We start from the raw sequence: 121,682 nt of genomic DNA, 5'->3' as shown, positions 1-121,682 counted from the left end.
GGGAGTGTGTGGGGGATATGTTTTAGAATGGATGGAGATGACAATGACATCCAACTCTGAATATGCAAAAACCAATGACTGATGGGATATGTCAATTATCTCAAGAAACCTCTTACGAAAAAGTAAGTACACATTTTATATTCAACATATATGCACCTCTGTATCTGCATACAGCCATGTAGTATATTTTAAAAACTTACATATTTGAGAGCTCACCATGGCACAACAGGTCAAGGTGTCGTCTGGGTGCTGGTTTGAGTCCTGGGTGCTCCGCTTCCAAGCCAGCTTCCTGCTCATGTGCCTGGGAAAGCAGCAGAGGATGGTCCAGGTACTTGGACTTACCAGCCGGTAGGAGATGCAGATGGAGTGTCAAGGTCCTAGCTATAGCCATCTGGCGATTGGACAGGCAGATCTGTCTCTCCTTCTAACCCTGCTTTTCAAATAAATGAAATCAGTCTCTTTACAAGGATAAATTATTATGGATTAAACATGATCTGGTTCCCATAACCCAGCCTTCTGTTGAGGTGAAGGAAGGGTGGATGGTGGTGATTTAATTGTGGTGTGTGGGAGGCGGTCAGCACGGGTTGCACTGTGGGAAGGCAGTTCTAAGCACTGCTTGCTAGGCTGGGTCCGCTCTGTATCTACCGTCCCCCTACTGCACCCCCTAGACTCAACAGCCAGCTGAACCAGTGTGGCCCCCGGATCTAAGATTGCAACCTCCATAAGCTGGAACTGCCCTGCCTTCCCAGGGGGCTCTTCTCAGCTATTGTAGCTGCAGCCATAAAGTCAGGGCAGGTGTCTGGGGGAGGGGAGGGGCCCATGTTGCGGCAAGTCTTCAGTCTGGCCCAAACACAGCCTTGTGGCCATTAGGGGAGCAAAATCAGAAAACCAAAGATCTTTCTCTGAAGTCTTTCAAAAATCAGTCAGTCTGCAAACAAAACTCCTAGTTCTTCCTACTCAAGAGCATCCTGCTCACCAGCACCACGGCTTCCCTTTCCCAGACCCCCATGTTCTCCACCAACCTTGTCTATAACACGCCCAAAATGCATCGCCATCTGCTCTCCTCCCTTCCAGGCACCAGCCTGTCCTTCCGCTCCCCTCCCTGAACAAGGTGCATCTGCCGCCCTCTCTGGCACAGCCATCTGTGGCAGCCCCAGCCCCAACGTTCCTGATTCTTCGCTGTCTCACCCTTGGGGCCTGCTCCCTTCTTCTGCACACCTATCACCGGTAGCGACTTCCTATGCTGACTGTGGGGCCTGCCTACACTGCCTCCCCATGTCCTGTGACTGTGGCCTCGGACAGTCCACCTCTGGCTTGTTCGCCTGGGGAACTGCAGGTGCCTGGCACAGCCTCCTGGCAGCTCAGCCTTTGAGTGTCTGCTGGGACACTGGGAATGGGCTCCTCCAGGAAGTGGGCTATCCTCCCCTAGTCCTGCCACACACACACACACACACACACACACACACACACACAGTCGACCAGCAGGCAGGCCACACACCCCCAGTCCTGCCACACATGCGTGCATGCGCGCACACACACATACACACACCCGCCTACCGCTAGATTGCCAAGGATCCCACACAGATGTTAGAGGTCACACTGCCAGACCGCAGTTCCCGAGGAAGGCCCACATTATTTTTCATTTTGACACCTTCACAAACAAAATCACATTTCCTAACCTGACCCACTTCCGACAGAAACCTGAAATACAAGATGCAAAAGGCATGGAAAGCAGGCCCAGGGTAGGACACGAACAGAGAGCTGAGGCCCGACAGACGCCCGTGTTTGCACTTCCAACAACTTTATTAAAAATCCAAACTCTAGAAGTAAAACTTGACTGTACAAACATGCGCGTGAGGAGGAAATGGCCACGCAGTAGTGCACGGAGGAGCGCCGCGATGGTGACGGACAGCTGCGTGGTAACAGGTGACCCTCAGGGCCCACATACAACTCCCAGGGCTGCCCCAACTTGGGGAAGTCAGCCCCATCACTTCACAGGGAATAGGGATCCTGCAGGCAAGTGCTGGTCGCCAGGGGACCCCTCACGGCAGTCCGGAGGAGCCTGCAGGCCAGAGCAGTGAGGAAGGACAGACACTACCCCACGGCTCTGTGGCTGAAAGCGGCAGCAACAGCAACATCCACATGGGGATGCCCTGCTGACCCAAGGTGCCGGGTGAAGACAAACCAGCTGTTTAGCAGCTGGAGGAAAAAAACCAAAGCCTGTCCACCCAGGGGTGAGAGAAGCAGGAGGTAAAGCCAAAGAATCCAATACCTTCCTTCTGGGACAGGCCCCGAGCCCAGGAGACCAGCTGCAGCCGCGGGCCGGGCAGGCCTGAGCCGCAGCGCTTTGGGTTGAAGCCTGCACACAGGACGGAGCGACAGGGCGCTCGGCCCGGTTTCCCCCTGCCAGGCCCGGGGGAGTCTCTGCACCCAGGCAGGGCCTCAGAACTGCTGCAGGATCATCTTCCGCTTCCCATCGTGGCTGAACTTGTTCATCCTGAAGAGCTCGCTGTCATAGAAGGCCGCGAGGTTGTGGATGTTGATCTGGCGAGCCTGGAGATGTGGACAGCGAGTGAGCCAGGGCTCCCCGGAGCTCCTGCCGTCACTGCGGGCAGGTACGGACAGCGGCCTAGGGGCTGGCGCTGGGAGCCAGGCTTTGACCTCCGCCCCGGCCCTCTGCTGTGGGGGGCGAGCTAGGTGGCGGCTGCCTGTGCCTTTCTCCACCTCCTCAAAACAAGGTGACAAGATCAGGACTCTCCTCACTCACCTGGCATTAGATGACACGCACATGGACTGTGAACACTCAATCCACGGCTGTCCCTAGGGGCCAGCCCACCTAATGACCCCCACACGGTGTGCACGCCCTCAGCTTCCAGAGCAGCACACCCTGACTGTCACCTCCGTTCGTGCCCATACCTTGTCCACCAAGTCCTTCTCAGGGACCTCGATGGTGTCCTGCTGGGCCCCGAAGCGGTTCCGCTGATAGGTCACCTGCTCTGCCACCAACTGCTTCAGTATGAAGAGCAGCAGCTCGTTGTTATCGCGCCGGAAGGAGAGATAGCGAGCAAAAGTCTGTAGGAAAAAGGACAGTCAGACTCCCCCCCGAGAGCCCAGGGCGGCCAGGATGTAGTCAGACACCACCCTAGAGCCCAGGGCGGCCGGGGTGCAGTCAGACACCCCCGAGAGCCCAGGGTGGCCGGGGTGCAGTCAGACACCCCCCGAGAGCCCAGGGCGGCCAGGATGCAGTCAGACACCCCCGAGAGCCCAGGGCGGCCAGGATGCAGTCAGACACCACCCTAGAGCCCAGGGCGGCCGGGATGCAGTCAGACACCCCTGAGAGCCCAGGGCGGCCGGGGTGCAGTCAGACACCCCCCGAGAGCCCAGAGTGGCCGGGGTGCAGGCCCCAGTGCACCCCGCCCACCTTCCGCATGCTGCGCATGACGCTGAACTTCTGCGTGTCAATGAAGCTCTCCAGCATCACGCGGATGGCCATGTTCACGTCGTCCTCTATCACGTAGTCCCGCAGGTGGATGCGTGCGTGGGCCTCGGCCATGCGGATCATGGACTCGATGTGACGCACTGTGATGGGGATGCTCCCCGTGGCCTGCGGGGCAGCAGAGGATCAGGCCCTGCTCAGGCAGGAAGGGAAGGCGAGGGAGCCAAGGGGAGGAACTCTCAGCAGCCAGAAACAAGCCAGCTCACACAACGGGTAAAGTGGCAGTTGAACTGTAACCTTCTGGTTCTTTTTTCCCTCTCTTTATAGATTGTTTTTTACTTGAAAGGCAGAGTTAGAGACACAGATGGATATCTTCCATCTGCTAGTTCACTCCCCAAATTGGTCACAACATCCAGAACTGAGCCGATCCAAAGCCACAAGCCAGGAGCTTCTTCTCGGTCTCCAGTGTGGGTGCAGGGGCCCAGGGATGTGGGCCATCCGCCAGTGCTTTCCCAGGCATAACCAGGATCAGAAGTGGAGCAACCAGGATGTGAACTGGTGCCCACGTGGGATGCCAACTCTTCAGCGGGAGGCTTATCCTGCCACACCATGGTGCTGGCTACTGGGTTCTTTTGCAAAGAACACAAAGGTGCATGGGCCAAGCTGCCTACTTGCAGTGTGCCACAGTTGTGCCTGAGAAGTTCTTCTCCCCCTGTTGACCACTAAGCAGTTCAGAGTTCGTCATGTTTGTGGCCAGCTATACTTCCTACTGCCACATACTGAACACTGCATGATCCAGGGCCATGGGGGGTGACGGGGAAGAGTCAGAGTCTATGCAAATTTAGGTAAATAAACCATTGCCTTGAGAAGGGGTGGGCAAGACAGGGCCAGCCGGAGGGGTTCTGCAGCGCAGCTGCTGTGTGCCACCCTGAGAGTCTTGTTCCAAGGGGAGCACTGTGGCCAGATACAACGGGGGACACCCACATTCTATGATCAGAGTGCCAGGGTTCAAGCTCTGATTCTAGTTTCCTACTAATGCACTTCGTGGGAGGCAGCAGGTGACGGCTCGAACACGTAGGTCCCTGACGCCCAAGCCGGAGACCTCGCTCGAGCCCTGGGCTCAAGGCTTGGCCTTCATCCAGCCCCAGCACTGTGGGCACCTGGAACCAGGAGGAACAGCTCTGTCTGGCTCTCTAACTTTTTCAATAAAAGGTAGTAAATAAATAAAAGCGAAAAGATAAAAAGGAATTAGAATGAAGAGAAGAGGGAGATGAAAGGAATAAAAAGCCTTGCTCCGTTACGTACCAAAATTAACTCAGCTCTCACCTTAACTTAGGTGAGATTTAGCCAAGGTCAATTAGGGAACTTATCCAGTTTTGTGACCGAGTTTGTCAGAAGACTGGCCCTGACTCTAAGTCAGACAAACACACACCCCCCTAGGAGTTCCCTAGCACATGGCAAGGCGTATGCTGTAGCGCAGCAGTTGGTCCCCTCACCCCGTGGCAGACCTTTGGGGTGCAGGAGGGAAGAACGTGGGGCTCCCTCAGCCAGCTATCTGTGTGCTATCACCACGGGCAGGTCCCAGTGTCGGGCACCAACACCAGACAACCCGAGTGTCATTTCCCAGTCTTCCTGCCCTGCACTCTGGGGACTGCCTGCCTGCCACCTGCTGACCACACAAGTCCACCCTACACGCCCCAGTGCCCCCAGCCCAGCAGTCCTCACCATGGACTCTCGGCGCAGGTCGCTGTACATCCTGGCCACCTTGTCCTGGTCCATCTGGTTGAGCTTGGGGTGGACCTTCTCCTTGGCGTAGATGATGTACTTCCGGAGGACCTCTTGAGGCAGTGGCTCCACGCCGTACGTGTTGGGCAGGGCAGGCTCTGGCGTGTTCCCACTGGCCAGCCCCTCGTCCTTGTTGCTGGGGTGGTGTCTGACATGGCTGCCGACCACAAAGCGGGCCAACATCTCATCCTACAGCGAGGAGGAAGGGTCGGTCAGCCCGGGGAACTGCAGTGTGCCATATGGGAGACTGGCACTCTCGCCAAGGACGTGTCACACCACTGTGTCCAGGCACCAAGCACACACTGCTAAGTGTGTCAAGGCCAGCAGGGGGAGATGAATGATTTCAAACTTTCAGGACAGAAAGTAACGCGTGCCAAGAAGACAAATAGGGAGATGAACCTGAAGGACCCACAGCATCTCAGCTGAGTGTCCAGCAGATACACGGGGTGCACCAGCACGGCACCCCAGGAGGGCAAGGCCTGGAGAGCAGCAGAAGAAGCAGGCAGGTGCAAGTGGGGGTAAGGAGCAAGCGCACTGGCCGCCAGGGTAGCCCAGACGGAGCTCACGGGCCCAGGATGCAGACTCCAGTCACAGCCGAAAGCTGCAAGTGGCTGCTAAACGGCTACGCTCCCATGTGGAGGGTTCAACAGGTGTCAGGAGGGGGCACGAGCAACACCCAAGAGACCAGTGCAGCAGCACAGTCCCTCAGGCCGGAAGCACTGGGGAGCAAGTGGCCTTAGGTACGGCCAGGACTTGCTGGAAGAGTTAGGATTATCAGACTGGGAGGGTGGTTAGTGTGGGGCCGGTGAAAGAAAACAAAGTCCGGACTTTGGGACATGACACAGACTGAGAGCACTTGTCACACTGCAAAGCCCCAAGCCTCACATGAGGACCCCAAACCCTGGAACAGGGGGCTGTACCTGGACTGGGTCCACTGTGTCCCTCACAACACACAAGATATCAAAGCGGGAAATGATGGGCTCCGTGAGGTCCACATTCTCTGAGAAGGTCAGCGAGGGGTCGTAGCGTCCTCCTGAAACACCAAGGCACCCCGCATCAGGGCTGGCGTGCCAGCCTGTCTCCTCTCTGCCTTGGGCAGCCCCCTCCAACCCAGGTTGCAGCAGACGTCACAGGAGATGGGGGCATTAGGAGAGCAACACTGGATGGCCTTGCAGCACCTGCTAGCCATAGGGCACAGCACTTTCCCCCCGAGCTCTGCTTCGAACAGCCTCATTTCAGCAGAAGCTCAACAGGCTCACACCCAGGCCCACGCCCTCCAGGGCAGACCTCGCATATCTTGTGAGAACACTCAAAGTCCCAGGTGTCCCCAATCTGACCTCGCCCCCTTCTGTCTGCTTTCAAGGGCTTGCCGAGGGTACCTATGGGATTGGCAGCAGCGATGACGGTGCAGCGGGCCTGCAAGGAGGTGACGATGCCGGCCTTGGAGATGGAGATGCTTTGCTGTTCCATAGCCTCGTGGATGCTGGTTCTGTCCTGGTCGTTCATCTGCCGGAGCCAAGCACCATCAGCAAGACCCCGCCTCTTCCTGTCTCAGGAGGGCCCCAGCTCTCTCCATTAGCCTTCTCTTCCCCACGCAGCCCCAGCCCCGTGTCACCCAGGGACCCACCTTGTCAAACTCATCGATGAGACACACTCCCCGGTCAGCCAGAACCAGGGCCCCGGCCTCCAGGGTCCACTCCCTGCTGACCGGGTGCCGCTGGACGTAGGCTGTGAGGCCCACAGCCGATGCGCCCTGGCCGGTGGTGAAGATGGCCCGGCTGGACACTTTCTCGATGTATTTCAGGAACTGGGACTTCGCTGTGCCAGGGTCTCCACACAACAGCACATTGATGTCACCTCGCACCTTATGCTTGCCACCTGGTTGGGGCAACAAAGAAAGGGTGGTGAGGGGTTGGGTGGGGGACCAGCAGGTACCCCAACTCACTCAGTCTGTTTATGAGCAATGGCAAAGGCACAGCCTCTCCTAACAGGGAGGCACTGCACTACGCCAGCAGTCACCCCAGCCTGATCACCTGACCCAGAGGAACATGCCCACAGGTACAGCATACCCAAGGCCTCCTTAGTGAATGTGGAAAACCGCAAGTGTTTTCAATCTCCCCACAGGACTGAGTGAACAATGCCATACAGGTCATGACGTGACGGTTTCGAGTAGACCCGCTCTGCACACAGGCAGGCCACGGAGAGGGGCAGGTCAGCGGGGATGCTAGGGGCTGGCAGGCCTTGGGGCACCTGCACAGGGAAGCCAGGCTTTGCACACACCCACATACCCACACATTCATCTGACTGGCCCCTACAGCTGCGAGGGGCAGTGTGTGCTGATGGCACCCTCATCCATGGTAAATATTTCTGTTACTGTTGTAACTACCACTTAACACAAGAGAAGCAAAGGCAGGTCTATTCCAAGCACCAAGGCCGGCAGCCACGGGTCGGTTCCCAGCAAGGAGCAGGTCAGACCCAGCCTGACGTCCCTGACCAGTTTTGCTCCCCAGTACCCAGCAGGCCTCCCCAAAGTCCCGGGGAGAGACAAGCTGCCACCACCCAGGAGAGGAACAGGTGTGCCCACGGTTGCTCACCTGGGTTTTTGGGCTCCCCTCCAAACAAAGCCAGGGCCAGGCCTCTCTTGATGTCCTCATGGCCGTAGATGGAAGGGGCGATACTGGCAAAGATCTGAGGAAAGGGAGGGGGCGGGCGTGAGCGGACACAGGGCACTTGCCCACCACAGCTGCAGCCCCAGCAGGCCTGCCCCGACTCTAGGCCTTTCCTGAGACCCACAGAACTTCAGGCCTTTCTTCACGTTCACATTTCAGAAAGTGCTTTCCCCAAGATCACAGATCAGGAGTGGAAACGAGACGAGAGCCCCAGCCAGAGCAGTGCCCTGTGTGGAAGAGACAGCAGGTGTCACCGTGCCCGCCGCCTTGCCCGCGGGGAGGGGGTAACCAGCCAGCCCTCAGAGGCAGGCGCCCGGCGAGCGAGACCCACTATGTCCTGGAGCCATGTCCCCCAGGAGGCTGAGACCCGTAAGTCTAAGGGACAGTTCTTAGAGCGTGTGTCAGAGAGAAAAATGTAAACTCCGGGTGGAATTCAGACACAGACTTAGTGACATCAAAGAAAACTCTTGCTTGGAGGAACTGCATAGCTGTACTGTTTAAAACCCTCAGTGCCAGCTGCCTTGCCCACCCCACCCCGGTCCTGCAGGGGCAATGCTAAGGCCCCCTGCTTCCCTCCTAACTGGACAGAATGAGAAGCCTGGGGCAGTGGGCCCCGGAGCAGGAAGCTGGCATTGGCCCTGACAAGGTGGCCCACCCCGTCTGCCGACACACTTCACGACTCTTGAGATGTTCCCAAACACCACTTCCCACTGCAAGGAAGCAACACTCCCGTTTCTTAGGCAGTGACCAGCGCCAGGCCTGGGTGGGAAATGTAGCAGAGCAGCCTGCAGTAGCTTCTACCAGAAGGGCAAAAGAGTGACCCCAAGACAGCCAGGGTCCCGTCAACAGAACTCAGGAAGACAGAACCCTGCTAACACGACAGTCACCCGGGAGGCAACTGCAAATCAGCTCAGGGTTCAAAAAACTGGCAAATGGAGAGGAATTAGAACACTCCCATTCGTGCCACCAGGCTCCTCCTAGTGGGATGCACAGCTCCCAGAGAGGCTCCTTGCCCAGAACCTTCCTTGGGATCTCCATGTGGGTGCAGGGTCCCAAGGCTTTGGGCCATCCTCTGCTGCCTTCCCAGGCCACAGGCAGGGAGCTGGATGGGAAGCGGAGCAGCGGGAATATGAACCAGTGCCATATGGGATCCCAGCGCATACATGGCAAGGACTTTAGCCACTAGGCCACCACATTGGACCCAGAAATTTTTAAAGGTAATACAATCAGGGAAATGTGAACATTGACTCAATTACTTCACGTCTGGGTTCACTACCTGGTGCTGGCTCCTGACTCCAGCTTTGTGCCACCCTCAAGGACTCAGCTGAGTACCCACCTCCTGGCTCTAGCCACAGTGGGTACACAAGGGGGGTGAACTAGCAGGTGGAATCATCTTCTTTCTCTGCTTCTCAACCCCCCCCCCGTGTGTGGCGTTGCTATAGCAGCACATCGTGAACTCAGACCTGTTGTCACAACATCTCACACACACTCACACAAGTCTTCTGTGACAGTAAGTTCTCCAGGCCGAGTTAAGTGGCAACTGGATGAAGCAGCTGCGGGACACAGGGCAGGGAATGCGGTCTCTGGAGCCACACTGGCCATGTGACCACTGGCAGTTTATTTAAACCCATATGCCTCAGTTCACACATCAAAGAAACGGGCCCAGATGAAACCCATGGCATTTGGGTTACTGCCTGGAAACCACCAAGCCCTCGTCAAGCAAACACCGAGTGTCCACCAAGAACAAAGTCTGTTTTGTTGAACCCTCCTGTGCCTTCTTGCGCCCCTGCAGCTCCAGCTGGTCATGCTAAGGCTGCCAGTCCTTGACTTCTATCGCCATAGCCCGTCTCCCGCTGCTATCTTTGCAGCGGGCAACCCTGCAGGATGAGGTAACGTCTCCCTCCAGACCAAGACCGCTCCCTGCTGCCGTGCAGGCCGGATCCCAGGCTCCGGCCCCCTGCTGTCCACACCACTGCAGCGTCTGGCAGGCCTCCCCGGGTGATGGCGGGGAGCAAAAGCGCCAGGGCCCATGCTGCCCGCTGTGCCCTCTGCCATGGACCCAGGTTATCAGGAGAATTAAAAGGTTTGCCCCAAGCTGATGGGTGGGACAGAATCAAATGCCAGATCCTCCAGGGAGTCACTGTTTTCTAAACATCATTTCATTTCATCCTCCAACACCCCTGGGTTCATGCGACTCTACAGAGAAGCCAGGCTCGGGTCCCAGCATGTCGCCTGGATGACAGAGGTAGGACTGGACCTGAAGCTAATGGCCCAAATGGCTTAGGCTGGGTCCCCCAAAGCCCCTCAGGCAACCCCCTCCGAAACGGGGCTACTGCATGGACACCGTGAGTCCAAGATGGGATCCGCAGACTGTACGGGAATGTTCCAAACCTCCCTACAGCAGCTTTGGCAGTTCTGACTTCTCTGCCAACCTGGAAGCCGTTAGCACTCACCACAGCCAGGGACCACTCATACTGGCTGTCTTAAAAAAAAAAAAAAAAAATGTCTGTAATTTACTTGAAAGGCAGAGCCAAGGGACCCGGGACGGCAGACAGCTGTGCCCTCAGGAAGACAAAGGCAAGGAGAGCACATGCATGTGGAGGGATGCCAACAAGCAGGCAGAAGGCACAGAAGTGGGACAGGCAGGGCTGTGCGTGGGTGCCAACGGCCATCCTGGGCCACTGGACTCAGGACCAGTGAGGTGCTGGGCAGAGATCCAGCTAGTCACTACAGCCTTCACTTACCAGCAGGGCTGACCCTGTCCCTGGGGGGCTCACACCCACCTCAAAAGACACGGTTAGCAAGCCCACAGGAAAGCGGAGCCCTCAGCACCTGCTTCCTTGGCCCGAGTGGAAGCGAGAATGTGCATACCTGCTCTGCGTGGAGGGGCCAGGGCGCAGGGGTAAGCCACCAATGGTGACACTGGCATCCCATATCCTGTATCGGAGTGCCAGTTTGGGTCTTAATCGATCTGCTTCCAACCCAACTCCCTGCTAATGTGCCTGGGAAAGCAGTGGGGGCTGGCCCAAGGGCGTGGGCGCCTGTCACCTGTGGGGACTGGGATGGAGTTCCTGCCTCCTGGACCCACCCTGGCTGCTGCAGCATTGAAGGAGAGAGCTAGCGGAGAGATCTGTCTCCTTGCTCTCCAAATACAAAAATAAATCTTAAAAAAATAAATAAAAATAAAAAATCCAGCAATAAAACCCAACAGAAAAATGAGTGGAGGAAGACAAAAGGAAGAAATACGAGATGAGAATAAGCAGCCAGTGTGAGCAGGAAGGAGTCCAGGCCGGGAAGTCTGACAGAGAAATCCAACACCCCCAACCCCGTGAAATGCCTACATGCAAAGACACTACCACAAAGCCACGTGGGGAGCCTTCCTGCCCGAGCAATCAATTGCCATGGGTCAGGGCTGGTTGCCAGGGAAGGTCCACGAGCCAGGGTCACCCTGCTACTCGGCCTCCACCTTCACCCTGGTCAAGGTGGAGCAGTCTGCTGGGGCAGTGGCAAAGCCCCAAGGCCTATCCATATGCAAGGGCCAGCAGGCGGCTCCACCTCCCAGCTCGCACACCAGAGCCAGAGCAGGGCACCCCATCCCCAAAGCCCACACACAAGCACCACCCCACGGGCACAGGTGGTGACGGAGCCTCAGACTGTGAATTACAGTAAGAAGGACACCTGGTTCCTAAGACCAGGAAGTCAGCAGCAAGGATCCTGCAGCCACCGCTCCCCAGCAGCCCCGGCCCCCTTCCACCTGCCTTCTCCCCAATCTGCTGGTCCTTCGACAGGCTCGTGATCATCTTCACGTCCTCGTCCGTCAGCTCCCCCACGGCAACCTTGTTGTCCTTCTTGGCCACATGGTTGGCCAGGATGACAGTGGCGAAGACGGGAAAGCCGTTGGCGGTGTTGAGGGAGCCGTCGTAGTTGTTGTGGTAGATGCCGGTCAGCTCCTAGGAACATCAGAGGGCAGAAGTCAGGGGCCAAGCGGGAGCTGGGTCCGGCTGCCTTGATCCACTTGCCTCCCGCTTCTAGTCCGCCCCACCATGCTTGGGCAGCCGGTAAAACCAAAGGAGAACCATTTGTAGCCCCAGCCGACCCCCCTAAGGAAGAGCTCTCTGTCCAGTTCTCAGCCAGGTGCCCCTGGTCCCGTGCCGCCCCCCACGCGTGTGCATCACGTACAATCTCATCTCCAGGCTTGCAGCTGTCCACCAGGTCAGCCAGGAGGATGGCGTCCTTGGAGCGGGGCAGCCGGCCAGCTGCCACCTTGCCTGGGCTCTCCTGTATGCGGATGCGCTGGTAGTTCTGATAGACGGTCTGTGAAGGACACACAGAGGCTCGGCCGCCCTTCCCTGGCTCCCCTGCTAGGTCACTGACCATGACCTCAGTCTCACAGAGATGACCACGGCAGAAAGGAGCCCACCATGCCCCAGGTGGGGACAGGCAGACCCAGCCCTAGCCAGCACCACCCTGTAACGCCTTCTTCCCGCTGCCCTCAAGCACCTATAAGATGCCACACAGAAGAGCCACGGTGAGCCAGGCTGTTGGGGTTCAAATCCTGGCTGTGACCTAGAGCACGTGACATATGGGGAAGCTGGTGCTGTGGCAGCAAGGTCACAGTGAGGCTCAGTCAAGCCACAGACCCAGCACCCAGCACAGCCTTGGTGCACAGCAGCTAAGCAGGAGCTGATAACACCAGCATTCTATACTGGAGGTCCAGTCTGAGTCCCCGGTTCTCTCTTAACATGCCTGGGAAGTAATTGGACCTGTGCCACTCGTGGGAATCAGGAAGGAGCCTCTGGCTTCTGGCTTTGGCCTGGCTCAGACTTTGCTCCCTCTCTGTTGTTCTGCTACTGTTCTGTCGGTCAATTTCCTATCCATTACCTCACCACTGTCTCAAAGAGAATGATGTGGCAGTTAGAAGCACACACTCTAATTCAAAATGCTTGAGTTATGGAGCCATTGTTGCAGTGTAGCAGGTAAAGCTGCCACCTGCACTGCTGGCATCCAAAATGGGCACAGGTGCAAGTCCCAGCTGCTCCTCCTCCAGTCCAGCTTCCTGACAGTGAAATGGAACAAAGCAATGCCAGTTGGCCCAAGTGTTTGGGACCCTGCCACCTGTCGTGGGAGACCCGGATGAAGCCCCAGGCTCCCAGCTTCAGCCTCATCCATTTCTGGCCATAGCAGACATCTGGGGGAGCGAACAAGCAGACAGAAGACCTCTCTGTAACTCATTCAAATTAACAAAATCTGGCTTCCATCTGGCCCAGCCTCAGCCATCGTGGCCATTTAACGGAGTGAACCAGCAGATGGACGAACTCTGTTTTTTCTCTGTAATTCTGCCTTCGAATATACAAATGACTCAAAAGCAAATTTTGTCTGAATTCTTGATAATACCACATGGGCCAAGCCAACCCGCTGACCTGACAGACGTGGGTCCACCAGGCTCCCTGCTGCCCGCAGCTGTGCGTGCCCGACTTTCACAAGCCCAAGGACGGTCAGGCCCTGCAGCCTGGGCGCTCTCACCTCTTCCATGTTGACTTCGAAGGGGCCAGCAGACTGACACTCGGGACAGGAGCCCGGCTTCACCTCCTGGTTCTGGGACTGGCAGAAGGGCCCCAGGACGAAGTTGCACTTGTTGCAGTTGTACTTGACCATGCTGAGCTGGGGCAGGACGCCTGTGCAGCTGGTCACCACCCCACTGGTGCGGATCAGCTGGTTCAGGTGCAGCTGCCTGTGCAGAAGGAGAGAGAAACATCAGAGGCCGAGGCTGCTCAGATCATACGAGGCCAGGGCTGCACAGTAGGGCACTCTGTCACACAATCCGGGAGGGGGCCAGGCCCAGGACCCACCCCAAGATGCTCCCGCACAACCAGAGCTCCCCTGGCATGAGGCCCTCTCCAGCCGCACCCTACCCACCCACACAGCCACCTTTCTGCAGCATCTGAGCTCTAAGGCCCCTCGGCCTCACCTGAGCGAGCGCAGCTCCTCCACCAGAGGGAGGTGGGAGATGCGCACGTGGATGTGGCTGGCGATGCGGTCGTACTTGGGGTACATGGCCAGCACCACCTCCAGGGCAGCCTCATCGAAGATCTGCAGCAGCTCGGCCGGCGCCTCGGGCAGGAAGTAGGCCAGCACGTGCTCCCGGGCCGCCAGGTCCTCGTAGTTCACCACCAGGCTCTCCCGGTTCTCTGGGGGCCAGAGCGAAGGCGTCAGTACTGGCCGCCCTAGGCCGAAAGTCACCCCCGCCTCATGAGGAAGCAGGGGACTGACACAGCCCAACCCAGAAACACAGAAACATGTCGCTACTTTCTAATCAAGGCAGCAGCCCACACTTCTACAGGAAACCTGTGCACTTTAAAGCCTATCAGAATCCACCTTGGTGAAGCTGGTAGCATAGTGCCGCAGCTTAAACTGCCACCCGTGACTCCTGCATCCTCTACGGAAGTGCCAGCGGCCCTGCCTGGGAAAGCAGCACAGGACAGCCCCGGCGTGTGGGCCCGTCACCCGCATGGGAGACTCAGATGGAGTTCCAGGCCCCTGGCTCTAGCCAGTGTGACCACTTGGGGAGCAAACCTGTGAGTGGAAGCTCTCTCCCAGGGTCACTGTACCTTTCAGCTACTCAGAGCAGAGTGCAACCCAGCTGGCTGGTCCCGGCAGAGCCAGGAGTCCCACTGCAGGCCCTGGAAACCCCGTTCTCTCAAGGCCGATGGACGTTCCCTGCCACCTTGGTAAGGCCAACCAGGGGGTGCAGGCGTGGAGGGAGCCCCACCTTTGCACATGTCGCTGATGCGCTCTTTGAAGACGTTGTGGCCGTGGCTGTCCACGTGCGTGCGCAGGAAGTTCTGGAAGCGGTGGTGGATCTCCAGCCGCGGGCCGGCCATGCTCGCCCACTCCCGCACCGAGTGGCCCTTGAGGTCCTCCAGGTTCTCGATGCTCTCGATCATCTCCTCCTCGCCGTCCTCTGCGGCCCGCTCCACCTGACGGCGCTTGCGCGTGGGCCGCTCCTCGTCCTCCTCGTCGCTGTCTGCAAACGACGGGGGCGACCACAAATCAGGTCTTTCCCGGTGCCCCTTCCAGCCTCCCCAGGCCCCCATGCATGCAGGCAGGCATGCATCCACACCTACCGTACAGGAGTCCACGGCGCATGCGGCCCAGGCCCCGGCCGGCCTCCCGGTCACGCTGTCGCATGACCCGTTCGGCCGCCTCCCTCTGACTGGCCGTCAGCTCCTCCACGTCCTCGTCGTCCAGCGCCAGTCCCTCGGCCTCGTAGGTGTCCAGTTCTGGGATGGCACGGTAGTCCCTGCGAAGGTCCCACAGGGAGTGCAATTAACACTGAGGAGAAAACCCCAGGGGAGCCCTGGCCTACACGGGGCAGACACCCGCAGGGCTCTGCAGTGCATGGTTTGTCCGCGCTACGGAGCGGAAGTCAGCCTGCAGACAGGACACACTCACTCAAACTACGCCGCCCCACGCCGGACACCACAGGGCAGGTGGCTCTGAACATCCGACAAGGCAAAGGAGCCCCACAGTTTCAGGCCTGCAAAGGCTTCCCAATGCCACTGACTTGTCCCTGCTTCTCTCTGCTCCTGCCACGCTCAGGCTCCCCGATGCCTAGCCAGGGCTTACGCAGCCAGCCAAAGCTGCCTCTGAAACGCCCCCGCCAGCACCCGCAAGACCACCAGGGCTCCCTTCCCCTGTGGCCCTCTACCAGCTTTGGTCTTCCCGATCCCACGATGCCGCCCCAGGACAATCCTCTCCAATCCCTTTTGCCAGATTTTTTTTTTTGTTTTTTTTGGCAGTCAGTGCTGTCAAACCACCAATCACATCCCCTCTGTCACTGCACCCGAACGGACCCAGCGCCAGTAAACCTGTGAGCTGCTCAGGGTCAGAACTGTCTGACTGTGAGCCTCTCAGGCCACACAACAGACCTCCAGGGAGTTCACGTGTGTCTGTGTGACTTCACCGAATTTTAAAACCCTCGCACCTCAAAGACGTAAAAGAATGACAATGGCAAGCCATCGGTTAAGGGCAAAATGTAAATGAAAGAGTTGCAAAGTAAATGAAAGAGTTCACCTATCCAGAACAACTAAAAACACTCAAAATTCAGTAATAAAAACTAGAGCGCCCGGTGGCGTGGCCTAGTGGTTAAAGTCCTGACCTTGAATGCACCGGGATCCCATATGGGCTCCGGTTCTAATCCCGGCAGCTCCACTTCCCATCCAGCTCTCTGCTTGTGGCCTGGGAAAGCAGCAGAGGACGGCCCAAGGCCTTCGGACCCTGCACCAGTGTAGGAGACCTAGAAGCTCCTGCCTTTGGAGCAGCTCAGCTCCAGTGCTGTGGCCATTTGGGGAGTAACCCAGAGGATGGCAGAGCTCGCTCCCTCTCCCTTCTAAGTTAAATAAACATGTCTTCATTAAAAATTTAATAATAACAAAAACCCAACATCCGCATCAAAAAACAGGCAAAGGAGCTGAACAAGAGATACAAACGGCCAATCAATACACAGAAAGGCACTTGGCGTCATCAGTAACCAGGGAAACGCCAGTGAAGCCCAAGGATGGACCAAGCCATATCCACTAGGGTAACGTACTCAGACGGGCAGCAGGGGCTGGACAGGATGTGAGGAAATTGGAAACCTCCTGTTCTGCTGGATAATGGGAAAGGACAGCTGGCATTGTGTGTGGTGCAGCGGGTTAAGATGCCGCTAGCAATGATGCCAGTGTCCCAGAGTACAGGCCAGGTTCACAGAATGTTTGCTAAACCAACTCTTACACATTCCCCTCCATCATCACATATAAGTCGTGGAACACCAGGCTCACAGTCTCCATCATTCTGGGTTGGCACTTCCTCCTGGAGCCTCGAGGGGCTGCTCCCAAGGGGTCATGCTGACATCTGGGCCTTGAGACCCTGTCCTTCCAGGATCCGTTTTGGGGTGTGCCACCCTCATAGACCCCGGAACAAGCTGCACCCAAACCGCCTGCCCACACGTCTCCCAAAGCCAAGATGCCCGGGCGCTCTGCAAAGCCCTCTGCCCCAGGAGAAAAAGTCCTGGCCCTTGGACCAAAGTACCTCTCCATGCCCTCGCCAATAAGCTCCTCGCCGTCCTCCTCCTCCTCCAGGGGCCCCTCGGTTCCCAGCAGCCCCTCAGACTCATCCTCGAAGGGAGGAAGGTCGCGGCCGGGGCTGGAGGTCAGGGCGTCGGTGCGCCGGGAGCTCCGGCCGGGGCTGGAGGTGAGCGGATCGTTGCTTCGGCGCCGGCGGGCCGGGCTGGACGCCACGGTGAAGGACTCGGAAGATTCCTGCAAGAGAAGATGGAGGCAGTGCGTGAGGCCCGACCTCGCCTCCGTCCTTCCTGCCCCGCTGAGCACCGGGGACCGTCCGCCAACACCTGGTAACCCCCTCTTCCAGCAAGAACTTTGCACCTGAGGCTCCAGCGGCAACCCGGAAGGTGAGAAATAAAGAAACGACAGCGGCGGGGCGGAGATCACCACGCGGACTCCATTCGGCGGATCCCGCCCCACCGACGCAAACCAGGGCACACACCGGAGGCGCTCAGCGCGCCCAGCCAACGAGCTCGCCCCCGACCCCGGCAGGGCGCCGGGAACCAGAGACCCAGGGGAGCGCGCAGGCTCCGCATCCCGACCCCGCCGGGGCCCCGCGCGCCCCGCACTGCGAGCTCACCGCCATGGCCGAAACGCGTCTTCCCGGCCACTACAGCAGCAAACCAGTTTTCGCGCGAAAAGTGGCTCACGTGACCCGGCAGAGCCCGGGAAGCGTCCGGAAAGAGGCGGCGTCATGACGTCGCTCTCCCAGCGGCGCGTGGCGCCCACGCCCCTCTCGATTGGGTACTCAAGGGGCGGGCCAGAGTTTGGCCCCGCCCACTCCACTCTACCCGGCGCTCCCATAGGGCCAGCCAGAGTCCGGCCACGCCCACACCGCTCTTGGCCCCGCCTCCCGGGAGAAGTCCTGAAGGCTGGAGAAGCGGCTGGGCTCAGCGAGGAGCAGCGCCACCTGCTGGCCGCACCGTCTGAGTTTTGCTGCGGCCATTTTGCGGAGGAAACAAGCGAGGCCTAGAGCCTGGTGTTCTGAGGCTTCGTGACTGTCCCCACACTAACCATGCTGGCCCTGTGATAGGGGAGGCCGCGTAGTAAGTGGCCTCTTGGCTCCCTGCGCCCACAAACGTTGGTCCCTCACTTCATCACCATAACTCTCCATCCTCACAAACCAAGAAGCCAACCCCTGGCATGGTCAGCCATTCCTGTGACTGGACAGCCGTGTGACTTCGCTGATACCATCCCACCTCGTGGCTCTGGGATGGCTATCAGGGAGCCCACAGCGTGTCACACGGTCAGCCGTGGCCCGGGGAGGGGTGGGCTGGCTCCCTCGGCCCCTGCGGTAGGACGGGGACCACAGCCGCGAATGGCAGCACCGACACAAGCCTTGCTCCCCGCTTCCCACCCGCCAACTGGTCCCAGCCTCGGTCCAGAGTGGGAAAAAACCCAAGTCCCCGTATGAGGGTGGTGGCCTCTGCCGTCAGCCTCCTCACGATTAGAACACAAATGCTTCCAGCCCAGCTGGGCTGGCACGGGTGTGTAATTTGGGGTGGGGAGGGGGCAACGGTAATAACTGGGTGTCAGGCGTGCCCAGATGGCTGTCCTCGGGACCCTGATGTGAGGGCTGGGAGTCATGGTGGACAGCTAGCTGCTCTTCAAGAAAGTCTGGAACAGGTGATGGGATGGGGAGCCTGCCAGACGCGGGCACAGGCTTGGTGGAGTCCAGGAACAGGTGCATGGAGAAAGAGGAGGGGGTGGATAGAAGATGAGGACCCCGAGGTCCGTGGGGCCTCACCAAGTGGGAGGGACAAGGACAAGAGCAATCAGGGAAGGCTTCCCAGAGGAAGCTGCCCGATGGAAGGAGAAGAGTACGTCCCAAACGCTGGGCCTCAGGGTGCCCTGCCGTCAACAGTGACCAAGGCGGCTAATGACCACTCCGCAGCGTTGTTAGGGTTTGGGGCGGGCGTCCAGACGACGCCCAGTAAAATGCTGGTCCGCCCTGATGGAGGTCTAGGCTGCGAGGCACGCCGGGCAGACGCGTCCTTCACAGGAGGGCTTTGCGTCCCTCTGCCTCCCTGCCCAGGTGACACGCAGGTGGCCATTGCGGGCTGCCCCGCAGGCGGGAGGCACGCGACGGGGAGGATCCTGGAGACTCCGCCCCGGACAGTCAGGCCCGCCTGCTGGGCGCCGGTCTCCCAGAACAGGTCAGTAGCCCAGCTGCTGACACCTGGACAGTGCGAGAAGTGGAGGGTGGCAAGAGGCGGAGCATCCGTGACTCGAGTCCGCTCAAGTGGACCGCTTTTCGGTGAGAAACGCACCCGACTTCTTCCGCACGCAGCGGGGGGCGTGCTGTCTCTTTAAGAGGGCAGCAGCCGGCCCCGCCTCCTTGGAAATCTGATTGGCCTCTTCGGTTTCTATTTCGGCGAAGGTCCTTTCCTATAGGCTGCTGCGGTTTGGGGGGCGGGCCTGGGCGGCACTAGTAGGGACAGTGGTTGTTTTTGCAGTTTCGGCCGGACGGAAAAGACGCGCCCGCCTTCTGGGTCGCCGGAGCCGGGAAGGGCTGCGGGGCGTCCGGGCGTCCGAGCGTCCGGGGTTGGCGCGCTCGCCGCGGCGTGTCTTTCCGCGGAGTCAGCCGTCCGCCGCACTTAAACGACGCTCCCCGGCCCGAGCTAGCCTCTCTCTCGAACCCTGCACTGGAGGCCCGGGTCCCGCGGCCTGTGCGGGGTTCACGCACCTGGCGGCCGGAGGCCGATGGGCGGCCCAGAGGGCCGGTCCTGAGCGCGGCCCGGAGCTCAGGTAAGGAGACGACCCTGTCCCTGTCCCTCGCCGCGCCGTGACGCCCCAATTGCTGCCTTGGCTCTTTGGGACCAGGGATCGGGACCCGCCCACCCCAGTTCCTCTCTGCTGGGGTGACCCTCTGACCACTCGGGGGGCGCAGCCTCCAGAAGGAGGCCTTGGGGAAGTCTCAGGGCCCGGGGAGAGGGTCAGGAGGGGCCCCACAAAGCTGCTGAAGGCCCCAGGGCAGAGCTCCAGGGCCCCTCGACTTCCCTGCAGCTTCAAGGCCCTGGGGAGTGTCGTGTGTCAGCTGAGGCCGCAGTCCAGCCGGGGGGCTTCACTGTCCCACGAGGGACCCCTCTTCCCCTCCCCCAGACTCCAGACTTCCTCCTGGCTTGCCGAATAAGGGTGGGGGCCGACCTGGCCTGGCCGCTCTGCAGCGAGAAGGGCGCAGCGGCGGGGTCCCCTTTCCCAACTTCCCCAGGCTGGGAGCTAGAGGGTCCCTTGTTCACACTGCAGGGTTCTCTGGAGAACTTGGGTTGTACCAGGCACGGCTGTTGGTTCTCAGATCCCGTGTAAACACACAGCTAGGGCCGCCTCAGAGAGGCCCCCCCAGGCAGTAAGGAAAAGGCAGGTGGCTTACACAGGGACATGGTCCAGGAGGGCTGCTTGGAGGAGGTTCCCAGACAGCTGGGGCCTGAGCTAGCAGGCAAAGCCAGAGGGTCAGAACAGGCACAGGGGCTCCCGTGGGGTTAAGAACAAGCTTGAAAGAAAATGATAGCCCAGGGCTGTCCAGTGGGAGACGCGAGGGAGAGCCTGGCAGGGTGGGCTGAGACCTGGCCTTGGAGGCCCAGGGGAGGGACGCTGGCCTCCCTCGCCTTTGCCCCAGGGGGCTTTGTTTTGTTGTTGTTGTTTGGTTTGGTTTGGTTAGATTTGATTTTTAAAGGCAGAAGACGGAGAGAGAAAGAAATGTTCCTTCCAATGGTTCACTTTCCAAATGGTTGCAGTGGCCGGGCCAGGGCAGGGAAAAGCCAGAACCCAGGAACTTCAGCTGGGTCTCCCACATGGGTGGGCTGGGAGGGGTGGCTAAGCCACCTGCTGTCCCCTCAAGTGCACTGGCAGGAAGTGGGCTCCCGAGCTGTGTAGCCGGCACTCACAGCAGGAGAGTGCAGGCTTAACCCGCTGTGCCACACAGCACTTAGCCCTGCTGTCTGGGCCGCTGGCTGCAGGGCCCTCTCTAGGTCAGCGTCCACCCCACCCCCATGCCAAGGGCGGAAGGATCGTGGGGGCAGGGCGCCTGTCACATGGAGTCCTTGCTATCCGGTTGCGGTTCCAGGGTTTGAAAGCTCCACAGCCTGCTTGGGGTGGAAGGCACTCTCAGAGGCCCCACAGCCCCACTGCCCGGCTCAGGGTGTCCCCTGGGAGAGGTGAGGTGAGCACAGCTGAGAGGTGGGGAAGCCCAGAGAAGGCAGGGCACTAGCCAGGGGCACAGAGTGCGTGCCCAGGACCAGGGGCAGCCTGCTGCACTGGCTGGTGGCTGGGCAGGTGTTGGGAGGAGAGCTGGCCTGTGGAGGTGGCCTCTGGAATGTTAATGAGGCCGCCAGAGCTATCTCCCGGTGTGCCCCAGTTTCTCTGCTCCTGAGGCCTGGGGTTGCCCCTGGGGACCCAGTTGTCTACGGGCTCGGCCTCTAGCAGTCCCTGGGGACCCCCCCTGCCCTGTCCTCAACCAGCCTTCCTGCCTTCACCTTTTCCAGGAGCTGGTGGCCCCAAGGCCTGGGACCCACCAGAAGGAAATGCAGTGTGACGGGGGAGTGGGGAAACGTGGGTGTCCTGGGCCAGCTCACAGCACTCAGAGCAGGCCAGGGGCCCAGCCTCTGTGGGCCTCTGCTTTCCTCTCCGTACAATGGGGCCATACCTGATGCGAGCACATGTCCCCGCTTCCTTAGGGAACCCTGGGCCCCCTGTGTGCGTGCAGATCTGCGCTGATGTGCTTCAAAACCACACTGTCAGTTACTGCGTCAGCAGGGGCGTGTGCTGGCGACAGCCTCCCAACTCCAGAGCGGCCGGCAGCTCTGAGCAGGCCCGTGTCCTTGACCCACAGGTGGGGGAGCGCAGGCTTGGAGAGTGGCACCTGCCAGGTTGCTGACTGGCAGAGTGGGTTCAAGGAGAGCATCCGACACCCCTCCCTCCTTTCCTCACACCCTACGCAGCCCTTCCCCTGGTAAGCCACACACACATGGTTTCCTTACCCTACCTTGTCAGGTAGTAGCTGACTGTCCCCATAACATTCAGTGGAGGTGACCTGCCCAAGGTCTCATGGCAGGCACGGGGCAAAGCCAGATGTGCAGCCCAGGGCTGCTTGACTCTGGACCCTGTATTAGCTGGAAGCCCCTCCCCAGCAAACCCAAAAACCCAGACTCCGATGGGCCTAAGCTGGAAGGGAACCAGAACCGACTGCGCTTTGTAACTGGGACATGTGAGGCGGCAGGTGTGACTGGATGCAGGGGCCCGAGGAAGGCCCCCAACTCTTGACCGGGTGCAACCCCTTGTTAGTTTCATACCTGTTGGGGTGTTTCATACCTGGCCAGGGTGATGTAACACCCTGATTGGCCAGGCCCAGATCATGTGGACTATGATCTGCCCCCACCCTCAGGCAAAGCCCTGTCCTCTCCTGCCAGAACTGGTGCAGTCACTCCCAGGGTCGGAGGCACCTCCGATCCCTCCAGCCCCCCTCAAACAGCCCTCCTGTGGCACGCACCTGGGCACGGGTGCCTTCTGACCTGGTCCCACCAGCCTCTGAGTTCGTCCAGCCTCTGCGGCCACACCTGCCTGTATTCCGCCCTCTAGGCAGGCCTACACCCACTCCCACCTCAGGGTTGGAGCGTTTGCTGTTGTCCGGGGTTCTCCCCTGCTGGCATCTGTGGAAACAAGACAGATTACCTATGTCGCATGCCACTCTGGGTGCCAGCTGCCAACGACACACACGCCAGGCCCCGGAGTCTTTTCTGTGCCTCCCATTGGCCTGTCCTGCCCAGTTAAACCTTTACACTTCTCTTGAGATGCCCACCTCCCCCACACAGTGAGCGCCCTTGGAGCTCACCACCTAGCAGGAAGGCTGCCCTTGAACCTGGTCCAAGGCAGGTGCGCGGTAAGGTCGCAAAGCAAGTGCAGGAATTGGGGAGGGGGGCTTTTTGTTCACATCTCTCATCACACAGCAGTGTCACCCTGGGCTGTGAGTGTGTGCCCTGGACATGTCACTCTTCTGACCTCTGACCTTTGCTGAAGTAACCTCCGACGTGCCCCTCACAGGTTTGTGACTGTGAGTCACTGTGGTGAGCATACCTGCGTGGCCACCACCCGGCTCAGGCCCCCTGAAACAGAGGTGCCATCCATCTACACAGCGGCCAGCCCAGACTGCATTCCTGCATGGACCATACCACCTGCAGGTGGCATGCCTGGCTCCACTTGACGCCGGGCCTGGTAAAGGTGGGCTGTGGCCGGGTGCTGTCGAGCGTTCTTCAGGCTGCTGAGAATTCCCTGGCACAAACCTTCCCTCCTGTGTATTCCACTGCCAGCAGGTCCCTGGCTGCCCCCAGCCTGCAACTTGTCATGAACTGACCTGTCTCTACCGTTTCTGCTGCAGATGGAGACAGCAACAGCAGGTTATCAGGCCCGGTCCCTCCGGTCAGTGACTCAATGCCACCCCTGCTAAGCCCTGGTGCCCTTGGCCCTCTGCAGAAGTGCCTGCCACCTTTCCTCAGAGACACCAAGCTAGACGCCTGGCTTGCTGTGCCCCTGGCCTTGGGAGCCCAGTTCCCTCGGCCGCGTGTTCACTTGGAGGCCTGTGTGTTCCCAAGGCGGCAGCAGCGGCGGGAGGGCCCAGCTCAGGCAGTGTGCGACACTCGGCCGTGACCCTCACCAGCTGTGTGGCAGGCAGAGTGGCGCCAAAGGTGCCCGATGCCAGGATCTCCCCACGCACAGGACCTGTTGGAGGTGCCCTTTGGGGACTCAGGCATGGGGCAGACCAGGAGGTCGGAGCGGGCCTTTGAGCTGTGCTCATCACCTCTGCTTACCACCTCCACTGCCAGACCCCACGGAGACACCCCTTTAAAGTCACCACCAGGGAGGCCTGAGCATGGGGGTGTCCTCCATGTCCCCCCATCCAGGAGGCTGAGCTCCCTGCATGGGGAGGGCCTCTGTACGTCTCACCCTGGTGGCTCTCACCCCCACAGGGCCCCTGCTGGTGGGATGGACACCTTGGAAGAGGCAGCTGGGGCCGATGGCAGAACAGCGTCACCCCCACCCGTGGCCCCCAACATCAGTGTGCCCCATCGCTGCCTGCTGCTGCTCTATGAAGACATCGGCACCTCCAGGTGCGGCCGGGCAGCCGGGGAAGAGCAGGGAGAAGGTGTGAGGAGAGAGGCCAGGCAGTGGGAGGACTTGGGAGGAGGGAGGGGGACAGGTGTGAGGAGGGAGGGGGACAGGTGTGAGGAGGGAGGGGGACAGGTGTGAGAAGGAGGGGGGCAGGTGTGAGGAGGGAGGGGGACAGGTGTGAGGAGGGAGGGGGCAGGTGTGAGGGAGGGGGGCAGGTGTGAGGAGGGAGGGGGGCAGGTGTGAGGAGGGAGGGGGCAGGTGTGAGGAGGGAGGGGGCAGGTGTGAGGAGGGAGGGGGCAGGTGTGAGGAGGGAGGGGGGCAGGTGTGAGGAGGGAGGGGGCAGGTGTGAGGAGGGAGGGGGCAGGTGTGAGGAGGGAGGGGGCAGGTGTGAGGAGGGAGGGGGACAGGTGTGAGGAGGGAGGGGGCAGGTGTGAGGAGGGAGGGGGGCAGGTGTGAGAAGGAAGGGGGCAGGTGTGAGGAGGGAGGGGGCAGGTGTGAGGGAGGGGGGCAGGTGTGAGGAGGGAGGGGGACAGGTGTGAGAAGGAGGGGGCAGGTGTGAGGAGGGAGGGGGCAGGTGTGAGGGAGGGGGGCAGGTGTGAGGAGGGAGGGGGACAGGTGTGAGGAGGGAGGGGGACAGGTGTGAGGAGGGAGGGGGGCAGGTGTGAGAAGGAAGGGGGCAGGTGTGAGGAGGGAGGGGGACAGGTGTGAGAAGGAGGGGGCAGGTGTGAGGAGGGAGGGGGCAGGTGTGAGGGAGGGGGGCAGGTGTGAGGAGGGAGGGGGGCAGGTGTGAGGAGGGAGGGGGCAGGTGTGAGGAGGGAGGGGGCAGGTGTGAGGAGGGAGGGGGCAGGTGTGAGGAGGGAGGGGGGCAGGTGTGAGGAGGGAGGGGGCAGGTGTGAGGAGGGAGGGGGCAGGTGTGAGGAGGGAGGGGGCAGGTGTGAGGAGGGAGGGGGAGGCACGAGCTCCCCGAGTGTCCTCAAGCATCAGCCCCTCTAACCGTCTCTAACCCTCCCAGGGTCCGGTACTGGGACCTCCTGCTGCTCATCCCCAATGTGCTCTTCTTTATCTTCCTCCTCTGGAAGCTTCCGCTGGCCAGGGCCAAGATCCGCCTCACTTCCAGCCCCATTTTTATCACCTTCTACATCCTGGTGAGTTCACGCCAGTGGCTTCGGTGCTAAAAAGGAATGAAATAGCTACCGCTTTAATGGGACATGGCCGGATCCGGCTGATGTCATCAAGGCCTTGCCTCAGTCACGTCCCCCCACCGGCCCCCTCACCTGCCGGCTCCCCCACGTCCTGGTGCCGCCTTTACCCAAGGCACTTCCTGTGGCTGGTGAGGAGGGGGGAGGGTCAGTTCTGCCAGACCCTGTGACCAGGGAGGGGAGTGGTCCCTAAAAAGGAACTGTGGAGCTAGGACTAGAGCAGCCTCCCATGCCACATGTCCTGGGGGCTAGACTCCTTCCTGTGGCTGCCTTCTCACCCCCTGGCATTTCTGGCACGGGCTGTGGCTGAGATCAAGTTCCGCCTGCAGGTGTGGGCTTTCCTGCTGTCTTCCCCCAGGGCCCCTCACCCCAGCCTCTGAGGGCAGGCTGGCTGCTTGGGGTCTTAGCATTCCTGGAACACACAGCTGGGCCAGGCAGCTAGGCCATCCCAGCCCGCTCACTCAGGGGCACTGTGTCCCAGAGAGCTCACAGATAGAATGAGATAGAATCTGAGCCCTGATCATGTGGCTGTGTGGCCTCAGCCAGGGGCGTGGCCTCTCTGTGCAGGCTCTCCATTAGCTCACAGTACGCCTTAGAGCACCAACCGGGTGTCCTGCGCCAGTCTGCGTGGTGCCCACAGGTGCAGGTGTGTAGGAAGGGTACCACTTTGCAGCCTGTCCTGTCGAACCTCCTCGTGGCACAAAAGCCAGCCTCTTGTGCGTCAGAAAACCCTACCTAACCGCTCCAAAGCCAGAGAGGTGCCGAGTGGGACCAACAGATGCTGGCTTCAGGGGTTCCCCAGTGCTGCTGGGCCTTGTCCTTGCAAGTCACTGGTCTGACTTGGAGGAGGTGCTCTTGCAGGTATGAGCTGGCCTCTGGCTCACAGTCCCATCCCTGCGGCAGCTCACGTGTTGGGGGAGAAGGGGCCTCAGACACTTTGGCAAACCTCCCCTCTTCCCCAGGGTCTTGGCACCTCCCGGACCCCGGGCTTCTCTCCCCGAGTCCCTATGTCTTGGACTGAAACCATGCACGTGGCAGTACTAATGGTCTCCATGTGCTTGCCCTCTCTGGGTGCTGGGTCGTGTCCCTAATCCCATTTGACCCTTCTAACAGTCGATGCCAGCAGGGGCTATTCTTACCCTCCACCTCCCCATAGAGGGAAACTGAAGCAGCTGGGACCCGTGCCCACCCTGCTGTCTGGAGGCTGCTGGCGCTGGTCAGGGACAGCTGGGACCTCACTGCCCATGAACCCGGCCTCATTGCCTGCTCTGCCCCCTGCCTCCCTCTCCCGAGATACTTCCCCTCTGCCTTCTTCCCTCGGGAGGAATGGAAGGCCCCTGTGGACACGGGGCAGGGCTGCTCTCCCCCATTCCTGACACCAACCACACCCCTTGCCCGCCAGGTGTTCGTGGTGGCGCTGGTGGGCATCGCCCGGGCCGTGGTGTCTATGACAGTCAGCAGCTCGGACGCCGCAACGGTTGCCGACAAGGTGTGACTGGGCCCGCTGCCCAGGGGTGGGCTGGGGCCACAGGGCCTGGGGGCAAGGCCTCCAAGCTGACCCTCTGCCCACTCTGTCCAGATCCTGTGGGAGATTACCCGCTTCTTCCTGTTGGCCATCGAGCTGAGTGTGGTCATCCTGGGCCTGGCCTTCGGTGCGTGCACAGCTGGGCTCCCTCCCAGCCCCCAGCCAGGGACCCACCCATGACTGTCCCTGGGTCCGCTGCCCACTGACCGGCCGGCCCCTTGCTTGCAGGCCACTTGGAGAGCAAGTCGAGTATCAAGCGGGTGCTGGCCATCACCACCGTGCTGTCCCTGGCCTACTCGGTCACCCAGGTGAGAGGCAGCGGTGGACAGGAGATGCTGGAGCTGTGACGCAGGGCTCCCCCTGCCTGAGCCAAGCTTACCTCGCTCAGGCTGTGCAGCTTTACCCGCCCCTCAGAGACCACCTGCCCCCCCCAAGGTTCCCATCCAGTAGCCATGGCTAAGGGAGGTGGGTGGGGGGTGTCAGCTCCTGCCATTTGAACAAGAGCCAGGGGGAGGGGGGCAAAAGCTGTGGTACAGAACCATCCCCCAAGAAATGAGCATCTGGAGTCCCCATCTCAGGCCACACATGGGGCGGCCTCGCACTTGCCACGGACCCTCGCAGGACAGCCCAGGACCGGCCTGCCCAGCAGCAGGCTGGGCCAGGCCCCGGGGGCAGTCACCCAGGGCGCGTGTGGGTGAGGAGCGCACCCTGGCCTTGCACCTGGAGGAGGTGGGCCCGGCCAGGAGCCTGAGCGCCGCCCCCCCCGCCCTGCAGGGGACCCTGGAGATCCTGTACCCAGACGCCCACCTCTCGGCTGAAGACTTCAATATCTACGGGCACGGGGGCCGCCAGTTCTGGCTGGTCAGCTCGTGCTGCTTCTTCCTGGTGAGCCCCACGGCCAGCCAGGGGGCTGGGGACCCCAGGGGTGGGCTTCGCGCAGGAGCGCCTCACTGTTCACTGCCCACCCCCCACAGGTCTACTCCCTGATAGTCATCCTCCCCAAGACCCCCCTGAAGGAGCGCATCTCCCTGCCCTGTGAGCGGCTGGGGGCGGGAGGGGGGCCGGTGGGGCCGCCCTGGGGGGTGGACACAGTGGGACTGCCCGAGCCTCACGCCCTGTCCCCTGTCCCCGCTGTCCCGCAGCGCGGAGGAGCTTCTACGTGTACGCGGCCATCCTGGCGCTGCTCAACCTGCTGCAGGGGCTGGGGAGTGCGCTGCTGTGCGCCAACATCATCGAGGGGCTGTGGTACGCGGGGCGCGGGGGCTGGCGGTGGGGGGCGACCAGGGAGCCCCAAGGCCCGCCCTGACCCGTGTTCCCCGCCCCAGCTGTGTGGACGCCACCACCTTCCTCTACTTCAGCTTCTTCGCGCCGCTCATCTACGTGGCCTTCCTCCGGGGCTTCTTCGGGTGAGTCGGCCGGCGCGCGGGCGCCCCCGAGTGGCGGCCGGCGGAACCGCACCGCGGCGCGGGGCCCTCCAGATGCACGGGCATGGGGGGCGTCGCGCGTGTGAGTGCGTGTGTGTGTGCGCGCGCTCGTGGTTCTGCATTGCTGTTTCCCCATGCCAGAGCTCTTAGCTAGCTCATCCCTTCCTTGACATGTTCACAATCACCTACTCCGTGCCTGACGCTGTCCTTAACCAGCAGAAGCCACAGGGAGGAGAGGAGAGGGGTCCCAGCATTCCCTAAGCTGGTGCTAAGGCCTGGGGGGAGGGAGGCAGGGAGGGCTATGAGGCCGAGAGGGGATTGGTCTCGCTCCTCTGTGGTCCAGCACACCAGCCCTCTCAGCCTCAGCCTGCTCCTTGTAAACCTGGGCAGTGCTTCCCCCCCACCCCGCCCAGTCAAGAGGCCCCGTCAAGGCCGTAGGAACTGCAGGGCTGGGGGGAGCAGGGTGTTTCCACCATGAGCAGGTGCTGTGGGGGTTTGGCATAGAAAGCAGGCCTCAAAGGCTCCAGCCCACACGCCCATGGCCCGGGGCAGCCTGCAGGACCCCACAATGAGACTCCCCAGGGCTCTCGGGCAGGCATCAGGCAGCTGTTAGCACACTCCCGTCCCCACCTGATGGCCCTGGTCCCAGGAGTGGGCTCCTCCCTGGGCACCCCACCCTGGGGTACCCCCTGACGCTCTCCCTGCCCACCAGCTCTGAGCCCAAGATCCTCTTCTCCTACAAATGCCAAGTGGACGAGACGGAGGAGCCAGACATGCACCTGCCCCAGCCCTATGCAGTGGCCCGGCGGGAGGGCCTGGAGGTGCCGGGGGCTGCTGGGGCCTCCACTGCCGCCTGCTACTCCAGCACCCAGTTCGACTCAGCTGGTGTCGCCTACCTGGATGACATTGCCTCTATGCCCTGCCACACGGGCAGTATCAACAGCACGGACAGTGAACGCTGGAAGGCCATCAACGCTTGAGGGGGGCTACCACAGCCCACCCACCCTGCTGAGCTGGGAGCAGCCAGGCCGGCAGTACCTTCTGGAGTCTGGGTGGCCGCCGCATTTGGGCCTGTCTGCACGTCCCACCCCTCTTCCTGTCTGCGGGGGCTCCCAGGACCCCATGGGCACCCCACCTGCCTTTGCTCTGGTTGGCCACATGCCCAGTCATCTGTGAGCCAGGCCCAGCGGGGCAAGGCCGAGGGCCCCTGCCTTCCTCAGGCCTCCCTGCCCTGTTCCCATGACACTCTGGCTTTCTCAAAGCCCTCCAGGGTGGCTGAACTGAAGCATGTATATTTTCTGGATCTATTTTTTAATAAAAAGCAAAAGAGGCAGTTGGTGTTGGAAATGTCAGGGCTGAACCCAGGGGTTGGGGGAGGGGCGTGGAATCTCCTGGAGCTGCTGCCCTCCACCAGGTGGCACTGGCCAGCACCCAGATCCTGGGCTGGCCGGGAAGTTGAATCCTGTGTCTGAGCAGAAAAAGCTGACATGGCCGAAGACCTCCCCAGTTGTGCCAGCCATAATGTCTCCCTCCGTGTTTGGGGTGGCTCCTGGCTTCAGCCTAGCCCAGCCCTGGCTGTTGGGACTGGGAGTGAACCAGTGGATGGAAGATTTCTCTGTCTTCAAATTTAAACACACACTCACACAAAACATGGCTGTCAGGCCTGATGTCTGGGTGTCTCGGGCCCTCCCAGGACACTTGTATGTGAAGAGAGTGGAACACAAGTTTGCAGGCGGGACACGCGGCTCTGGCTCAGGGAAGGGACTGTGGGTGGACCCCCCAGGCCAGCGGGGGCAGAGGGGAGCCCTAAGGCCCAGGCTGGGGTGGGTCCCTTGTCTGGTCTGCCCTTCCTGTGTGTGCTGCTGTCCTCAGGGTAGCCTCCTGGTCACAGCAGGGAGGCACTCACCCCTTCTGATGGAGGAACTCCCCCCTTCTCCCCCACCCCCTGCTCCGGGGGGTGCTGGGAAATGCAGCCTGGCCTTGCTGGGGAGGGAAGAGTCTGCATGTTACTGTTCACAACTAGGGAGGAAGGAAGCAAGCAAGCCAGGACCAGAGTGGAGCCTGGCAGTATGCGAACACTGTGGGGACCCTCCCCTCCAGCTTCGCAGAGCTCCCCGCTTCCCCCACGGGCACCCACAGGCACTTCTGAACTACTTAGTGAATGACAGCATGACACATGCAATTAAGCCTCCCAGGCGCCCCTCCTTTAATTCCCTCCTCTGACTCCCCACCCCCCCACTGCGCATTGGGGTCCCCTCTGATTGTGTTTCTGCACACAGCTGTGAGTTGCTGCACCCTACACACCAGGTGGTCATTTCTCACATGCTTTGAAATTGATCACATGGGGCCACAAGGATCACTTGCTTTTACAGCCTGCCGCTTCCTTCTGTCATATGGGGGGGAGGAGCTTTTCTGTATTGATACTTGTAGCCACTCTTTAATACTCTGCTTATGTAAATAAGGCATCACATCAGCAAGCGCTGTTTTGATGCTGAGAGCAACACTCCGAAGAGCCCTTGGGGTGCAAAACTGCTGGGGTCACGGGCGTCCACAGCTTAGACGTCACTCACCGTCACCAAGTTTTCTTCCTGCTGGTGACGGCAATCCCTGGCACTTTTTCCTTTTCAAACAAATGTTTGAAAGGCAGAATGACACAGAGGTCTTCCATCTGCTGGTTCGGTTCCCAGATGGCCACCGCAGCTGCAGCTGAGCCGCCCCGAAGCCACGAGTTTTGTCTCTCATGTGGATGCAGGGTCCCAAGGACCTGAGCCATTCTCCGCTGCTTTCCAATCTCTGTTATCAGAGAGCTGGATTGGAAGAGGAGCAGCTGGGACTCAAACCCATGCTCACAAGGGGAGTCTGTGGGCCCCTGTTGATCTTGGCAAATGTCAGTAGAAGGAACTCCCATACACAAAGTTCTCTGGAGACGTAAATCCATGTTTTAAGTGAATGGGAGAGAGACATTTTTCAACTCCTGACTTGCTGCCCAAATCCAGGCAACAGCTGCAGCAGGGATAGGCTGAAGCCAGAACCTGGAACTCACTCCTGGCCTCCTACATGGGTGGCTGGCATCCACATGCTGGCGCCACCCCTGCTGCCCCTCCCAGGGAGTGTGTGAGCAGGCAGCTGGATTGGAAATGGCTATAATGGCCAGAGCTAAGCCAATCTGAAACCAGGAGCTTCTTGGGGGGGGGGTGGTTCTCCCATGTGGGTGCAGGGTCCCAAGGCTTTGGGCCACCCTCCACTGCTTTCCCAGGCCACAAGCAGGGAGTTGGATGGGAAGTGGAGCAGCCAGGACACTAACAGGTGCTCATATGGGATGCTGGCACTTGCAGGAAGAGGATTGGTCTGTTGAGCCACCATGCTGGCCCTGCAGCCACTTTACAGATGGTCATGCTTTCCCACTTTACAGAATCACCTTTTAACAACCATTCAAAATCATACAGGAGAGAAACTGTACTGGGACACAAGGTTGGCCCTTGTCAAGCTTACAATGCACTCCTGGTGACGTTACCTGTACCTTTCCCATTTGCCACTAGGGGGCTCTGTTGCAGCCACACAGGGCTGCTCCTTTCCCACCTGTCTTTGCCACTGGCGTGGCTGGGGACCAAAAACCCAAAGAGCTGACCGTGAGAAAGCATTTTTAGTATGTATTTACTTCTTTGAAAGGCAGAGGCAGGGAGAAATTCCCATTCATTGGTTCATTCCTCGAATGCCTGCAGCCGTTGGAGGTGGTCCAGGCTCAAGCCAGGAGCCAGGAACCCCACCTGGGTCTCCCCCGTGGGTGGCAGGCAGCCAAGCACAGGTGCCATCACCTGCTGCCTCCTAGGATGCAATCGCTAGGAGCAGAGTTAGAACCTAGGCCACTGGAACCCAGGGTCTGCCTCTGGAAAAGCTTCTTGATCGGACCTGTAGGCACGTAAAAAATACATATCGGCAAGTGGAGGAGTTGCATTTGGAAGTCTAATGTGCCTCCAGAATCGAGTATCTTCTTCAAACACTTGGGGATGTCACCCTCTTCTCCCCATGCTACACGCAGGCGCATCTCCCTCCCTGCTTCCTGGTGAGCCGTGCCAGGCGTCAGACTGGGATGTCCAGGACGAGCCAGGATCTTGACCCGCACGACCGCCCCTGCGTGGGAGCTCCTGCTCCCCCTCCTCCCACCAGCACCACAGGCACTGCCCGGAAGGCCTGGGCCAGGCCTCTGCCTCCAGGGGCCCCTTCCACGGCACCTATTTTTCACAGGCAACAAAACGGGAGCTCAGAGAGGATGAGGATTCTACCAGATGGTGTGTGGTGGGGCCTGACCAAGCCCGGGCAGGCCGGCTTGGACAGCACGCCCTTGCGGCTGGAGCACACAGAGTTCCTTCCACGTATACCCTCTGTCTAGTGCCATCTTTGCTTGCCATGGTAATTATTTTGGTTCCTCTGGGAGCACCCGGTACAAATCCTGCTTTTCACTAAATGCTCCACGCATGTTACTTAAACGAGTGAATAATTTAAGACAAGCACAGTTCCCTTTGAAGATCCAAATATCCCCTCAACCCTAACTTCCCCTTTCACGGCCTGAGGGAGAAGCTCCCAGCCAGGTTCCCAGCCCAGAATGCTGGGGGTGTGAGAGCCCCCCAGGGCAGAGAGCGGATTTCCTGGGCCTGCCTATCAGGGAGTCAGGGAGAGCTTCCCCAAGGAGATGACTCTGAGATGGGTTTTGAGGGTTGAGTTTGGAGTCCAGCAAAGTTCAGAACTGCACCCCATTAGGACCTGGACTGGAACCAGCAGCTGGGAAGACTAGGTCTTCGCAGTGAGCTTCGTCCCCCTCATTCAGGGCATGGGTGGGGCAGAGCAAGCACGTGGGAACAGCAGAGGGCCACGTGTCAGAGGTCACCCATCATCCCTTTCAGCCAATCATTTTTGTCCCCGCCCGTCTAACACACGCATTTTTCTCCCACGTCTCCCACCTAAAACAGACGCTTCCTGCCACCAGCTGCCCTTTCTCTGGAGCCCCAGAAAGCTCTGGAATTCACAGGGTTTCCTTTAAGATCAGGGTGTCCTTGCTGGCTCAGGGGGCACTGAGAACCGAGCTGATAGGAGTTGGAGTTTGGGGGAGAGGTCACAGAAGGGCAAGGCCACTGCAGCCAGCCCTAGCCTGCAGACATGAAGGCCACCTGGGACCCAGGAAGGCCCTGTGACCTCAGCTGATCTCTGAGGAAGCTCCCAGTTGCTGTCTGGGCTGGCAGGCAGGAGCAGGGGCCGGGAGGTCCTGTTTGCAGCCCACCCTATACTCCTGCACTGACCCTGAGTCAGCAGGCACAGAGGAGCCAGGACCGGCGGCCAGGCACACGCCTGTATGTAATTCCCCACCTGCCGTCCACCTGGCCTGCAACCCCCACATACCGTCTGGCTGGGTCGGCCTGGGGATCAGGGGAACCGCACAGCACCCAGAGTCCGAAAACAAAGACCTGCTGGCCCCAGGGAGCTCATGCTGCCAGCAGACCAGACAGACACAGGAGTGTTAAGCTGGGGTTCAAGGCCTGGTTTGAAAGGACTTATGGAGCCGTGGGCGTGGAGGATGGACCCCGTGAACCTATTCAGGACAGGCAGAGCTCAGACCCAGCGTGGAAGTGGGGTCTGGGGCTATACCCTAGGAGGCGTGTATTCACAGTCCAGGGGTTGGTGGCATTTTGCCGACACACATGGGCCACACAAGGTCTGTGTGAAGGTGGAGGCAGCGCTGTTGATAAAGGCATGAGGCTGACCCTGCCTCGATGCCCAGCAATCGGGGTCCACCAAGAAAGCGCAGTTGAGTCCTTCTGGCTAAGTATCCGCAAGGACAGAGGAGTCCCTCCAAGAACCATGGAGTGGGAAACGAACAGCAAGATCGCAGTGGCGTGTCTAGTGCACTGCTGGTCACATGCAAACAGCTTTCCCCCGCGCACGCGTGTACAACACACACACACACACACACACACACACACACAAGACACCTCTAGAAGGAGCCACAGGAGACCAGCAGCCCCGTTTATCCTCAGGGAAAGGAGCTGTGGTTGTGACCAGGCTGGAGGAGAAGGGGCTGGGCTTAACTACAAGCCTGTTCCTAGCTTGAATTGAAAAACCTTTTCCTTGTTTTTCCTTGTTTTTTTTTCTTTTGCAATGTTTTCACGTGTTCCCTATGCAAGAGCTTAAACTGAAAGCAAAGACCACCAAAGCGCAGACACACTTAGGTGAGCACCCAGCAGACACCCGAGCTGCTGGCAGACATACCTGCGCCGCCCGCACAGACGCCACGCACGCACCCACACACCTCTCCCCAGTCCTGCAGGTGATCCGGGCCAGGGACTGGGGCTGGGGTGTGGGGTGGATGGGGGCAGGGCAGTCGGCACTCTGCCTCTTCAACTCCCCGTGGCTGAGATGCCAATTTTCTGCAAGGCTGGCCTGGCTGCAGGGGCAGAATTGCTCCTGTTAAGAAACTGCAGTGGCGGGACAGGGTTGTTTTAAGCAATGAGGCAATTAAACTGCTTTCAATAGAATTTACAGCCTCCCGGCCTCCCCCCTGCAACACAGGAGGACAGGAGACTGGGTGGGCACAGCCCAGGGCAGACTCCGGGCTGGACACGTGGACCCACAGCCGGCCTTGTGCTGCATTCATTCATTACTGACCACCTGTTGTGCACAGGACAGAATGGAACCGACAAGGCCCCTCTCCCTTGGAATTTAGGTTCTGCCTGGGGACACACAAATAAACACATGAGCAAGGGAAGTGGGGAGCACACGGAGGCCTCTCGACGGAGTTTACCTTTCTGCTAAGAAGATGAGGAGACGCAGACAGAACCAGAACCCTCCACAGCAGGTAGAGGGGGGCATGTCCAGGCGTGGTTGGTTTGGGCAAGACCAAAGGGTCAGAGAAGCGTTTGGAGAGAGCGGCTGAGGCTGCTGCATGCTTGGTCCTGCCCCAGGGAGCCTCCTCTTACGGAGGAGGATGTGGGGTCGGGTTGGACCCAGAGACGGGGTGAGGCGACCGTGGCAGCTGGGACTGCTCAGGCTGGAGAGCAGCCCAGGTGTCTTCATCTCCTTGGAGGTGAAAAAACCCTACATCTGGGGCCTGGTGCAGTGGCCTAGCAGCGAAAGTCCTCACCTTGTACGTGCTGGGATCCCATACGGGTACCGGTTCTAATCCCCGCAGCCCCACTTCCCATCCAGCTCCCTGCCTGTGGCCTGGGAAAGCAGTTGATGATAGCCCAAAGCCTTGGGACCCTGCACCAGTGTGGGAGACCTGGAAGAGCTCCTGGCTCCTGGCTCCTGGCTCCGGATCGGCACAGCACTGACCGCTGTGCTCACTTGGGGAGTAAATCATTGGAGGGAAGATTTTCCTCTCTGTCTCTCCTCCTCTCTGTATATCTGACTTGGTAATTGGTAATAAAAATAAATACATCTTAAAAAAAAAAAAAACCGGGCCCGGCGGCGTGGCCTAGTGGCTAAAGTCCTCGCCTTGAACGCCCCGGGATCCCATATGGGCGCCGGTTCTAATCCCAGCAGCTCTACTTCCTATCCAGCTCCCTACTTGTGGCCTGGGAAAGCAGTCGAGGACGGCCCAAAGCACTGGGACCCTGCACCTGCGTGGGAGACCTGGAAGAGGTTCCTGGTTCCCAGCTTCGGATCGGCGCAGCACCAGCCGTTGCGGCTCACTTGGGGAGTGAATCATTGGACGGAAGATCTTCCTCTCTGTCTCTCCTCCTCTCTGTATATCTGACTTTGTAATAAAATAAATAAATCTTTAAAAAAAAGACCCCATATCTGCACAACTCCACCCCTATCAGCACTCACCGAAAGCATCAACAGTGAAAGGTGAGCTCCCCTCCCCTCCCCCCAGGTGGCCGCGCCAGGAGCAGGGTAGGGAGGGGAAGCGGTGCCTTCTGGAGGATTCCATGGAGAGAGGCTGTCGCTCCACTCACACTGTGCCGTTCTATATATACTCGCCGCAGTCTGGCTTCCTGTCCCACTCATCAGATCCACACACACTGATAGAAAAAAATCTTCACTTTGGGAATAGAAAATCCGTCCTCAGGGTGTTCGTCCACCACCATGACCTTGGGCAAGAGTCCCTGTCCCTCCCGCTGCCCGAGCACCTGTGCCCAGCTGTCATTCCTTGAACCGGTCACTTGTGGCCCTTTCTGCACATGCAGGCGGCACACACGGGGCTTTCGTGTGTCACTATCCCAGTCCTCCACGAAGGCCTTCCCCAGGAAAACCACAGCAAGGCCATGGGCGGGCTGGCAGCTGTGTGGCCTGGTGGTGGAGAGCCTCGGTTCAAGTTCAGGCTCAGCAGTCTGGCTTCTTGCTCGTGTGTAGATGGTGAGGGCTTACACAGCTGGGTCTCTGCTGTGTGCGTGGCAGGCCTGCACTGAGTTCTTGGCTCCTGGCTCCGGCCAGCCTTTCCCCCGGCCGCTGTGGGTTTGGGTGGTGAACCAGCAGGTGGTTCTCTCTCCTTTCTCCCTCTGCTTATCATATAGGTAGCTATTTTAGGGACAGGAGCCGTGGCATAGTGGGTTTAGCCTCTGCCTGTGGTGTTGGCACACACGGAAGTCTTAGTCCTTCTAAGAGAAAGGTAACATGGGATCATTCATTTCTATTTTTCTTCATAAATGTGAGGTTGGGCACTTGTATGTTTAGAAGCCTTCAAAGTTTGCTTTATTTTTAAAATAGGTCTATTTTGTTTATTTGAAAGGCAGAAAGGAGAGAAGGAAAGGGAGAGAGGAAGGGGGAGGTAGGGAGGGAGGGAGGGAGAGAGAGAGAGAGAGAGAGAGAGAGAGATCTTTTATTAACTGGCTCACTCCCAGACTGCCAAGCCTGAACCAGGCGAAAGCCAGGCTTCCCTCGGGAGTTGCAGGGACCAGGCACACTTGGGCCATCTTCCATTGCTTTCCCAGGTACGTTAACAGGCTCTAGACTGGAAGTGGAGCAGCCGGGACCTGAACCAGTACCCACAGGGGACGCTGGTGCTGCAGGATGCTATGCCTCTGCCCAGCCCCTGGAGTTTTCTATGAACTACCTGCTCATGTTCTTGGCCCATTTTGTTACTAAGTTTCTGAGATTTCTACGAGTTCTTTGTATGTGAGGATTTGTTAGAGCCCACCAACAGTTGATGCATCATTGTCCAGTGGGTAGAACAGGCCCATGGCCCCTGAGGGTCCAAGACAGAGCTACAAACACTCCCCCATGTTTCACTTCACAGTCTCTGTGAGTCCCTCTTTGACCACAGGACAGCGCCACTATATCCTGCCTGCCACTGTCACTGGGTGACAATGGCTGTGTCCCCTGGCGCAGCGCGATGCACCCAGAGAGTGAGAGCTGGGGGCGCATTGCCTGCCCAGGCGTCCCTAAGGCCAGCCTTGGGCGTCTGCAGAGCCTGGTGCAGTGCTTGGCGCGGCCAGCAGGCGGCGGTGCGGTACCGGATAACAGCGTGTGCGGCCACCTAGGGCGCGAAGGCAGGGAAAGAGGGGGCGCCCCTTTCTGCCGAGCCAGACCAGTGTCCCCCCACAGGCACCGTCCTGCCCAGGCCCCCCGGCGTTGGCGGAGCTCAGGGATGCCCTACCACCTAGCTTAACGCCCTCCACCTCCTCCTGTGACCCTAGCTGGGTCCCCCTCTCCCTCAGATCCAGTACACGACCACCCTTCCCCACATTCTCTCCCTAAACCCCAATCCGTGTCCCACCCTTCCCAGCTTGTGCCAGACCCCACGGCCTCATTTTCCTGCCTGGAGCTGTGGGCCTGGCGCCAGACACAGGATAGAGCCGAACCTGCCACTGGCCACCTCGCGGGCAGCGTCTCCAGGGGCCCCTGTCATCTTAAAATAGACTCCCAGCACCACCGCTGCAGCCCAGCTGACGGCTCTGCCCGCTCTCCCAGCTCCTTCCATCAAGCACCTGCAGACGTGCAGGCACCTGCCGGCCTTCCACCTGCACTGCCCCCTCCTGCCATTCTCCCTGTCCCTCACTGCTGCCGTCTGGTGGCTGGACCTGAAGCAGCCCCCTCCCTGACGCTCGGTGCTCCCCCGGGGACAGTCTCCTCTCCATCCTGGTCCCTTGGGTGCTGACAAGGATGCCAGGCACGTGGCAGGGACTTGGTGATATGACAGCTGCCCGGGACACTGGCCTGTCGGGAAGGGAGACCCAGGGTAGCTGACAACTCCCTGCTCCTGTTCACATACATCGGGCACCTACTATATGCTAAGTGCTTTTCTCAAAAAAATTTTTTTAAAAGATTTATTTTATTTCTTTATCTGAAAGAGATCTTCCACCTACTTGTTTGTGCACCAAGTGGTTGCAATGGCCAGGGCTGGGCCAGGCTAAAGCCAGGGACTTCTTCCAGGTCTCCCACATGGGTGCAGGGTCCCAAGGCTTTGGGCCGTCCTCGACTGCTTTCCCAGGCCACAAGCAGGGAGCTGGATGGGAAGCAAGGCTGCCGGGATTAGAACCAGTGCCCATATGGGATCCCAGTGTGTGCAAGGTGAGGACTTTAGCCACTAGGCTACCATGCTGGGCCCAGCTGCTCCACTTCTAATCCAGCTCCCAGCTAGTGTGCCTGGGGGAGGCAACAGAACATGTGGGACTTGGAAGGAGTTCCTGGCTCAGACCCACTCTTGTGGCCATGTGGGAGAAGTGACCCAGCAGATGGAGCACTGAACAGTTCAAATAAAATCCACCTAAAAAATCAGCTCTCCAGGTGTCAGCACGTCTCTCGGAGTTGGCACTTGCAGGTCCTTGGGCTACCTGGGATGTGTGACAGGCTTCGGCTTAAATGTCACCTCCCAGAACAGGCACAAACCAGACATGGACTCACTGCACACCGCCCTGTAACTCCTTGCCTTCGAAGCCTCCCCAGCGTGCACTCGTCTCCCCTGGCCCCTCAGCAAGCTTGGGTTTCCAGGCAGGCTGGCTGGGGATGCAGGCCGTATGCCTTCTCCGGGGATCCAGTTAGCTGCGAGTGCCCTGGTGCCCGCTGCACAGCAGCTGGCAGAAGTCCATCTGGAGGCTTTGTTTAAAGGCACTCTGATGGGCTGCTCAGCTGTACTGCCACAATGGACATGACCTTCCCGAGGCTGGCAGGTGCATCTTGCCCCATGTTACTTGTTTGCTTGCTGGGTTCTGCAAAGATGAGCCCCAGCCCTTCAGCTGACCCTCAGAGCATCGGAGGGCACTGGCTGCAAGTTTACAACACGCGGTTGGGACTGGGGCTGCAAGAACAGAAAGGGTGGGATGGCTCAGCGAGGTGGTGGCCCGTAGCGACCTCTGCCACTCAAGGGCGATAGGCTGAGCTCTCCTCCTCCTGCCCGAACTGAGACCACGGCCCGGCGTTCCCGGCCACCTTGCGCATGGACACAGCCTGTGGGTGACATGGTTTCTAGTCCCGTCATGCTACCCAGAGCCTCGGACAAAGCCCACACTCTTAGCCATGGCTACAGGACCCAGAGGCGTGGAACACACTAGGCTCACTGACCGTCGCTTCCAAGGACACCCTTGTCCCCTGCTGTCTGCCCCCGCCTTTCCAGCTGGGTCCCCTGGGGTCTCCATTTCCAGCAACCCTGCCCAGGTGTGTCGGCGGGTGAGGGGATTGGAGCAGGGGAGGAGACGGTGTCTCCAGACGCCAGACCTGCTTTGTCTTGGGGTCTCTAGGGAGGTGCACGTGGCTTCGGGCTGGAGCGAGAGACGCTGATGGCTCGCTCTTTTGTTGCCTGGGTTCATGTGTGATTTATTTATTAGTCTGATCACTGTAGTCCCATCCACTTTTATCATTAATGCTACAAAGGGCAGCTTTGTCTCTGCCCACCAGAAAGGTGGCGGCGGGCAGGGGGATCCAAAACAGAGCCCCCTGTTGCTGGGAAGCTCACAACCCAGTGGGGCCTGCTGGACCACGCTGTTCCTGGGGCCCCACGGTCACCCTGCAGTGCCCAGCTCCGCTCTTCTGTTGAGCTGCAGCAGCTTCTCACTGGGCCCCCTGCTCCTGTCCTGGCCCTTCCTGGTCTCAAGGTTTACCCCGCCTATGGGTGGGCGACTTCCCTCCCACCCAACCTCTCCCCAGGCCTTTGACTGTCCCTGCTTGGTGGCCTGTGTTGGTTTAGGCAGCAGTGGTAGCAAGAGGTGCGTCTTGATGGCTTTGAATGCCCCCGGGCTGCCCCTGGGGACGGCTGCTGCTGGGTCCCCAGAGTGGACCTGTCACAATATTTGTGCAGCAGGCAGAAGCATGCTTAGGCAGGCTGCACACACAGCGTTGCCAAGAGGCAGCCTCTTGGGCTGCCAGGCTGCCTGGCCGTGCCAGGGCACACCTGTCCTTTGGTTGTATCTGGCCTGACCACCTGGGGCACTGGTGGGGTCCAGCTTGGCCTGACCCAGGGGCGTGACCCTCATGGCCCATCTTCCCGGCTTCCGTTCAGCCTATCCCGGCTCCAATGTCCATGTACTTTGGCCCTTTGCAACTTTGAGGGCCTTGACCTCAGCCCCCCAAGACCTGAAGCACACGCCAGGTGCTCCCCAAGAACGACCAGCTTCGGAAGATAAGAAGACAACCTGCCATGCGTGGCCCCTGGGGACTGCAGCAGGCTGAGGGACACACGGGGAACCCCCAACTGCAGCAGGCTGAGGGACACACAGGGGACCCCCAACTGCAGCAGGCTGAGGGACACACGGGGGACCCCCAACTGCAGCAGGCTGAGACACACATGGGGGACCCCCAACTGCAGCAGGCTGAGACACACATGGGGGACCCCCAACTGCAGCAGGCTGAGGGACACACGGGGAACCCCCAACTGCAGCAGGCTGAGGGACACACGGGGGACCCCCAACTGCAGCAGGCTGAGACACACATGGGGGACCCCCAACTGCAGCAGGCTGAGGGACACACGGGGAACCCCCAACTGCAGCAGGCTGAGGGACACACGGGGGACCCCCAACTGCAGCAGGCTGAGGGACACACGGGGGACCCCCAACTGCAGCAGGCTGAGGGACACATGGGGGACCCGCAACGTGCTGCCTCTTGCACCAAGAGCAGTGGAGGTGGGACTTGTGTTGCTCAGGGCTCCTGCAAGGAGGGACTGTGAGCTGGAACTCTGGCTGTCCTTCTGGTCGCCTGTCCATCTGGCCTTCCAGGTACCCAACCCTGCACTGCATCTGTCCCACTGAGTCCTCCAGTGACCCCACTTCAGAGATGTAGACCTGACGTCCAGCATGCTACACATTCCTTGGGTCTACAGTTGACCCACTCCGGTCCTGGGACCCTTGCTCCCTGGCGCCCCCACTGTTGTGAACGGCCGCTCTTTTCCTGCCCTACCCCTGCCATGGCCTGGCTCCTACCTGGGACCCCGGCTCCTCTCATCCGGGGCCTCTCATCCGGGGGGGGCTCCTCCTCTCATCCGGGGGGCTCCCACAGGTCCCGGCTCCCACAGCCTCCGCAGCCTGGTGTGACTCCCCCACCTCGCATTCCTGCAGCTCAGCCAGTCTGAAACACACAATTTAGCACTTAATTACACACTCTGCGTACTAATTATTTTGTGCCTTATCCCTTCAGCACGCGTGAGTTCCTCCAGGCAGAGCTATGCCCTGGGCTTCAGCACGGCCTCTTTCTGTGGGGTGAGGGCTTCCTTGCTGCCCTGGTTTGGGGCACCTCACACTGTCTGTGTCCCTGGCAGAGGTTTCTCCACACCCCAACAGGTGCAGCGGAGCAGCGGGATCCCGCTGGCTGCCGGGGCAGATGAAGAGCTCAAGCCGACATCCAGAACCTGAACTCCTCTCGCTCCCTCAGAGCCCACAGGCGAGCTGGCTGCTGGACCTTCAGCCCTGGCTTCCAAAGCTCATCTGCACTCAACTGGGGCCACCAGCTCCAAGGCTGTCCCCCCAGCACCCCTTTGGCTGGCCCTCCCACCTGGACTGCGCAGCCTCCCTGCCTTCCTCAACTGGCACCTCCCACCCAAACCCTGCCTGCACAGTGCGAGGCGTCTGTTGGTGCCACCTCCCTGCAGGGCCCCAGGTGGCTGGGCCCAGGTGAACACCCTGGTTTCCTGGCTGCTCTGGCCCCCCCCTTCCTGGAGCACCCCAAACTCCAGCCACGTTGGAGTCCTGCGAAGACACCGCATCAGCAGGGTGAGCATGGTCCTCTCTCACACACACGCACACAGATGTTGATTTAAGGAATCAGCTGGCAACTTCGAAGCCTTGGAGCAGGGCAGCCCAGCTGGAGAAGCTGAGGGGAGTCTGAGAGAGGAGCGGCTGGAGCAGTTCAGGCCTGGAGAGCACGTGCCTGACCCACGGACACCCAGGAGGAGCCTAGAGTCTGGGGTCGCAGCTCTGGCGGATACCCAGGCTGGACAGGGCGGCAGCCAGGGTCTCCAGCTGTTGTTTCCGGTTTTGTTTATACAAAACCTCTGGCTTTAGTGATGTGGCCGCAGAGGGCAGCTTCCTTCTTTGGCTGCTTCGTGGAGGTTTGGATCCTGGAGACTGTGTTTGTTGCTTGGGTCTGAGGAAGGCGACCCGGCCAGCTCCTATGCTGGCTTCTGGTGACCAAGCTCCCATCCTCAATGGGTTGACATCTTGCAGAGGTGACAGAAGGGTAGTTGGTCATGGGAACAGATGCCTGCTGGTGGCAGGGCATCCAGGGCTGGGCCATACACAGAGCTAGGCTAAAGGCCAATGAGTCCATCTGCTCTGAGAGAGGCAATCTTTCTCCAGCTGGCGGTTAGACCAGTAACGCCCAGCGCAACTACCCTGGAGGTTTAGCCGTGAAGGTGCTCACAGCTCAGAGTCCCTGGGTTTTCTGCCCAGCACTGGCTCCCTAAACTGTGCAGCTCCAAGTGGGAGCCAGGCCTGGTCTCTGGGCTGAGGGCTTGCCCAGGAGGTGCCGGAGCTGCAGGGATCCTGGCTCAGACCTGCTGTCCTTCTCCAGCTCCTGCTCCCAGTTCCCGTTGCTCTGCGTCCTCACCAGCAGGTGGCACTGTCGCCAACCCCTCTCCTGAGCAATTCCACCCAATCCACACCTCTGGGTTTGAAGGGACTTTTCTTGCAGAGTGCGGAGTTGGGCAGATTGGGTCCCCTGGCACACAGGTGCTAGTAGGATTCATGAGGGTCCCAGCCACCTCGTGAGGACAGCACCCACAGACACCATCAGAGCCAGGGTTAGGACTTGGGTGTGTGGACGCCGAGTCATGAAAGGGCGGGAGTCTACTGTAAATTTGTATCTTTCCTTTGTTCTTTTTTTAAAAGAAATGTTTATCTGTTCTTTGCCCTGATTCCTTGCAGAAGGCTTGAACCTTAAAAAACAGTTCCATTTGGGGGCCAATGTTGGGGTGCAGCCAGTTCAGCTGCCCTGTGATGCCAGCATCCCATATCAGTGTTAGTTCTGGGACCGGCTGCTCTGCTTCCCCAGTCCAGCTCCCCATGGGTGCACCTGGGAAGGCGGCAGAGCATGGCCCCCCGTTTTGGGCCCCCCAAGCACCCATGCGGGAGTCGCGGATAAAGCTCCCGGCTACTGCCTTTGGTTGTGCGATTCCTTGCGGGTTATCTTAGGACAGACACCTAGTTCCCTGTGTCTCTCTGCTCGCCCTCACAACGGACCTGGACAACTTGGGCTTGGAGGGTCTGGACTTTAATTACCCCCTGGTCTCTGGCCTCCTCTGCTTTTCTGGTGGAGAAGGTTCAGGTGGGATGACCCACTGCAGCCAGATGGGGCAGGAGTCTGGGTTCCTTGCACCTGCTGGGCGGGGAAGGGGTTCTACGCCCCACTAGGTCTACACGGATGGTTCACCTGCTGGGGAGGGCAGAGCAGGGAGGAGACCTCATCACTCATGCACCCCCGCCCCGCCGGGGGCTCCACCTAGGTGTCACTAGGCTGCCTCAGCTGGCGCTCCCTCAGCCTGTGGGTGTGAGAGCCACTGAAGGACGCAGCCCTGTGCTCTCTAAGACCAGGCCCTGCCCCGGTCCTGATTACCCCACGAGTGGGCTTGTCTGGGCTCACAGCGCAGCCAGGGGAGCTGCAGGTGCGGTGGCAGCTACCTCTGTAGTCCGACGGAAGAGGCTGGGCCTTACCTACAGGTTGTGGGGATGACGTCACTTCCTGGCCCTCTCAGGTTTTCCTGCCCAGGATCCTCCCGTTGCTGGTTCTGAGCTGCAGGGCCCTCCAGCACCCAGGTGGGGATTTATGAGGCAAAAACAAACACCCGGCACCCCTCGCATGGACCCCCGTCATGCGGCTCCTGGGTGCCTGGGTCCCAGCTGCTCTGCTTGCTCTGCAGTTCTGGGTGTTTCCGTGATCGTGCCACACACCACACACGCGTGACTCTGAGTTGCCCTTAGCAGGAAGAATGGGGACGAGAACTCTCGCTCTGTCTCATGTCGGGGTCACAGAGGCCGCAGTCGCTCCTGGACCCCCATCGCCTGCCCCTCCTCCAGGGCCCCAGGGCCCCCCACGGCTGGAAGTCACACTGCTCATGGCTCTGCTCTGATGGTTTCTGTTTCTGTGCCTGAACACCTCTGTGGCGTGTGCCTGAGACCTGGGGTGACACCCGGGCCACGCATCAAGCAGAAGCTTTCCAAGACCCCAGAGGGTGGGCAGGGCAGCCGAGAAGGGGACCCCACTGAGGTCTGGAGACGCCAGTGTCCAGCGTGGGCCAGCCAGGCTGATCCCTGCCCCCTCCACGCATCCCCGGGCTAGGTTCCCAAGCCATTCTTGCTGGGTGCTCATAGTCACTCCACTCTCCTCCGGCCTGGGTCTTCCTGGTCTCACCCTGCCATGCTGCTGGCAGCTGCCACCCTGTGCACAGCATCCCTCCCACCCCACAGCCCCGTCCTCTTCCTCTTCTGAGCTCCTGCCTCATCCCCGCCCCTCAGGCCACCTGCCCAGGCGTCCTGGGGTGCTGCCCTTCCCTATCTGGCACACTTCTCTCTGGACCTACAGTGTCTGGACCAGCTCAGCGGAAGGAGACACACTCCCAAGACAGACAAAAGGGCAGTGAATTCACTAAGAAGCTAATTTAGAATTTCTGCATCGAGACCCTTCCGTTCTAAGGGGTTCCATCTCCTCCCTCCATCCTGGGGAAGAGATGAAACTCCTTCAACAACCGTCTCCCTTGTGTTTTCCTTCTCATCTCACACAAGTGAACGGAGGCCCTGAGGAGCACAGCCAGCGACCCAGCTGCTCGGCCCTCCTGTGGCCCCAAATGGCTGCTTGTACCCCAGCCGGCACAAAGGGAAAATCACCATGGCCTGTCTTTCTAATGCCACATATCGTTTCCAGGCTGCCTCTGGGGGAGCTTTTGAGCACCTAACCAAAAAGTACCCAGGGCTTGAGTGCCCCCACCGGCAGCCCTCACATGGACCTGTAAGATCAGATGGGCAAAAGCATCAGAGGGGAAAGGTAACATTGACTGAAGATGTACCATGCCCTGGGCTAGAAGCTCTCCTTCCAATCTCCCTTCCTTCCTTCATTGCTATTTATTTATTTGAAAGCTAGAGTTCCAGAGATGAAGGGACAGAGAGAGGGAGATCTTCCATGCTTTGGTTCATTCCCTCAAATGGCTAAATGGCTGGAGCTGGGCCAGGCTGCAGCCAGGAGCCTGGAGCTCCATGTGGCTCTCCCCATGTGGGTGCACGGGCCCAGGTACCCTCACCATCTCCCGCTGCTTTCCCAGGAGCATTAGCAGGGAGCTGGATGGGAAGTGGAGCAGTCGAGATTAGAACCAGCACTCTCCTGTGTGATGTGGATGTGGCAGGTGGTGGCTTAACTTGCTACACCACAGTAATGACCCCTGGCTAGGGAGAGACTTGAGTCCTGGTGGAGCGTGGACTCAGATCCAGGCACTCCCAGGTGGACTGCGGGCAGCTCAGCAGGTGTTTCATCAGCGCTAGCCCAGCACCCCGGGCCGGCCTGTCCTGTATACCTCAATCTGTGCACAGTTACACAGGTGACGTGCCTGTGCTCCCTGCCTCTGGGAAGGCCCTGCCACGGTCCTCGGTGCACACTGAAGGGCGTTGTGTCCTCTCATTGGCTGGCCACCGGACATGAGATGTCCATTGCTCTGGAGCCCTCCTCCCTGGACAGGGCCTGACCTTTGGGCAAATTAGCCGTCTTGTGCAGGCAGCCCCCTCGAGGACCCAGTTACTGGCCCTCAACCCTCCTAGCCTTGGCCGGGAGGGGGGCCAAGGGCTGAGTAAGGGGGGATGGAATCAGTACCTTCCTCACAAGGGGAGGTCTGGGTTGCCTGGACCAGGGTCCTCAACGGAGTACCTGAGGTCACACGGCTTGCCAGGTCAGAGCCAAGATGCCAGCTGGCGTCTGTCTCCCAAACCCATTTTCCTGCTTATGGCCTGGGAAAGCAGTGGAAAATGACCCAAAGCCTTGGGACCCTGCACCTGCGTGGGAGACCTGGAAGAAGCTCCTGGCTCCTGGCTTCTGATTAGCTCAGCTCCAGCTATGGAGGCCACTTGGGGAGTGAATCAGCAGATGGAAGATCTTTGTCTCTCTTGGTCTCTGTAAACCTGCCTTTCTGATAAAAACAAATCCTTTCAAAAATATCTTTAAAAACATGTTTTTACTTTCAATGGTCACTTTAATGAATTTGTAAAAAAAAAAAAAAAAGATTTATTTACTTGAAAGTCAGTTACAGAGAGGATGGGAGACAGATTTTCCATGTGCTGGTTCACTTCCCAGGGAGCCGCATCGGCTGGGGTTGGGCCAGGTTAGGGCAAGGAGTTTCATCTTGGTCTCTCACATGGCTGCAGGGGCCTGTGCATAGCCTTCCTCTGCGACTTTGCTCAGGCCAGTAGCAGTGAGCTGGGTTGGAAGTGGAGCAGCCAGAACTCTAACTTGTGCGCATATGGGATGCCGGTGCCACAGCAGGTGAGTATTTTAAGCATACTTCATCCACCCTGCTGCGCTGATAGCAAAGATGGTTCCAAGACGGCCAACAAATGCTCGTTTAGCGCCAGGCAGTTGCCTGTGGTGACCATGGGATGCAACTTTTAAAAGTTTAGCCACGAACAGCCTCGTCCTTTAATCTTCTCTTGTATCTCCATCTGTGGGGCCGCGCTGGATTCCTGGCTTCCGGCCCTGCCACGCACACAGTGGGCGGAATCTCTTTCACCTCCTCTCCTCTGCCTGGGCAGGCACCGGCCCAGAGCCGCTAGGCATGGTGGGCGGGGAGCCAGGCCCCGCTTGGGTAGCATCGCCATGGCAACCTCTCCCCACTCTGCTCCTCGCTGAGACCCGGGCATCTGTGGCCATGGCGACCAGCGCCGCCACTCGCACATCTGCATAGCAACCAGAGAGGGTGCCGGGCGCAGCTGGGCCCCCGCTTCGGGAGAGCAGGTACGCTCAGAGCTTTTATGAATCATTAAGGAGAAGATGGGGACCTCGACGCCAAAGCGGACAAAGGACCCGGACAAAAGATATGGAACCACAAGTGGCTAATAAATCCGTGACAAGTGCCGAGTAATTCCTGTGATCATAGAAATGCAAATGCCAACAACAATAAGACACTTTAAAAAAAAAATCCCAGTGTGATTGGCGATTGGCAAGAGATGAGGAAACAAAAAGATAAGACCCAGTGCTGGGGGTGGGGAGGCGGTGCGGGGGGGGGGGGAATAGGAACTTGCCCACCCTGCTGGTCTAAGTGCACATTTATAGAACATTCTGGAAGGGCAATTTGGCAAGACGTATCAAAGCCTTTAAAATGCACATATCCTTTGAACCGGCAATTCCCCAGTTCTAGTAATTTATTCCAAGGTAATAATTAAGTGAGTAAAGATTTAGCTACAAGTGTGTTCCCTGGAGGGACCGTTAAAATAGCATAAAAAAAAGTTTGGAACAACTACAATCTGAGATAAATTGATTTAATCCACTGTGTGGCATTCGTACGCGGGAATGCTATGCAACCATTAACAAGTACTACAGAAGACTAATGGCGGTGATAGACATTCAGAACATGTTAAGTGGAAAAGAAACAAAACAGGTGTGTGGCGCCTGTGGCTTTGGCGGGGAAGGGTGCTGCTCTGGGCCCTCCCACTGTGCCCTTTGGCCTCAGCATGCTTTGCACCCAGACAGCGACCCTGGGGCTCAGGGGAACACCTGAGTCGTTAAACGCCCACATGAGATGTTTAAAATTTTTTAAACATTTCAATTATGGCCAAAACATATCACCCTAGCAATTTTTTTAAAGCAGGGTTTTGTTTGTTTGTTTAGCTATTTGAAAGGCAGCGGGCAAAAGCGAGCAAGATTGTCCATCCACTGGCTCACCAGCCCCCAGACGCCCACAATAGCCAGGAGCCAGGAACTCTGTCCCATTCTTCCTTGCGGGTGGGTGCCAGGGACCTGGGCACTCTCCCTGCAGCCACATGGGAGACCTGGAAGAAGCTCCTGGCTCCTGGCTTCTGATTAGCTCAGCTCCAGCCATTGCGGCTACTTGGGGAGTGAATCATCGGATGGAAGATCTTCCTCTCTGTCTCTCCTCCTTTCTGTATATCTGACTTATTGATAAAAGTAAATATTAATATTTATCTTTATTGGTAAGGCAGGTCAGATTTACAGAGAGAAAAAAATATTTCATTCACTGATTCATTCCCCAAGTGGCTGCAGCATCTGGAGCTGAGTTGATCTGAAGCCAGGAGTCAGGGGCTTTTTCCAGGTCTCTCACATGGGTGCAGGGTCCCCAGGCTTTAAGCCACCCTCAACTGCTTTCCCAGGCCACGAACAGGGAGCCAGATGGGAAGTGGAGCAGCTGGGACATGAACCAGCACCCACATGGGATCCTGGAGTAGGCACAGCAAGAATTTAGTCACTGAGCCATCGCGCCAGGCCCCATATGGTGCATTTTGCACTGTTCCTCACACCCAGTTGAGATTCTTCCGCCCAAGCAGGAAGGGGGAAGGGAACTCGTGGATTCTGAGATCATCCTTTCTGCTTTGCTGGATGGGTTCCAATCGGATCTTTAAAATACAGTGACCATTAAAGCACAAAAACGGCAGGATTTCAACATGATTCTGCTGTGATTAAAACAAAAGAGTGCGTATGCATGAACGGAATGAAAGGCACTGGAATGCTAAGCACGGTTTACCCCGAGGAGTGGGGTCTGGGTGATTTTATTTCCCTCTTTCTGTTCTTGTCCGTTTTGAGATGCTCTGTGGTAAACATGGGTGACTTTTGGAAGAAAGAAAAAATACATTTCAAAAGGGCTGACACCTGAAGATACACACCTGTAAGACCCATCCTTTAGGGAAAGGGCCACTCACTCCTGCAGAGACACTTGTATGTTTCAAAGGGGTTCACAGTTCTGCGGCTAAAACAAGACACACGATAAATATTTGCAGAATCAATTAATCCGTGAGCCCGCTCGGGGGGTTTCTGTAAGTGGCAGGCTCCCTAGTGCACTGGAGAGGAAATCAATTTACAAAGCCTCCGTTGGCATCATCCCCCCCAGACTTATCCACTGTGCAAAGTGGAGGAGCAGAGGAAACAGAATGTTCCATTCCTGTTCCACCCCGCACATAGTCCTGGCCCTCCGCCCCAGACCATCCCGGGTCTGGGTGGGAAAGGGGGAGCTGCAGTCCTCTGCTTTCTGGGTACTTTGGTGCTTATGGAAAAGCCACCCAGGAGGAAGACTGTTAGGACTGAGGATATGTGGACATGGCTGTGAAAGGGATCCAGCGTGGGAAAACACAGGGCTTTCCCTAAGTGCTGTTACTGCGAGTTGGGAATGAATGAAACCAAGACACACAGCCCAGTGAGTGACTGGAAGGCAGAACACCCACAGAGCCCCCGACCGGGTCATGAAATTGAACTTGGCTAGCACCCCGCAAGGTCCCCTGATCCTCTGCCGTCCCCTCCAGGCAACAGTGATTACCGTTCTGCTTGATTTCCATCTATTTCTCAGTTTCTCCAAATGTTCCACTGTTGATGAAGTTCGTTCCAGTCGTGGCAGCTGGGAGGGTGTCCTGTATCACTTCTATTCTATAGGTGTGTGGAGGTCTGTTTGATAAGCTGGCTCGTGGTTTACCCTGGAGAATACACCATGTGCCCTGCAGAAGGATGCTGGTCCTGTGGCTGTTGGGGACAGTGTCCTACAGACGCTTGGTAGGCGTACTTGCTTTGTATTTAGGTCTAATATTATTATGATGGACTCTCTGGCCTAGTTATTTACATCTCAAAGGCAGAGAGATACAGAGAAGGGATGGGAGCAGGGGAAGAGAGAATCGTCCATCGCTGGTTCATTCCTTAAACGGCTACAAGAGCCCAGAAATGGGCCTGGCGCGATGTCTCAGTGGCTAAATCCTCACCTCGAAAGCACTGGGATCCCACATGGGTGCCAGTTCATTCATATCCCAGGTGCTCCACTTCCCATCCAGCTCCATGCCTGGGAAAGCAACAGAGGATGGCCCAAAGTCTTGGGATCTTGCACTCTTGTGGGAGACCTAGAAGAAGCTCCTGGCTCCTGGCTTTAGATCAGTGCAACTCCGGCCACTGCGGCCACTTGGGGAGTGAACCAGCAGACAGAGGGTCTTTCTGTCTTTCCTGTTCTCTGTATATTTTTAATAAAAATAAATTTTTTTTAAGATTTATTTTATTTTATTTTTATTACAAAGTCAGACATACTGAGAAGAGGAGAGACAGAGAGGAAGTGGAGCTGCCGGGATTAGAACCAGCGGCCACATGGGATCAAGGCGAGGACCTTAGCCACTAGGCCACGCTGCCGAGCCCAATAAAAATAAATTCTTAAAAAAAGAGCCCAGAACTCCATCTAAGGCTCCCACATGAGTGTCAGAGGACAAGGTACGCTACTTTTCTGAGCACTTTAGCAGGGAGCTGAGCTGGAAGCAGAGTGGCTGGGATTGTAATGGGTTCTCTGCAAGTGGTGGCTTAACTTGCTGCACCACTGCGCCAGCCCTTTCATCTAATGTCTCTATCCGTTACCGAAAGTGGATGTTCCCATCACTATGACAGTCCTTCCGCACTTTCACACTTTTATATGTTCGAATTGGAATCTCCTCTTGTTTTCAGAATTTAGCGGTGCCATGTTTTCAAGTTTATCCCGACAATCTATGTCTCTTGGTCAGTTGTTAATGTATTCATTTTCTCATTTTATTTGAAAGGCGCACAAATACACACACACACACACACACACACACACACAGATCTGCTTCCATCCACTGGTTCACTCTCCCAATGCCTGCAGTGGTCACGATGGTGCCCAGCGAAGGCCAGGAGACCAGCACTCCATCCAGATCTCCCACACGGCTGGCAGGGACCCTAATACTTGAGCCATCACCTGCTGCCTCCATGATGCACATAAGCAGAGGATGAGCTGGGATTCCAACGAGCTGCTCTGATATGGGACGTGGGGGGCCTGAATATCCAGCCTTCGGCTGCTTCAGACATTCACAGTGGATGTCGCTGTTGGTAGGGTCGGTACTCTGCCATTTTACATTTATGTTTTCTGTTTTTCTGATGCCATTTTTGTGTTGTCTTCCTTTCCTGTTTGCTTTTTTTATTTATTTATTTTTATTGGAAAGTCAGGTATACAGAGAGAAGGAGAGACAGAGGGGAAGATCTTCGGTCCGTTGATTCACTCCCCAAATGACTGCAACGGCTGGAGCTGTGTCGATCCAAAGCCAGGAGCCAGGAGCTTCCTCAGGGTCTCCCATGTAAGCTGCAGGGTCCCAAGGCTTTGTGCTGTCCTCTACTGCTTCCCCAGGCAACAGGCAGGGAGCTGGATGGTAAGTGGGGCTGCCAGGATTAGAACCGGTGCCTATGTGGGATCCCAGCATGTTCAAGATGAGGACTTTACCATGCCGGGCCCTCAAATTACCAAATCCCAAAAATATTTTAAGAAGTGGCATTTGTACCATGTTCCCTTATAAGCCACAGAATTTCTGTGGAAGGGATGGGATGGAAACTAGATCCTTTAGAGAATATATTGTGAAAGATCGAGCCTGTGGGTTCACCATCTTGCCCCACACACTGGCTTTATTGACTTGTTCATAACTGAACAGGAGAAGGGACCTCCTGCCTCCAGAGGGCACCCAGCGGGTCAGCACCAGCCAGGGGCAGTCGGGCAAGAGGCACTCCTGTGTCCCTGGCTGCAGTCACCTGGACGGGAGGCTCCGCCTCGCTGGGCAGGGAGGCGGGAAGGGGTGTCACTGAATGCCACAGACCTTCGAGCTTCCCGAGTACATGTTTCCTCCTCGTTTTGTGTCTTTATTCTCCACCTGTTAACCTTTCTGCCCCCCAGCCCCCCGCAATCCCCACCGGGACATCAGCATCATTATTCCAGCGTACAGGCAATATTCTTATAGTTTCTCTCACCTATTTGCTGATTGCCTCACTCCTTCCTGCCCGCCTGGTTGCTTCATGGTCATGCTCAGTTCTGGCCCTTACTGTAGCGTGGCTGTTTTTTTTTTTTTTTTGGATGATTCACTTCCATTGCTTTCTGGTTGACACTATTCTCATCTTGGCTCTGCTCTTGAGTGATCTGTCTCTGAGGACAGAGGGCAGACTTCCAAGAGGGCAGACTTCCTTGCCACGGCTGGAGGAATCTTTTCCATTGTCTTGCGGTTTGCATTGGCTGCACTGCCATGTCAGTTGTCAGTCTCTGTGCTACTCCTGGAATGCCACACAAGTTGGTTGCTCTGGATATTTGTAGATTTTCTCTGCTTTTTGTTTTGTTTTCAGCAATTGATAGGCCTAAGTGTTGATTTATTCTACTTAGCTGTTTTAGGGTTTGTACAGCTTCTTAGATCTGAGAATGTATGTTTTCTCACTGTTCTAGGAATATTTTCGTCTTTTCTTTCTTTTCTATTTTGTTTTTCCCCCTCTTGAGGTTTCCATTATGTTAGATACTCTCTTCTATTCTCATTGTCTCACATCTTTTACTTTCCCTATTGCATGCTTTTCTGGCTTATTCTAGCGTCTCCACTCTCCAAGCCCCCATCCCACTCCTTTCCTTTAATTCACTGAGGTTTGCAAAATTTCTTAGCTCACAACATATTTAGTTTCCCTGTGGTATTCCTCAGTGAAAACACACCCATAACAGTTCTCTAAGTTGCTAAGTCCAAAGGACCCAACTGGCCTTAACATCCTTGCATCTGAGTCACCTTTTGGGCCCCATATAGTTTCTCCTGCACTGCAACCAGCTTGGACATTGCTGGGGTCCCTCATTCTTCACTGACTTTCCTGCAGTAATTGCTTTGTGTCATAGCCATCTCTGAAAACTTGGCTTTGTGAAGATATGATATCGTTATAAGTAATACAGTTCTCTCATGCTGAAATTGTGAACCTCTTAGAGTTAGTAGTCGTGTTTCCCCTGCTAATTAAAGACCTCCACTGAGCCCATTGCCCTAGACAGCACAGTCAGGCCAAGTCTCCACCCTTAACCATCAGGACTTTGAAGGACTTCTACCCTGTCAAGGACTGACATTAATATCAGAACACTGCCAGAACTCTCAATTTCGCTCTCACGCAAAATAACCAGTCATTTTCACATGTGTGAGTCATTATGCCCCTACCTGGGCACTTGTGGGTCTGCTTCTATCATCAGCTTTCTCTGCTACAGCCATGCTGTTTCCTGATGTAGTGCTTGGTCACGGTGGTGCTCAGGATGGCACCCACAATGTCCATGGTGTTCTGGGCGCTGCATTTGAAAGACTGACACGCAGGACAGCCGGAAGCCCAGGACAGTGTTTTGTTCCTCTGTGGGGGAGTTCCTCTGGTGTGCACAAAAGGTGGCCAGCTTGGGGTTTCCCTTGTCCCTGAGCTGTCCCAAGCCCAAGAGTCCCATTTGTGAAATGGGCTCGGGAGGCCACTGCGTCCTGCCCAAGCATGTGCACAAGATCCATGCAAGTATGGATGCTGACTCCCCACCTGGATCCCTGGTTCCACAGCTGCCTGTGTGAGAGGGGCTGTGTCCCCTGCCTTCAGTCTTGAGCTCACACTGCCTATCACCGTGTAGGGCATTCCAGAGTCCTGGACTGCAAGTGGGAAGACCTTCACGGGGTCTCTGCAAGACGTGTAGGACACTTAGCCACTTTCTTTGTTTTCGGAAGTCCGGGCCCATGTGTATTGATCATTTTCACAGCTGCCATGTCTCTCTAATTTATTTATTGGCTTTTATCTTGATGGTTGTCTTTCCTGTACGTTGCTTTGGGGATGTCCTTTTTTTTTTAAAAAAAGACATCAGGGGTTGAAAGTTTCATCTGCTCGTGCTCTTAGGGGTACGAGTGGGTTGGTGATGAAAAGTGTTTAATGCTGGGGGCGCATCTCTGAGGCTGACGGGAACGTCCTGCAGGTTCTCAGCTGAGTGATTTCATTTCCATTGTTTTCTGGGCAGGCGGTTAGTGCGCACATACAGTTTTTCCCTTGACCTAGATGTTATTTCGGAGCGTGCTTTCCACTCTGAGTCTCTATTTTTAGATGGCATTACTTGTTAGTTTTGGGATACTGCACTCAAGACTGAGGTCTCAGAAATACATCTTCAGACTATTTTTTTGGGGGGTGGGGGAGGTGGGACATTCTCAGGGTGACAGAGTACATGGTCGGCTTCCACAGATGCCTCAGGGACCATCACATGGAGGACGTCCTGTCTCTGTGTGCTGAGGTGCCCACGTGTGGATTTTATCTTCCCAACTAGACATTCCCTATCCTCTGTAAACAACCCTTTTTGATTGTTTATTTATGACTTCATTACGAGGGTGAGCAAATTAAAAATGCCCTCCCGTAGTCAGATTTCCTGATCTGAGTTTGTTTCTAACATTTAAAAACATGCTTTGGGGCTCGGCAGCGTGGCCTAGTGGCTAAGGTCCTCGCCTTGATCCCATATGGCTGCTGGTTCTAAACCCGGCAGCTCCACTTCCTCTCTATCTCTCCTCCTCTCAGTACATCTGACTTTGTAATAAAAATTAAAAAAATCTTTAAAAAAAAAAAAAACATGCTTTGTGGCTGTGTGGCTTGGCCCATGAAGAACCATCATAATTCAATGAGTCTTTGAGGCCACTGAAGAGCCTGCTCCTCGCCTCACTGTTCTCATCTCTGCAGTGGACACAGTAGCTGGCATTCTCTCTTGAGATGCTGCACGCCGTAGAGGAGGGCCTGTCCTGCCTGCTCTGCCTCCCAGCACAGCTTCCTGCCTGGGGCACACTGGAAGGCAGCTGGTGATAGCTCGGTTCCTGGTCCCTGACATTCACATGGAGACCCGGGTGGGATTCTCTGCTTCTGGCTCAGCCCTGGCTCTTACAGCCATTGGGAGAGTGAATCAGTGGATGGAAAATCTTTCACTCTCCCTGACCTTCAATAAAATGAAAAGAAATACATATTTTAATGGGGGTTGAGGAGCCTGGGGACTGGTGTAGCAGTTTAAGACACTAACTGGGATGCCAGCACCCCCTGCTGGAGGGCCTGTGTTTGAGTCCCGGCTCCATTCCTGATTCCACTTCATCCTGGGAGGCAGCTGGGGATGGCTGTAGTAGTAGGGTCTCTGTCCGACTGGAGCTCGTGGCTCCTCACTTGGGCCTGACCCGGTCCCTATCTGTTGAGAGTGCTCTAGTGGATGGGAGATCTTGTCATCTTTCTCTCCACCTTTCAAATAAACAAAACAGAAGCTGAGAAGCAATCCGGTGGATACCTGTCCGGTGTTCGGAGAAGTGCCCAGGGGCACTGGCACCAGAGTAGCCGCCGCTGGTGGTGCTGCACCTTGCCTGTTGTATGCCAACCACACTTCACCTGGAGGCTTTGCCGGATAGCCATGCTGTGGCCCTGCTTTCTCTTGCTCAAGTTGAAACACACACAGGATCACTGTCACCTGTGTGCTCACATGCACGTCCAGGGGTCTTATCTGCTGCCTGCCTCGCTCCTTTCCCCCTCCCTGTTTCCTGTCCGCCTGGCGTGCAGGCCTGGCTCCCAGCTTTCTAGGCTGAGGTCCCTTCCGGGGCTTCATTTCAAACAAAGGACACGGCAGCTTGGAGGTCTGGTCCCTGCAGGTGGCTCCAACCATGCGCCACCCCCACCACGTATCACCAGGCGCTGTTCCCCACACCATGTATCCCCAGAAGCTCCCCCTCCCTGACCCCCGTCCCCCATTCCCTCGGCTTTTATTTCCCTGCCTAAAGGGGCTGCTGGGAGCTTGTCCTCTTCATCTTGCTGATTTTTCTCCTTCCCCGTGAAGCTGTGCCAGTCCAGAGGAGTCTGGCTCTTGCCAAGGCTTCAGGAGCGCACACTTCCCTCCGAGCGAGAGTCTGATCAAAGCCCTCGGCCTGTTCCAGATCCCTGATCTTTGCTTGGGAAGCCGTCCCCTGGGCTGACAGCGCTCCTGCTGCATCCACAGAGCCTGCTGGCTTCCTGTCTGCCTTCGCTGCCAGGGGCGGCAGAGCCAGAGCCAGGCCTGGTGCTGCCTCTCTCCCTCCCCACTCCCTGCTTCTCCTCCATTCACTTTGCTGTCTCCCCCTCCTTCCCCCTTCCTTTCTTTGCTGAAACTCACTCTGTGTCTATTGCACAGTGCTGTTGGGCCTTGTTCTGGCCACAAAGATGGAGAATGAGCACAAATAGGTGTGGTTTGACCAGTGACCCCTGCCCCATGTGGCCTGATGGCTACTGTGTCGGTGACGTTGGCACACGGGGTCCTCCTCTGCTGCTCGCTTCACCCTCTGCACACCCAAGGCTACACACAGGTGTCTGTGGGCACTGACCAAAGTCACACACAGGATGCACGTGGCAGTCATGCACGCTAAACCCCAGCCAGAAACGACCCACACGTTTCCCCTGGCAGGAGAATCAGGAGACAAATTTGGGCATAGCAGTGTGGATCAGTGGCCTGCTGTCACCTGCAGCAACACACATCTGCTGCACCACAACCCTTCCTATGTGATTGAATATATGGACAGATGTGGCACCTGCAGAATAAAGCCAGGCTTCATGAAGTCCCAAGAAGAGCCACCCAAGGGAAGAGGGGGACTGTGAGAAGTTGCCAAAGGGTGGCTATGTTGCACTTCCTTCTCTGGGTTCCATTTACACAAATGGCCTTCCTGGTGGGAGCTGTATAACTTGCACACTTAGGGCTTGTGTGTATGTCTCAGAATGTTGTGCTCCAACACAATGAAATGGAATAAAACTCAGCACAAATTCAGACATGTGTCCCTGCCGTCTTGGGAGAAGTGGAGACAGAGGTTCAGCAGAAGCGGGGATTAGGGGAAGGGTCTGGCGACAGCATGTCTGGCTCTGCCCTGGTGGGGGAGGCCACCATGGCTGGGTGTCCCAGGGAACTGGTGAAGCAGGGACTTGGGGTAGGGTGGGTGTGGGAGAAGAACAGCCCAGCATGTGCTTAGTGGGTTCTGGGGCAGATCATTGGGGTCAAGGATGGGGCCACAGGAGGGACTGTGGGAGATGAGGGTGGTTGGTGTCACGGTGTACTAGGCCAAGCTTCTGCCTGCGGTGCCACATCCTTCTGTATGGGTGCCAGTTTGTGTTCTGACTACTCCATTTCCAATCCAGCTCCCTGCTTATGGCCTGGGAAAGCAGAGGAAGATGGTTCATGTCCTTGGGCCCCTGTACCCACATGGGAGACCTGGAGGAAGCTCCTGGCTCCTGGCTTCAGATTGGCTCAGCTCCTAACACTGCAGCCATTTGGGGAGTGAACCAGTGGATGGACGGTCTCTCTGTCTCTCATTCTCTCCCTGTGACTTTGCCTTTTAAATGAAAATAAAATAAATCTAACCAACAAACAAAAAAGCCATGGGAAGCCTTTAAGCTGCTTGGGGAAGTAGGGTTGTGTGTGTGTGTGTGTGTGTGTTTCCTTTTGTGTTTCTGTGGGTATGTTTGTATTCCTGTGTTTGTGTGCATATATGCGGGTGTGTGCTTGCCTTGGTGTATATGTGTTTTTGTGTTCCTGTGTGTGTGCATGTATTTTTCATATGCATTTTTTGTTTCTGTATGTTTGCATTCCTGTGTTTTTGTGTGCCTGTGTGTTTGTATGTGTATGGTTTTGTGTTCCTGATTGTGTGTGTGTCCTGGAGCACAGTTCCAACCCCCAGGCCCCTCTACCTACCCCACCCCATGTGTCCTTCCAGGTCACCTCCGCTCTCTAAGGAGTCTAATTAGCCCAGCCCATCTGCTGGCCACCTGGGCCTGATCATGGAGCGTTTCGTCTCTCACAAAGAGGACCAGATGCCCTCCGGTGGGCACCCCTTGGCCCCCAACATGCTTCTGCTGGGCACCACGTCACCCTTGACCTGGATCAGCTACTGGTAGCCAAAGTCCCTTGTCCGTCTCCCAGGGGCCCCCGACTGTCCCCTCTGCCCTCCGCACTCTGGCTAGCTCAGCTGGCAGCAGAGCCACAGGTGCTCCAGGGTTGTTTCTTCTGCTGCCTTCTCTGCCCTCAGGTCCCAGGCAAGCATCTGTTACTGTCCTGCACGCGCAAACAAAAGGCAAAATACGAATGGTAAGGGGCCGGCGCTGTGGTACAGCACAGTAAGTCATCACCTACGAAGCCACCATCCCACATGAACACTGGTTCGAGTCCTGGCTGTTCCTCAACTGAGTTAGCTCCTTGCTAATGCACCTGGGAAAGCAGTGGAAGATGGCTCAAGTCCTTGGGCTCCTGCCCCGTATGCGAGATCTAGAAGACACACCTGTCTCCTGGCTTCGGTCAGGCCCAGCCCTGGCCATTGCAACCATTTGGGGGAATGAATCAGTGGATGGATGATACCTTTTTCTCTGCCTCTCCCTTTCTCTAACTCTATCTTTCAATTAAATAAATAAGTAAATCTGTTTTTTTTTAATTACTGACAATGAAAACCATCCCACTTTTTTTCTCAGGTTGGTTTCGTGTCTTTCCAGAAATTCCCTTCTTTGCATATGCATCAAGCCCCTTCCCTCCCCTCCCCCCCCAAAAAACAGTACCTCATACAGAATGTTCTGGCCTTTCCGAGGTGTAAGGCACGGCCCCCGAGTGGCTAGAGCACCAGTAGTTCCAGATGTTTCATCCCCAGCAGTTGCAGCCCAGGCACACCAAGGGAGACAGAAGCCTCCCACTCTGAGAGAGCAGACTGCCCTGGAGGAGAACCAAGCAGGTGACGTCAGACAGCTGGTAGCACTGTCTACTAGTGGTGGGCAGGGGTCTCTGGGGACATCCCTGGGCAGCAGATGTGGTGGGCATAAGGGACACAGGACCTGAAAAGAGGTGAGGTGAGTGGTGGTAGAAGGGTAGGATTGAGCCAGATAGCTCCTCCAATTGGATGCTGGCCACACCCACCTGTAACACCTCCTCCTTCTGACCAGAGACCCACCGGGCTGCCCCAGGAGGCACAGGAGACTCTCTGTGGCTACTTGACTGTGCCCCCACAGGCTTGGTGCCCATCCAGTTCCCAACACCCCCTGGCCACCACCTGCCCCTCCTTGCTCCTCTCATCTGCTGCGTGGGCAAAGGCCAATAGGGGCCGGCCTGCACCTGTCAGCGCGAGCCCGCTGACTGCCACTTATTCCTCCTAGCCTCGTCGCCAGAACTGGGCATGCTTCTCTGAGGGAAAAGTAATTTATTTTGTAATTACAAAAGACAATGGGCTTGAACAAAAAGGGACAGGCAGCTGGGCCATCTGGGGGCTGTCTGAGGTATCTGAAAGGAGGGGGAAGAGAAAGTCAAGGGCGTGGGAGAGCCTTCGGGCCCATTCCCGGCCCAGCCACTTCCTTAAGGACTTGGGGTCTCCTCGCGAGCTGGGGCATGGTTCCAGGGTTCCCCTAGATGAGATCATCTAAAATCCTGGGCGCTCATTCTGGACATTATGTAATTGTTCTGGCACATCAGTTCCCTCCTCTCTTCTGCACCCTCGCCCACAGCACTCACACACACTGCTCCTGTCTGTGAACAGAAACGGTGCCTGGAAGAGCCTGGGTTTACCCCAAAGCAGACAGCTCTGCCACGTGCTGGCCACCTGGTCCTGTTGGGACCTTGGTCTTCCCCTCTGTCCAGCCAGGAGGGTTGCAGAGTGACCTTTGAAGGACTGATGTGGGGCTTAGGACATAGAGAGGTGCTTGGCAAGGGCTAGCGCTGCCCATCGCTGCCCTCCCTGGCCACCTTTGCTCTCCACCTGTTTGGAGCCTCGTAGGTGGGACTGTTGCGGAACCCCTTGGGGCTGTGGGCCTCATTTCAGATGTGGCTGTTTCCCACCAAACCATCCCTGCTCCCAGGATTGACTCTGGCTTCTCCCCTTCCCTGCCCCACAGCAGGTCAGACTCACTGGGGCCGGAGACAAGCTCCTTCAAGCCTTGCCTTGCGCCATGAGGACAGCTGGCTGCTGTGCTCTTTCTTTTTCCCTTGTACCCCCTCTCCTGTCTACCCCCAGCTCTGCTCCCAAAGCTCCACACCTATATGACTCACCAGGTGTCCTGTTCCCCTCAATGAGCTCTCTGCTCGCTAAAACCTAACTTATATACGGGGACACCCAAGCTACTGCAAACACCGATGGGTGCTTGTCAATGTCCCAGCAGCTCATAAAGACCTTGCCTAACTTGAACTCCTTCCCCTAAGTGCAGGAAAGCCCAGTTGAGATATGCCTGCTCTCTGATTGGCTCTGCCTGGTATATCACTACTCTTTGAACCAATCCCTATAGAGAGGGAGAGGCAATACTCTTATTGGCCAGGCCTGGGCCATCTGGTCAACTTAGAGCCCAAGTCCATTATCCACCCATGACTGGGGACTGAGAAACGGGTGCAGACTCTGAGGTGCCATGTGCGAGGAGGCAGTGGATGCCAGCAGAACCAAGCTTCCCTGATGCAGGTCCTGCCCCCTGAGAGCCCAGACTGAGGGAGGAGGCAGCATGCAGGCTGCACTGAGGGAGAAGGGATATGGTCAGGGAACCCACAGAGCTGGTGGAAAAAGCCCCTTTCCTGATCCCCCCAAAAGGGATGTAGGGTTGTTGGGGAGGGGTCTCACAAGGCACAATGTGAGCTGAACAAACGATTCTTTCAGGTGCCCTGCCTTGAGTGGCTGCTGTGTGGCCAGGTGGGCAGACAGATGTTCGTGTCCACCATGGAGCAAACTCCAAGCCACCACTGAGTGGCACACCCAAATCAAATGCCCCAAACGGCCACAGCTGGCCAGTGGCTCCGTTGGTTGATTGATGATTCTCTCCTTCTTCATCTAACAGCTACAGGGAGCCCCGAGATATTGGTTTCTCAGGGGTGCTCTGAGCCGTGAAGCCTCCCTTTGCCCGTGTCTGCTCCAAGGGCTTTGTCTCGGGGCAGTGAGGGTCCCATTCCCTGGTTAGGGCACTGGGTGAGGACCTTCACAGGCAGGCATGTGCTACTTTGCCAATGAAGCAGATGGTGCCTGTTGTGCCCTGGACCAGCTCAGTTCAGCTGTCTGCCCTGCCTTCCCCACCAAGGGTCAGTCCCTGCTGCTCAGCGTCACCCTGTCTCTGCTCCCAGGTTCACTTCAAGACTGGTCCTGCCCTGAGTGGATTGTCGGGCTGCTCCCCTCTCCCATGCATTGCCCCTCCCTCCTTCAGCTCTGTTCCCAAAGCTGCCTCACTCCTGAGCATTCCACCAGGTGTCCTGGCGCCTGGCCTCCTGCCCTGCGCCTGCTCCCTTACCACATCCTAGCAGCCACCTGACCAACAGGGCCAGGAATATGGGTGTCATTCATGACTCTCCCCTTGACCCTGCTTTCCATGCTCACCTGATGTTTCCCACTCCCTGCGGCCCCCTGTGTCCATGTGCTGACCTTGGCTTTAAGACCTGGGTGTCTACCTGGGAGCCAATTAGAGAGCAGGCATATCTCAACTGGGCTTTCCTGCACTTAGGGCCCCAAAAGAAGGAGATCTCCTGGGTGTCTACCTGACCGTGAGGGCCTCAGGCTTCTGTCTCTCTTTAGAGTACACTCCTACATCCAGCTCCCAATGGGGCCATCAGAGCATGCCTCCCTGCCCTCTTCCACCGTCACCTGCCCCTTGCACAGCCCTACCTGCGTCCCTCTGACCAGACCCGAGAATGGCTTTGTTTGTTCCTCAAGTCCTTGAATGCCATCCCTCTTCTGCAAGGGCAACTCTCATGGGGACTGGCCAGAGCATCCCTCTCGAACTCCTGGGGGTGTGGCCCCTAGCCCAGGCTGCTCTCTCTTGGGACAGGACCCAGTGTGTGTGGCCCGCAGAGGAGCTGCTGGGCCGGCTGAGTCCTGCTCAAGGGGGAGAGCTCTGCCTTCCTACCTCCTCCTGGGGCTTGGCCTGGAAGCTGGGAGATGCTTTTCTCCAGGTAGCCTGGGACTGTGGTTGCTGATTCGGACCGGCCTCTGTCCATTCTCCTGCCTGGGCCACCCAGCCCCCGCTGCTCCTCCTACCCCTGGCCCCCCGCCAGGAGTCCAGCACCCCTCATTCGGAGTCCCACCCTGCTCTGCCCCCGCCCCCTGCCTAATTAACGCCCCGAGCAGCCGCTGGCTTCCCCGCTCCAGCTCCTGGCCGACATTTTTCATGTCTAATCCACCGAGGAGATCTCCTGAAGGCTTTGAAGTCTCCGAGCGCACGAATGAAGATGTCACCCTGGCACACATGGTGCTTCTTAATGAGCGTGGGTTTGATGTGGGAACTGCGGGCCTGGAGGGAAGCAGCGCCCCACCCCATGCTGTCTGTGCTGGGGAGGCCAGGCAGTCCACTGTGGGGGACGGGGCGGGGGGGGGCACAGCATGGGAGCCAGAGTGAGCTAAGAGGAAGGGACTGAGCTTACAGACCCCTCCTGCTGACCCCAGTGAGCAGCACCATACCCAGGTGACTACAATCACAGGTGTGGGTGCAGGTGGGCCAGGGGAAGGATGGGAGAGGAGGGGAAGGGAGGGGAGGGGAGGGGAAATGCAAGCCCTGGGGGGAGGGGAGGGGAGGAGCGCAGAGCTGCTGTCTCACGCCCTTGGCCTCTCAGTCTGAACTCAAGCTGTGAACCCCAGTATCAGGCCTCTGGAGGGGGACCTCCCTATGCCTCAATGTTTTTATCTGGAAGATGGGGTTAATGACAGAGCCTGCTCACAGGGTTGCTGCAACAACTTGTGTGGCTCCTCTGAGGGCCTGGAACCCCCAGACACATAGCGGTGGTAGTGGGGGAGGATGGGGTCCCAAGGTTGGACCTGCTCGGGGGCTCTGAACATTGGGTCCCTCTGCCTCACAGGCTCCTTGAGGGGGTACTCCTGGGTTGGGCTCTGTCTGCCCCAAGTGACAGCTGACCACAGTGTCACAGGTGGGCACCGTGACCTCTCCCAGGACGGGGAAGTGGGCCTGGGACTCTCAGTGCTTGCCTTCTGCACACAGCCTATAGTGTCCCCTCTGCCGCCCCCTTTGAGGCCTGCAGCCAGAATGGCTGCTCCTTTGGGCTTTCTGGGATCTGCGAGCGCTTCCTCAGTATTTAAGGTGCCTCTGTGTGGCCTCCTCACTGCACAGAAGGCAGAGTCTTCCCTTACCCTATTTCACAGATACTGAAAGCAAGGCCAGGGGGCCTGAGCTCAACAGGCCAGGACCTGAATCAAGATCCACTGTCTGGGCTCGGCAGCGTGGCCTAGTGGCTAAGGTCCTCGCCTTGATCCCATATGGCCGCTGGTTCTAATCCCGGCAGCTCCACTTCCTCTCTATCTCTCCTCCTCTCAGTATATCTGACTTTGTAATAAAAATAAAATAAATCTTTAAAAAAAAAATCCACTGTCTGCCCAGTGAGGGTCTCAGCTGGACACTGGGATGCCAGGACCCCTCTGTTACCCCTGGCCGCTCAACAGAGCAGGCCTGTGCCAAAACCCAGCTGACTGCCGCACTGTTCCCGCTCATGGGAGCAGGAAGGTGGAGCTGCTTTTGCTTCTGAGCTGCTTGTGGACTGGCTGACCTCTCTCCAAAGTGGGGGGGTGTTCCCTAAGAGGCCAACAGGGTCCTCCTGAGTCAGCCCTGGGTGGCTCCCAGTCACCCCAGGGCCCCAAAAGAAGGTCCCGTGCAAGGGCCGGCTTGAGGCCAGGAGGCCAGAGATTCACAGTGGAGCTGAACTCCCGTGAGGTGCAGGTGGGCTCCTCCTTCCAGGGCTTGGCCAATCCCAGAGGCCCCAGTGTCACTCATCACCCCAACCCACCTGTCTCTTCCCAGCCACGTTCCTTGGGTGGAAATGCTCCCCCTCCCATACCAGAGGATCCAACAGCAAGGGCCTGTTCCTCTAGCACACAGACTCAGCTTGCAGCTGACCTGGGGCCACTGGAGAAGTGATGATTAAGCTCCTGCTGTCTGCGGGAACTGGCCTCTGCTTACCAGGACAGTTCCTTCTCTGAAGGACAGTTCCTGATGGGGATGAACAGGGGGGCCTCTGGGAATGGGCTGGGGCCCTCAGGGGCCCTGGGGCTGCTGGTGTGCTTTGCCTGCTGATAGCAGAGTAAATCCCCTTCTAGCAGGCTTGTGCCTCCTGCTGGCAAGGACAATGCTGGGAGATTAGAAGCTGAACAAGTGGGGCCATGGCTGTTTGCCCTGCACAGCACAGTCCTCTCTGGGCGCTCTGGCCACCTCTGCTTTCCTACCGCTCAGCGAGCGCGGGGCCTGTGCCAAAGGCCCAGGGCGACCTGCAGGTCTCCAGGGGCCACTGCCACATACCCTCTCTCAGTCAACACACACCTGCCATCTGCCCAGCACCTTTGCCCAGGACCATCCCCCACTGGCTACACCTCCCCCAACTACATCACTGCTGGGGTCTTTGCTCAAGCTGGCACTCAAGGACACCCCCATTCAGGCTATGCCTGCCCACCCCAGCTCACACCTTGCTTTCTCCCAGCTCTGAGCCCTAAGAACCAAGCTCCTTCTCATTGGCAGGGTGTGCCCTGCTGCCCTCTGTCACCCTGTTTTGGCACATGCTTTGGCTTTCCTGGCTTCTGCCTTTCAATCGGCCCAGTGCAGAGATGCTGGCAGACAGTGAGGGGGAGTGAACCAGCACATGGGAGCTTGCTCTCTGCTTCTCAAATAATTAAAAAAATAAAACAAAATCAAAATAAAACAGGGGCCGGCTGCTATCTGTGGCGTCAGGATCCCATAGAGGCGCTGGTTCAAGTCCTGGATGCTCTACTTCCAATCCAGCTCCCTGCTAATGTGCCTGGGAAAGCAGCAGAGGACGCCCCAAGTATTGGGCTCCTATCCATGTAGGAGACCTAGAAGAAGCTCCTGGCTCCTGGCCAGCTATTGCAGCCATCTTGGGAATGAATCAACAGGTGGAAGATCTCTCTGTCTCTACTTCTGCTGCTCTGCTTTTCAAATAATATTTTAACATCGGAGGACACAGGGAACTTTAGCTCACTTATAACATTCTAATTGTTCAAAAGAGGGTATAATTATCTAATAATACCTTAACTTAAAATTTTTTTAATTTATTTGCAAGGCAGAGTTACTGAGAGAGGAGGAGAGACAGAGATCTCCTAATTTATTCCCCTAACAGCCACAACAACTTGGCCAGGCTGAAGGCAGGAGCCAGGAGCTTCTTCCAGGTCTCTCATGTGGGTACAGGGGCCCAAAGACCATCTTCTGCTATCTTCCCAGGTGCATTAGCAAGGAGCTGGATTGGAAGTGGAGCAGTTGGGTCCTGAACTGGCATATATATGAGATGCTGGCATTGTAGGCAGAGGTTCAACCTGCTATGCCATAAGGCCAGCCCTGGATAAGAGTAGCAGAATTCAGTCCTGCCTGGGAGTCTTGGGTGGGGCTGAAGGGAGCAGGGGATGCCTTAGACTCCTCCATGGGGCAGTGTCCGATTTGAAAAAGAATTTCTGTGTCACTGAATACTTTACTATCCAGGAAATAAGAGGAAACTGGCTCATTTGCCTGTGATATGAACAACAGGGAGTAGCACAGAACAAACTCCCCGGACAATGGGGGCCAAGGCTTGGGAAGGATGGTACAAGGGGCTGGCTGTGTGTTTAGCCAAGCAGCGCACGCCCTGCCCTCCACTTTGCTGTGTGTTTAGCCAAGCAGCGCACGCCCTGCCCTCCACCTTGCTGTGTGTTTAGCCAAGCAGCGCACGCCCTGCCCTCTACCTTGCTGAGTGGCCACACAGCTGCTGCAGGAGGCGCACCAACTCAGATGCGGGCTGCCCAACCCCCAGATCCTGCTGGGGGTGTGTCCTGCACTGTGGTCAGGGTTGTACCCTCTATTAGGCTGACAGCTCCTGGGGGACGGGCATCAAACGTCACCCATCACTAACAAACTGGCTCAGTTAACAGAGGAGCCAGATTCAGTTGACACATCTAGTAGGCATGGGACCTCGTGAGTGGCATCTTATAAATCCTGTGGCAACCCCTGGGCAGGCCATGGCAAAACGACAACAGCCACAGACCTGTGCCACATCACACACAGCCTCGCAAGAAGGGGGTGGAGTTCGTAACCCCACCCTACATCTAGTCTCCTTACGGCACCACCTAACTGCCCATGAGTCCCCGTGTGGCCTCCAACGTCCTGTGCCTTTCCATGCTTGCTCCAGGAATCGCCTGGAGGAATCGCCTGCTGCCTCACCAGGAGCCCCAACTTGCCTGCAGGGTCACTGCTGGCTGTGGGTAGGACTGAGCAGATGGCAGAAGCATGAGCAGTAAGTGGCCTCTGCATTTTCACAGCTCTGGGTCTGGGCAATGCTAGGCGAACGGTGTCTGAAGTGGAGAAGGAAGCCGGGTCTGAGAGAGCCCATGTGGCCCTGAGGTGACCACTTGGAAACACTGACCCGACTAAGGGGCGGCTAAGCCTTCTCCTGTCAGTTCTGATGCTGGCAGACAATATCAGGGCCTATGCCCAGCCTACGTATTTCTCTCTCTCTAGTTCAAGGCTCCAAGGCTGGTGCACCTGCTGAGAGGCTCTGAGGTGACCCTGGTTCCTGTCCTGGGGAAGAGTTCCTGTTTGGTTTGGTTCTGTGGGTCAAGCTGGCCCTAAGGAATTGGGTTGGTGAGAATCCGGGACTTTACTGAGTAATTATAGGATTAGGCTTCCCCCTCAAAATTAAATGCTACCTCTTTACCTTCCAGAGAAGAATCCCACCCCCACCCGCTACCATGTAATTATCTGGTGAATTACTCTACGGAGGTCTCACGGTAATTATGCGAGGAGTCAAAAGCCAGCAATTCTTCCAGTCATTACAACGAAGGAATTAGCTTTCATTGTGTGAGCCTGCCGTGCTGCCGTGGTGGGGGCCGGGGCCGGGGCGTACCACGCCATCCTCATCCCCTTCTGGCGCAGGGCCGTGCCCCACACCTGCCTCACTGCCTGCCCCAGAAGGGCCTCTGCGTATGCCAGGGAGGATCCTGGTCACAGCCTTGGTGGCCCTCCCTGGCCCCCTGGACCTATCACGGCACTGACCCCTTGCCCTGGCAGGTGTCTATTCATTGCAACCGAGTTTTAAGCGTGGGGAAGTGGCAGGGGGAGGGGCTATGCCAGATCTGTCACTGTACCCCCAGTGCCCAGCAGAGGGCCTGGCACACCGTGAACACCAGCAAATGCTGGTTTAATAAAGGATTAGTTAGCATGAATGAACTGGCGTGTATCTGAGAAGTCATAGAGCTACTGACAATCAACCGCTTGGGTCCGGGCTCTCCTAAGCTGCGTGCCAGTCCCCTGCCTCGGTCTGCCCCTCTGCACTACGGGGTGGGTATCGGGGGCTCCCATTAGCATCGGGCAGGGGAGGGGTTTGCTCCTGAGAGGACAGCGGGCAGGGCCCGGGGCTGGGGCCAGGCAAGCTCAGCTGGGAGACAAAGAGGTCCAGAGCAGGCTGTCCATCAGGGCCTGGAGAGGCGGAACAGAGCAAGGAGTGAGGGTTAGGAAGAGAAGCTGGGGTGGATGTGTTGCGGGCAGGGTGTGAAGCGGGCCTTGCTCATCCAAGCGGGGCAGTTAGCACAGTAACTCCCCAGCCCCCGGTTTCTCAGCAGAGCCTGCGGGCTGAGACCCCAAATGTCTGTGAACACAAGAGTGGCTGCTCTCGGAAGCCCCAAACTGACGGTACCGATAAATGTCAAAAGTGAGAAGCTAGAGAGAAGGGAGGAACTGAGGGGAACGCGTACATGTGCGGAGGGCTGGAGGGGGTAGAGAGCAAACGGCAGACCCACTGCTGATCCTCTCCCGCCCCAGGTCAGTAACAAGGAGCCGCCGGAGCCCCATCAGTCACCAGGAACCTGTGCTGGGTGAAGAGCCGGGCTTGGCTCCGAAGGAGGTGGTGGGAGGCACTCGGGCTGCTAACGTGGACTGTGCACGCGCGGAGAGCAGAACGAGGCAGGCTGCACCCCCATGGCCTTGAGTCTGACTCACTGGCCGCTCTCACGTTCCCTCCCTCAACCCAGGCCCTTGTGTTCCGTGTTTGCAGTGGAGATGGCTGGCGGGGGGGTGGGGTGCGCCCCAGCTCCCTCTCCAGCCTCCAGCATGTGTGTGGATTCCCAGAACCTGGCTTCTCTTTGTCCCTTTGGTTATAGCCCACCCACTCATCCTCCCTCAAACAGCGACCGGTGTGTGGGCAGTTCAGTGGCAGCTTGTGGCGACAGCTGTGCAACAGGGGCTCTGCACCTGTGACCTGTGGTGGTGGTGGTGGTTGGGGGGCAGAGTAGAAGCAGATAGCAGAGCACAGCTTTGTGTCTCAACCTGCACCGGCCCAGGGCCTCCCCCTCCCCCAGCCGCTCACCTGTCAATCTCACTCTGCTCTCCTCTCCGGAGTGGGGAACTGTTGAGCAGGCTCGCCTGTGGTCTGCTGAGGTGCCCCGCTGAGCCTCTTTCCTTTTCAATCCACTCTCCCTTCCACGGGCTTCATCATTGTGGGGGACCGAATGGGGCAGCCGTTCAATCCGTGCCTGGTACAAAGAGAGTATTTTGATGTTTTCGCTTCTTTCTAGTTCAATAATTCAAGAAAACACACAGATTTAGAGCTGGTTCCAATAGCCTGACTACTTCTAAAACATTTTGCTGGTTAAAAGGTATATACTGGCTGCGGTGTGAGGCTGCTGGTGGGGCACTGGGACTGGCTGATCGTGGCATGGAGACTCCTCCTCTGTCCCTGTCCATCCATCTGGCACTCTGTCCATCCAGCAAACACCCAAGTCTGCAGAGGCGGGTGCAGGCGGGAGCTCAGAGCAGTCCATTAAACAAGGAACCGAGCCCAGAGACCGGGAACCCAGGGAAGCTCATGCAGCCGGTGAGCTCTCCGTGGTCCTGAAACAGGCCTGTCCCTCTCTCCCCAGGGGACCAAGGGTATCCTGGCCTGTCCCAGGTCCTGATGTTCCTCCTTTCCTGTGGTAGCTGGAGACAGAGTTCTGAATTTTGTGTTGGTTTCTTGGGACTAGTTTTTCAAATGAGAAAAATGAGACCCCTGCCTTCAAAGAGTGCCTGGCCTGGCTGGACACCCAGTGATGACAGGTGCACATGACTTGGAAGATGGTGGGAAGAGCAGAGGAGGCTTCCTGGAGGAGGTGATATCTTGGTTGGTTTCTAGTGGAGATCAGGATTGAAGCCCAGGAAAGGAAGAAGCTAATGGGAACTCCAGGACCAAGAATAGTGTGCCCTAAGGCCCCAGCCAGGGTCAAACGCAGGGAGGGGGCAGGGATGCAGGCTTGGGGACCATTTGTGCTATGTACTCGCCACGTGGCCACAAGGAAAATGACTTTGTATGTTTCTGTTTTTCCCTTCTGCAAAATATAAACCAAGAATATTACATTCTCTGATGGACTTGCTCTGAGGAGCAAACGCTTTCCATGCATGCCAAGTGCTGCTAACAGTGACTGGAATATACAGCAGGGAGCAGTGAGCAGCAAGCTGGCTCCGACAGGTGCGTGGGCTCAGAGCCGGGAGCAGGGCAGGCTGGAGCCTGGCCACTGGGCAGCGAACAGGAGGCAGGGAGGCCCGAGGCTGCAGAGGTGGGCGGGGCTGGTGTAGCGAGGCGTGGGCTCAGTCTTGGGGTGCTAGAGACCCTGAGAAGGCAGGCTGTGTGAATAGATTGGCTGGGAAGAGCCCCTTGGTGTAAGAGTAGGGCATGGCTAGAGGCTGCCACGCAGACGGACACGGATGCCTGGCGAGCAGGTGCGCCACGCCTGGCTGCTGCGCGGGTGGGTATTGGGGACATGGGTAACTGTGGTTAGACATCTTTTAAGGGACACCTCCTGTTGTTTGTCTCCTATTCTCGGTGTCCCTTCCCCCCCGCAATGGGTTCTAATGGAGCAGAAACCTGTGTTAACAAGCCAGCGCACACGCTTCTGCGGCCTCCTCTGTGTGAACAAAACCCGGCGCTGGCATATAGACGCGTGTGCGCACGCTCGCTGAGTATTTTGCTCATTGTTCTAGACAAATGGGATCGTATGTTACATACTTATCTCCAAATTGCTTTTCTCACTCAACAATACCTTATAGAAATCCCTTTAAGTCCATTGGTAGAGAGTTAATTAAATTTTTTATAGGTTACATCACATTCTGTCGGTGCCAGTCCCTTCCGGCTGCCCTGTCCTGCCCCCCATCGCTGCATACACCCGGTGATCCACGCGTCGGCCCCGCCGGCTTCCCGGAGCCCTGGGACACGACCTGCTGCTTTGGATGCACGTGGCCCTATTCCTGCTCGCAGACGCCTTCTGCAGCCTGCTCCCCAGGAAAGCCCCTGCCCCACAGAGGTGTTAGCCAGAGTTGGGGGAGCAGAGGCATCATGGGGGTGCACATACAGCTAATGGGGTACATCAGAAGCTAGGGGCAGATGAGCAGGAGCAAGCTGAGTTTGGTCATGATCCTGGAATAACACTGTTTATGTGAAAAGCCTAGCAGCCAGCTGGGGGTGGGGCACCCTACACCTCCCCCTTCTAGTCTCCACCCTCTCCCTCTAGGTTGGGGCACCCTACACCTCCCCCTTCTAGTCCCCACCCTCTCCCTCTAGGTCCACAGCAGCTTCCATTGTCCCCTCCTCCTCTGCTAGGGTCCCAGTGAACCTGACCTGTCTAGGGTCATGTCCAGGGTCATCTAGCCCCGCCCCCTCCAGGCTGTCTGGTTTCAGGTTACAGGAAGTGGTCAGGGAGAGACAAAGGGGCTCAGTCCCTCTCTAGGTTCCAGCTCCTGGTTTCCTCCCTGGCCAGCTCCAAGGCCTCCTGCTCCGCCTTTCCAGGGGACTTTACCTCTGCTCCCAGGCACGAGCCAACTCTTGGCTCCCAGTTCCCAAAGTTCCCCAAGGCCTCTCTGAGGAGCCCCGCCCCGCCCTGGACTCAGTAACCAGGGATGGGGGAGCCCACTTAGACATCATGGGAGGATGAACAGGGCAGCCTTACCACCCAGGTGAGGCACAGCATGTCGGGCTGCTCATTCAGACAGCAGGGACAGAGCCTACAGCCTACATCTTTCACATTTCTAACCAGTGCCTAAGGGGCAAATGGTTTCCCAACCCCCATCCCTACACACACACACACACACACACACGCACACACAGTTTGGAGAAAGCTATTGGGCTGTGTCAGCCCATGAAAATCCGGATTTTCTGGCTTCTTTCGAAAAATCTGAAACTTGGCAGTTAATCTGGGAGCAGAGGCCAGCAGGGCTGCCCATGTGGCAGGCCACTGCTCTACACTCCTCCCTGCTCGCTCTGACAGCCCCTGACTTGCCTAGGGTGTGGGGGTCAGAGACTGGGGCCCGCCTGGGAGTGGGGAGACATCTGCTCAGGGGTCTCAGAACCCAGGGCTTGGCTGACACTGCCCGGGGCTCCCGGGTCCCGCTCCACCTGCTGCCACAGCAAAGCTGAGCGCCCTCCGCTGCCTGACCCTCTACGGGCGGCAGGGGGCGCTCCCGGCCCACGGACACCGGCTGCAGCCACAGGACAAAGGCTGGGGGTGCGGCACGGAGCGCCGGGCGGAGGGCTGGGAGCCGGGGCTGTGCACCGAGGGCTTGGAGCCCGCCTGGCCGGTCTCTGCCTGCCCTTGCCCCGGCTCTGTCAATGGCGCTATCCCGGGCTCCTCCTCTGCCCTCTCCCCCCCCACCCCCCCCTCCTCGGCGCTCCTCCCCTCTCCCACCCCCCGCCTCTCAGGCATCTGGGCTTCCAGGGTGTACCTGTTCAGCTGTCCTGGGGTCGTCAAGCTCTTTCACGACAAGCAGTAGGTGTGGCCCGGTGTCTGTTCCCGGGGCCTTTATCAGTGGGAGCCCCCAGACTTCAGCAGGCGTAAGGGATGAAGGGCTGGGGGCAGCACAGCCCAGTACACCCCTTCTCTGTCGGGTGTGAACTGTCCACAGGCAGTCTTCATGGCAACCAAGTCTTGGGTTTTCAACCCCTTTCTCCAAGCCTCTGAAATTAGGAGAACTCTGGCTTACTCAGAGGGGACCCCAAAACCCTGCACTCCCTGAGTCTGAATGCAAAGTGGGTGCTGACCTTGATGGAAGCCACTCTGGGCCAAGGGATCCACCCCTGCTACAACCATCCTGCTCAAGCCCCTCCCCCTCTCCACCCCTCCGCTTTCCACCTGAGTGAGGGAGGGGTAGGGAGCCCCGACATTTCCCAACTCTCATCAGCCGCTGCATCTTGTTGAAATGGACCTCAAATCTCAAGCTCCTGCTCCCGGGGAGGTGAGGAGCAGGTACTCCAGCCAGTTCTCAAACCAGTGTACCAGTGCACCCATTTCACAGAGTAGGAAGGCCGAGGCCCACAGAGCCTATAAGGAGCTGCTACAGTCACACCCAGCTCTGTCCGGTCTCAGCCTGGACATGCCCCTCTGTCCCCAGAGGGCTCAGGACTCAGCCAGCTCAGGACTCAGGTGTGTGTGGGGGGGGTATGCAAAGGAAGGCAAGGTTCTCCACTCCTGGGACCGGCATGATTCCTTAAGAGATGTCTTCCTTGTTGTTTGAGTGACAAGGGACACATCGTGTCAAATAGGGCTCCTGAGAAAGTATATGCCAAGGGGGGAGGGCTGTGGCATAGTGGGTAAGGCTGCTGTCTGTGGTGCTAGAAACCCACATGGGCACTGGTTCAAGTCCCAGCTGTTTCACTGTCAATCCAGCTCCCTGCTAATGGCCTGGGGAAGCAGCGGAGGATGGTCCAAGTCCTCGGGTTCCTGCACCCACGTGGGGGACCGAGAAGATCCTGGCTTTGGATCAGCCCAGCCTGGCCACCATGGCCATTTGGGGAGCGAACAAGTGGATGGAAGATTTCTCTTTCAAATTAAATAAATACTTTTTTTTTAAGGTCCCACACCAAGACGAAGGAGCTAGGAGTGCAGCGATGTGTGTCATACCAGGGGAGGGGTAGTGACAGTGGCTGGGAAGGGACTGAGCCCCCTGTGCAGGTCTGAGGCGTCTGAGGCGAGACAGGCAGAGGAAGGCAGTGTGGGGTCAGTCTTCCCCTTGCTCGGCGGCAGGGAACCTCCAGGATGGAACACGAGGAGCCGTGCATTGGCTGCCAACACTGGGTTCTGGGCAAGCAGGGCACTGTGGTAGTCCCTGAAGTCACAGTGACCGCTGGCACTGGGCAGGGCCACACGTGGCGTTTGCAGCCTCCCAGCCGGGCGGTCCTGAGCAGCTCTCTGAGCTTGGCTGGCCAGTGGCCCACAGGTGTACTGAGGATCTGATATCTGACTGGGTGCCAGCCGGGCCACGGCGGCAGATGCTTGCACCTTCCCCCACCCTAAAGGGCCTGTGAGACACTGGTCTGGCCTGGCATTTCTATTCCTGCCTCTGGAATACGGGATCAACAGCACCCTCTTCACCTTTCTCCACTTTGCAGAACCGGAAATGGCCCTCGGCCACTGGCCCACTCAGTGGTTCCCCCTTGGCTCTAGCACACGCCCGTCTTAAGCCACCTTGCTGACTGGGTGTTACTCACGCTTACTCTCCATTGAGGCTTGGCCTTATCCAAGCTGCTCACACCTGTGCCGCAGGGCCCAGCAGCACCTGCTCTGGGCTGTGTACGGCAAGGGCGTGACATCCCCGCCCTCCCAGTCTCTGCACTTGTGGGGGGGGGCAGGCAACGTGGGGCCTGGACATGGACTGGCCGTTAGCATGCTTGCTATCACAGCTGGGGTGAAGGAGGCACATGGGGTTTGGGCAGGGACGGGCAGGCACCATCTACACCTGCTGGGGCTATGCAGGACAGCAGAGCCAGGAGCTGGGCTCTGAGCAATCGTGGGCACACAGAGATCAACAGGGATGGGGCACACACTGCATTAAAAAAATTTTTTTTTTTAATGTATGCATGGAGGAGGGCTTGGGAGAGAGGCCAGCCAGACCCTGTCTGCCACTCTGGGTGCTTGTCCCCTTCGCCTTGCAGCCTAGCGGCTGCAGATGGCAGCTCAGGGAGGCTGTGCCCACATTCTAGTTGCTGAGGGCCCAGGTCCCACCGTCGGAGGAGGGTCTCCCCAGGCCCCTTGTCCTGGACAAGCCTCCCTGGCAGGCAGTGCTTGCTAACACGGCAGCCCCGCAGGGCGGGCGGCAGCCCAGATGGCCCGAGCGAGCGCTTAGGAGGCAGGAGGAAGGCTTGGCTTTTGTTCCTCTGAGCGAGCAGCTGCTGCAAGGAGACCCCGTGGTGTCCACCGGCCGGCTCAGGCTCGGCCTTGGGTGTCAGCTACTGCCGCCAGCGGTCACCAGGTCTCTCTTTGGCCCCAGCTTTCTTATCTGTGGTGCAGGGGAGGGCCTGGGGGAGCTGCGTGGAGACTGTGCCCAAGTCAGCCTGCCTTCTGCTACCAGATCAAAGTGAAATTAGCCGCGTTCAGCAATTAATGCGTTGTTTTCTCCCCTCCCACCCCCAGACTCAACTCTTCAAGCAAGTTCTGCATGTCTGACTTGTGTTTCCAATAGGGGGCTGTCAGGAGGAATTACAATTACATAGCTCCTGGAGAAACACAGACGTTGTAATTAAAGAGATGCTAATCTTGACAGGTAGCAGAGGGGAGGGGGCGCGACCCTGAGGATGGAGAAGGGGAGGGACGGGCTCGGAAGCCTGGTGAGGTGTCCCCCTCCTCCTCTGGCTCAGCGGTCACTGCTCCCGACCGCTGCAGTCAGGCAAGGAGGCTGGGTGTCTTGGAGTGGGCAAGACATGCTCTTGGCCGCTGACCTCAGGTGCCCGCAACAGGCGGGGTTCACAAGTCTCAAGCCCTGGTGTCCTTTGGGCCACCACTGATCCTCCAGCTGCTGCCCCATTCTCTCTGAACCCTAGGGTGGGCTCCCACCTCCTGGTCCCAGCTAAGCTGTGCCTCCAGCCCAGGCTAGCTGGGTGAAACCACTGCCAAAGGTATGCCACTGGGCTCAGAGCAGGGAGGGGCACTGGGGCAGAGGGGGTGGGATGCAGAGACCCCCAAGAGGTGGCTGGGGGAACCCTGGACCATCTATGATGAATGCAGGAAGTCAGCGCCCTCTCTGGCCCAGAGATGTTATGGCCACCCACTTTGTGGTAGCTATGTCCTTTGTGCCTAGGCTGGGTGGGAATGCTGCTCCTCCCCACACCACAGGCTGTGCCTGCTGCCTGGATGGCTCTGGGCACTTGCAGGTCCCAGAGGGACTGCGCTAAGTGACCAGCCAGGACTGGACAAACCATCCCTGGACATCCCAGGCAGGTTCCTTGAGCCTCTACCTCACCTTTGGGTGGAGGTGCTGTGTCACGAGGAGGAGAGGCCTGGGACCCCAGCAGGTGCTCAGCAAGGGGTGGTTCCTGTCTGCTCCACTCTAAGCTGCTGGCTAGTCCTCCCTTCTCCCTGGACACCCGCCACCCCTCACCGCTCCCCCTCCGGTCGGCGCTCATTAGCGGAATATCTGTAAATACCGCAGATCAGCTGGAGCTCCAACAAGGCAGCTCATTAAAGGCACTGGGCGGCTTTCACTGTCCTGCTGGCGTGTGACAGGGCACCTCAGGCAGGATCGTGAGCACTGGGTGACAGGTCACCCCAGAGACCAGCACGGGCAGCCCCATGTGAAGGCTGCAGGTGGAGGAGGCAGCCCCGTCCTGGTGACTCCAGCCCAGCAGCCCTGGGCACTCAGGCTCAGAGCAGGCGGGGAGCACGCAGGTATCTGGAGAACCTGCAGAGCTGGACTGGACCCGGGTTGGCTCAGGCAGGCCATTGTGTGTTCTTCCACGCCCCACCCTGTGGTGCATGTCCCTCCGGCCTTCCTGGTCTGGAACCTGTTGAAACTCACCTGCCCTGTGTCCCCTTCTGCTCCTCTTCCTACTGTCCCTGAGGAGTGACCTCAGAAGTTTCCTCCAAGGCTTCTGGTGAGCATGTTCTTGCCCTTGAGCGCCGAAGTCCTTATGGCAACAGAGAGGAACCTGCCAGGAGGAGATGCAAGGCGCTGTCTCCCATGACTAGCCTGCCAGGTTCAAGTTCACCTCCACCTTCCTGCCCAGAGGCCCAGCTGTTGGCTTCAGGTCACACAGCTGTTGGTGCGGGGCCCGGGGCTGCCATCTCCCTTGAGCCTTGGGGAGCTAGGTTCTGGTGATGTGAGGGCTGCTCACCTGTGCCAGCAGGTGCAGGGGAGGGCCGAGCAAACCACCACCACCACCACCCCCTTCCCAGGTTTCCCTCTCCTGACCACACTTCCCCTGTTCCCACCTTGGGTTTACACTTCCTCCTTGACTTTGGGAAGGAAACCGTTCCCAATTTCTCTCCCTTTTGCTGAATCGATAGCTTAGCAGGGCAAGGCAGAAAATGAAATTTACATTCAATGGTTTCCATGACAACCACGGTGCTGGACCAGTCTTTCCCACTCTTGGGGGCACTGTCTTCTGAGATGAGCCAGGTATCAAAACCGCAGCTCCCTGAGAACGTAGCCAGGGTTTTAAACAGGACTAGGAAGGGCTTGCATCCGTTGGACCCTCAGGATTTTTTTTTTAAGATTTTTTATTTGTTTATTTGGAAGCCAGAGTTACACACAGAGAGAGAGGGAGAGATTTTCTATCCTTTGGTTTGTTCCCTAAGTTACTGCAATGGCCTGAAGTGGACCAAGCTGAAGTCAGGAGCCAGGAACTTTATCTGGGTCTCCCACAAGGTCCAGGGGTCCAGGTATTCAAGGGCATCCTCCACTGTTTTCCCAGGAGCATTAGCAAGAAGCTCAACTGAAAGTGGAGCAGCTGGGACTTGAATGAGTGCTATAACGGATGCCAGAGTCACAGGCAGCAGCTTCACCTGCTGTGCCCCAATGCTGTTTTTATGTTTCGTTTCTCCCTCCACGAGGGCAGCGACTGTACCTCTATTTATGTGCCCAGCTTTCAGGCAGGTGCATGGTCAGGTGAACAGCAGACTCCATGACGGTTTGAATGAATGAAGAGCAAGCATTGTGTTAGGCCTCTTTCCCAGATGGACACACTGAGGCTCAGAGAAACTGTGGCCAGCCAGCCAGTGGCAGAGGTGGGGGTAGGTCCAGGAGGTCAAGGCTGGGGAGCAGGTGTGGTGGGGCTTTGGGGAGAGCACCCAGAAAAACAGGGTCGTGGGGTTGGAGAGAGAATAGGTTTCTGGAGCTGACCCCAGGGAGTAGCCAAGCAACTAACCGGGAGGCTGGGACAGAGCCAGATGGAGGCCCCAGACCTACAAGCTGGCCCTGGGCCACTGTGGGGTCACTGAATCATGGAGGTGCACACAGTGGCCTCCATCCAGTGTTAGAGCGCCGTGAGGGGACCAGGAGCGGAGACGGCCATCGGGGTCTCTGGTAGACTATGACTGAGGACAATAGACTGGGGGAACCTCAGGAAGAGGGGTAGCTGGGCACTGGTGGGACTGGTGGGACTGTGGGCCTTGGCCCCGTGGGTGTCACAGGGCAGGTTCTTTCCAGAGCCCCTCCCATGAGCACATGAGGCACGGAAGAGCCCCCAGCTAAGATCAGGCAGGGCAAGGCCAGGGGCTGGAGCGTTTGTCGAAGCAGTCCCTTGGCAGGGAGCCTTCCTGTGGCTCAGGGTACACACAGCAATTCCCCAAACCAGTCACGCACAGGTGAGCTTTGTCCCCCTGTATCCCTGTGTCCAGACTAGACCCTCGTCCTTGGCTATCTGCACCTCTGACCAGAATGTCCCTGTTCTGGCAGAGGCTGTGTCGCCCAGGCTGTATTCCTTCCATCTGATCCTGTTATAAGGCCCAGGGCCGTGGCTAGCTCAGCCCTGTGCAAGGGAGGCTGGGAGTGATGGTTACCAGCGTGTCAACTGCCTGGCCCAGTCCCACGGCCCTGGGGCTGGGACCCTCAGCTCCGTGCAGATCCAGAAACTCCCGTTGCCCACTGGTGATCTGTGAGCTGGACTCGTGTCCCATCTCCCACTTGAGTGTCCGAGGATCCCCCCTACCCCGCCCCACCTGCCTTGTCTCGAGTCTGCTTTGGGAGAATTAGACCTGAATCACTGCTTTCCCTGATGAAGATCATCAATCTATATTTAGAAAAGAAAGGTGAATAGTTCAGCAAGGCACAAGCTAATGCAAATTGCCTGTGGCTCTATGTTGCAGCGTCGTAAGCATTCCCTTCCAGTCCCTGCCTCGTAATACGCTGATGGCACCTGCAGGGGCTGGCTACCGCCGCCTGGGGCTCATCTTCCAACCTGTTCCAACTGTTACCCCACCCAGTTCACAGGTGAAGGAACTTGGGCTTGGGTCACTCCCCTGAAGAGTTTCCCAAAGCTGGAGAACCCATGGCTGGTCTTAACAATGGGTGTTTATTTTACCCAACAGGGATCCCACCAGCCTTCTTAGTTGCTTAGCATGAGTACTTTCCTGTCCTAATATTTTGCAAGAGTGTTGATTTTATAGCTGCAAACTGTACAGTCATTTGTCTTCCCGGGACACTTCTGAAGTTATCATTGGCCGTCTCTGTTTCTCTTTTAAAACGTGCAGCTTTCAGACCTTTTAAGGTGAACATGTCCCTTTGACCAGGTCCTCCGGGTCCCTCCCATGCTACTCAGGGGCTAAGGGACAGCGTGGTCACCACTGCTCGCAGGGGACTCTCCCGCTCTGTGTTCCAGCAGAGGAGGTGTGAGTGCAGCAGGACCTGAGCCAGGGAGGGAGGAGCAGGCTCGGTTGCCTACACAGACTCCAAGACAGTATAAAAGGACCCGCGAGAGAGCGCTGCGCTGGCGTGGCATCAACCAGGGGCTGAATTGGGGGGTGACAGGCAATGAGAAGGGACAGAGAGAAGTTACTCAAAGTGGTAAAATTAGAGGATTCCTCTCACAGAGACAGAGAAGAACAACTCAATGCCTGTGCTAGCTGATGTCTTAACTGCTGGGTCAAACACCCACCCTCAGGGGTTAATTCTGCTCTGACAACATCAGGAAACACTTTTGTCACCAATTGTGTGTGTGTGTGTGTGTGTGTGTGACTCTGACTAGACAGATGCCAAGAGTGTCACTCAACTTCCTACAGAGTGAGGGACTTACCCACACACCTGTCCACAATGCCACTAGTGCCAACACTAAGAAGCCCTGATGGAAGCCACGTGGGGTGGCCATACTTGCTCCTAAGATGATGGTATATACTACACAAGTGTACACACTGTACTAAGTGTGTCTCGGTGTTGAAAGTTCATGTTCACACGGCCAGCCTGTTTTACATGGCACCTGAAGGGGGCCTGGGGTTGTGCCAATCTTAGGCTGTTACAGAGAACACGACGCTGGATGCCAGTGCACACCCATTATGCCCCTTCCCGTGCAAGTGTGCCTAAGTGTGGAATGATCGGATCACAATGTGACATTCTGGTAGACTCAGCCAGGATCCCCACCACCAGGCTTGCATGGACCTATGATCCCAGCCCAGGGACATGAAGGCACCTGCCCGAGGTTGCCTTTGAATCTGGGATGGGTTGTGGCCAGCATGTGTGCCCATCCTTCCCTGCCAAGTCCCACTGGATACTCCCTCTTGTCCCCTTGTGGACTATCGGGTTAGGCTGGTCTCCTTGTCTTGAGCACGTGGCCTCAGCTGCACTCTCCGTAACAGTGTGGAGGGCCTTGTCACGGGCTGGACAGACATGTTTGACTGGGCTAATTGGCTAAATAGATTCTTCTACATGTGCGGCGTTGGGCTTTCTGCTTCACTAAGGCATAATATTAATTTTAATTAAATCTCTAAAGGCTTGGCCAAATATTTCCATTTTCTGAACATGTCCTTTCCTCACGGACTTTATGGTCCCTTGAAACAGGGCCTCTAGGAAGGGTCACCTCTTTCCCTCCCCTACTTCTCATTTTGGAATTGTCCAGCTGGGATCAGGAAATGAAGAACTCTTTGGGGTTACACAGCTGCTAAGTGGAGGGGGGCGGTCAGGATCTGCCTGGCTTCCAAGGTCATGGGTGGGGACACCTGTAGCGGGGCTCAGGGAGCCTCAGTGCTGACCCCTGCCAGGACCCCGCTTACGGTCACCAGAGTATGTGGGCCTTTGTCTTGGGCCATGAGGTTAAGGACAGGTGTGCAACTCATGGACTTTGGAGTTGGGTTGGAAGGGCCAGGAGGGAATTGGCCTTCTCCGGGTTAGGATATCATGGACACAGACAAGCAATGGGGGTGGGAGTTGGGAAGGGAGACAAAGATATACTGAGGAGGCCAGGGAAGATTGCATCCCAAGTTCAGGTTTGCCTTGGGGAAGAGGCTCCCAACTTTTACAAGCGCACTTTTTTTTTTTTTTTAATTTTAATTCCTCCTCTTCTATGCCCTGCAGAAGCCATTTCTTCAAACAGTTCTTGGGGACTTACAAGTCCAATTTGAAGAGCATGCAGTGGTAGCTACTAAAAGGAACACAGTTAAAAAGGCTAGCACTGTGGCATGGGGGTTAGCATCCCTACAGTGGCAGCATCCCACATGGGCGCCAGTTTGAGTCCTCACTGCTCTACTTCTGGTCCAGCTCGCTGCCGGCCTAGCTGCCATGTGTCTGCATCAGATCAGGTGGTCATGTGTGATGGGGCTGGCCCCGAGTGCGAGGGACACTTCTGCTGGTGGGCAATGTTTTGTGAAAAATGAGCCTATGTCATCTTTACATATGGGAACAATAGGCTCATCCTAACATGGTGAAAAGTGAGTTACAAGGGTAAAAGTTATGAGAACAAACTGTGAAAAACTCAAACATGACACAACTGATCCCTTCTGCCTCTTTCCCAAGGGTGCTCACTGACTCGCAGCCTTGCGCACACAGGGTAGAATTAAGTTTTTGTTTTATTTTGTTTTAATTCAGGCATTCATCCTGAGAGAGACTGAGCTGCTGTTTTTCATGGGTTCATGGGCTGTCTGTTTGCCACTGGTGGATTTCCTGTTTACATTCTTGGGCCATTGTTTCGCTGGGTTATTTGTCTTTTCATTATTACTCTTCTGAGTTCTTTATCTCCTTGTGAGCTCACCCTTTTCCTGAATTAATGTTGTATTTTCTTCCTGCTTGGTGCTGGGGTTGGAACTCTATTTCCGGTGATTTCTCTGTGGAGAACGTCTCAGCTGATGTCACCAAGGGTGTTGACTTGGGGCGCCTCTGTCTCTGTCACTCGGAAAGGCCTTTATCATTCTCATTGGGTAAGCATATCCCCCCACATGTGAGCTCTGTGCTCGGGACTGGGATCTGTCTGAAACGTGTCGTCACCCAACTGTGTCTGCCTGGTCTCTTGTTTGGCCTGTCGTTTGTCGTAGTTGTTCTCATGTTCTTCATTCTGGCCTGTTCTGGCCCCTTCTCCCATGGACTTCAGGAACTTGCTCCTCAGGGGCTGTAGAAAAATCCTAGTGGGCTGTTAATGCTGAACGAATGTGTGAGGATATTTATTGACCGAATGCTGAATTCTCTTATTTTAAAAAAAGCTTCTTTTATTTATTTATTTTGTTTTCATTTGAAGGGGAAAGAGAGATCTTCCATTCACCGTTTTACTCTCCAGATGTGTGCAACAGCTAGAGCTGGGCCAGCCCAAGCAGGAATCCAGGAACTCACTCAGGGTCTCCCATGTGGAGGCAGGGACCCACCCTGCTACCATGGCCATTGTCCGCTGCCTCCCAGTGTGTGTGTTAGCAGGAAGCTGGTTGGGAAAAGGTGTAGCTGGGCCTGGAACCAGGCCCTCCCCTATGGGATATGGATGTCCCCAGTGGGGAGTTAACCACTGTGTGACACTCCCAGTGCTCTGTCACAGCTCATGACATCGGCTGTCCAGGCAGTGGCTTTTTCTCACTTATAGGTGACTTATTCTCCTTTCCCACCCTGCCTTGCTTCTGATCCGCATTCCTTCATGGACACCTGCTAACATGCTTGGGAAGTGTCTTTGGATAGTTATTCATCCTAATATTTAGTATTGTTGTGCATCAAGGGCTACAGATTTTTTTTTCAGTCATGTTTTAACAACAATGTCTGGCTGTTGGGTGATCACATTCATCGCATCTAGCAGGTGCATAACATTCCTAGGCAGCATCTTCAGTGGTTTTCATACCTAGTCTCCAGGCAGTGGGTGGCAAGGATGCCTCCAGCCCTCTAATGACTTCAGCAGCGTTTGCATGAACAGCTCTGGGCTTGTTCTCCTGTGCATCTCGGCTCTCTTGAGCCTTGGGAACCTGCGGCTGGGTGAGGAGTGGGTGCCTGCGGTACTTAATTTTCACTAAATGCTGTCTGATTGCTTTTCAGAAAGCCTGCGCCTAGCCTTGCTCCCACGCCATGCAAGGGTCCTCCTCATTCCCTGTAGCTTTGCAATGCAGGATTCTCCCCACTCCCCCCACTCCGGATTTCCTAATTTTTGTCACTGTGATGGGGTAATTGTCTTAATGTGCATTTTCTGATTGCAAATGAAGTTAAGCGTCTCTCCATGTACTTAAGAACTATTTGGATTTCCCCTGTACTGAGCTGCCTAATCATCTCCCTCAGCCTTGGCTGCTGGGCTGATTATCTTGTTGCTAATTCGCAGGAGTTCCTTGCATCTCTTGCGTGTTGGATGGTACAGTTGACCCTCTCAGGTCTGTCACTGCTTTGGGTCCTGGGCTCTGTGTCTTCAGGGAACAGAAGTGCTTCAGCCCCGTATGGTCGAGTCCACCCATTTCCTCTTTAGGATTTGTGCTGTTAAGCCTTGTACAAGAAGTCTTTCTCCACCCCAAGGTCACGGATGACAGTCTCTGCCATCGGGGTTCTGACTCTTTCCTGTCTGAGTTCACCTCAGGACATGAACAGCCCTATTAGCTATGACCAATGGGAGGAATGAACACGAAATGCACCCATGTTCCTGCAGCTGGAAATCTTAGAATCTCAGTGGATTTCTGATCTGAACGAGGACACACCCAGCTGAGAAGAAGGCCAAAGGCCTCTGGGGTTGGGTTCAAAGCCTCCATGGAGCTGGGGAAGATTCCTTCCATGGCTTCTTTTCTTGGAGTCCTCATCACACATTCTTAGGTACTACACGTTAATAAATGCCATTTCCACGTCTTTGGAGATCATCATGTGACTTCTCCCTTAGGTTATTAATGAGTGGATTTCATTGAGAGGTTTTCTAATATTAAACCCTCTTTTCATTTCTTGCATAAATCCTATTAAGCGGAAGGAATTGCTTGCTGAAGTGTGACGTGCGCAAAGAAGAGAGATAAGATGATGAGTGAATCGACCCATGGAGGGAGAGAGCTGCCCGTGTCCTGACCCCTCCCCAGGGTCCCTCCTGGTCCCTGTCCTCCAGTGGCCACGAGTGCCCCGGTTGCTGAGGCCAGGGATGGCTTGCACCAGCTTCCAACTTTTATCCCAGTACAATCATGAGATGCATCATGTTTTAAGTGACATGGTCGGGTCTGATGAGCAGAGTCTTCGCATCTCTATTTGACCCTGGCAAAACTTAGTGGTTTTTTTCAGGTTCTTTTTTTCCTTTCTTTCTTTCCAATTTGGGGACTAGCATTATTCCAGCTTTGTGAAATAACTAGGGCAGCGTAGCCTCTTTTCTGCGCTTCTGAGGCAGCTAAGCGACGACTGGGATCTTCCTTTCCGTGACTGTTTGGTTTGAACTCACTTGTAAAGTGATTTTAGCCTGCAGTGTCTGCAGAACGGGCTATCTGATTACTATCTTGACTTCCCTAATAACTATTGATCTCTCCAATTTTCTTTTCTTCTTGCTCCAATTTTGACATTTTACGCTTTACCAGAAATTTACCTATTTTTTGAGGTTTTCACATTTGTGGACTTGGTTATTCACAATATTCATTTGCTTTGGAGATTATTTTTTTTTTTAGATCTGTAGCTATTTTCTTCTTTATTTCATATTTTGCTGATTTACAATTTTCTGCCTTTGCAGATAGGCGAGGATTTGTTTTCAAAGAACTCATCTCTGGTCCCTGATTTTATGTTACTGCATTATGATTGGAGAAGGGCTTTACATGATATTGATTTCTTTTCTCTTAATTTAGAGAGATTTCATCTGTGCTTTAACACATGACTGGTCTGGGGAAGGTTCCAGACGTGCTTGAAGGCAGCACATTTTTCTCCTGCTTGGGCAGCAAGGTTCAAATATGAAGGCATGTTTTGTAGGCATTCACTCACGTTGGCTGTATGGCTGATCTGTAACTTCTTACCAGAGAGGGGTGAACACCTCCAGCCATCATTTTTGAGCTCTCCATCTCTCTCCCCCGTTCTTTCACTTGACTTTTGTGTATTTTGAGGATGTGTCTGGATGAACATATGTTCATTATTAGCATTAGAGATTCTCAACTCATTATTTTTTTCTAACAAAGTAAAACATCCCTTGTGATGTTTGTGCCTTGAATTTTTCTTTCTTTTTTTTTTTTTTTGCTTCTGATATTAAAGCTGCTTCTGCTTTCATTTGTTCCTTATTTGCCTGTTTTTTTCTTTTATTTTCAAGCTTTTTATGTCTCTTGTAGCATCCGTACCACCTGGATACGCTTGTTGTCTCCTTTGTGGCGGTTACCTCATTTCTGCTCCATTGATCCTTGTTATTTTAGCAGCAGCTCGCCCTCAAGCCCTTTTGTTTTCTATTCACTGTCTTCTATTGTTTTCATCTTGTCACAGTTCAACTACTGATCTGAAAAGTTGGGCACGAGTGTTTTTTGGCCAGTGAATGTTAACCGTCACAGTAGCCTCTCCCTGCCCTGGATGATGAATTCCAGAGTGAGGAAGCCTTGTCCTGGGAGCCTGGGGAACGTGCAAGGCTGCAGAGGTGACTGTCCCCACGCGTGGCTCTCAACACATCAAGCCTTGGGCTTGGCGTGCTGAGGTTTGGTTTCTTGCCTCAGGCAACAGGAGGAAGCAGGTGCCACTCCTGGGAACCCCTGCACTTCCCTGTACTCCGGGGGTCCACATTGGGGGAAACTGCCTCTCAGATCTGTCACATTGAAGCAGACACCCCCACGGGGAGGCCACACTCAGGCACTATCCCCCAAGCCAACAGCCAATGCAAAGTGGTAGTGTGGATGTGAGCCACTTGGGTGGGGGGCAGCTGTGGTTAAAGCCACTCCCTGTGTATGGTCACATGACAGACTCCACTGAGGGCCACCTGGCCAGCCCCCCGTCAGTGCCCAGGGCTGTGGCGGCTCTGGGACGCTGTTCTCTAAGGCGCAGCACCACAGGTTGGTTTGCAATGCAGCATTAGACTGTCGGTACAATGATGATGACAACGCTGCACCAGCCCTGGCTCGTGCTTTTCCTTTAATTACGCGCTTGGGACACAGAGCAGGTAAAAAAACATTCTGGCATTGTCAAGGGGAAGGGCTGACCACAGATGCCTTAGAAGGGGACCGGGGGGAGAGAGCCCTGAGCCCCATTTCACACCTGCCAATTCTCTGCTTTGGATTGGCATCCTCTGTCCCTATGCACATGCGCACATGCATACACACACACACACGCTGTGCACACATGCCAGAACACAGCCACCTGCTGACTCAGCCCTGCACTGGCTTCTAGGCTCCCTTGGTGCCTCCTTTCCCTGCTGTGGTGTCTCTGGGGCTGGGCTGTGGGCAGGGAGCCAACAGCCTGTGATCGGGCCCTTGTTTGCCCTGGATTTATAGATTCCTTCGGGGGAGAATTGATCGCTTTGTGGCTAAGCACGCAGTGCGTGTTTCTACTCACTCCCGGCTTTGTTTGTGTCAGGCTTGTTCCTTTCCTTCATGGGAATCTGGCTCCATTTGTGACTGATTATGTCCTTTAAAAAATATTCATTCATTCTTAACTACTTGAAAGGCTGAGTGACAGAGAGAGAGAAAAAGAGAGAAAAGGAGCAGGGAGAAATCTTTCATCTGTGGGTTCCCTCCCCAAAATAAGTGCGCCAGCGGGGGCTGGACCAGGTGGGAGCCAGGGACCAGGAATTTCACCTGGGTCTCCCGCGTGGGTGGCAAGGGTCCAAACACCTGGGCCATGCCCTGCTTCCCAGGTGCATCAGCAGGGAGGTGGAACAGAAGTGGAGCAGCCGAGACTTGAAGCAGCACTGGCATAGGGGACTGTGGGCGTGCCAAGTGCAAGTTTTGCCACCCAACACAAAGACCGCGCCTTTCTGCTTGTTTTCTTGTTTTGGTTGCGGTTGTGGCTGAGATACAATTGTTTGTCCACATCTTTTCTAACTGGTCATGGCTATCAGTTTGGACTTGTTACGACATGTCTGATTGCTAGCTAGACTCTCTTGCTTCTTCTCTACGAGAGGTTTTGGTTTTTATTTTTAGGAGGCCCTGGGCACTTGAAACTGCAGAAAATAGAACTGTAGGCGACTGGAGACTACAATCTACATTCTCTGGCATTTCCAATCAGATGAGCAGCAGAGTTGGAGGTGGCATTCTGTTTTTGGTTGGACTGGAGCTGGGGCTGGGCAGGGCTGAAATCGGGAGCTTCAGCCAGGTCTCCCACGCGAGTACAGGGCCCCGAGGCTTGGGGCTGTCCTCCTCTGTTTTCCCAGACCATAAGCAGGGAGCTGGATGAGAAGTGGAACAGCCGGGACTAGAACTAGTGCCCATATGGGATGCTGGCATTACAAATGGCAAGCTGGCCACCTGCTGTTGCCCAGCGCTGGGCTCCGGACGTTCTGCTTGGTTCCTAACTTCGATGGGAAAGCTTCTCAAGTTTCCATGTTGCGGGTCAAGTTTTCTGACACTTTCTCACAGATGCTCTTTATCAAATTAAGAAATGTCCCTTCTATACTTTGTTATTAATAGCATTACAAGTCAGAAATGAATGTTAAATCTTATCAGCTGCTTCTTAGGGGGTATCCATGCAAATAATGTCATGATTTTCTTTCTTTTTTTTTTTTTAAATCTGTTAATATGTCAGATAGGGGGTCCCTTGTGGCACAGGAACTAGTGATACTGGTAGGAGGGTGACCGAGCCCCAGAAGCAGTGGCCCAGGGGTGCCAAGGAGGAACAGGACCCCCAGGGGTCTTCCTCAAGACCCTGAGCTGCACAGCCTATTTGGGTCATGTCAGAAACATGGAGTCCCTTGTCCCTGGCCACAGCCTGCTACTCCAGGGGCAGCTTTCTCAGCTAGAGTTGCTCATTTGCCAGCCTCCACCCAAGGCCACTCAACATCCTGATCACAGGCTTGGAGGGGCTGCTGTGGGTCCTTGGTGCCGCTGGCTGTGCAATGCCCAGGCTTCACTGTGGGGGCAGCCACGTGCTTGCTGGGTGCGCCAAGCCCGGCTGGGAGTGAGCAGCAGGCTCCTCCGGCTGTGGATAGGGGCTCTCATGTCACTGCTTGAATTGCTGATGTTTCCTATTACACCAGAAAATGCATTTGTGCTGGAAATGTATTTAGCTTTTGGAAGTTCACCAGGACACAGAAAAACTTCTGTAGGGGAAAGGCGGTCTCACCTGGATGCAAAAGGGGACAAAGCGACTGGTAATGTCACCTTGAGAGTGCTCCAAGCAAGGATGTGAACATGAAGGGTGATGACAGACCTTTAGGGGCCTAACGTGGGGGTGCTGGAGTGGCACGGGAAGTGGAGCAGCCAGGCCTTGAAGCAGTGCCTGTATGGGATGCACAGACACTTGAGCCTGTTTTCTGGGCCAGCTTGTCTAGGGGACTTTGGGTCAGTGGTTCGGATGTTCTCATTCTGTCTCCCTCGGATGAAGATGTCCGCATCACAGGCCATGCTGGGAAGTCTGAAGACTCCGAAGTTGCCTCTCTTGGGGCATCCTGGGCAAACCTATGGTTTTGTGCTGGGCAGCAGGAGGCCTCTGGTGGTGGGTGGGGTGGGCATGGGAGGCGGGGACAGCTCCTGAGCCACCCACCTCAGGCTGGGGTGGGACATGCTGGGACAGCTATATCTTCACACACAAGGAGACGAGATTATACACACACACTGAGTCTACATCCTACCTCATTAGGAGCTATTAGTCTTTTGATTATATTGCAGAGTAATTAATATTTAACATAGGATTTTTGAAACATTTTCACATGGGTGCAAATTTACAAAGTTATATATTTTTTTCCCTTTAGATTTGCTTGAAAATCAGAGAGAGAGAGATCTTTCAACCACTGGTTTACTTCCTACATGGCTGTAAGGACAGCACTGGGCCAGGCCAAAGCCAGAAGCTTCATCCATGTCTCCCTTGTGGATGTAGGGACGCAGACACTTGGGCTAATTTCCACTGCATTCCCAGGCACACAAACAGGGAGCCAGATCAGTAGTGGAAAGCCAGGACTCGAACCACCAAATTGAAAGAGTGCTCTTCAATGAACGTGCAGGGTTACTTTACAGTGTTTTGAATTTTGAGAACACCTATAAAGGGTTGCTGAATCCAGACAGGAAACAGGCAGATGATTTCTACCCAATCATACAGTACCAAAGTATCGCGACCTCAGTGTCTCAGAAGGGACAGTTAAGCACAGCACTGATGATACTGTTTCAATAACTCAGCAGGTCACAGCACTTGAAGGAACTGGGGCAGCATTCTACAGATCTTTAGACATTTTAGGACAGTAACAAGCAGGACACCTCTGTAGTTTAGTAAGGCATCCGCTGATGACTAAAGAACAGAGAAATCGAACCAGGAAGGGAATGGAAAACACAGCTCAGAAGGGGGTCTGCTTGGTGGTTAAAAAAAGTGGAGGGGGTGGCGCGCTGGCCTAGTGGCTAAGGTCCTCGCCTTGCACACGCTGGGATCCCATTTGGGTGCTGGTTCTAATCCCAGAGCCCCCACTTGCTGTTGCGGCTACCTGGGGAGTGAATTAGTGGATGAAAGATCTTCCCCTCTGTCTCTCCTCCTCTCTGTATGTCTGACTTTCCAATAAAAACAAGTAAATCTTCAAAAAAAAAAAAAAATGAAAAACCTGCCCACCCACCCCCCACCACACACACCATTTCAGCATTCCACCTCCCACTTTCCTATTAGGCAAATCAAGGATTATACTCAAAGAAGGTAGACAAGAAATGTACTAAGTCTTTTTTTTTTTTTTTCAGAATATCAAATCTCTTTTCAATAGCTTCTTATATTATTTGCTTTCTGGGGCCAGTGCTGTGGCTTAATAGGCTAATCCTCTGCTTTGCAGTGCCAGCATCCTACATGGGTGCCAGTTCTAGTCCCAGCTGCTCCACTTACTGTTCAGCTCTAGGCCTGTGCTCTGGGAATGCAACTAAGGATAACCCAAAGCCTTGGCTCTGCACCTGTGTGGGAGACCCGGAAGAAGCTCCTGACTTCAGATCAGCTCAACTCCACCACTGCAGGCATTTGGGAGTGAACCAGCAGACAGAAGATCTTTCTCCTTGCCTCTCCTCTTTGTAAATCCGCTTTCCAATAAAAATAAGTTCTCAGAAACATAACATTAGTCACTTTTCTTATCTGTCAACATCGCTTCTTTTCCTTCGGGTAGTTGATCCTTCCCTTCAAGGGTCCCTATTAACCAGGGTTTGAAGAGGTGGGCGTGACCCCCAGGGCGTTCTGGGCTCCCACAGTTGCTGGGTTCCTCCTTCCCTGTCATGCAGTTGCCTTCCCCTTTAGGGTCCTTGTTGCAACCTGTGCAGCATGCAGCACGAACCAGGGGCTGAAGAGACGGGCGGTGTGCAACGAGAAAGGATAAATGGGATGCAGATAGGATATGGATACGAGGAAACGTTTTTGACCATGGCAGCCAGAAAGTTTCTGTCAGAGACAGAGGAACAACTTAACGCCCGAGTGGTGTCTTTTGCTTGTTGACGAGCCACATTTTCTACCGACTTAATTTACCCGAGCGACTTGTGTTTGCCGCTTAATCACAGCATCATTGCGTACGCAGTGAGGGGAGCAGCGGCAGAAGCCGCCGCCAGTCACCTTAGGACCCTGTGCTGCCCGAGGCTCTGGCCTGGCCACTCATGGACCTCAAGGCGCAGCACCACCCTTCCTCAGCTCCCGGTCTCAGCCACTGGCCCTGGTCTGTCTCGGTCCTTCTCTGGGTGCTGCTGTCACTCCCTAATGACTTCTGAACTCGTGACCACCACCTGCTTCTGAGGCTCTGGCTGCTGCCTCACTCGCAGAACACACTAGTGGGGTTTGTTCTCAAAGCTTTCAGTTTCTGTCCAGGACCAGATAGCATCTCCGAATCCATCCACTTGGACACGGGAAAAACAAGTCTAAATAATGCAAATTACACAACAAATCAAAACTGAACTGCCAACTCTTCAGCAATGAATGGCAGTGCAGGCGCGACATCTGTCTACCCAAGCTGGGCATGTGCAGGAGGAAGTGATTAGCCTTCAGAGCAGCCATTTAAAAGGAATCAGCGTTTACCTCGGGTCAGCTAGGAAATGCACAGAACACACTGAAGAAGGGCGACGCAAACAACAGAGCAAAGCAACAAGAGCTAATGATGTGGAATAAAGCAATGGTTGACTTCAACTGTGAAAATTAAAGAACTCTTGGAGAAAAAAAAAGCTGATTAAATAAAACTAGTGAGTCTGATCAAGCTGAGATACACCAGTAACCACGAAGACGAGAAGCCGTCAGAGACACACAGAGATGTCAGGACCGAGTAGGAGCCCTGGCCCAAGATGGCTGATCATCCACATGAAAAGGCGGGAGGTTTATGGGAAAGGCTCAAACATGTGAGGTGGCAGGCGCTGCCACTGGGATCGCCTTGGTTCTTCCCCGGGTCCTTCCGCCTCGTTGGTCTCCACGCCAGGAGACTACATTTCCCATGTCCCCTTGCAACTCACCTTGGGAGCATGTGACCTCGACAGGCTGAGCAGGTGTAACCCGTGCTTGCAAGTGGTGGAGGCAGTGGCGGCTGCTCCGGGGATGGCTCCTCCGCAGGAGCTGGGGCTGTTCCTCTCTCATGACTTTGGTCCACCTCTTGGAAAGCTATTTCGACCATGCGTGACTGGCGCTCTTCCTTCATGAGCCAGGTGTGGCCCACAACCAGGACCCCTGACTGTCACACCAAAATTGATTCCAGGACAGACAAAGCAAGCCACATGAGAAGACCTATTAAAAGAAAAAGGGGTGGGGGGACGGTTAATAAGTAACAATGGAAAAAAAGAAAGAAAACAGGAAGAAAAGTCTAGTGGTAAAGTTCCTTTTTTTTTATTTTTTGGTAATTTACTCTATTTTTATTGGAAAGTCAGATATACAGAGAGAAGAGACAGAGAGGAAGATCTTCCGTCTGTTGGCTCACTCCCCAAGCGGCCATAACAGCCGGAGCTGAACTGATCTGAAGCCAGGAGCCCAGAGGTTTTTCCAGGTTTCCCATGCAGGTGCAGGGTCCCAGGGCTTTGGGCTGTCCTTGATGCTTTTCCAGGCCACAAGCAGGGAGCTGGATGGGAAGCGGGGCTGCTGGGATTAGAACCAGTGCCCATTTGGAACCCTGACACATGCAAGGCAAGGACTTTAGCTGCTAGGCTACTGTGCCAGGCCCTGGTGACAAAGTTCTATCCAACTTCGGAAACCCTGCTTTGTGGGTTCCACCTGTCAACTTACTGCTAATGGTTTCAGGTTTATAAAGAGTCTGTGTGTCAGCGTGTGGTGGCCTGACTGGATTGTGCTGCGCCTGCCTCTGGACTGTCCTGGTGTGATGCTCACTCTCATAGTGAGGAGGGAGAGAGGGAGAGCTGTGGAAGGCAGTGGCTCTCTCCTGTATCCACCGAGCATCCTACAGGCTTGTGCTGCTCTAGGCCAGGAAAGCAGACACCTGCAGCCCAGGAGTGATGGGGGTGGGGGGACACCCTTGGCAGAGCAAATAGCCAGTGCAAAGGCCCTGGGGCCAAAAGTGTGCCTGTCTGCTAGGAGGTGCAGGTGACTGGAGTGAAGTGATTGGGGAGGGGTGGAAGCGAGGCTGAGAATAATGGGGTCAGAATTGGGGAGACATCTGGTCTCCTGTATGAATAGCATGATAGTGGACCTGGCTGGGACTGGAAAATTTCTCCAGATTCTGTGATGTCATGGGGGTCAAGTACAGAGCAGGGCTGGTATCCTCCCTCATCTGGTGGCTGTGTTGGGGGAGGAGGAGGGGCTGGTAGGGTGTCACAGAGGTGCCTATGGCTGGGACTGGGAGGGTTCGAAGTGGGACCCATGTAAGAAGGAGATGAGTGAGGCCAGGAGGTGTGTCCTGTCCTGTGGGGAGCGTGGAGTACCTCCCCCAGCCCATGCTATGTGATGGACAGGGCTGTACGTCTCTTGACTTGGCCGGGGGTTCCTTGGCTCTTAGCAGCCACAAGGGCTAGGGCGAAAGGGGACTCTGTGTTTGTGTGTGTGTGTGCGTGCACACGTGGAGGGAAGCCCAAAGGTCACCCTCGGCCCCTCACTGGCCTTCTATGCTAGAAGTACCCTTTGCGCTGCAGTGGGAGCTCAATGAACCTTCTTCTCTCACCATCGTTCTGTTTTAAAACATGCATCCTGGCTCCGTGCCTTCCGGCCAGCCAGCTCCAAGGGTCCCAGTCCCAGGCTGACACCATAGTAACCACTTAGCTTGATTCAAGATGCCAGTGTCATCCCTGACTGCGCCTGAATAGGACCTGGAGGGGCGGGCGTGAAGCTACAGCAATTATGCCTCCGTTTCCTAAGACAACATAAACAGAAGGTCAGCCTTGACCAGGCTTCTTCATTTCCCTCCCTTTGTGGCGACGGTTCGATTTGGGGGCACTCGGGTCTGTGGTTTGTCCTGCCGAGCCTGGGCAGGTGGGTACAAGGGGGTGAGGGGTCTCCCTCTGCTTGGAACAGAGACAGAGGCAGCTGCCAGGGGCGACAGAGGTGGGGTTGGGCTCTTGTGGCAGCTACAGAGGCACCCAGCGCCTGCCCCGCCCCTTGGGCAGTCCTGTCCCAGTGCTGTCCCCTGCCAGCTTGCAGGGCCCCTGAACAGGGACTGATGTGATGCAGCCCAGGGAGTGGCCTGATGTCCCAGGGCCTGGTATGCCCTAATCACTCTAGAAGCCAAGGAACTGCCACCTGAGGCTTCCAGGTCCCTAAGCTTGCACCCACTGGTGAAGGTGGGGTTTTGAAGCCCCGCTCCCAGTGTCCCACGCACGGGGCTGACTGCTCCCAACACCTCCCTGCAGCCCCAGGACCTTTGTGCATGCAGTGCCTACCACCTGACTGGTGCCACCTGTCTCGCTGTCTCTTTGGAGCCAGCTTTTCCCATCTTCACTTGTCAGTTACAGTAGCACTTCCTCTGGGGACTTCCCTGACTGCTGGGCCATACCAGGGCTCCTGTGGACACTCCCCGAATGCCTTTCCTTTTTTTTTCCCTAGAACTTTCCAGAGCTTGCTATCCCTTAACTGTGTGACCACCCAATTCCTGTACCTTTCAGATCTCTGTGGCGCCTGCATGGCTCCCACGATGTAGGAGAGTGGTGAGGTATCCAGTTGGTGTTCAGGAAGAAGGAGGGTGCAAGGGGGAGAAGGTAGGAGGCGGGGGACAGAGGAGAGGCCTGTGTGCCTGAGGACCATGGGTTGGGGTGGCTGGCAGAGCACATGGGGGCTGCCAAGGCCAGGCAGCAGGAGTTCCCTAGCTGGAAACTGGGTTGGAAGGGAAGCTGTGAGTGACATGTTGGCTCTTTGAGGAGCCAATGCTGGTGCTGGGGCAGACAACGGCAGCTCCACAGTGAGACAGACAGACGACAGTCATCTGCCCTTCTTTCCACTGGATCCCTCTCCTGGGATGGGTCAGTCCCTGGAAACGAATGGCTCCCGCAGTGCGGGCAGTGAGCCCGGGACCCCGTCAGTCTCCTCCAGGGTTGACCTGTGGCTGCCGAGGGAGGAGAAGCTTCCCATCTAGGACCTGGAGACTGAAGGTCAATGTGGAAGAGCTGACAACAAGTGGTCATTCCCGGAGGGCTACAGGAGATGGCAGACACTTGCGGATGGTCACGTGGGGGCACCCAGGCTCTGGTCCAGCTGTGCCTGGATGAAAGGACTTGTCCTGGCCTTCCTGGTTGCTGCCACTCACAGTCAGAAAATGCTCCTGGCTGTGGGATGTCCCAGGAGATGGAGCCCAGGTTGAGAAATAGGCTGTGTGGACCAGGGGCGGTGCGGGGCGAGGCCCAGGGGCAGCAGCTGGACTCCCAGTCCCAGGGCCCTACTGCACCTTGGCTGTGGAAATTTAGTATGCTCAGTGTTGCTGGAACAGGCTTTGTGTGTGTTTCTGAACAGCTTTTTCATTGTGGGGGTTTCTAGACCCCCTAACCCCTAGTTGGTGCGACTGTGCTATACCACAGTATGTATGCCTGCGTGTGTGTGCAGTATGCATATGCGTGTTACTGTGTCAGTGTGTTGATGTGTGTGTGTGTGTGGGGGGAAGCCTTCATCCCCCTTCCTCCTCCCTGGCCCACCCGCTTCCCTGGCCCACCCCAGCTCCTTGACAAGCATTAACTCCGCCCGTGGGGAGGGAGTTTATCTGCTTGACTGCGTCCTGCCGCCCGCCCCGGAGGACCGTGGTGCCTTAATTTACAGCAGGCGCAGATTCATTTCATCCGGATCTGCAGGCCTGGGCTGTGGAGGGCTGGGCTCCGGCTTTATTGCAAAATGCATTATTTTCCCTCCTCTCTCAAAAATATTTATCTATGCTAATTTAGCACGGGAGCCGGCTAAGTTCTGCATGGGGAATTGTCCTATTAATTCTGTTGCTTCGCCAGCTGCAGGGATGGTTCTGTCGACTCTGTGGCTGGCCAGCCTCCTCCCCCAGAGGATCCCAGGAGGGGAGCGGGCTGCTCGCCTGGCCATGTGCAGAGGTGCTGAGGGTCTGGGTTGCACACATAACTCCTTGTGGCCTGAACAGCTGGGACAGGCCCCGAGTTTTCAGGCCACAGACACTGGCTCTGTCCTACTGTGATCTCTCTTGTCCCCTGAAGGACAACGCCAGACCTCGCCAAGCCTCCATTTATGCATCTATAACATGAAAGGGGTGAGCTTGCAGGCAGCCCAAGAGGAAGGAGCCTTCCTGGGATGTTCTTGAGGGCGCAGACCTAGCAGGGACAGGGGCTGGGGGTGCTGTGTGCAAAACTGTGAGGTCCAGCAGGTGCTGCCCCGTTGCTTGCCTGTGCCTCTGCCCTACCCTTCCTACCTACCCTACCCTACCCTTCCCTACCCTACCTTATGGATGGGAAACAATACACCTGACCCCTCCAAGGGCTGTCTCTGGAACTGCTCAACTCCAAAGTCTGCTGAACAAAGCTCCTGATGGCTGAGAGCTGGTGTTCCCTCTGCCACCACCTGCCTCGCAGACAAGGCGCCCCCTCTGCTTCCACAGTCTGTCCTAGATGTTATCCACTCAACCCTCAAGGCCATGACCCACCTGCAGCCACCAGTCTCACCAGGGTGGGTTGGGTAGTGGAAAGACCTCTCCTGAGAACCACAGCAGAGGGGGAGTCCTGATGGGGTGGAGAGGGGGCAGGGTGAGTAACAGTTCTGTGGTTCCTGCTCTGGTAAAGACGCCTTGGGCTTTTCCAGACTTCTGGCAAAATGGAGACGGATCAGGGGGTGGAGGCGGCAGGGTCAGGACCTCCTGTGTTTTAGGGCACTGAGATGCCAGGAAAGCACAGCCCCAGGACCAGTGAGGAGCTTGCAGCTTCTGGCACAGGCTGGCATTCCCATGGCTAGGGGTTCTCCCACCCACCGCCCCATTCAGCAGATGCAATTTGCAGAGTCATTATTTTGTAGTGTTCATTTGGAAGCAGCTCTAAGTCTCCAGGACAGTGACACAGAAACATGGCAGCTCTAGGGGACCCCCTTCCCTCAGCTTCAACTGTCCTCAGTGTACCTACATCACAGGACCGGGTCCACCTGCCAGTGAGTGACCCTCACAGAGACACGTGACTGTTACCTGCAGCCTGCATATGTCCAGGTCTGCTGTCTTCCCTGCAGCTCCTCTCCTGCTCCAGGCCCTGTCTGGGACACTCAGCACCTTCAGTACATCTCCCGGGGCGCCCCATCTGGGTGACTTTGATGTTTCAGAGGCAAGCACCTGTCAAACAACCCCCAACTGGGGTTTGTCTGTTCTCCCCATGGTTCCCCCCAGGGGTTGTGTGTTTGGGGAGAGAGAGGCAGAGGTCACACAGCCTTCTCTTCTGGTCCAAGCAGGCACCTGTGTATCCACACGACCTGTCACTGGTGGTGAGGCTGCCCTTGAGCACCTGGTTGGGGTGGTGCCTGTTCAGACCCTCAGCTGTGGATTTACCCCCAGCCCTGTACCGAACTCTTTTCCCATCATGTACCCTCTGTCTGTGATTTCTGTCCTGTGGCTCATGAGCCCACGGGCATGTGATATTGGGATTCCTGGCTGCTGCTGTAACTCATCCACGCAGTTTGTCCATCTGGGTCACAGTCTCAGCATATCCACTGATGGCTTCATGGTGAAAACAGAACCCCAAAGCCATTCGTTTGTGCTCACATGCGCACTTGCTCTCTCCCTCTCTCCCCTGGCCCCTTACAGAGCCATGGCTTCCCTGCTGCTATGGAGGCCCAATCCCACAGGTAACTGTGAGTCTTCTACTAGAGGAATAGCCCCGGTTGCTGTGGATGTGGGGCTGGCACGGGGAGCCCCAGGAACTACTGGTGTCATCAAGAAAGTAGACCTGTGAGGGGCCGGGGCTGTGAGACCTCACCTCTAAAGTATCCTGGGCCAGCTGTTTGGTTGAGCAGCTTTAGGCCACGTGCTCATTCCTGATCCAGGCACCATGGCAGTGTGGCTGTCACACGGGAGTCACATGTTAGGAGGGAGTCAGGGCTAGCTACCAAGATCCAGCCGCTGCAGAGTACCAGCTCTGGGGGAGGCCACTCAGTGTGAATTTACACAACAGGCCCGCAGGGACGCAATCAGATGGGTCAGGCAAGGTTGGGACCACAAAGTGGTCTCTTGGTTCCATCTGCCACTGCCTCCCGTGAGTGCATCTCCCGCAGTTACGGTTCCATGCCAGAACATTAGCGCTGTTCCCTGTGGCATTTGGGGGCCTGGGAGCTGGGGAGCCCCTGGCCCTGTGGGTATGCAGCCATCCGTGGCTCACTTTGGCTGGGCTCCCTGCTCTAAGGGGAAGCTGCTCTCTCCCAGGAGGAGAGGCCTCAGCAAGCTCAGGGTCCCTGGTTCTTCAGTTTTCTCCTGTGTTGCACTGTTCAGGTAGCAGGTTTCCCGGGGGGGGGGGGGTTGTTGCAGGGAGAGAACAAAACAAGCAAAGTCTCCAGGGCTCCAGTGCAGACTCTGCCGCCTTTACAGGCATCTTTTAGGACTACACTCCTGTCTGCCTGTAGTCTCCCTCTCCTGCTCAAGCTCCCTGGCCATCTGTTGTGTGTTGGCTCTGACCTGGGAATCTCGAGCAGCCCAGGCTGGGGACAGTGGAGCCCCCCATTTGAACGCCAGGGCAGCTGAGCGTGCCTTGTGTTACCCTGAGCATCAAATGGCTCTTTGTGGGCCTGGTGGCGTGGTCTAGCAGCTAAAGTCCTTGCCTTGAACGCCCCAGGATCCCATATGGGCGCCGGTTCTAATCCTGGCAGCTCCACTTCCCATCCAGCTCCCTGCTTGCATCCTGGGAAAGCATCAAGGACAGCCCACTGCTTTGGGACCCTGCACCTGCGTGGGAGACCCGGAAGAGGTTCCTTATTCCTGGCTTTGGATCGGCACAGAACAGGCCGTTGTGCTCACTTGGGGAGTGAATCATTGGAGGGAAGATCCTCCTCTCTGTCTCTCCTCCTCTCTGTATATCTGACCTTGTAATAAAAATAAGTAAATCTTTCAAAAAAAAAGGCCCTTTGCTTCACTTGGCCCCGACAGGAGTCAGTAAAGGCAGGAGGCAGCAGGTGCCTCACTGTTGTCCTGCATGTGAGAGTGAGCAGGTGGCCCTGTGGATCAGATGCTCCTGGCCCTCCAGCAGGATGGGTGATGGGGCTTGAGCCCCGCTGTTCAGCAGTGTGGCTGGTCTGGAACCATACCTGCCAGGACTGCTCCTCCCAGATATGTGCCCTAGGTTTAACACACAGGGGGGGAATTTAATACAGGGAATTTGTTATCCAAGAGCAAGGCACACGTCAGCCTCTGCTGTCCAGAGACAAGCAGGGACACGGGAGCCCAGAGATCAGGTCATCTTGGCTGCGTGCAATGACAGCTGGGACAGAGGAAGAGGGTGCAGCTCAGCAGAAGCCCGAGCTGTGTAGGAAATGTGCACTGCTGGAGATGCCGCCTAACCAGGCTGCAACTGGATAAACAGCCTGGCTCTACTCCTCCCCTTGCCCACCAGCCTCCACCAGCACCTTCCACAAAGACAACCCTGCCAGCCCATTGAGGGTACCAGGGCGGAGGGGAAAGCCTGGGTGTGGAGGAGGCACACTTCTAACATCAAACCCAACAGCTTCGTGACCAGGCAGGCTCCAGGCTCAGCCTGGGGCTGGAGCCCACTCAAGGTTGGCCGGTCCCATGCCCAACCTAGCCATGATCTTGGCTCTGTTGGCTCTGAGATATGTGGCAGTGAGAATGATGCAGGTACAGAACGTTGACCCAGGAGACCCCATGGGGTGGCCCACCCTTCCCAAACTTCCCCCCTGACCCTCACCTTGTGTTCACCTGTGTGGCCTTGACCATCACAAGGGTGAGCAACATCAAGACACTGCCTTGTGGCAATGCTGTGGAGGCACTGGAAGAAACAAGACCCCGCATCCCATGTTTCAGCACTCACCTTCCCTTGCTCCAGCCAATGGCTACCCAAATCCATGACAGTCCTCCTCTGGTTTAAAACATTCCATCTCCATCCAGACTCAGCCAGCTGCAGGGTCTACCCTGCTCACAGGGGTCAGGTACAGGTCCCATCGGTCAGGGATCTGGGAAGGGAGGAGGAACAAGTCAAGCAGAGGCTGGGGACAAATGCCCTGGCGGTGAGAGGGAGCAAGATGTGGCAGCTGTGTAGGACGAAGGAGAGAGAGAGCTCTCTTCCTGGAAGCCAGCTTCCCTTTCCCTAGCTTGTGGGCTGCAAATGTCCCCAGGCCACCTGTGACAGGAAGGCCTGTAGGGGCGTGCAGAGTGTTGTCCCCAGAACCGAGGCATACTGTCTGCACAGGCTCTGCTGAGGGTGAAGCTTGCAGGGGTGGGAAGGTGAGGCCTTACAGAAGGAGGACCGGGTTGGGCAGGCGTGGGGGGCATAGAAATTAGGATCTCAGAAAGACAGCTGCTCTCCCCATAGGTCTGCCTGTGCCTTTTACAGGTGAGATGGCTTGGTGGTTAACAGACCCCCATATGCGTTTCACAGAGGCAGGATGCTGGGGAGCCCAACCTAATGAGGCCCCTCAACCCCTGGCATCCGTCTGGAGAAGGCTCACTAACCAGTTGCTCCATCAGCTTGACCTGAGGCCACAGTCCCCACCCTTCCCCACCTGATCCCCACCTCCTTCCCCAACTGGAGGGGCCACAGGTGCAGCCTCTCTGTTGTCATGGCAACTCTGGGCACGGTCTATTCCTGTCACTCCTGCCTGCTGGAGCACTGCAGTCCTAAGGCCCCTCCCACCTCAGGTGCAGTCTGCAGGTAATTAACACGCTAAGGATGAGGCAGGGCTGGGGTGGGGCTACCCCTACCTCCTCACTCTATTCCTTCGTGTTTAGGATGGTTCCTGCCCATGTTGCAGTCACCTGCCCCATCCATCTTATCCCATGCCCTCCTAGGGGATGGAACAAACTCTTCTGGAAGTGATGGGAGGCAGGCTGGTGATTCAGGAGTACATGTGAAGGTGGGGGCTTAACCAGGAGCTCCCTGTACCACACAGAGAGCGACCGAGAGTGGCGCCGCACTCAGCCCCATGGGGGTGAAGGTGGGAGGCCTGAGCCCCATGGGCAATGCTCAGGAAGTGCTCAGCCCCATGGGGGTGAAGGTGGATCCAGCCATGGTCCCTGGTGACCCTGGGCAGGTGCTGTTACCTCTCTGAGCCACAGTGACAGGTACACAGAGGTGACCAGGAGGGTAGCATCGGTCAGCTTTTCGTTCCCACAAGGAAATATCCAAGGCGATCTAAATGGACTAAGCAAGCAGGCTGGTTTTGGCTCACAGCTCTGGAGGCTCAAGGCCTGCAGAGGTACCTGCTGTGGCCTTCTGGCTGGCAGAGCTGCCCTAGGGGAGTTGGGAGCACAGGTGTCTCCATGCCCGCCCTCCTGCAGAACCTGCGGGTGCCTTACAGGAGCTGTTCTCTCACCACCTACCCGACCTCATTGCTCCCAGGAGGTCCCACCTCTGGACCCCCATCACTGGCATCTGTTTCCCCTTGGAGGACCACCACCTTGTGACTCTGAGAGCTGTTGGGAAAGGTTCAATGAGATGAACTTGTTCTGTGCTTTTGGCAAATGTGCACCCTTTGTTAAGCAAACAAACAAGAGAAACCAGCAGGTTTTGTGTCTGCTGGCGTCTGACCAGTGTGGCCAGTGTGACCTGGCCAGTGTGACTCCTGCAGTAGATTCCCATGAGAAACAGGCCAGTTTCTGTGGTCACAGGGCTCTTGTCTTTGGAAGCATGGGGATGGGGCTGCAGAGAGGAGACCCAGAGAGGTGTACTGCCCAGATTCTCCCAGTGCCTGATGGCCACTGACAGCCCAGTTGTGAGTGTGTGCACACACGGGCACACGCATGCATGAGCGCCCAGGCTCCAGCTCAGCTCTGAGAAACTCCTTCTGCAGTAGAATGGCATGATCCCAGCAGAGTGTGTGATTGGGTGTCAGGGTAGCCATGCTGGGTGTTGAGCTACACAGGATTTTGTGCCCAGTGGGGTCACCAGCCCAAGCCAGGCGTTTGTGGGGGGGGATCCCTGCAACCCCCAAGCTTCCAAGGCCCAGGGCCATCCAGAGCGACTGTGGCTCCTGCCCACATGCTGTGCATGCAGTCGCTCACACACAGGTCCCTTTGGTGCCACCAGTGCAGCCCCTTCCGGCGGCAGGTCAAGGGATGTCCTGTGTTCTGGGATCTGGCTGGATCCTGGGCCAAGCCCAGCGTCTCTTAAAGACACTGGATGACGGCGGATCCCTGTGGTCCTGGCCTTCCTTTTTAATGCTGCAGCACCCCCACCCCTGGCAGGGAGTGCCCAGCAGAAAGCCAGGGCCCTGCTTCTGGAAACCACAGCACCGCTGACATCCACTGGGGCTCACCTTGAGCTGGATGCAGTTCTGAGTACTTCCTGAGCATTGCCCTGTGCCACAGCTGCCCACCTGGGGAGGAGGTGGGGGCCGTCCTCCATCCCCTTCTCAGGCTTTGGCTGAACTGTCCTCTGCCTGGGTCACACAGCCAGGGACCACAGGGCCAAGGGCCAGCCCAAGTAGCCTGCCTCAGGGGGACCCTTGCTCCTGTTGACAAATGGCTGCACTGTGGCCAGGACAAGTGCTGACCAGGCATGAGAGGTCACTGTGGCTCTGCCACATCCTCCCACATCTGGGGATCTGGGCTGCCTGGGCCCCTCTGGAGCCTCCCAGATGCCATAGGGGCCCCCACAAGATGCTCCCAGGCCTCCTTTTCCTTCCCAGCACCTCCATCACTGCCTCTCAGGGGATCTTGACGGGAGATGAAGTGACAAGTCTTTGTGCTTAATTAAGACGCATTGTCCCACCAATTGGGAAGCGGGAAATGGCTGGGCTGTTTTACAAATAGAAACAATTCTTGTTCATTATTCCTTAATTGAGGCAACAAAGGGCTCTGGAAACATCCATCAGAAACACATTCATGTACATTATCCAAGAGGACTGGGTTGAACAGCTCACAAAAGGAACGGCGAATGTTCCAATCAGGAGTTACCCAGACAAAGGGAAACAGAGGCCCCTCCATACAAATCCTGCAGAATTAGCCCAATTACACAGTCCACGTGGCAGGGAATGAGTTTCCTGGCCGCTGGCCAGCGCTCTTCTCCTTCCCTGGCGTCAGAGAGGGAGGGGCAAGGAGGGAGCCCCCAGGCCCCCTGAGAACCGGACCTTGCAGGGGTCACCTGAATTCCAGAGGTTTTCCGCTTGTGCTGCTGCCTCTCTCATTGAGGTCATTCTGCCTCTCCGGACTGCGCCTCAAGGTCAGTTTCACAGTCAGCCTGTGGTGTGGCTAAAGCCCCTGACCTATTTCTGTACGTTTTTTACACCGGATCCTCCCATTGTACATTTGCACAGAAAATTGTGGCGTTCTCTATTCGTCCTTGTCTGTCCTTGCCCATTTGTCAAGTCACTTGCTAGACAGAGGTCATGGCCTCCTGGGACAGCCACCCAAGGGCCTCTCTCCTCTGGGTTCCACCAGGGGCTGAGATAAAGAGGAATTTGGATGCCTTTGGAGAGGAAAAGCATTTACAAAATGTTTCTGGCTGGTTAGAAAATGAGGGGTCACTGTAGACAGTGCAGAGATTACCCCAGAGCACACAAAAGCTGACATCAATCAATCAATCCCACAAGAACCCTAAACCAATGCTAGGAACAATTTTGTCTATTTCTTTGCCGGGCTCTTCAAGGTGCACCTTCCCACGTGGTTGAGAACATGTGACCTAAGACCTCAACTTCAAAAACATAGCTTCCTGCTTCTCCCCTCAAACATGTTTTTCACCTGCAGTTCTCTCTGAGATGAGAAAGTCTCTTACTTGTCTCCTTGTTGCTGACTGCACAGCCTTCCAGCGCCGGGAATCCCAGCAGTCCAGGGTGTGATGGGCCCCAGGCGGGCTTCTTTGCCTCTGCACTGCTCATCCTCTGGGTCCCCAGGCAGAGGCCAGAAGTGACCCACCATGGTCAGTTGGAGGTCCCAGTCTCCAGGGGTGCTGGTACAGGTCGCCAGGCTATCCCTAGGAGAGGCCAGGCCAGTCTGGGCTCTCATAGGCAGAGTAGTCTTTCTGAAGTGGGGAGGGAGAAGGGTTTTCTCTACAAACCTGCTGTGCAGATGTGTGTATGCATGAGTGTATGGGTATGTGTGCACAAGTTTGTGTTAATGTGTGTGTCTAGAGCAGCCACACATTGCATACATTCATCTTGCTTTAGGGAAGGACACAGTCCCCGCCCTCCCATGCACCTGTTGGGGAGCTGATATCAGGCCCTCCCCTAGCCAGGCCTGCCTGACCCCATATTGGCTCTCCTCTGCCCCTGAATCCAGCCCACCCTGCACCCTCCAGTGATCAGCACAACCCTGGCCCCAACCTGAGTACCTTGCCTGGTGATGCAGCGGCTGGCCCTTCCTCCCTAGGGGCTGCGTCTGGCTCCACTTGGCTCAGCCCCTCCTGCTTCCTGTGTGACCTGGGCAGGCCATCTCGCCTCCCTCAGCCCCAGTTCCCTCATCTGTAAATGGCAATATAAGCTGTGCCTACTTCACTGGGCTGCTGCAGGGGAATTGGTGGCAGAAACCCAGGCAGTGTGCTGGGCTCAAGGAAGTGCTGGTCTGTGTGGACCAGCCACTTCTACGCAGTGTTTGCCAACTGCAGTGAAGAAGGTCTGGGCCCCAGGGAAGAGTGGCCCCGGCCAGCTCCTGGCTCCCTGCTACCTACGTCTCCGCCCTTCCAGGCCCTTAGTGACTCAGATCCCTTGCCCTGGAGGCCACTCCAGTTGGTCTCTAGAGGCTGCCATCCTGGCACCTGCCTCACTTGAGGGCACCTGGCCAGACCCATCATGGCTCTGTGTGCACACCACTGCTTTGCACAGGGTTAAAATCACAACCTGAGGCACAGTCATGCCAGCCAAGTGCCAGTAAGCTATTGATGAGTCCCTTGGCCTAGAGCTCTGCAGCCAGGTCAGGGGACGGTACAAACATCTCTCCTGGCAGCTCCTGGCCTCGGCAGGCTCAGCTGTGGCTGGTCTAGCCACAGGAGGTTGCTGTGCAAGTCTAGGCATCAGCTGGAAGGCCTGGTGATTGGGACTTCTCTCTTGTGCTCAGAAAGGCCAGCCTGAGCATCCTTGTGGCAGGCCTGGGCCACTTAGGATGGTGAGGGCATTCTGGCATGGCTCTGAGGATGGGGCGGGGTGTGTGTGTGCAGGATGCTCTTCCTATGCCCACAAGGATTGGGGACATGGTGAGAGGGGACACATCTGGGGTCTGTGATTGGAGAGCAGTGCGCAGCAGCCAGTGTGGGAGCTGTAGTGCAGGAAGGTGACATAGGACTGGGTGCTTCTTGGGTTCCCAGTGCCTTGACACTAATGGGCAATTCCTCTGGGCCCCAACTGTCCCTGTCACATCAGCTGCACAGAGCACCCTCTAGGACAAAGGTCTTCTGATGGCTGGGACGGGACTCAGTCTGGGTGAGTCCCTCTTGGTGCAGCGATACATCCACTGCTTTGCTGCCAAATATTTATACAGATGGTGCTGGTAACTTTTCTGGAATGCACTGGAAGTAATTAAGAGATGTATTCTATCAAAGTCAGCTTTTCTGTCTATGCGGGACTCTAATTTTAGGGCAACCCCACTATAACATGACCCTGCCTGCAAGCATATCACAGAACACCTCTTTCAAAACATTATTTATTAGATTTATTTGAAAGACAGTGATACAGAAAGAGAAAGAGAGAGATCTTCCAACTCCTGGTTCATTTTCCAAATGGCCATAGTGATGGGGCTGGGCCAGGTCCAAATCAGGAACTTGGAACTCTAGGTGTCCTATGTGGGTGCAGGGGCCCAAGCAGGGAGCATTAGCAGGGACCTGGATTGGCAGTGGAGCAGCCTGGACTCAAACCAGTACCCACATAAGATGCCAGCACCACAGGCAAAGGTTTAACCTGATGCATCACAACGCCGGCCACTAAAACACTTTGATGGCTCCAGGATCCGTGATGCATGGTACTCGCCTTTGGGAGCGAACAGCTGGGGGTATATTTGGCATTTATCACCGGTGTTGAGCCCTGGAACCCATCACTGGCAGCAAGTGCACTGACAGCAGTGACTGGCCCAGACCTTGACAACCACCAGGCTATTTCGTCGCACTCTGTCCTGCGCCTTGGCTCTGGCCTGGCTTCGTCTGCTTGGCCTGCCTCTGTGGCAGGAAGTGGCACTTAATTCCTTTGTGTGGCTAAGGAATGAATGTTCCACCATGTGAGTATACCAAGCTGCACTGACCCATTCTTTCCACTCAGGTATCTTTGCCAAAGTTGAAATGCAGCTTTGCCTATCATTAATGCCAGAGTATAGGTGACTACACTTTTTAAGTATAACCCTTTGCTTTGCAATAAGTTCCTCAGGTCATATAAATACATGAAAGTGAGGGCACAGTTATTGCTATAGTGTGGGTGTGGGGGGGGGGAGCCCACCCAGGCACGGATGGACCAGACAGATGAAGAGAAACTTCCAGAGACATTGGCCAGCTTGCATCACCGGCTCCCCAAGACACTGGCTGTAGCGGCCTGCAGGCAGCGCCCCCTGGCTGCCTCTTTGGGAAGAGGAGAAGCCCCAAGGGGACAGGCTCACTTAAGGCACTGGCGCCTGGATGCTCATCTTATGGGGAAACTAAGACCTAGGGAACAGTGCTTGGGAAAGAGCAGAGAGCAGAGCCTAGGAGCACGGCCAGGGCTGCCCTGGGGACTTCTCACCTACTGGGGCTGTCTCTGCAGAGCGTGACAGTGGGCAGGGTTACAATCCATCAGCTCATTAACATCCATCAGCTAATGAATGTTGCTCTCCTCCACCTCCACTTACTGAAGCAGGCTTAAACTTTAGGCATCAGACAATTTAGCTACAGGTAATAAAAAACGATCAGCTTACTAATCAAAACTAGTGGGGAGCTGGGAGGAAGGGGCTGGCAGGGACAAGGGCCAGGGTGTGGGATGCCACAGGAAGCGGAGAGGCAAGTCGACCTGGGTCAGATGAGTGCTAACCATTGCTACCCTGTTGAGTGGCGCGACAACTGGAGGGCACAGGCATGACACTTCCCTGTGGGACAGATGCGGGATGGAGCTTCATCTGCAAGTGACCTCCTTCGAGGGGTCAGGAATGCCCAGTATGAGCCTGGCGCTGTGTCATGCCCCAGATAGATCAGGGGGGTCAAGTGCTTAGCACTGGGAACTCCCAGTCCAGTGTTGGGAATAACGCCCTCCGGCTGCTATGCAAGACTTACCAAGACCGGGGAGGGGATTTGGGGGAATAGGGTGGATGTGGGGTGGCGTCACGGCCTTGGCCACCCAACAAGTGGCACTGCTGCCTCCCACAAGTTGGGCAGGTAGTCAGCACAGCCATATACAGGGTGCAAGAAGAGGGTGGCTGCCTTCTGAGGCAGTATCTGCAGTCTGGGAGAGAGGGGTGGAGTGGGGGTGGGTGGGGAGAGATCCCTGCACAGATTCCTGGGGAAGGCAGGCAGGGCAAGCTGGGGGGACAGATGGGTTTCCTTCGAAGATGAGCCTTTGGGGTTTTGTCATTAGCCCCAGGGACAATACACTTCCTGTCAGCAGTCCTCAAATGTAGCAGGAAATAACAGCACCCCTGCCAACGAAACGCAATGCCATGTTTCTCCCGTGTTAGCCAGGGCCAAGTGGCTCCAAGGAGAACCAGGCCGACTAACACCTCCACCAGGTGATTAATGACAGTCCGCTTGGGTTGGGATGGGTTCAGTGCTGGGAACACAGTGGCGGCCAAGATACCATGCCCGGGCTCCCAGTCTAGTTACTGTCTTCACTCTGGCCACCAGGGAGTCAGTGGTTGGCACTTTTTCACTCTCACTGTTAAAACACTTCCCTTGTTCCTTTTGCCAGTCATTTCCTGTTTCAGCCTTACTCTCCACAGATCCTGTGTGACCACCTGCTGAGATATATTTTTATGTGGGAATATAAAAGGCAAAGATACAGATGGAGGATTAAGGCCTCTCTTTCTGCTCCAAATCCCTGGAAATGGCAGAAAATAGCCTTCTCTCTCTCTCTTTTTCCCTGCCCTCCCTTCATGAAAGTAGAGCTTCTCCAGCCACCCTGAGTGTTGGAAGGAACGCCCAGGAGCCTGCATCCACCAAGAATTCCCAAAACAGGCTGCTCTGGGCACCCCAGGGTCGCTGGGAGCTGGCTCGGCCATGTTCCCTCCCTGCCCTGGGTCAGAGCTCAGGAGTGGCGTGTGGAGAGTCCTCCTTCCAGACCAGATAAATCACGCAGGGCACCCTTGCTGTCCCCAGGACAATCACAGCCACGCCCACTAACTGTCCAGCTGGCTGCTGCAGGCTGTGCGCCCCTCCGGCTTGGCCTGCAGATGCAGACACCACTGGGAGATCGTCTGATATCCAACCAGCCTTGCATTCCAGCCTTCTCGCACCCCATCAGCACATTCTGTTCTTCCTGGGACTATGGCTGTCCCCTGGGGTTGGGACGTTCTCAGAGGTCCAGGTCTCCTGCAGACCTGCCTGGGTATCTGGGGGATGGGGGATACATCACTCCCAGCTCTGCGCTTGGCTGTATTTGAATGTTGTCTGCCCACGGCCATCTGGGTTGTCCCCACTCAGCCTCCTAGAGCTCTGCCAGGGGACTCGTTCTCTCCATGCAGGGCATGCTCTGCACCAGGCAGGCACATCATCACTAAACCCCGGGGGCTGAACGCATCACAGCATCACCTGGCAACCAGCCCTAGGGTGAGCTGGCCCCCTGGCTTTAGGACCTGCTCTCCCTGTAAGCTCTGCCTCCCCTCTCTTCTCAGAGCCCCTCCTGCAACCCCATTCTTCAACACAGGTTGGTAGACAGTACAGATCTACCTCTGCATGCCCAGGGACCCTACTCGGCAGCCGCTAGACTCAGGGCTCCCTGCTCGAGATGCTCACCCTCAAAGAGGAGTTTGTATCAAAGGAAGGGCGCCCAAGATCTGTTTTCTCTCTTTGGCTTCTGCCAGTTAACGGGAAAGGAGTGGCTGAGTGGCTTTTAGATCATCACCCCCACCATTAGCTGCACATTAATCAGTGTTTATCTGCGTCCCCAACTTCTAGGCTGGGAGGTGGTAAGATGGAGACTGGCTCAGTGATCCATCCACTTTCGTGGTTTGATGCTTGTCCTGGCTTGGTCACCTCTTTTAACGTCCCTGGGCCTTGGGGGTAGTTTTTCAGCTTTGGTTGCCCTCAGTCCCATCACCATGAGCCCCTATGTGCTTCCTGGGTGAACACCCAGACAGATGCCCTCTGTTGGGTACAGGCCTAGGAGAGGAGCTGTCTGCTTGCATGGCCCTGTGACTTTAGTAATGGCTTATGTGACAGTCGTGTGTGAGCACAGGTCCCTGTCCAAAGTGCTGTGCCAACTGGCTCCCCCCACAAACTGCCCCCCCAGGAACATTGCAGTGTCCCAGTGTTTTCAATGACAGGGCTTTCGTGTTGTTTTCATTGGAGTCATTCCGAGGGGTGCTGCGGTTAGCGCAGCATGAACCGAGGGCTGAAGAGGGGACATTGGGCAATGAGAAAAGGCAAGACAGGAGGTTTATGAAAGCGGCAGCCACAGGGTTCCCCTGAGGAGGAACAGCTCAGCGCCTCTCCTGGCAGCTTTTGCTCATTGGGGGAACCACATTTCATATCGCTTTAATTCACCTGTGAGACTTCTGTGTACTGACCATTCACTGTCCCAGCCAGGAGGGCCCCAGTAGATCCGCGCTTGCACAGAGAAGAGAGTGTGACCGATCACCTTAGGTCTGTGTGCTGCCCGAGGCTCCGGCCCGGCCAGCCTTGGACCTCACAGCACGGTATTACTCTCGCAGAGTGTCCGGTCTCAGGCACAGGCCCTGATCTGTCTTGGTCCTGCTCTGGGTGTTGCTGTCACTCCCCAGTGACTTCCGGTATTGGACCACACCTCGTGTCCTCACTCATAGGCTGCCCCTGGGACGTGAGCCCAGACTCATTTCACTGGTTCTTCTGCCACACTTGAGGGCAGCATGCCTGCCCAAAGGGACAGCAACCATTAACTTGAGAGTTGAGACAAGTGAACCGTGTTGTAAGCAGTAGAAAGGGACTTGATATCCCAGGGAAAGAATTGGTAAAGTTCTTGTCTATAGAAGTTTTCTCTGTATGCTGATTCAAGATTTCTCTGTTCTCCATTTGGCAATGCGTGTCTTGTTGAACTGCGGGTGCTCTCCGATTGCTAATGTCCTAAAGATCTGTGAAGTCTTGGTCTGCTTCCTAGGAAATCTTATGCCATCCGCAGCGTGATTCTCCAGGGTATGTATGCCTGCTAACAAGGCGTTGTTGGTGCACTGCTTGAATGTCGTGTCTTCTCGGCTAAATATTTCTCTGACACTCCGAGACTGCAATCACTTACCCATTCCCTCCCCGGATTCGAAAACTGTCTAAATGTTTTCAAAATCCACAACTGCTGTAAAGTAGCGATGGGTTAAAATTCTGCACGTCCTTTTAGAAGATGCTTTCTCTTCATCTGGAGGCCCCGAGGATTGTTTGTGATGGAATTTAAACTAGTAACTAGGGGGGAAATGTGCTAATCCTTTCAATTAAAGTTTTTCTAGTTTTTTTTTTGGAGGGCGGCAGTGTGGTAGCATAGCACTCTAATCCTCCGTCTGTTCGCCAGCATCCCATATGGATGCTGGTTCATATCCAGCTCCCTGTTTGTGGCCTGGGAAAGCAGTGGAGGACAGCCCAAGGCCTTAGGACCTGTCACCCACATGGGAGACCCAGAAGAAGCTCCTGGCTCCTGGTTTCAGATCAGCTCAGCTCTGGCTGCTGCAGCCATTTGGGGAATGAGCCAGTGGATGGAAGACCTTCTCTATTTCTCCTTCTTTCTCTCTGTAAAATCTGCCTTTCAAAGAAAAACAAATTTTAAAAGCTAGTTTTCCTGTGTTTTTATAACTGACCTAGGTAACAGCCTTTTGTATCTCAAAAAGTTTGATGTGTTTTCTGCTAACATGCGCTGAGTTTCATCAGTTTAGAAGTCTTTTGAGACTTGAAGGTGTTAACCTGTAAATGTTCAGGTCTGACTTACATTTAGACCCTGTGGTTTAGACCTTTGACATCTTATATTTGGCAGTTTTAGATGTAAAAATGCTTTTACATCCAAAGCTCTAAAACTTTGACATTGAGACTTGCCACTGGATCCCAGAAAGTTCTCAACTGGTAGAGACCGCAGCCACCTTAGGTCTTGTGTTGTCCAGGAGTGCCTTCAGACAACACCTCCCTAAACCCCAACCCAGAAAACCTCCATTCTACAAGGGACCCTTAAAACAATCCCACTACGAATGTCCGGATACCGTCCCTGACAGCCCTCCTAGCATGAAGCAGTCAGAGCCGGGTGGGGGTGGGATGTTACCCCCACATGCCCAGCAATAATCGGGGTCCACTCTTCCAGGAGAGGGGAAGGAAGAAGCTGGATAAAAGAATGGACAGTTGGCTGAAGAACAAGAATAAACTAATGAACCATCACCTTTTTTTCTTTTTCTTTGGTCATATAGGGCGTTGGTTGTACTAGGCAGCAGCTGGCCAAGCCAGAGCCCTTGGAGGTAGGTGTTGTTCTTAAAACAACCGGGTTCATATGCCAGAGGTCGGAGGTCATTAGGGAGTGACAGCAGCAACCAGAGAAGAACTGAGACAGACCAGGGCTGGTGGCTGAGACCGGAAGCTGTAAGAGAGTGACACTGCGCTGAGGCTGACGCGGCTGGCCAGGACCACAGGCACTCAGCAGAGCAGAACAGAAGATTTAGGTTTTGACAGAAGCAAGCTAGAAAAGGCTCCGCTCCCACTGCCCCTGCTGTCACGGCCACCACACCTGCCCCTGGGAGATGTGGCACTGAAGACCTGGGCGCCTTGGGCCTGTCTACCAGCCCCTCTGTGCAGTCCCTCTCGCCACTGCTCCCACAGTCTGTTCTCGTAGACTGTCACTGAGACATGAACCTGGACTCATTTCACTAGTTCTCCCACAACACTACTTTAGTAGATCTTTTTTTTAAACGGTGGTGTTCTCTAGTGACATTTTGTAGGCCAGCACACTGACGCTCAGGGGATTCAGCTCGGGAACGTTTGGAGAGCTTGTTTTTATGCACCAGCTCTGTGCGTGGGTCTAGGGGGACGTGGAGGGATCAACACTGGCTTCTGGCCGCCACCTGTGCAGCAGGGAGTGATCCCTGGGTGTCGTCTGATCCAAGGCCCATGCTGTCTTTGCTCGGCTATGCAGGGAGACGGCAGAGAGGATGTGTGGTTTTCTGGGCAGGAGCTGTGGTTTGGATGTGGCTTCATTGTCTCCCAGTGGCTCATGTGGTGACAGCTTGGACAGTTGTGTGGAGATGCTGGGAGGTGGTAGCACTTTTGGGGGTGCAGCTGAGTGGGAGCTCGTGGGGAGCCTTACCTTCAGTAGGGACTATGGTGGGTTTTTCAAGAGGCTGCTATGAATGGAGCTGGCCTGCCCCACCCAGCTCTCTCTGTCTTGCTGGCACTGTGGTCCTCTAGTTATGTCCTGCCACACGCCTCGCAGCCCTTGTTGGAGCCTGTCCTGTGCTGTGTGGGCTTCGAGTCTTTGAACCTGTCAACTGGAGAAGCCTCTTTCAGAAATGCAGTGGGCTGCCTTGGGAAGCTGACTAACATGGTGGAGTGCCTGCAGTGTGTGTCAGGCTGAGGGGCATCCCGGTGGGTGACAGGCAAGGACAGTACCAAGGGCCACCCCTGATGTCTCCCAGGACCAGCGGTCTGAGCTGTGCATGGCTGTGCCCAGCCCAGCTCCACAACACTCTTCTTCCTTTGACCTGCCTAAAGAAAATCTCCTTTCCTGCTTGAGAAGGTGGGCACAAACTTTCACACTGGAATGTGAATGACCAAACAGACAATGTTAGCAAAGAGGGATCTGGTGGGTGATCCTGGCATAGCTTGGTCACAGTGCAAATTCTGGCAGAGGACACTTCCTGGTACTAAATCCTCACTTCGCTTGTTCCCTGGCTGGCATGGGTGTCTCCTGCAGGTCCCAGGGTGAAGGTCCCTGCTGCTCTTCTGCTAATGCCCTCTGGGACTCCCCAGTACCCTCAGGCCTGCACAGCCCACCTGCTGCCCCAGCATCTGCTCCCAGGCCTCCAGCCTCCATGGCCTCCTCAGGCTCTCTGAGCAGCCATTTCCCATTGAGACTCTTCCCTGTCTTCTTTCCCCTTGACCAACTCCTGTGGAACTTCAGGGACTCAACTTGGAGCTGAGCTGAGCCTGGGGCTTTGCTCCAAGGTGTCGGGACAGTCACAGCTGTGAAAAATGAGGGCTTATCTCTTGGGTAAGTCCAGAAGTTTCTAGACTTGGTTGCTGGTCCCACTGTCCTCTTGGCTACTTCTCTCTCCCTGCATCTCGGCATGCACTGTACACCTCAGAGATCCAAGAAGACTGCTCTGTTTCCAGCCATCACATCTCCATTGTGATGAGGAGAGGGCCAGAGGGAGGAAGCCCCTCTCTCTAGCCAGAAGACACATCTAAGGAGGTGTCTCCCAGGTGCAGCAGGACCAGGAGGTGGAATGGGACCAGGGTTCCTCATACAAGCAGCTCTGAGGAGCATGTTTGCTCCTCCCACAGGGATGAGGAAGGGGCTCTCAGCAGACCCCAACTCGCAGATGCTGGCACCTCCGACTCGGCAGCCTCCAGAACCACAAGCGATGACTCATTTCTGTTGTTTCTAAATCATGCAGCCCAGTGTGAGTGGTCACAGCGGCCCAGACAAGCATGAAGATCACTTGCTCCCTCTTGCCCCCTTAACCCCCACCCTGGGTAAGAACTTCACGGGATCACACCCTGCCGCACAGGTGGCAGGGAAATGAGCAGGATGACCGTTCCCGGCTGCAGAGGCAGGAGGTGCCAGTGGGCCTTGCTTGTCTCCTGCAGCCTGTGGCCACCTCGTCCCTCCGCCGTGACTCGATTCTCTTACATCTCTTCCCTCTAAGTCACGGCTTCCCCGGGTGCCAAAGGAAGGAGCTCAGTAATGCTTGCGGGGCAGGCGAACGTCATCCCTCTCCCCAACTGTTCTCTTGGGATCCAGCCCTGGTGCTGGGGCCCCTTCCTCCCCTCCTGCTAGGAGCTCTCCCTCTAGCTGCTTGTGCCCACTGCCCAGCCCCTCTAGCTCCCCTCTCCCTTCCCCTGCTGCAGGATTACAGATGGAGAGGGGGGGCATCTGGGAGGGCTCAGAAGAATCCAAGCTGGCAGATCCCAACGTCCCCGGAATGTGGGCAGCCTAATTGGCAGCACGCACATCCGTGCAGTTTGGCCGCGAATCACCTGGGGAACTTGTTAAAAATACAAAACTTCTGAGTCAGGAAGTTGCGGGTGATAGATTTGGTTGCAAGCGACAGAACACCGTCCAGTCTAAGGAAAAGGAGACTGACAGCGGCGGCCGCTCTTCTCCTGGCTGGGACAATAGGGGCAGCCTGACTACAGACTAGGACAGGAGGTGTTGCCCATTAGCGCTGGGGAGCAGGTCCTGTGCATGCCCCAGGGCCTCCTCCCTGCAGAGTGGTCCCTCGCCTGGGTGTCTTCTGCCATTGTGGCCTTTGTGGGGAGGGGAAGGCGGCTCCATACCCTGGCCCTGCTGCAGTTACTGTCCAGGGCCCCTGAGCCCCAGGAAGGACATTGCTGGAGCCGGGCTAGTGCCTCCCAAGAACCCTATCTTTAAGGCCCCCCTTCCAGGTGCATTGGAGGCACTACCCGGTCACCGGAGACTGGAGCCGAGCCCTCCCGCGGGCCCTGAAGAATAGCCCCTAGCTGCGCTGGTAAAGGCAGGCAGGGAGGGGATCCATAGGGTCCTGCTTGGATCTATAGTTCCCCCACCGCTTACATGGCTCCCTCCTGGGGGGAAGGGGAGCTGGGGTTACCAGGTAACCAGCAGTCAATATGTTTTCCTTAGACTTAGCAGCATGGGGGCCAGTGGTGGGGACAGCCAGGCTGGGGAGGCGGGGTGCGGAGGGCCAGGAGCACCGCCAGTACCACCCTCTGCAGTGCACCCCTCAGACTCTCTGGGGCGGAGGGAGGTGTGGCACACTTCTTCAAATGCTCATTCACAGGCCTTACTGACAGATTCTCCAGGGGCTAGGTCCCAGACAATGCACAATTATTATTATTATTATTTAATTGCTTTGGGAGAGAGAGAGATATCTTCTACCTATTGATGCACTCCCTACACATCTGGAACAGCTGGGGCTGGGCCAGGCTGAAGCCAGGAGTCCAGAGCTCCATCCGGGTCTCCCACACAGGTCGACAGGGACCAGAGCCGCCAGCTGCTCCTTCCCTGGGTGCATGTTAGCAGGAAGCTGGTATTGCAGGTGTGGCTGGAACGTGAATGCAGCACCCTGGCATGGGACATGGGCACAGCAAGCAGCGTTTAACCACCATACCAGATGCCTGCCTGGCAGCTGCCTGCTACAAGAGCTCCTAGGGATGACAGCCACACCCCCTCCAGCTGCTGTAGTCTCGGATTTCCCCTTCTGAGCTCACACCTTGAGCTCTGCTGGCCAGGGTCTTCTCCATCTCTGGGACCAGGGTCCCACCCTTCTCTTGGGTGCTACAAGGTGCCCAGCGCAGGGACAGTATCCTGGGGTCAGACAGGGCCAGGGGCAGGGGGACATGCTACTACTTGTGTGGCTGCAGCGGTTCTGAGGGTCTTGTTTGGGCCCTGGGTATGCCCCTGAAGGGGTGCAGCATTGCCCACCTGGACCCCTCCAGCTCAGCTTCAGCTTCTGCCAAACAACTGTGTCTGCAGGCCTGACAATGGCACCCCCTGCTGGTGTATCTGGTTCCTGCACCTCACAGTCAACTGGCCACAGTTGACCCACATGTCTTTGTGTGCTGGGCGGAGAGTTTACAAACAAAACCAGTTATCAACATTTACAATGTGAGGTGCTAGCACTGGGGATCTGCATTTTCAGCTCCTCCAGAGCACTCAGCAGAGACTGTCCTTGTGGGCCCACTTGGCGGACTGGCCCCAGGCCCAGGAGGACCCCTGGGTGCTGTTCTCCTTGTCTCTGCCAGTTTGCACCTGCGCTCGTCTGTTACCAACACTCTTTGCCCAGCCCTCAGCGTGCGAAGGTCCTCATGGCTGTGTGTGCTAGATCTCCCTCTCCGCTCTGCCTCTCCCCATCCCAGTCCTACCCTGGAGGGTGTCTGTCTGTCTGTCTGTGGGTAACTGTAAGCCGCCCCCTGCTTTCCCCCACCTGTCTGATGAGCAGTCATGAGATTCCCTTTGAATACTACAGCTGTAAGTTGACGGTTGCCAAGGGAACAGGTCAGGAGAAATGAGGGGTGGGGGCTGAGGGGGGGGGAGCCTGGAGTCAGGCAGGGGGTGTGGGTACGCTTTTTCTGTTTTCATCTTCTTTGGCGTTTTCCTTTTCCAAAGCACAGAAAAGGGGCGACAATTTAAAATGATTTCTCAAGAATCAACACGACAGAAATAATGGGGCCTAATTGTGTTGGACTAAAAGCCGGGTGGCGAGAGTGGCAGCTCCCCTCCTGTGCCTGAGGATGGGGGCGCGGGTAATGGCCAGACTCTGGGAGTGGGGTGAACCGACGGCCAGGGGCTGGCATCACCCATGGCTGGTTTCCCACCCCCACTCAGCCCTCAGCAAGATCCCTGCCTCCCTCCCTTCAGCCAGGAGCAGGAGGCTGCCCTGTGGCCGGAACCTGAGGCACTGCGCTGGTGGGCTGGGTGTGGGGGGAGGGGGAGGGCTGGGGCCTGGTGGTGGCCAGAAGAGGCCGGGATCTGGCCTTTCTCAGGCTGGGCATGCATCCCAGTTCTAACCTTGGCCGTTTTGCAAAAGCATCCTCCACTCTCCTCTGCTTATGCCAGCCCTCGCTTGGCTGCCGTGGGGGTTGAAGGGAGAAGGCTTCAGGCAGCAGCACAGCACCCAGCAAGGTGCTGGTACAGTGCCTGGCTGTCCACACAACAGCCTTCACCGTCCAAGTGTCTGGACTCCGAGAGCGGGCACTGGGCTGCAGCCATCAGCTCTGGGGTGGCACCGGGGGTGGCTGGAGCAGCTACGTCTTGACATGCCGGAATGCTGTGTGAGCGAGGCTCTGGCTTGGGCAATCCTTGACTGGCAGGATCACCAGTTGGCATGGTGGGTGGGCATCTGAGAGGGCCTCCTGTGTGAACTCTCCACCCACCTGGTGTTCACAGCAAACCTTTAGGGCAGGTGCAGTGGGGATGTGTGTTTCACAGGGGAATCCTTGTTCATCCTGGGGGGACTGTCCTGCCTGCAGAGGGCCAGTTCTTGTTGCCACAGCCCATCTGGTGTCCACGCCCCGACCCCTCCTCAGTTAGGCTCTCACAGGCGGGACCCTCGTCCCCTCCCAGCTGACCTGCCTGCTCTTTCCCCCAGGTGCACTATGGGAACTGTTTCCTCCTCACAGGTGGTCCATGATGTAGCATTGGCCTCACCCTGGAGCAGTATCGACCCCGCCTGATCCTTGGCTGGGTCCTTCTCCTGTCCCCCGCACACCCTCAGCAGTCTTCCCACCGTCTCAACCTGCAGCGTCTGGTTGGCCTGGGCGGCCCCTCCCCCACATGAGTCCTTTCTTTGGGTTCTGGAACTTTCTCTTTTTGCCCCTTGGGTCTAGGTATGGTTAGAGCTTCTTGCTGGCCCCAATGGCTCACCATCCCTCACTGGCTCCCTTGTTGAGCGCTCCAAGCTAGCCTCTCAGAGGTCACGCTGGTCCAGTCAGCGAGCAATCCGAGGGACTCTGTCACTGTAATGGGGTCCAGGGGCATTGCCACGGGAATGGGGGGTCTCTGCCTTTTGTTTCTGGCAAGGTTCCGCCATTGATTTTAAAGAAACAACAATCTCACCAACAAAAAACCACCAAAACTGGGGGAGGGGTGTTGTAGCATAGTAGACTAGCTTCTGCCTGCAGCACTGGCATAGCATATGGGCACTGGGTTGAGTTCTGGCTGCTCTACTTCCAATCTGGCTCCCTGCTAATGTGTCTGTGAAAGCAGCGAGACATGGCCCAAGTGCTTGGGCCACTGCTGTCATGTGGGAGACCCAGAAGGAGCACCCGACTTTGGCCTGGCACAGTCCTGGCTATTATGGTCATTTGGGGAGTGAAACAGTAGATGGAAGATCTCTCTCTCTCTCTCTTTAACTTTGTCTTTCAAATAAATAAATAGAACTCCTTCTTTTTAAAGAAACTCCTGGAGAGACACCAGCTAAATGCGGCTCAGATGGGAGAAGGCAGACACACCCACTCACCCTCTTCAGCAACTGCTTTTTTCTTTTTCTTTTTCCCCAGAGATATAATTGGGACAGAGTGTTTCTCAGAACGTGTTCATTCTTACGCCACCTCCGCGACTTTTGCCAGTATGTGCGTACCACCTGTATGATTATTTATCTACTAATCTCTTTCACTCAGGCGCATGCTTAAGGAAAGTCAGGTGTATATGATTTACATAATTGGCGATCATTTACATACAGTAAACCCAACCCCCTCCTTTGCAGCGCGCAGTTCTCCGAGCTTTGACAAATGCAGGCAGTAACCCTGGGGCCTCACCCCCTGACACCTCCTGGTGCCCCTTCCCGGCCAGCCTGCCTGCCGCCCCCAGCCCCCTGCTCTGATGCCTCTTCTAGTCCTGCCTTCTACAGAAGGGGATACACGTGGGAGCACGCAGCGGGTGGCCTGGTGTGCTTGCCTTAGGGTAACGCTGCCTGTTCAAAGAGCCAGGCGTAAACCAAAGCCCAGGATGGATTCAGATTACCATCCAACACCCCTGCTTTTCTGCACTGTGCTGCACGCTGCCGACCCGTACTTTTGTCTTCTCTGACCGCTGTCCCAGCTGTTGCACACTCCTTCAGCTCCCTGCTAATGTGCCAGGAAAAGCAGTGAGACAGCCCAGGTGTTTGGGCTCCTGAATCCACACGGGAAATCCCAAAGAAGTCCCTGTTTGGCCTGGCCCAGCTCTGCCCCTGTGGCCTTTGGGGAGTGAACCAGCTGAAGGGAGCTCATGCTTTTTCTCTCTCCTCCCCCACACTCTCTAACTCTGCCTTTCTAATTAGTAAATAAATCCTTTTGGAAAACGTAGATAGTGGCATAAGTTACACAAATAAAATGACTATAACTAAAACCATTTAAGTATGAGTTCCTAAATGGCGAGTTTGGTTATGTGAATCATGTCTCAATGAAAAAATAATGAAAGACTCACGCACCAAGCTGGGAGCTGCGAGGGAGGCCACGCTGCATCTTCCTTCTCATGGAGGAGCCCGTGGTGGAGTGAGCTGGAAGGTAAGGTGGGTGCTGCGGGATTCAAAATGGGCACAGGCCCCTGAGCCAGTCCCTCCGAGCTGCTGCAGCCTCCAGCTGGGCCTGGGCCACACCACCAGGCCACCAGGCTAGAGCTCACACCGCCAGGCTAGAGCTCACCTGGGCAAGTTAGGGGCCCCGCCCTCGGCGTAGGCTGCTCTGCCACGTGTGCGTGTGTGCGCTGCGCCGGGGAGACACCTGCGGTGCCAGCTCCTGTGCCGCCCGAGAGACAGGCAACCTGCCGCCTTGCCTCCCTGTGTTTGCGCAGCCTGGCTTCATTAGCGGGAGGTGACGATCTAATTCCCTGGGAACAAATGTTTGGGCTGTGGCGGCTTCCTTCCAACAAGCAGTGGCAGACGGCGGCCAGGAAATCCGCTTGCGCCTTCTGGACTGGGGCCGGCTGGGGCCGCTCCTTGGGCGAAGCTGCAGCAGCATGAGCAGAGGCCTGGCGACGCCGTGGGCTGGGACATCACCAGCTACAAGTGCAGAATATGGAGGCGTCCCCGGCTCAGCCCTCCGGGTGCAGGGTCATCTCAGCTAGCTGCCCCTTGATGCTGCAAGGCCAGAAACAGACCCTCAGAGCCAGTCCCTCCAAGTCCCTGGGGTTGTCTGGCGTGGAGGGGCCCCGCAGGATCCAGGATCTTCCAGCACCTTCCATCAGCCCACCTGCTGCCGCCCTCGGAGGGAATGGCCTTCTTGTCCACCGCTGGGGTTTTTCGTGTCCTCTTCCTTTTTAAAGTCACTGGACTTGTCCTAAGAAAGCATTCAAAAAAAGGGGTTTCATCGTAGTGCATATTCAGGATTGAAAATGTGGCGACAGAAACTCCAGCCTGTCCTTTTCTCTCACATTTGTACCTACGTTGAGTTCTGACTCAAATACCACTGCCTCCGTAAGGCAGCCCCCACACCCACTCCCTGGGCTCTGGGCATTGGGCATAGCCATCTGGCACCACGCGGCCCTGCTGGTCTCGTTCATGCACGTGACAGCAGCTTTGGCACTGGGTAAGTGCAAGCAGCAGAGGCAGGGTGGAAGATGGAGCAGGTCCCCATGGTGACTCCTGGTCGGGCGGCTCGGTCCAAGCCCCCAGAGGACAGGGCTCCACGCAGGGCTCCCCTCCTGCAGCAGCTTCAGCCTTCACAGGTGCACATGCATGGGAACACAGCACTTCCCTAGCGGGCCGACTTGGCCTGGGATCTCGCTAGGTCAGGTGGCCTGACAGTAGAAGCAGAGGAAGGGAGAGGTTCCCAAAGGAAACCAAAGGGGAGGACAAATGCACCAGGACCCTAGACGCGACACGGCGCAGCACCCACACGACAACTTGATTGAATTCCTGTTGGTCCAGGGCCAGCTAAGAGATTGCCACCTACAGGATGTCTCCCTGACACCCTCGCTTGCTCTCCCAAGCTGCAGAGGGCTTCCCTGGCTCCTGACAGGGTCCTTGACTGGCCTGGCCACTGTGCTGGGATGCCAATGACCAGGAATGCAGCCTCGGGGGTCCTCTGGGTGTCCGATGGCTTTCCTCATTCCAGCCTGCACTGTGGCCTGGGACCAGAGAAAACGGATGCATGTCCTCTGACTGTGTGAACTGGATGTGTCAGGCCAACATGGTAGCAGCCTTGGACAGGCATGGAGATGTGTTCCTGGAGAGAAGCCCGGGGCTGGGGGTGGGCACAACCTCCGCTCCGTTGCTGAGAATGGCCACATGGCTGCCCCTCCTTGCAAAACCATGGGGTGCTGGGGTGGGAGCTTCAGGGCAGGGGGCAGAGGGTGGGGGTTCATTCCAGGGTTAGGCTGACAGCAGCTCAGCCCAGGCTGGGCAGGTGCTGAATGCCAGCTCCCCCTCCACATCCCCCTCCCCGTTGCTGTGCTGCCTGTCCCAGCTCCTGCTGGCTCACTCTACGCCCTCCATGGAGGAGCCCTGGTGGGAAGGGGAGAGCTGGTATAGACAGATGCAATTTGCCTTTTTTACTTAACTTGAATGGCGACTTAAGGAGGCTGTCGGGGTGACACTGAAGCAGTCCAGGCCTGCAGACGGAGCGTGTGTGCTGCCGGCCGCCTCTGCTTCCCACTGGCTCCGCATATCTCAGCCTGCATGCCACCACCTCCCCTCCCACACACACACACGCCTGTCCAGCGCCCAGCAACCTCTGTGATGCTGGCCCCGGCAGCTCTAACTTCCTGCTTTAACTTCTCAGCAGTGAGTCACAAGAAACTTGCAATCCCACAGGGCTGGCATGGTGTGGGTTCAGTCCTCTGTCCTGCCCAAGGTGGGTCAAGGCTGATCCAGAAGCTCCAAAATTTGACAAAAACTGCTGCTTTACCACAGACCCGCAGTTTTTGGCCTTGTGGTCCAGTGTGGCTGCAGCGGCACCAGTCATCATGTCCACATCCCATCACACAGGGAGGAGGAGCGGGTTGGGACTGTGCCCCTGCCTGCAGATGACTTCCTGCTAGCAGCCCGTTGGTCAGAACTTAGTCCCACGGGAAGGAGGTTGGAGAACGTCTCTGTTATGGGCATCCTCGTTCTCGGGACTTTGGTGCTATGGCTACTTGGGGACACAAGCCACTCCTGCCACTTTTGCTGTCTATGATATCGGTCCTCTTGGGCCTTGTCTGTAGCAGGTGGATGGGAACAAGAGAACAGAGTGGGAAGTGTGACTGCCGTTCTAGATAAGTGACCAGGTGAGCCGACTCTGAAGAGTGTTGCCCAGCAGGGCCCCAACAGCGAGGACATAGGCACGGGGGCAGCCTGGGGAGGGCACAGGAAGGGAGCCTTAGTGCATTCCAGAAACAGGGCGGCTGCAAGGAGGGGAGACTGGGAGAAAGGCAGGCAGGGCTTGGGCCGAGCCTCTGAGAACCCTGTGACCTGTGGAAGGTGGCAGGCAGCAAGCAGCTCCAGACCTCAGGGAGGTGAAGTGATGGAGAATGTATCAGAGAGCAAAGGGCCACAATCACTCAGGTTAAGGTAAGCAGAGCTGGCGGTGACGAGGAGTCCCCTGGGGCTCCCTGGAGCAGGTCGCATGAATGGAGAACCAACCACAAGAGGGCGGGGCGAGGCACTCCAGGCACAGGCAAGGCCAGCCTGGGGTGCTCTAGCGTTCCTCAG

At 56.4% G+C, this 121,682-nt stretch overlaps 2 protein-coding genes and 2 long non-coding RNA genes across 5 annotated transcripts; 1 reads left to right on the top strand and 3 right to left on the bottom strand.

Moving 5' to 3' along the window:
* Positions 1 to 2,122: 2,122 nt before the first annotated feature.
* Positions 2,123 to 17,708, bottom strand: MCM2 (minichromosome maintenance complex component 2). The gene is made up of 16 exons (XM_004581696.2): positions 17,572 to 17,708; positions 16,960 to 17,189; positions 15,015 to 15,190; positions 14,660 to 14,914; positions 13,859 to 14,078; positions 13,414 to 13,621; positions 12,070 to 12,204; positions 11,649 to 11,840; positions 7,816 to 7,909; positions 6,849 to 7,099; positions 6,601 to 6,727; positions 6,142 to 6,254; positions 5,162 to 5,410; positions 3,422 to 3,604; positions 2,917 to 3,072; positions 2,123 to 2,553 (listed from the first exon to the last, which is right to left on the bottom strand). Exons 1-16 carry the CDS (start codon positions 17,575 to 17,577, stop codon positions 2,443 to 2,445), a joined length of 2,706 nt encoding a protein of 901 aa, XP_004581753.2. The 5' UTR covers positions 17,578 to 17,708; the 3' UTR covers positions 2,123 to 2,442.
* Positions 17,709 to 19,107: 1,399 nt separating this feature from the next.
* On the top strand, positions 19,108 to 29,237 carry TPRA1 (transmembrane protein adipocyte associated 1). 2 transcript variants are annotated; one of them, XM_058678887.1, is made up of 12 exons: positions 19,108 to 19,248; positions 19,448 to 19,739; positions 23,951 to 24,091; positions 25,105 to 25,237; positions 26,694 to 26,780; positions 26,871 to 26,943; positions 27,045 to 27,124; positions 27,591 to 27,701; positions 27,791 to 27,851; positions 27,959 to 28,061; positions 28,142 to 28,222; positions 28,953 to 29,237. In XM_058678887.1, exons 3-12 carry the CDS (start codon positions 23,967 to 23,969, stop codon positions 29,218 to 29,220), a joined length of 1,122 nt encoding a protein of 373 aa, XP_058534870.1. In that variant the 5' UTR covers positions 19,108 to 19,248; positions 19,448 to 19,739; positions 23,951 to 23,966; the 3' UTR covers positions 29,221 to 29,237. The 2 variants fall into 2 exon arrangements, with proteins under 2 accessions (XP_058534870.1, XP_004581411.1); XM_004581354.4 differs by lacking the exon at positions 19,448 to 19,739 and having other exon boundaries at positions 19,137 to 19,248; positions 28,953 to 29,236.
* A 12,428-nt stretch (positions 29,238 to 41,665) lies between these two features.
* LOC131482828 (uncharacterized) lies at positions 41,666 to 76,429 on the bottom strand. The gene is made up of 4 exons (XR_009247332.1): positions 76,337 to 76,429; positions 68,889 to 69,054; positions 59,153 to 59,303; positions 41,666 to 41,728 (listed from the first exon to the last, which is right to left on the bottom strand). It is a non-coding gene; the product is annotated as an uncharacterized LOC131482828 (long non-coding RNA).
* A 14,793-nt stretch (positions 76,430 to 91,222) lies between these two features.
* Positions 91,223 to 118,606, bottom strand: LOC131482815 (uncharacterized). Its single transcript, XR_009247313.1, has 3 exons — positions 118,482 to 118,606; positions 99,154 to 99,295; positions 91,223 to 91,486 (listed from the first exon to the last, which is right to left on the bottom strand). It is a non-coding gene; the product is annotated as an uncharacterized LOC131482815 (long non-coding RNA).
* Between the last annotated feature and the right edge of the window lie 3,076 nt (positions 118,607 to 121,682).

The sequence above is a fragment of the Ochotona princeps genome, chromosome 21 (assembly GCF_030435755.1).
Source record: "Ochotona princeps isolate mOchPri1 chromosome 21, mOchPri1.hap1, whole genome shotgun sequence".
Lineage (NCBI taxonomy): Eukaryota > Metazoa > Chordata > Mammalia > Lagomorpha > Ochotonidae > Ochotona > Ochotona princeps.
This window is presented reverse-complemented; position numbering and strand designations above follow the sequence as displayed.

Bases quoted from the DNA above. Each gene is read 5' to 3' on its own strand.
- TPRA1 (XM_058678887.1), top strand. From the start codon at position 23,967: ATGGACACCTTGGAAGAGGCAGCTGGGGCCGATGGCAGAACAGCGTCA. The intron at 26,781-26,870 runs GTGTGACTGGGC...CACTCTGTCCAG, and splicing joins CCGCAACGGTTGCCGACAAG to ATCCTGTGGGAGATTACCCG. The intron at 27,125-27,590 runs GTGAGAGGCAGC...CCCGCCCTGCAG, and splicing joins TGGCCTACTCGGTCACCCAG to GGGACCCTGGAGATCCTGTA.
- MCM2 (XM_004581696.2), bottom strand. The intron at 15,191-16,959 runs GTACTTTGGTCC...GGACCTTCGCAG, and splicing joins ATTGGCGAGGGCATGGAGAG to GGACTACCGTGCCATCCCAG. The intron at 12,205-13,413 runs GTGAGAGCGCCC...TGTCCTTCACAG, and splicing joins TCGAAGTCAACATGGAAGAG to ACCGTCTATCAGAACTACCA.